This window comes from Geotrypetes seraphini, chromosome 16 (assembly GCF_902459505.1).
Source record: "Geotrypetes seraphini chromosome 16, aGeoSer1.1, whole genome shotgun sequence".
NCBI classification, from domain to species: Eukaryota; Metazoa; Chordata; class Amphibia; order Gymnophiona; family Dermophiidae; genus Geotrypetes; species Geotrypetes seraphini.
Window position 1 is genome coordinate 17,385,236 of NC_047099.1, and position 144,179 is coordinate 17,529,414.

Sequence of the window (144,179 nt, forward strand, 5' to 3'; positions counted from 1 at the left end):
CCAGGTCTGTAGAAGGACTCTGTTGAGGGGGAGCCTAGGCACCTCTCTAGGAGGAGTGGGAAGGTCCTGCTCCTCCAAAAATTCTTTGGAATATTGAGAACCGACCATCAGGTCTAACCCCAGGGCTCGGGCCATGTCCTGAACAAAGGATGAAAAAGAGGACGGCCTGGCCGGGGGAGACGGGGTTCTCGACCTCCCCACCGAGGAGAGGGGAGAGGCCTCATGGGAATAATGAGGATCCCTCACTGACCCCGAGTCCCAGGATCCCCTCTCCAAGGCCCTCGAGGGGGAAGGAGAAATTCTCCGCCTCGCAGAAACCTTGGGTGAGGACCCCGGGGTCCGGGGGACACTCTCCCACTTCCTCGGCGAGGCGGCACGGGAAGACTTCCCATGAGGTGAACGGAGGAGCCTCGGGTTGTCGAGGCGTAACTCCGACACCTGCAGCGCCTCGCCCCCGAGCGGCGAGGAACGATCGTGCCTCCGAGGCGAGCCCCGCGGCCGCTTAGACTTCCTCGATCGGCGCCCCGTCCGAGGTCGCGTCGAGGGCGAGGCGTCCCGGGAAGACCCCGAGGAGGAGGAGGAAATACGGCGCACTCTGCGCAACTTTTCCTTGGGCCTCACACTCCGCTCAGGCGGCCCCCCCGAGGTCGAGGTCGAGGGCAGGGCCGGGACCGAGGTTAAGGGGGCCACAGTACCCGAGACCGAGGTCACCGAGGCCGGGGCTCCCGAGGTCGAGGGAGCCGAGGCCGGAGCCTCCGAGGCCGAGGGCGCCCCAGCCGAGGTCGAGGCCGCCGGAACTGCAGCCCGCTGCAACACTTCCAGGGCCCCCGACAGCTCCGATGAAATCAGGGCTCGAAGGAGTTCCTGGAAGGCCGGAATCCCCACGAAGGTGGGGAGTTCCGAGTCCGGGGCACACTCCCTGGAGGGCGACCTCGGTCTCGAGTATTCCCTCGGGGTGTGCGAAGTCGAGGTCCGAGGCGGGGCCGGGGTCGACCCACCCGCCTTAGCCGGAGTAGAGGACAGCTTCTTTGCTGAAGGGGATGGAGCAGAGGACTTACCCGAAGCTGGTTTTCCTGAAGACGCCTTCGAAGACGAGGGCCGAGGCGAAGCCGAGGCCCCCGAGGACGCCGAGGCCGAGGTCAAGGCCGGGGCCGAGGCCGAGGCCGACGTCGAGGCCTTAGGCGGCGCGTCCACGGCGAACAATTCCGCCATTCTGGCCTTACGGCGACGGAGGGCTCTGTTTTGAAAAGTCGCACAGCGATCACACGAAGCTGTCGGATGATCCGGCCCAAGACAGACAATGCACCACCGGTGAGGGTCAGTGATGGAAAGTAACCTCTCACACCGGCTGCACTTCTTAAATCCCGTAACAGGACGGGACATCAACGAAAAAGAAGGCCGGGAACGACCGACGTCCCGCGGCCACGGCTGCCGGGAGCCCCCGGAGCCTAACGAAAAATAAATTTTTTTTTTTTTTTTTACGAAAGGAAAAAAGAAAGGAGCACCGCGAATCGATCAAAAATCAAAGAAAACAACGAAACGCGGCAGCTAGAAGGCAATACAACTGGAGCTCAGATCCACAGGGCTTTCTGGCTCCGCGGAAAAAATTGAACTGAGGACCACGAGGTGGGATGCGCCCTCTAGTGGGCGAGAAGGCATGCACGTGCGTGGTGCAGTGTGCAAACTTGAAACTTCTAGCAAGTTTGCTTGAAAAGCTGTCCGCGCTGGGGCTCCGTAGATGACGTCACCCACATGTGAGAATATCATGCCTGCTTGTCCTGGGATAATTACCCTTTTTAAAGTTTAAGGTGGTGGTTAAGGTTTTGGCATGTTTCCCTTTCCTGATGTCAAGTTTAAAGTTGATAACATTGTGATCACTCGTTCCCAGTGGAACCATGACTTCCACTTCTGTTATCGGTCCCGTGAGGCCATTTAGGACCAAGTCCAAGGTGGCGTTGCCTCTTGTCGGCTCTTTTACCATTTGTTCCAGGAAGCAATCCCCTAGCACCTCCAGGAACTTGGCCTCCTTGCCGCAGTTGGAGGTTGCTAGTTTCCAGTCTATCCCTGGGAAATTGAAGTCTCCCAATATAATTACATTGCCTGTCTTGCATTCTTGTTTGATTTCCTCCATCATTTCTGAGTCAGTTTCCTCCGCCTGTCCTGGGGGACGATAGTAAAGGCCAATTTTCGTATCTGCGCCATATTGACCAGGAATTTTGATCCAGAGTGACTCAAGCTTCTCTTTCATTTCTGTTGTAACCATTTCAACAGAATCTATTCCCTCCTTAACATATAGAGCAATACCTCCACCTTTCTGCCCTACTCGATCTCTTCTATACAATTTGTATCCCTGTAGTACTGTGTCCCATTTGTTTTCTTCATTCCACCATGTTTCTGTTATGCCAATGATATCCAATATGTCATGTCTTGCTATTGTCTCTAGTTCCCCCATTTTGTTACCTAGACTTCTAGCATTCGTATACATACATCTAAGTTCCCTTCGTGTTACCTTTTTGGACCTTCTACTCTTGGCCGTCCCTATAGTTTCAATTACGGTATCCTTTACTGCTCCTGTGTTATCACCCTTGTTTGCTGGAGAATTGCGGCCAGCGGCGTTTAGTGACACCGAAGTCTAGCACTGCCCCCTAAACATGCCCACTTCCAAGTTTCAGCGTCACTAGGCGCCTTAGAACCAGGCACTGGTCCTGGAGGGCACCTAATATTTTTAAAATCCATTTTAATTGGTCAATTACTGCACTACTTAAAACCAATTAAAACACTTAAGTCTTGCGCCGGCAGGCACAATCTAGGCACCATGCTTCTGCCTTAACCCTGCGTTATCCAGTTTAAGCATGGCAATCCTAACATGCCAGCTGGATGTGGGAACACCCACTCTCTACCAGTGTCACCCACCTACCCAAAAATATGTATATATTTATTTTATTTTTATTGATAAATTTTCAAAAAAGAAACAGGAACATCTCCTGTACTGTACACAAGAAGCTAGCAAACAAGAACAAAGCCTATCCCCCACCCTACCTCCTCCCACCCAGGTGTACGATACAACAAGAACAATATTGCAAACTCCAAAGTGCCAGCAACATCATGGGTTTAACAGGTGCCTGCGAGCCTTAGCAGTCAATTTAAGCCAAAAAGGCTCCCAAATGTTACAATGTGGTGCATAAGAGGTATTCCATGGAAGCCCAAAAATATTTTTAAAAAAACAGGTAATGCACAGTAATGCACATACTGGCAAAATACCACAAAATATTTGAATGTTCTCATGCGCTAATACTGTGGTTTCCAAATCTGATCCGGGAGACACTCCAGCCAGTCAGGGTTTCAGAATATTCATAATGAATGTTCATGAGATAGATTTGCATGTTTCTCATCTCACAATACCACTATATGGGCTTCTAAATGTGTTACATCAGGTCCTCTGACATGCAGGTTGTTTCCTTGTGTGGTTTAAAGTGAGTGACCAGTTATCTTTAGTGTGACTATCTCTGCTGTAAGACTGAAGCTAACCTAGGTCTTTTAGTGATCATGATTTTTGTTGCGCTTGGCTTTAGTTCATGGCAATGCCTTCTTCACCCTGGTCCCCAGGACAAAGGTAATAAATTAGTGACGTAAATGGTCAGCTTTGAAAACTGAAGCAAATAAAATCATTGATAATTTCATGCTAGTAAGATCTGGTCTTGAGTCAACACCTAGTAGCAAATGTTACACCTATCTTTAAAAAGGGGTCAAGAGGAGACCCGGGAAACTATAGGCCGGTAAGTTTGACATCGGTTCCAGGCAAGAAGGTAGAAGCACTGATAAAGGACAGCATCTGTGAGCACATCGAAAAAAATGGGCTGATGAAAGCGAGCCAACATGGCTTCTGCAAGGGAAGATCGTGCCAAACAAACTTACTGCACTTCTTTGAGGGGGTGAACAGCCAGTTGGACAAAGGGGAACCCGTAGACATCATTTACCTTGACTTCCAAAAGGCCTTTGACAAGGTACCCCATGAGCGGCTACTTAGGAAGCTGTGGAACACGGGGTGGAAGGGGACGTACACAGATGGGTCAAACACTGGAGGGTTGGAGTGAAGGGTCACTACTCGGGCTGGAGGAAGGTCACGAGCGGAGTTCCGCAGGGGTCTGTACTCAGACCGCTGCTGTTCAATGTATTTATTAATGACCTGGAAATGGGGACGAAATGTGAAGTTATAAAATTTGCGGATGACACTAAACTCTGTAGAAGGGTTAGAACTACGGAAGAGTGTGAGGACCTACAAAGGGACCTAAACAAACTGGAGGAGTGGGCGAATAAATGGCAGATGAATTTCAATGTAGGGAAATGCAAGGTCATGCATATAGGGAGAAAGAACCCGATGTTCAGCTACCAAATGGGGGGATTAGTATTAGAGGGAAGTAACCTTGAAAGAGATTTGGGTGTACTGGTGGATACAATGAAGTCAACGGCACAATGCACAGCATCCGCGAAGAAGGCAAACAGAATGTTGGGTATTATTAAGAAGGGTATTACGACCAGAACAAAAGAAGTCATCCTTCCATTGTATCGGGCAATGGTGCGCCCGCACCTGGAGTACTGTGTTCAGTATTGGTCACCGTACCTTAAGAAGGATATGGCAATACTTGAGAGGGTCCAGAGGAGAGCGACACGAATGATTAAGGGCAAGGAAAACCTTTCATACACTGAAAGATTGGAGAGGCTGGGGCTCGTCTCCCTGGAAAAGCGGAGACTCAGAGGAGACATGATAGAGACCTACAAGATCATGAAGGGCATAGAGAAAGTAGAGAGAGATAGATTCTTCAAACTTTCAAAACATATAAGAACAAGAGGGCATTTGGAAAAATTGAAAGGGGATAGATTCAAAACAAATGCTAGGAAGTTTTTCTTTACCCAGCGTGTGGTGGACACCTGGAATGCACTTCCAGAGGACGTAATAGGACAGAGTACGGTACTGGAGTTCAAGAAAGGATTGGACAATTTCCTGCTGAAGAAAGGGATAGAGGGGTATAGATAGGGGGCTACTGTGCAGGTCCTGGACCTGTTGGGCCGCCACGTGAGCGGACTGCTGGGCACGATGGACCTCGGGTCTGACCCAGTGGAGGCATTGCTTATGTTCTTATGCTCTTATAAGCAATAATATGGTAACACTAACATTTAAGATTTATTTCTAAATTTGGGTTTGATTTTCCATCCAGGGTAAATTTGGTGTTTCTCCCCCATAATAAAACATGTTGCCAGGGGTAAACTGACCATTGAGATAATAGGGTACCACAGCAGTAAGGGGCCAATTCTCTAGTATTCATCTAGTTTAATCATTTTTATTAGCCTATGACCCTTATTGCCGGGAGGCGGGGGGGGGGGGACGGACGATCACTGTCAGTCTGACCCTGCATGTTGTAAATGTCTATTACAGTGATTTAGTACATTTGGCACAGAACCAGTGAAATTATTCTCCTCAAACTTCAGTATCCCAGAGCTGTCACATCAGCTGCTGTTAGCAGGGCTGGCGTTAGGGTGTGGCAAACAGGACAATTGCCTTGGGTCCCTGAAGGAGGCATAGGTTGAATGGCAGCTTTTGGGCCCCCTTCCCAGTTTCTTCCCTGGGCCCCTGAACATCTAACACCAAAGAGTGCTCTGAGATGCCAGCCTGAGCCTAGGATTACCATATTTCAGGCCACAAAACCCTGCCCTGTTCTGCCCCATCCCCACCCATTTCTGCCTCAAGCCCTACACCATTCCACCTGAGCCCTACCCCACCCCAGCTTCTCTCTTCCCCGACAAGCTACAGCCACGTCTAGGGGCTGCGGCGGCAGCAGACTGCTGGGCACGATAGACCACTGGTCTGACCCAGCAGCGGCAATTCTTATGGAGTATGTGTGGATGTGTGTGACGTTATCCAAACATGCTCAGAACTCTCCAGATGCAGTCAGAGCTTGTTGAGGCTTTCCAAAACCTGGACAAACTGCTAGGTTTTGGAAAATCCATCTGGGCACCTGGACATGACCTCTAAAAAGAAGACATGTCCGGGTTTCCCCGGACATCTGGTGACCCTACTTGAGCCAGATATCAAACCCACCTCCTCTTTAGCCCATCCTACCTGAAGAACCTTGCTACCTTGCTATGTATAGGGTTACCAGATATCCGGGAAAACCCGGACATGACTGTCCAGGTGCTCAGTGGAGGGATTTCCAAAACCCAACAGTTTGTCCAGGTTTTGGAAATCTTCAACCTCAGGGCCATGTCTAGAAGGCATCTGTGTATGTGCAGACATCAATGTGATGACAACATATGCATGTATGTGATGTCACTGCATTGATGTCCGCACATGCGCAGATAAGGTCCAGCGCTCAGAGAGGTTTGCTTGGGGGCGAGGTGGGAGCGGAGCTGGAAGCAGAATGAGGTGGGACCATGTGTCCTCTTTTCTCATAGAGGAAATCTGGCAACCCTACTTATGCACTCTGAAGGAAACAAAGGAGTGGGGAAGTAGCTCTTGGAATTAGTGGCTTAATAAGGAGGGGTGGTCTGCCTTGGGTGCCATCTTCATATTGATGCAGCACACATCCTCCTCTCCGCCCCTTATGCCTTCCCTGCCCTCCCCCCCCCCCCGTTATGTGCATATGCAACTTCCCTTCCCCAACATACCTCTGTAATGTTCCTGGCACGACCACCAACCTGCTGTTGCACCTGTGTCGGCTCTTCTTCTGACATCATTTCCTAGATCCGCGCCTAGGAAGTGATGTCAGAGGGAGAACCCACGCCAGCGCGAGCCCACACAGGTTGGGGGTTGCTGCATCAGGAACGTTATAGAGGTATGGGGGAAGGGATACGGCATGCACGGCAATAGGGGGGCAGGGAAGGAGCATGTAGGGGTGGAGGCAAAAAAGAGAGCAGGGGAGGGGCACCTCTCATCCTTGCGATGCCACTGGTTGGAATCAACGACAGCCGCAGGATTTTCACTGTTAATACTAGTGTACCTAAAGCTGCAAGTAGATCATTGGACGCCACCTAGTGTAAAAAAGTGGACAAGAGGCTGCATTCTACTCTGTAAGCACTAGAGGGCGAAGCGCCAACGTACAACTACGCTAAATTCACCTCCCCTGCTCCTTGCTCGCTGGGGGAGGGAGGGTCGTATCACCTGACAGCGTCGTATAGATCACGTGGTATCCTCGTGGCATATACCATCTGATTACTATAGGAGGGCGGTACATACTCTTGTTTTCAAAGCTGCGATAAAATGTTCCCTTCCCCTTTTAGAGCTATTATCCAAGATAACACACAAACAACGTATGAGGCAGGAGGCGGTGGAGCGGCTGGGATTAAAATCAGTTTTCCCCCTCCCCCCATTTTCGCGCCAGGCTTCGTTAAGTGGTAGCGAGCGAGGGAAGTTCCACGCCTCGCGGGCAGAGGAAGGCGGAGGGGCGGGCGCGCGCGCGTTCTCAGTAGGAGGGCGGTGCCTGAAGCCTGACGTCAGTGAGCAGGGAGTCTTTTTTTGTCGTCGTCCCCGTCCCCACTACTCTCCCTCCTTCCCGCGCCCTCTCTGTAGTATTAAGTCGACTTCCGCCCGTGGCGAATCGGAAGTCTAGTTGCTGGCACGCGCTGCCTTGCGTCAACCCAGAGTGGGCGGTACGTACGTGCTTGCGTGTGTGTGTTCGCGCGCGCTCACAGAGAGAGAGAGAGAGAGAGAGGAAGCAGCGGGCGGGAGGTGCTAACCGGCTCCGCAGCCCCTTTCGTCCGGCTCTCGTCATGTCGTCGCTGCTGTGTTGCGGTCCGAAGCTGGCGGCTTGCGGGATCGTGCTGAGCATCTGGGGAGTGATCATGCTGGTGAGAGGACCCGGGGGGGGGGGGGAATGTTCACTAACCGTCAGTCCTTGCTTTGTCCCCCCTCCCCCCCCCCCCCCCACAGTCGCGATCACCCCCTGCCCTACTAGCCCGTTGGCCTATGCACTTGCCGTGGCTGCAGTTGTGTTTTGATGCCAGCCCTGAGTCGATGAAAGCTCTTCTGCCCACCCTCTTTGTGTTCTCATTCTTCCCCGGGGTTGTGGGGTGCTGGTAATATCTGTCACTCCTTGTTGTATTCTTTGTGACCTTTAACCGATTGGTGTGTAAGCAGAGGAGTAGGAGCTCAGGCTGGCTGTCATTACTGTTATGTTTTATGATGTGTGTAAACGTTGTAACCCGTTCTGAGCTCTTCTGAGAGGATGGGATATAAATCCAAATAAGTAAATTAAAATATTTTAATAAAATAAATGCCCCAATTGACGGGCAGAGTCTGACTGTTTTAATTTAGTGAGTTCTGAGCCCCTTAGCTTTCTTTTGGTGTTGCATTCATTTTCTCAAGGCAGAGTAATCTCTTTCAGATCTCAGTGGATTCTGGACTTCTCTTTTCCTTACTGTTGGGAAATGGTGACTCTGCTGGCTGTAGAGTCAGTGGAAAGAAATCTTAATCATGTCAGCTGATCAGCTTTAGACTCAAAGTAGCATTTCAGTTAAACAAGGTGTGATCTGATTGCCAGTCTTTGGCTATCCTGGCAACCTTATAGGCTGTTTTTGGTATCACGTTCTATCAGTCTGCTAGGTCCCCCTTGGCCTCTTAGCTAGAGCAGAGCAGGATACTCTGCGTCAGGTGGGTCTGGTTGTGTCAGGAATTAACTTAGACAAGGTGACCTGTTGTATTTACAGGTTAAACAGACTGGAGGATACAGGGCTGCTACTGCTGCTTCTGAACTTCTTTAGGCTTCTCAGTTCCAGATTGGGGAAGGTTAATCTGAGACAGGGAGCATTCACCTGATAGTTATCCAGGAACAACACTGTCAAAGTATCCTAGATTTGTTTTTTACTGGTAGGTTGAGGAACAGCATTTAGGAGTCCTTTATCAAATGAATTCAACAATTGTAGAAGAATGTAAATATTACCGAACTTGCTTCCTTGCTTCACATTTTCTTTTCTTTTCTAGGTGCTCCTTGGAATTTTCTTTAATGTTCACTCAGCTGTTCTGATTGAGGATGTGCCATTTACATCAGAAGATTTTGAAGAGTGAGTTTGGCATTTAAGTTGCTTGATGTACTTAACTGTACATTGCACACACAAAAATCACCAAGAAAGTTTTCCCCAGTCTGCCATTCAGTAGCTTTGCTCATGTACCATTGATATTAAAGAAGAGACTATCCCCCCACCGTTGCACATAGCTCTGCCAGTGTACCTTACTTCTGGCACCCCCTTGTCATTCCAGCAGTGGGCCTTGTGGACAAACACTAACTTGTACTGAATAGGTATTTTTCCTCAGGTGTTTAACATAAGCTTTCCTGTCTTGCCTTTCCTCCATCAGTGACAATCCACCACAGAAGATTTACCACCTGTACGAGCAGGTCAGCTATAACTGTTTCATCACTGCTGGGATCTATGTGGTGCTTGGTGGCTTCTCCTTTTGCCAGGTGCGGCTGAACAAGCGGAAGGAGTACATGGTCCGTTAGCACCCTGCTTTTAGGACCCCAGTTCTGCTGCAGGAGCCATGGATCACTTTTTATTTATTAGAGCTTTCTGCTGCATTTTCCCCTTTATATTTTTTCCCCTCCGTTTGCCAGATTGTGCATTGACACTTTCCTTACTTTGATGTTAAAATAATTGACACATAAGGCTCAATATCTGCAGACCTGAGTTCTAGGTGGGTGCCTGCTTTCTGTTCATTAGTGCCCTTCCCCTCACCACATAATTGTCATTTTAGTATTTGTTATATACTGTAGTTTTCAACCCCTCCAGCTCTGAGAGGGTTTCTGATGTGGGGAAGGAGGGGACTGGGGAGTCCTCAGTTTTCTGCGTTTCTACGCAGAGAAGGCAGTGACAATCCATATGGATGCATCCTAGACTGAGAGCAAGTTCCTTAGGGTTGAAACTGTGGCAATGTAAAATTGTGTTTCTTTGAAATGTCAAATCTTCACTGCTCAGGAATTAATTTTGCAGGCTGAGCTTGCTTTTTTCCCTATAATTTCTCTGATTTATGTGAAGGGAATGTGTAATAAAACAGGTTATTAAATATCTACGTTTAATACGAGTAGTAACTTGGTCCTTTTTAGGTGTAAAATGTTTTTGCTGTGCTCTTTTGTTCACCTCTCTGCAAAACATATCAGTTCTCTGCAGCTTTAAAACGGACACTACCATCATACTGTAACCTTGAACTAACAGGTACTGTAATAGCTGCTTTTTTGGCTTGTTGTGCTTATGCAATAGAGGGAGCAGAGCTCTCTCGAACCAGTTACAAATGTGTATTAATCTAATAAAACTGCTCTAACTAGGTTTGACATTTTATTACTTTTTTAGTTGATAAAAGGAATTTTGGGGCTCTGAGAAACTGTCGCCAGGGGTGCTACTGTAATCTGGGTTAATCTTTTTAAAGACACAGAATTTTAGGTCTGTAATTATCTTATTTATGGGTGGGATACAGAAGTGAATGCAGCTGAAGCTCACAGGTGAGGTGTTGGAGTAGATATTTCAGTTCATAGGCCATCCTTCAACTAGTTAGATCCTCTGCTGCTACCCAACTGGGGTGTGTTACTTGTAAATAGTCACTGAGGCACCAGTGTGGGAGGCTCTGTGTAGAACATAAATGGTACCTCCCTAATCTATTATTTGTCCTGTAAGCCCTCTTGAGCAGTGATGGTCTTATATGTATTTATGTACAAATTTCCATGGCAATCAGCTTCTCAAATTTACATTTTATCCCCAATGAAATAATGGCCCTAATCCATAGTATTTTTACATCAGCCTGTGGGCAGGTAAGGGGTGGTGGTGGTGAGAGACCTGGTTAGAATGCTACTAGAGAATGACATGGGGATAAATATTTCCATGTCCCCGCAGGAACGCAATTTCCCTGTCCTGTCCCTGCAAGTTTTTTCGCTTTCCCTGCCCCATTTCTGCAAGCTGTGCCTTAACCACACAAGCTTTGAACACTTATGATTTTAAAGTGTTTGAGGCTTGTGCAGATGAGGACAGAGCTTGCAGGAATGGGACAGGACGGGGAAAAATTTGTCCCTGTGTCATTCTCTTTTTTTTTTTTTTTTAATTATTATTTATTTATCATTTTACATTAAATATCAAGTATAAACTTGTATAGAAAGCAAAATTTAAGCCAGGAACTTATTTACTAATATAAAGAAACATTTAACTAAAAAGTAAAACAAATATGCTTAAATTTCAACTCAAGTCCTCCTTTGAGATTCAAAATGTAACATAAAGCGAGATTAAAGGCAATATGTAAAGAAGAATAAGGCAATCTAGTTTTACTAAACACAAGGATGCCCCATCAATATTCTTTATCTAGGGCTTAGCTCTTTTCCAGGCATGATAACGACAGGAAAGTTGTCAACTGGAAAGGTTCAAAGAAAACATATTTTTGTGAAGAATAATGCACAATACATTTGCATGGGTGATGCAAATAAAACGTCACCCTGCCAGGATCTTCACCCAGTGTCCCCTCCGTCACTTCCTCCCCTGCAAGGTTCAGCACTCAGCCCCCCTCCCTGCCAGGCTCTGAACACTGTCCCACCTTCCTTCTCTGTACCCTGTTCCCCCTAAAAAGAGCCAACCTCATCGGTGATGTCACAATGGCTTGATTGTCCCATATTTCCCTCTGCCCTCTAACCCAGCCAGCAGTGATAGCTAGCACAAGGTTCAATACCATGCACTAGCTGTCACGATTGGTGATGGTGCAGTTAAACGTGCCGTCACCTGAAAAAGAGGCAACAACTGCAGCTGTGCTACCAGCAGCCTGGTAGTGCAAGGCACTGTTAGGATAGGTGCTGTGGCAATTCTCCTCCCCCAATCACAAATGCTAACCCCTGACAGCACCCAATCCCTACCCCACACCTCCCAATCCAAACAAATTCCCTTCCATCAGCAGCCCCTTAACTTAAACCACCTAGTAGGGTAGGCCTGGACAGGAGGGATCCCTCCCGTCTCCTGCCCCGGTCGACACTAATAATTACCACCCTCTCTCGCGTACCTAGTTCCCTGGTGGTCCAGCGTGTATGCGCTGAAATCCTCTTTTTAAAGGTAATAGCCAGTGGCACACCCAGGCCGGCACACATGACCGAGCTTTTCGTGCTCCTGGCCAGCCCTGCACTGCTCATTGATAGGCTTCTGCGAGAACCGCGAATCCCGTGAGAACTTGTGGCAGCCTATCAATGAGCAGTGCAGAGCCGGCTGGGAGCACGAAAAGCTCGCTCCTGCGTGCTGGCCTGGGTGCGCCTCTGGCTACTACTTTTACAAAAGAGGATTTCAGCGCATACACGCTGAACCACCAGAGAACTAGGTACGTGATGGAGGGATGGTGGATGGTAATTATTAGTGTCAGCCAGAGCAGGAGACGGGAGGGATTCCTCCTGTCCCGGCCTAAGGCAGGCCTGCAAGAAGTCCGGGAGGATTTCGGGTGGTCACTGGGAGGGTGACCCGAATATAAACCGGGACCCCCATATTTGGGCCAATTTTTTGGGCCCCAAAATCCCGGTTTATATTCGAGTATATGCAGTATATTTCTTCAACATTTCCCTAGGAGTTATAGTAATCCTAGGAAAATTCACCCGTGTCATTTTCTAAATGCTACCTACTTGAGAAGACATGGTCCTAACCCAAAGGGGAACATGATGGAAGCTATTTCTACCAGTAGCTGTTGTGAAAGGCAACCACCAAAAATATTTAGCAATTCCTCAAGGATTTATATATGAACTAAATCTATAGCGGTTGTAACATGTTTTCTAACTTTGTGTTACTGTTTTACAAGTAGTCATGTAAGTTTTCAGCTGTAGAAAAAAAATAGTAAAAACAAAAAAAAACACAATTTTGGGGCTTTAGCCCAGGGCTGATGGGCTTAAATCCACATGTTCTTATCCATAACACAAATGTCCTTGAATGACAGGAATTTGGGAAAGTAAGACAGAATTTAACAACGGGAAAAATTACAGAGATGTCGTTCAGAGTTACCCACTTTCAGGCTGAAGCCTTTTCAACCAGTCTTGGTTTTGCATTTAAATCCCACAGCAAGAGTCGGGAATTAGCAAAGGAAGAGAAAGCAGTTACTTACCGTAACAGGTGTTATTCAGGGACAACAGGCAGATATTCTCACTTGTGGGTGATGTCATCCACGGAGCTCCGGTATGGACGGTCCCAAGTGCATAGCCACTTTAAGAACTTTAGAAAGTTTGCGACTGACCGCACTGCGCATGCACAAGTGGCTTCCCGCCCGACGTAGGTGTGTGGCTCCTCAGTTCAGATAGCCAGCTAAGAATCCAACCAGGGGAGGTGGGTGGGTTGTGAAAATATCTGCCTGCTGTCCCTGCATAACATCTGTTAGGGTAAGTAACTGTGCTTTATCCCAGGACAAGCAGGCAGCATATTCTCACATGTGGGTGACCTCCAAGCTATAAGGAATACTGATATCAGCTCTCCTATAAACAGATCAAGAAAGTTTTTATGTATTTATTTAGGAGTTTTAATAATAATAGTTATCCAAGGACAAGCAGACAGCATATTCTCAACATATAGGTGATGTCAACCACGGAGCCCCAATGCGGACAGCTTCACAAGCAGACTTGCTTGAAGAACTTTTGGAAAGTTCACAACTGCCGCACCACGCATGCGCGAGTGCCTTCCCGCCTGAGGTGGGGGTGCGCATATCCTCAGTTCTAAGTTTTCCGCGGAGCCGAGAAGCCCTCATTTCAAGGTTCTGCGCGAGAGTTAGTTCTAAACTTGTGCCTTCTCTCATCACGGCTCGTGTATTTTCTTTACAGGATCGCTGTGTTATTTGCGCATTTGATTTTTCGATCATGTCATGGCGTGGCCTACTCTATGGCCTCAGCCTGTGGGTTTCGATTTCACCGCGCTTGTTTCATTCCATTCTTGGACGTTCACACGGTTCAAGAAGTGTAGCCGGTGTCAATGTGCGATTTCCATCACTGACTCACATAAGTGGTGTGTACAGTGTTTAGGACCTGACCATTGTCCGGAGTCGTGCACCCTCTGTGCTACACTTCAAAATCGAGCCCTTAAATGTCGTTGAGTTCAGATTGAAAAAAATATTTGGGGGAATGGATCTGCCTTTACCCAAGGCCTTGACCCTGATTCCGGCCCTGACCTTGACTCCAGCAAAGTCTTCTACGGAGCCAAAACCTTTAACCTTGACCTCGCTCAAACCTTCCTCAATGGGGAAATCTTCAGGGAAATCGGCTAAATCTTCTCCCGAGACACCGTTATCCTCGGTATTCCCATCTAGGTAAGATTGCTAAGACAACCCCTCTGGACATGCCACCCTTAGAACCGGTGAGTCCAAGGCTACTCAGGAAACTTGTCTCAAAATCGAGGCAATGCTCTTTCTCGAGGTCGTCTGCCTCGGAGTCCATAGCCACATCAATTATACCAGATCCAGTGGCCTGGCTCCGCACTGTAGATATGGACCCGAATCTACAAGATTGACCCCAACATCCATTCCAGGATAATAAGTTGTTTGATGACTCTATTGAGGCAGCTACAAAGCACTTATCTGAGCATAAGAAGTCGTTTGCTTCCATAATCAGGCCAAAGCCCAAGAGGTGGCTCTAAGGGTTTTAGGCCTCCATCTTACTAGAGGTGTTTTCCTTAAAACCCAGCACCTTATTCAAGACTGCTTCCTAAGCAACAGCAGTGGCAAAATAAACTTCAGACTCCTGCTGCATCCAAGGCCTCTCAGTCTTTTTGACCATCTAACACAGAGCATAACCTCAGTCATTCTGCCTCTGTCCTCTCCCCATTGGGGGGGTCGTCTCCATCATTTTTACCAACGATGGGAACTAATTACATCCAACCTTTGGGTCCTCACAATCATCAGGGAAGGTTACTCTCTTCACTTCATCCAGGTTCCACCAGATCTTCCCCCAAGATAGTATCCTTCCAATCCGTCGGAGATCACCCTTCTTCTTCAGGAAGCTTAAGCTCTGCTTCGTATCCGTGCCATCAAGACAGCAGAGTATGAGATTCTACTCCCGTTACTTCCTTGTCCTGAAGAAGATGGGGGATCTCTGACCTATTTTGGATCTCAGAGCTCTCAACAAATTTCTTAGAGAAAAATTTTGGATGTTGTCTCTAGCATCATTGTATCTCCGTCTAGATCACAATGATTGGTTATGCTCTCTGGATCTCAAAGAGGCTTACCTTCCCATTCATCCAGCCTCTCTCAAATTTCGGGTGGGAAATCATCACTTTCAATACAGAGTGCTACCTTTCGGCCTGGCATCATCTCCCAGAGTTTTCCCCAAGTGCCTGGTGGTAGTAGCAGCAGCTCTGTGCAGCCATGGTCTTCAGGTTTTCCCATACCTGGATGACTGGCTCATCAAAGATTCAACCTCTCAGGGAGTTATTGTAGCGACCCAATGGACTATTTGGTTTGGGGTTCAAAATAAACTTTCCAAAATCCTGTCTAAGGCTCTCTCGGACTCTACAGTTCATTGGAGCTGTACTGGACACTGTGCAACTCGGAGCATTAAGAACATAAGAATTTCTGCTGCTCCCGCAGTGGCCCCTAAGTCAAAGACCAGTGCCCTAACTGAGATCAGCTCTACCTGCATACGTTCTGGTTCAGCAGGAACTTGTCTAACTTTGTCTTGAATCCCTGGAGGGTGTTTTCCCCTATAACAGCCTCCGGAAGAGCGTTCCAGTTTTCCACCACTCTGGGTGAAGAAGAACATCCTTACGTTTGTACGGAATCTATCCCCTTATAACTTCAGAGAGTGCCCTCTCGCTCTCCCTACCTTGGAGAGAGTAAACAACCTGTCTTTATCTACTAAGTCTATTCCCTTCAGTATCTTAAATGTTTTGATCATGTCCCCTCTCAGTTTCCTCTTTTCAAGGGAGAAGTGGCCCAGTTTCTCTAATGTCTCGCTGTACGGCATTCCTTCCTCAAAAACGTCAGGATGCTCTCATTCAGCTTTGTCAACAAGTGTCATCCCTCACTTCACTCTTAGCGAGACACATGATGGTTCTGCTGGGTCACATGGCCTCTACAGTTCACATGACTCCTTTTGCCAGACTTCAGCTCAGAATTCTTCAGTGGACCCTGGCATCTCAGTGGGCGCAGACTTTCGACCCACTCTCTCAGCACATTACAGTGACTCCTTCGTTCAAACAGTCTCTCCATTGATGGATGCTCTCTTCCAATCTCTCTGTTTCAAACACCCCCTCATCAGAAGGTCCTTACGACAGATTCCTCGACCTACGCTTTGGGGGGGGAACTCATCTCGATGGTCTCCGTACTCAAGGGCATTGGTCCAGCATAGATCGTCATTGTCATATAAATCTGTTGGAACTCAGAGCGATTTTCAATGCTCTCAAAGCTTTTCAGCATCTTCACGATCAAATAGTCCTCATTGTTCCAGACAATCAAGTCGCCATGTATTATGTCAACAAATAGGGAGGAACAGGATCTCTTCCCCTTTGCAAGGAGCCTCAGAAGGTTTGGAATTGGGCAATTTCTCATAACATCTTTCTGAAAGCCATCTACACTCAATTCGTCAGCTCTCCATCACATTTTTTCTCAGTGGAGAACTCCTCAGATAGATCTCTTTGCGTCTCCCCACAACAACAAACTGCCTCGATTTTGCTCCAGGATATACTCTGCTCATCGCCTTGAGGCAGATGCTTTTCTTCTGGAATGGATGAGCAGATTCCTATACATGAGGTTTCCTCCATTCACTCTCATTCTCAAGACACTCATGAAGCTCAAACACGAACGTGCCACCATGATTCTCTTAGCTACTCGGTGGCCCAGACAACCTTGGGTTTCCCTTCTACTTCAACTCAGCAGCAGGGAGCCACTACTTCTACTGGTTTTTCCATCTTTGCTTACACAGAGTCAGGGTTCTGTACTTCATCCCAACCTGCAGTCTCTGCACCTGACAGCTTGGTATCTTTCAACATAACTGCCAATCTACAGTTCTCTCAATCTGTCAAGGACATTTGGCTTACAGGAAGCCTACCACTAGGCAATGTTACAACCAGAAATGGACTAGGTTTTCTGCTTGGTGCACTCTTCATCACAAGGAGCCTCAATTTACCTCCTTGTCTTCAGTTCTGGATTACCTGTTTCATTTATCTTAATCAGGCTTCAAATCAACATCCATTCGAGTCCATCTCAGTGCAATTGCGGCTTTTCATTTGCCACTAGAAGGGAAATCACCATCTGCTCATCCTGTGGTTTCCAGATTTATGAAAGGACTTTTCAATGTCAAACCTCCTCTCAAACCGCTTCCAGTGGTTTGGGATCTCAATGTGGTTCTTGCTCAATTGATGAAACCTCCATTTGCACCAATATCTTAGGCTCATCTAAAATATCTCACTTGGAAAGTGGTCTTTCTCATTGCTCTCACTTCTGCTCGCAGAGTCAGTGAGCTACAAGCTTTAGTAGCGGACCCACCTTTTACAGTATTCCATCAGAACAAGGTGGTCCTCCATACTCATCCTAAATTCTTACCTAAAGTAGTTTCAGAATTTCATCTCAATCAATCTATTGTTCTTCCAGTGTTTTTTTCCAAAGCCTCATTCTCACCCTGGAGAAACAGCTCTTCATACTCTGGACTGTAAGTGTGCTTTGGCTTTCTACATACAAAGGACTAAGCCACAGAGATCTTCTCAACTTTTTGTCTCCTTTGAACCAAACAAGTTGGGACATCCAGTTTCCAAGAGAACCATCTCCAACTGGTTGGCTGCTTGCATCTGTTTCTGCTATGCTCAGGCTGGACTGCATCTAGAGCAGGGGTGTCAAAGAGCCTCCTCGAGGGCCGCAATCCAGTTGGGTTTTCAGGATTTCCCCAATGAATGTGCATAAGATCTATTAGCATACAATGAAAGCAGTGCATGCAAATAGATCTCATGCATATTCATTGGGGAAATCCTGACAACCCGACTGGATTACGGTCCTCAAGGAGGGACTTTGACACCTCTGATATAGAGGGTTGAGTCACAGCCCATAAAGTTAGAGCCATGGCGGCAACTGTAGCTTTGCATAGATCTACTCCTATTGAGGAAATCTGCAAAGCTGCCACTTGTTCCTTGGTTCATACTTTCACCTCTCATTATTGTCTGGATTCTTTTTCCAGACAGGATGGCCACTTTGGCCAGGTAGTATTATAAAATTTATTCTCCTGAATTGCCAACATTCCCACCATCCCATTCTGGTTATCTTGGAGAACACCCAAATGTTGAGAATATTCTGCCTGCTTGTCCTAGGATAAAGCACAATTGCTTACCGTAACAGGTGTTACCCAGAAACAGCAGGCAGATATTCTCAAAGCCCACCCTACTCCCCTGGTTGGCTTCATAACTAGCTATCTGAACTGAGACGCGCGCCCTTCCTCGGGCAGAAATGCACTTGTGCATGCGCGGTGCGGCAGTTGCGAATGTTCCAAACGTTCTTCAAGCAAGTCTGCTTGTGAAGCAGTCAGCATCGGGACTCCGTGGTTGACGTCACCCATATGTTAAGAATATCTGTTTGCTGTCCCTGGATAACACCTGTTATGATAAGTAACTGTGCTTTGAAGATAAGGGAATAAAAAAGTTCTAAAATACCAATAAAAGATAAAAAGAAAAAAGTTAGAAGGGTATGTAATGAGGGTGGCTGGTGGTGTAGCCTATGATTGAAATTACGAGTGAGCTGTATTCAAGCACATAACAATGCAGCCACTCAACTCTTAGGCTATTTCTCCACCTTTTGTATAGAATATAGGTGAAATAGATTAGATAACTATATGGGTGGGTGATGTAGTATATTATTATTTTCTTTTAATGAAATTAATATTTATAGTGGCAAATTCATTAAAAATATATTAATTTATAGTGACCTCCAAGCTAACCAGAATGGGATGCTGGTAGTGTTGGCCCTTTAGGAAAATAAAATTTTGTAATACTGCTTGGCTAAAAAAGATTCCAGACAGTAATGTGAGGTGAATGTATGAACTGAGGACCAAGTAGCAGCTTTGCCGATTTCTTCTATTGGAGTGAAATGCAGGAAAGCTACAGAAGCTGCCATAGCTCTTACTTTATGGGCTGTGACTCTACTCTCAAGTTGCTGCCCAACCTGAGCTGAGCTGAACAGAACGAGATGCATGCAGCCAGCCAGTTGGTTATCGTTCTTTTGGAAACAGGATATCCCAACTTGTTAGGATCAAAGGAGACGAAAAGCTGGGGAGATGAGCTATGTGATTTAGGCCTGTGCAAATAGTAAGAAAGTGCTTGTTTGCAGTCTAGGGCAGTGTTCTTCAACCTTTTTACACCTATGGACCGGCAGAAATAAAATAATTATTTTGTAGACCGTCAAACTACTAGGACTGAAATTTAAAAACCCTGTTTCCGCAAGCTCGGTCCCCGCAAACTATCTGATCCCATTCACACAAGCCTCAGTTATGATTTTATATTGAATGTATTTTATTAAGGTATAAAAAGAAACAATATTCTGTACAATTGTCATTTTATAAATACAAATAATACAGAGCAAGGATCAAAACCCCTGTCTCCCCTCCCCTTCACATATATCCCCTTTACTATCAAGAAAACTGAAAAAGCCAAGTTATAGAATGTACACAGAAATATGCTAACACATGACAGGAATAGTGTTAGAGAAGTGCAACTAGGGCAACTGCCCCCTGGTCAGAGAGAACCCTAAGCCACTGCCTGGGCTTTGCAGTCCCCAGTTATATCTAACACCAGCTCTAGCAGGATATATATTTCAAATCTGATATATTCTAATCACAAAATAGAAATAAAATTATTGTTTTCTACTTTTTGTTGTCTGGTTTCTGCTTTCATCTTTTCACTCTCTTCCTTCCAGCGTCTGCCCTCTGTGGTTCTTCAATCCAGCATCTGCCCCTTCTATCCACTGCCCTTTCTCCCTTCCAAATGGTATCTGTCTTCTTTCTATGCCCCTCTCCCCTTTCCATCTAGCCTGCGTCCCCTCTCTCCTTTTTACATGATTCATTCCAGCTTCACTGCTCTCTTCATTTTTATCTCTTCTACACCAGATCTAGCATCTTTGTCCCTCTCTGTTGACCCCCTTCCCAGCATCAATCTCTCTACTTTCTCATTCCTGTCTCTCCCCTTTCCCTCATCTGATCTCTCTATTCCACCCTGGCCCCCTTCCCCTCCTCTAATCTCCCTGCCAGCTGTAACTCTCTTCCCTTTCCCTCCTCCCCTCCCAGCAGCATCTCTTCTTCCCTCCAGGTCCAGTAGCAGCTGTCCCTTTTTTTCCTTTGTCCAGCAGCTTCTCAGCCTCCTTTCCCTCCTCTCCCAGCAGCATCTTTCCTTCTCCCTTCCTCCAGGTCCAGTAGCTGTCCCTTTATTTTCCCTTGTCCAGCAGCTTCCAACAGTGGCTTTCTCCCCTCCCAGCACGAGTGGGTTTTTCACCTCCAGCACAAGATTATGTACACACGCACAAGCTGCACTGCCTCCAATGGTTACCTTATGTTCTGGAACATTGCCCGCCTTACTGCTATAACCTCACGCAAGTGCTTTCCTGCGTCTGTATGTGATTGTCCTCTCCACTGCACCTCACAATCGCATACAGACACAGGAAAGCACTTGTGTGAGGCGGGAAATGTTCCAGAACGTAAGGTAACCATTGGAGGCAGTGCAGCTTGTGCGTGTGTATGTAATCTCCTGCTGGAGGTGAGAGCTGAAGGAGGTTGCGGACATGACCACTGGACACTTAAGGCACAAGTTTTCCATAAAGAATCATTCTTTATAATATTGAGGGCCTCAAAATAGTACCTTGTCTCTTGCAGTTGATGCTTTGATAGTTTTTCACTTTCTGCATGTTGCACTGCTTTTAGCTGTGTATAGTTGAAATTATCAGAATCAATGAAGGAAAGATTTATAAATTAAAACGAGTTTTACCTCATGCAAAGTTGTCATTTCTTTAATAAGACATTAACTCTGAAGAAAGGACACCTTGAGAAGCACAGCTTGAGAAGAGAGATCCTCGATCAGCCAGTCCTTGTAATGAAAGACTTGGAAGGCCTTAAGGCTGCTGCCACTATTACCAGGCACTTGGTAAAGACCCTGGTGAAGGTGCCAGGCCGAAGGGTAGAACCTTGTATTGGTAGTTGTGTTGCGCCATTCGAAACCTGAGGAACTTCCTGTAATTCTGATGATTGCGAATGTGTGTGGGCCTTTTTTTAGGTCTAGAGAGCATAGCCAATCGTGATTCAGTAAGGGATACAACTTTGCTAGGGATAGCATTCTGAATTTCTCTTTGACCAGAAATTTGTTGAGAGCTCTGCAATCTAATTTAGGTCAAAGACCCCCTCTCCCATCATCTTGGTGATGAGAAAGTAACAGGAGTAAAACCCCGTGTTCTCCTGTTCTGGTGGAACCCTCTTGATGGCATTGAGAAGTAAGTTCTCAACCTCCTGAAGAAGGGAGGGCTGAAGGAGATTGGAAGCAGACTCTATTGGAGGATGATCTGGAGGTATGGTGAGAAAATGAAGGGAGTAACCTTCCTGAATGATCTTGAGAACCCAGAGGTTAGATGTTAACCAACAATGAGAATAAATTTGCAGACCTCTAATGGGTTGAGGGAGAGGCAGGGTTAACTGGATTGAAACTATGCTGTCGAGTAGGTGTTCAAAAAGACTGAGTAGATTTTACAGGAGCTGATTGCTGAGGTTTCTGAGATCTCTTTGTTTTTGCTTTCTCTGCTGAGGTCTTGCAGCAGCTGATTTAGCAGGATAACGTTGTTGATAAAACGTGGATGGCTTAAACATAAGAATAGCCTTACTGGGTCAGACCAATGGTCCATCAAGCCCAGTAGCCTGTTCTCACGGTGGCCAATCCAGGTCACTAGTACCTGGCCAAAACCCAAGGTGTAGCAATATTCCATACTATCGATACAGGGCAAGCAGTGGCTTCCCCCGTGTCTTTCTCAATAACAGACTATGGACTTTTCCTCCAGGAACCTGTCCAAACCTTTCTTAAAACCAGCTACACTATCTGCTCTTACCACATCTTCTGGCAACGCGTTCCAGAGCTTATCTGGTCTCTGAGTGAAAAAAAATTTCCTCCAATTGGTTTTAAAAGTATTTCCCTTTAACTTCATTGAATGTCCCCTAGTCTTTGTAATTTTTGAGATAGAGTGAAAAATTGATCCACTTGTCCCCATTCTACTTCACTCAGGATTTTGTAGACTTCAATCATATCTCCCCTCAGCTGTCTTTTTTCCAAGCTGAAGAGCCCTAACTGTTTGAGTCTTTCCTCATACAAGAGGAGTTCCATGATCTCCTTTACCATCTTGGTCACTCTTCTTTGAATCTTTTCTAGTGCCACTATATCTTTCTTGAGATAAGGAGACCAGAAATGAACGCAATACTCCAGATGAGGTCGCACCAAGGAGCAATACAAGGGCATTATAACATTCTTAGTCTTGTTAACCATCCCTTTTTAAATAATTCCTAGCATCCTCTTTGCTTTTTTGGCCACCACCGCACATTGGGCAGAAGATTTCATCATATTGTTTATGATGACACCCAGATCCTTTTCTTGGGCACTAATCCACAAGGTGGACCCTAACTTCTGGTAACTGTGATTCAGGTTATTCTTCCCAATTTGCATCACTTTGCATTTGTCCACATTAAATTTCATCTGCCATTTGGATGCCCAGTCTTCCAGTTTCCTAAGGTCTGCCTGCAATTTTTCATAATCCGCATGCGTTTTAACAACTTTGAACAGTTTAGTGTCATGAAGTTGAAGACCTGAGCTTTGGTCCTAAGATTCTTCATGAGCGATGAATTTTTGTGTGGCATTCTCAATTGTATCTCCAAAAAGCTCATCCCCAAGACATGGTATGTTTGCCAAGCGATCTTGAAGATTCATATCCATGTCGCTACTCTGAGCCAGGCCAGCCTTCTCAAGGCCACAGACATAGAAGAAGCTCAGGTGGAGAGCTCAAAGGAATCAAAGGCAGACTGTACCAAGTGTTGTCGTAACTGCAGGAGCATGGAAACTAGTTGTTGGAACCCTTCAACACAGTGAGAAGGAAGATATTTTTGGTACATAGGTAACTTTACCAATTTCTTCAAATAACAGGTGAAATGAAAAGTATAATTGCTGACTCTACTGTTCAGCATCGCAGTCTGATAGGGGCACCTGCCAAATCTATCCATAGTGCGACCTTTTCTCCCTGGTGGAATAGAGGCATACACCTTAGCAGAGGTAGATTTTTTAAGTGTAGAGTGCTGTGAAATTGATTTTTGGGAAACGTAAATTTGATCACGTGACGTCCTTGCTTCAGAGTCTTCATTGGTTCCCAGTTTGTTTTAGAGTTCAATTTAAGTGTGCCTGTGTTGTTTTTAAAATTTTACATGATATTTTTACTCCTCTCCTTCCTCTATCCTGGAATGTTTATAGATTTTCTTTTGCAAGAGGTGATCAACAATTCAAATTATCTCTTCCTTCCAAAAAAGGGATTAAGGGAGTTAAGTTTTTCAGTCACTCTTTGATTTTTAAGCTATCTCAACTGTGGAATGACCTTCCACTTCTTTTAAGGAGTTCCGGCTCACTCCAAACCTTTTTGCAAATCCTTAAAAACTGCTTTATTTGCTAAACACTTTGAAAATTAACTTTACCAAACTTAGGGCTCCTTTTACGAAGGTGCGCTAGGGTTTTTAGTGCACACAAAATTACCGTGTGCTATAGCATGCGGTAGCCGAAAATCTATCATGCTAGTGCGCTCAGGAATTTAACGCGCGCTATTGCGTGCATTAAGGCCCTAGCGCACCTTTGTAAAAGGAGCCCCTAGTCTTATTCTTTTCTGGTTTTTTATTCGATAACTTAACTATTGTAAACTGAGTCGAGCTTTCCTTGAATGATGATTCGGTATATAAAGTCAAGCATTAGATTAGATTAAATTACCACTAAGGATTGGTGAGAAAGCTGTCATACGCTTTAATAGGAGCAACTTTGTACCACTGGCACTGATAAAGGGGATTTCCAGTTTTTAGAGAGTGTCCTTTAATATTACATGGACAGGCTTAAGCATCTCTTTCGGGATCTGTTTAATGTCCATAGTCTCACAATATTCAGGTGTATATTTTGAGTCAGCTTCCAGTTTAAGAGATATGTCTTTACCAAGTTGTCTAATGAAGCAAGAGAAAGAAAGAGATTCCTGAGTAGATGACTCTTTAGGAGATTGAGGTGGAGAACATTCAGGAGACTCATCAACTTCGGTTGGAGAAGGAGAAGCACCCAGAGAAGATTGCACATAGAGGTCAGAGTCCATAAGAACATAAGAAGTTGCCTCCGCTGGGGCAGACCAGAGGTCCATCCTGCCCAGCGGTCCGCTCCCGCGGCGGCCCATCAGGCCCACTGCCTGAACAGTGGTCTCTGAATAATTTTGTAATTTACCTCTAATCCTGTCCCTATAATCTTACCTCTACTCCTATCTGTACCCCTCAATCCCTTTGTCCTCTAGGTACCTGTCCAGACCTTCTTTGAAGCCCTGTAGCGTACTTCTGCCTATCACATCCTCCGGCAGCGCATTCCATGTATCCACCACCCTCTGGGTGAAAAAGAACTTCCTGGCGTTTGTTCTAAACCTTTCCCCTTTCAATTTCTCCGAGTGCCCCCTTGTACTTGTGGTTCCCCTTAGTTTGAAAAATCTGTCCACTACTGGTGATTGAGATCTATGCTTCTTACGTCCCCTGGTACCGATCCAGAGAAGGGGTCCGATGTTTACTCTTCGTGTGTTTAGCAGACTGAATACTGGTACCGGGATTTCTGGAACTGGTACACTCAGGCTGGATTGGTACCTGCAGAGTTGGTGCCAGGGTCAAAAGATTGAAAATATGCCCATACTTTGCGCAAAACAACTGCTCAAATTGTTCTTTCAAAGTAGCTACGGGTACCTGTGGCATTGTCGCTGGTACCATTGGTGCCACTATTTGCTCTGAAGAGGATGACTCCGAAGAGGAGAAACCCCTAGATTTTTGAGCGAGTCGCATTAAGGGTTGTTTGGCTGGTATGATTGGACTCGTTGCCATAGTGGCTGACCCCACCTGGGAGACTGATGACTTCCTCACTGGCTTACCTGAGGGAGCAAGAGGTGACTCAGACGTAGAAGGTGGTGCCGATGAAGGTTGCAACACCTTGGATGATGGTGCCTTCAGAGGTGGAGCCTTAGAATGTGGTGTCACAGAATGTGGTGCCTTCACTTCTGGTGCCTTTGAAGATCGTGCCTTGGAAGTTGAAGGAAAAGATTCTGCCATCTCAGCACTGAAAAGTTGTTTTTGAGGAAGAAGGTGGGATTTTAAGGTGTGCTTTTTCAAAGTAGAACAGCGCATGCACGAGTCAATGCAGTGTTCTGGTCCCAAACACTGTATACACTAAACTAAACCTTAAGTTTGTATACTGCATCATCTCCATAAAGATAGAGCTCGGCACAGTTTACAGGTAAATTCAATAAATGAGGGAAGGACATAATAAGAAATTAGAGGTTATGAAGAGAAGAGGATAGCTAGCTTTACATTTTAAATAGCTTTACGTTTTGGAGAAAAGCTAGGTTTTCAGATGCTTTTGGAATAATTGGAATGAGCCTAGGTTCAGCAGCGAGGCAGGGAGGTTATTCAAAATCTCAGTGAATTTGAAGAAAAGGGATTTCCCTAATTTACCTGCATACATGATGCCTTTTAACGAGGGAAAAGATAGTTTGAGTTTGTGGGTGGATCTGGTAGTGTCAGGTCTCGAAGAATTCCAGGATAGTGGAATTAGGGGAGGAAGAATGCCATGTAGGATCTTGAATATTAGGCAGGTCCCTTTAAAGTGAATCCTAGAAATCACCGGAAGCCAGTGAAGTTTTGACAGAAGCGGGGAAACATGGTCAAATTTGCTTTTTTTGCGAAGATCAACCTAACCGCAGTGTTCTGGAACCGCTGAAGTCTTTGAAGATTTTTATTGGTTGGACTTAGATAGATGGAATTACAATAGTCCAGTCTGGAAAGAATGATTGATTGTACAAGGACAGCAAAATGTTGTTGGTGGAAGCAGGATCTCACTTTCCTCAACATGTGAAGACTAAAAAACATTTTTTTACCAGAGAGTTGAGATGATCATTAAAGGAAAGTGTAGAGTCAATAATGATGCCCAAAACTTTGCTTGAGAATTCGATCTGCAGTGTGGGACTAGAAGATAGTGGAATGAGCATGGGTAACTGATCTAATTTTGGGCCAAGCCAGAGTAGTTTTGTTTTGGACTCATTCAGCTTCATTTGTACAGAGAAGGCCCGGGATTGGAGTTTCGTTGTGCAAGCTGTTATATTTATATATCCAACTGTGTGGGTCTGTAACCGAAATAGTGCGCTAATGCCTGCCGCACTTCTTAAAATCCATTAACGGACGGGACAAGTAAGTAGGAAAAATTGCCTCAGCCAAATCAAACGTGACAGGCTGAGGCGGGAGGGAAAGCCCCGTTGTGAAAAAAGTGCACAAGTGCGACAAAAAAAGTAAAGTAACTGAACTTACCTTTTAACTATACTTAGAAAATAAAAAGCAGAAAATGTATGCATAAAAAATTAATGAACGTTCAATGGCATGACTGAACAGTTCCGCAAAAAACATTGAACTGAGGAGCCGCGTGCCTATATTGGGTGGGAAGGCACTCATGCATGCACATGCGGTCGGTCACAAACTTTCTAAAGTTCTTAAAGTGGCAACGCATTGGGGACCCTCCGTACCGGGGCTCCGTGGATAACATCACCCACATGTGAGAATATGCTGCCTGCTTGTCCTAGGATAACAGTAGAAACAAAAATGCCTTGCCAGATGCATGGAGACCAGGGGAAGAATATAGGGAAAGAAGAAAGGTAACGAGGAGCTGAAAAGTGAATCCATTTGAATGTGGGCACAGGGCTGAATCAGCCACAAGTAAGCAGTCACCTCATGCAGTAGCTTCTTGGGGGCAGCACAGAGCTTTTGCAGTTAAAGAAAACAAGTCCTGACAACTTAATTTTGTTCTGTAGCTATCAACACATCCTGAATCCTGACATTTTAGGGGATGTTTGTGTGATGATCATAATTGTTGAGTTTAATTATCAAAAGCTTGGGGGGGGGGGGGCTGAAGGTATGTCCAGCGCACCACCCTTGCACCATCACTTGATGAGTGACAGAAGCTTGACTTGTGTGGGAAAAAAAAGGATTGGAAGCCAATGTAATGACCTCAGGAGATGAGATGCATGGTTGTAGAGAGGTTGAAGTTGTACAGCTGCATTTTAAATAGATTTATAGTGGAAGACTTGAAAGGAGTAGAATGCAGTTTTCTGAGCAGCAATGAGTGAAAGAGCAGATGAGGGTTTTGGCAGGATGCTTAGAAAGGCAAGACCACATTTTAGTAATGTTGAAAAGGGAGACATGATGTAGCAATGTTTTAACAGCCCATACAGACGAAGCGTCAGAGATCACATCCAATTCTATGAATGGAAGAAATTAGGAAAAGAGTGCTGTCAGCCAAAAAAAAAAAAAAAAAAAGAGAATGGGGGAAGTGGGTTGGGAGGAAAAGGAGATCTGTCTTGGCTGTGTCAGATGGGGCATCCATGCTGAAAGGTCACCCAGGCTTAGAGTTGGGACCAAATTCTTAATGAAATTTCTGGGCAAGAGCAACATGGCCGTAATACTGAACAGGCAAGGTTACCAGATGCTCACAATTTTGGGGGATTATCCCCAATTTTGGACCTGCATTCCCAATTGCCTCCTCTTTGGCAACATTTATCCTTGATTCCTGTAATGGGGACAGAGGTGCTGTATAAAAAAGTTCTGCAGTGGTATAACATTGTCTCTAGCCCCTGCCCTCCCCCCCCCCCCCCATGATCTAGCATCTCCCACTCTCCCCTTATTTTGCAGCCTCTTGTTTGATTAGTGCCAGAATTTTAAAAAAAACAGTTCACTGTGGAGCCTCTGCTGAGTCCTATCCCCACATCAACATTAAGTTTGTGCCAAAGAAGACTGAGACAGAGGTGGCTCCATGGCACACTGCCTTTCATTTTAGTGCTGACACTGATATAAATTGAAGCTGTGAAAGAAGGCCTGAGAAGAGGGTGGAAAGAGGGGGAGGTGCTGGACTGAAGGGGAGAATGAAGAGACAGATGCTAGATGAAAGGGAAAGAAGAACGGTGATGGAATGGAAAGAGGAGAGATAAGTGATGATTCTAGGCTAGAGTTTCTCAATGCACCCTTAAGGGTACGTGAGCCGCTTGGAGCACTGTGCGGATCTGTTCCCCTTCTTCCTTAATGTTCCCTGCCGCCGCCAGGGATCCTATGCCCTTCCTGCCCACCCTCCTTCGCTGACGTCTTCTGGGTCAGCAAGGGATCCCAGTTACCTCCTTCCAGGTGGGCTGCTCCTTCCTGCCTTCAGTGGCACTTGTTGCAAGGACACAGGCAGTGGCTCTATGTCCCATTGAAAGTCTCCATTGAGCAGCTGGATTTCATCAGTTGATTTGGCTTTTTCATTATATAACTGCAGTAATTCTCTTTTATGTGGGACATACCAGCCTGCAGGCTTTGGTACTGGACCCTAAGGAAGCACTCTCTGATCATTGGCACTCTGATAGCGTCATCTGGGCACACTGAGTCTGTTACAAAATAATACAGTAGCATAACCCATTATTGGCTCTTCTAATACAGAGGTTGTTTATTGTTTATTTTAATTATTTGATTAAACGCCTTATCGATTCTACAAAGCGTTGTACAGAGTCAAAAAAATTTTTTTTTCATTTAGACAAACAATATTACAATTAATACATACTTTTTTAAAAAAAACAAAAAACTACAGACGAACTATAATACATACAGAGTTGTTATGGACGAACGAACAAAAGACACACATGGTAAAGAGGGAGGAAATACAATTGTTATAGTAAATGGAAGAAACATTAATGGAAAGTACAAAAGGGCAGGGGGAGATGCGGGTACGTGAACCGCTTGGGGGTATGCACTGTGCAGGTCTCCCACCCCCCTTCCTGTTTAATGGCCGCCGGATCCCATGCTTTCCTTCCTGCCTGCTCCCTTCTGCCGAAGCCGACCTGGAAGCTTACCTATGATGTCAGAGGGAAGCCTTCCGGGTCAGCGGGGGATCACAGTTACCTCCTTCCAGGTGGGCTGCTGCTCCTTCCTGCCTTCAGCGGCACTTGTTGCAGGGATGCAGGCAGCCACTGCATGTGGCTGACCCCAAGCCTTCTCTCTGATGTCAGCTCTGGGCAAGTCTGGGGGTGGAGCTTGGGCAGGGATTCTCGGTTGATATTTGTTAGACTTAGGGGGTACTTGGCTTGAAGAAGATGAGAAACACTGTTCTAACATATAGTATTAATGCAACTATTTATGCGAACCCCCCCCCACCCCAAATCCACCAGCCAAGGACCTGCCATAACCGCAGTCTTGTAAATGCAGAAGGGATGCATGTAACTGACAGTTTTCTGTAGGTTATGCATGTAACTTCTTATTCTCTGCCCAGATGTACACGCAACCCCCTTGAATTTATGCACCATGTTGTTTAGTTGCTATGCTGTTGCTTTTACTGGTAATGCAAGTACCGTTTTTCTCAGAAAATAAGCCCTAGCATGATTTGGGGGGTAGGTCTTAATATAAGCCCTAACCCCAAAAATAAGCCCTCTTCCCTGGATTCGGTGGCAGCAGCGCTCTCCCCCCCCCCCCCCGCTGCCTCTGCTGAACCCCCACTGCCCCTCCATCCAGGATGGGAGGGAGGGAAGGATAGAAGCTGAGCAAGGGTTCTGCTGAACAGGGGGATGGATGGAGGGATAAGAACATAAGAAGTTGCCTCTGCCGGGTCAGACCAAAGGTCCATCGTGTCCAGCAGTTTGCACCCGCGGCGGCCCATCAGGTCCATGACCTGTAAGGTGGTCCTTGTCTAAGCCCTTTAATCCCTCTCATATTTTTTTTTTCTATCGATACTCTTTCTATAACCTGCCTCTACCTCTATCTGTATCCCTCAATCCCCTTATCCTTCAGGAATAGAAAAATGCTGCAGAGGGAAGGCACAAGGGGATGGGTGAGAGGGGAGGAAAGATAATGGAAAAGGAAAAGGAAAGAGGAAGAATTGGGGTGAAGGAGAGGAAGGGAGAGAGGATCATGTACATGAAAAAAATAAGCCCTACCAGAAAATAAGACCTAGTGCGTTTTTTGGGCCCATAATGAATATGAGACACTGTTTATTTTCGGGGAAACTCGGTATATAAGCAGCAGTTTTCTACATATTGATGCAGGCGTCCTGTTACAGAATTACCCATTCACAGGATTTGTATTCAGCTACTTAATTTTGGGTTGTTTGTAATAAATGTTTTGAATTTTTATAATAAAGTATAACAAAACACTGATGAAATCAGAACGGCTAGAATATCCAATGACAAAATAATTATAAGCACAAATTAAAAATATATCTTTAATGTATACAATATTTATTTTAGTAGATTGTAAATTCGGAGGTGGGGGGAGAGTGCGCATCTTTCCTTGCCCTGCCTGCCTTATAGTGCTGGGGTGACTCAGATTTGCAAACCAAAAATGTAACTATATATCAAACCAAAACCACTATAGTGCCTTTTTGGGCTTGTAGATCTGTTGTCCCAAAGAACTACATCTCCCCGCATGCAATGGGGCAAGGGTCCTGCCTCTTCAGGTTGACTTGGCAGAAATTGTAGTAAGTGAACAATGTGTTTGTTACTCTGCTGTGAAGGTGTAGGTGGCGTCCCATGATTGTTCCAACTAATACTGTGTGACGTCACAGGCGGTCATTCGGTACCACTCGCGTGACGTCACAGAGCAGCTCCCTCAGCCAATCACATTACGCGCTCGTAGGGGACGCAACTCCCCAAACAGTGTGCAATCCTCACTCAGCAGGATAAACCATTCAAAACAGAACAGACCAACTTGTGACGTTCTTCAATTTTTTTTATTCAAAAACTTTTCTTTTTTCTTATCATTCTTGCTCAAATGCCCGACGGGACCCGTTTCGCCAAACTGGCTTATCAAGGGTTCCAGCAAGGAGCACTTAATTTGGCTTCCTCTTGCAGCCGAGGCAGGAGTTTGGCGAAACGGGTCCCGTCGGGCATTTGAGCAAGAATGATAAGAAAAAAGAAAAGTTTTTGAATAATGAAAATTGAAGAACGTCACAAGTTGGTCTGTTCTGTTTTGAATGGTTTATCCTGCTGAGTGAGGATTGCACACTGTTTGAGTTGTTCATTTTACTTCACTTCCTATCTTCAAGAACCTCTCCTGTGGCGCAACTCCCCCCCTACAACCAGCCTCCTTCCCCTCTCTCACAGGTAGGCGGCAGCAGCGGCACAGAATCGCGCTGGTGTCAGGCCCAGCCCCGCCCCGCTGCCCATTGGCCAGACGACCGCGGCGCGCGGCGCCATTGGTCGTCAGCTTCGCCAGTCAGGGGTCGGGCTGGCGATGGCTTCAATTGGAGCTGCTCCGTAACCCCCGCGGTTTGTCCTCTTGGCGGCTCGCGACCGGAGCTCTTAGAACGCAGGCGGAGGGGCTGAGAGGAGGCGGCCAATCAGCGTCTTCTGGGCCCGTGGCGGCGTGGGGGCGCGGAAGCCCGCGCCATGGGGGACAAAGCAGGAACCCGGTAAGGCCGTGTACGTAGGAGCAGCGGGCGCCGGATGCATCTCGGGGTCCATGGGGGTGGGGGGGTGTGATGGCACATCGAGACTCCCAGGGAGGGACTTGTAAGCACTGTGACATTTCAGGGTTTGCGGGGTGGTTAATTGCACACTGAGCCCAAGTACCAGACAGGCTGTCTATAGGGGATGATTGCATGAGTCCAGCTACCAGACAGAGGACTATAGGTGCTGTGTGCACCGGGAGTTTTGGCTGTCTATAGGAGGATGATTGCATGAGTCCAGTGCTGTGTGCACCGTGAGGTTCTGCTGTCTATAGGGGGATGATTGGATGAGCCCAATGGTGTGTGCATCGTAAGATTCTGCTGTCTATAGGGGGATGATTGCATGAATCCAGCTACCAGACAGGGGACTATAGGTGCTGTGTGCACCGGGAGTTTTGGCTGTCTATAGGAGGATGATTGCATGAGTCCAGTGCTGTGTGCACCGTGAGGTTCTGCTGTCTATAGGGGGATGATTGGATGAGCCCAATGGTGTGTGCATCGTAAGATTCTGCTGTCTATAGGGGGATGATTGCATGAATCCAGCTACCAGACAGGGGACTATAGGTGCTGTGTGCACCGGGAGTTTTGGCTGTCTTTAGGAGGATGATTGCATGAGTCCAGTGCTGTGTGCACCGTGAGGTTCTGCTGTCTATAGGGGGATGATTGGATGAGCCCAATGGTGTGTGCATCGTAAGATTCTGCTGTCTATAGGGGGATGATTGCATGAATCCAGCTACCAGACAGGGGACTATAGGTGCTGTGTGCACCGGGAGTTTTGGCTGTCTATAGGAGGATGATTGCATGAGTCCAGTGCTGTGTGCACCGTGAGGTTCTGCTGTCTATAGGGGGATGATTGGATGAGCCCAATGGTGTGTGCATCGTAAGATTCTGCTGTCTATAGGGGGATGATTGCATGAATCCAGCTACCAGACAGGGGACTATAGGTGCTGTGTGCACCGGGAGTTTTGGCTGTCTTTAGGAGGATGATTGCATGAGTCCAGTGCTGTGTGCACCGTGAAGTTCTGCTGTCTATAGGGGGATGATTGGATGAGCCCAATGGTGTGTGCATCGTAAGATTCTGCTGTCTATAGGGGGATGATTGCATGAATCCAGCTACCAGTCAGGGGACTATAGGTGCTGTGTGCACCGGGAGTTTTGGCTGTCTTTAGGAGGATGATTGCATGAGTCCAGTGCTGTGTGCCCCGTGAGGTTCTGCTGTCTATAGGGGGATGATTGGATGAGCCCAATGGTGTGTGCATCGTAAGATTCTGCTGTCTATAGGGGGATGATTGCATGAATCCAGCTACCAGACAGGGGACTATAGGTGCTGTGTGCACCGGGAGTTTTGGCTGTCTTTAGGAGGATGATTGCATGAGTCCAGTGCTGTGTGCACCATGAGGTTCTGCTGTCTATAGGGGGATGATTGCATGAGTCCAGCTACCAGACAGGGAACTATAGGTGCTGTATGCACCAGGAGTTTCAGCTGTCTGTAGGAGGATGATTGCATGAGCCCAGTGCTGTGTCCACCGTGAGGTTCTGCTGTCTGTTGGGGGATGATTGCATGAGTTCAACTACCAGACAGGGGACTATAGGTACTGTGTGCACCGGGAGTTTCGGCTGTCTATAGGAGGATGATTGCATGAGTCCAGTGCTGTGTCCACCGTGAGGTTCTGCTGTCTATAGGGGGATGATTGCATGAGTCCAGCTACCAGACAGGGAACTATAGGTGCTGTATGCACCAGGAGTTTCAGCTGTCTATAGGAGGATAATTGCATGAATCCAGTGCTGTGTCGACCGTGAGGTTCTGCTGTCTATAGGGGGATGATTGCATGAGCCCAATGGTGTGTGCATCGTAAGATTCTGCTGTCTATAGGGGGATGATTGCATGAATCCAGCTACCAGACAGGGGACTATAGGTGCTGTGTGCACCGGGAGTTTTGTCTGCCTATAGGAGGATGATTGCATGAGTCCAGTGCTGTGTGCACCGTGAGGTTCTGCTGTCTATAGGGGGATGATTGGATGAGCCCAATGGTGTGTGCATCGTAAGATTTTGCTGTCTATAGGGGATGATTGCATGAGTCCAGCTACCAGACAGGGGACTATAGGTGCTGTGTGCACCGGGAGTTTTGGCTGTCTTTAGGAGGATGATTGCATGAGTCCAGTGCTGTGTGCCCCGTGAGGTTCTGCTGTCTATAGGGGGATGATTGGATGAGCCCAATGGTGTGTGCATCGTAAGATTCTGCTGTCTATAGGGGGATGATTGCATGAATCCAGCTACCAGACAGGGGACTATAGGTGCTGTGTGCACCGGGAGTTTTGGCTGTCTATAGGAGGATGATTGCATGAGTCCAGTGCTGTGTGCACCGTGAGGTTCTGCTGTCTATAGGGGGATGATTGGATGAGCCCAATGGTGTGTGCATCGTAAGATTCTGCTGTCTATAGGGGGATGATTGCATGAATCCAGCTACCAGACAGGGGACTATAGGTGCTGTGTGCACCGGGAGTTTTGGCTGTCTATAGGAGGATGATTGCATGAGTCCAGTGCTGTGTGCACCGTGAGGTTCTGCTGTCTATAGGGGGATGATTGGATGAGCCCAATGGTGTGTGCATTGTAAGATTCTGCTGTCTATAGGGGGATGATTGCATGAATCCAGCTACCAGACAGGGGACTATAGGTGCTGTGTGCACCGGGAGTTTCGGCTGTCTATAGGAGGATGATTGCATGAGTCCAGTGCTGTGTGCACCGTGAGGTTCTGCTGTCTATAGGGGGATGATTGGATGAGCCCAATGGTGTGTGCACCGTGAGATTCTGCTGTCTATAGGGGGATGATTGCAATGAGCCCATTGCTGTGTACACCGTGAGATTCTGCTGTCTACAGGGGGATGATTGCAATGAGCCCAGTTCTATGTGCACCGTGAGGTTCTGCTGGCGATAGGAGGAGGATTGCATGAGTCCAGCTACCAGACAGGGGAATATAGGTGCTTTGTGCACCGGGAGTTTTGGCTGTCTATAGGAAGATGATTGCATGAGCCCAATGGTGTGTGCACCGTGAGATTCTGCTGTCTATAGGGGGATGATTGCAATGAGCCCTTGCTGTGTGCACCATGAGGTTCTGCTGTCTATAGGGGATGATTGCATGATCCCATTGCTATGTGCACCGTGAGGTTCTGCTATCTATAGGGGGATGATTGCATGAGTCCATTGCTGTGTGCACTGTGAGATTCTGTTGTCTATAGGGGGAAGATTGCATGAGCCCAGCTACCAGCCAGGGACAATAGGTGCTGTGTGCACCGTGATATTCTGCTGTCTATAAGGGGTTGTTTGCATGAGCCCAGCTACCAGATGAGGACTATATATGTTGTGTTCACCGTGAGATTCTGCTCTCTATAGGGGGATGATTGCATGAACCTAGCTACCAGATGGGGACCTTAGGTGCTGTGAACACTGAGATTCTGTTGTGTATAGGAGAATGATTGCATGAGTCCAATGCTGTGTGCACCATGAGATTCTGTTTTCTATAGGGTGATGATTGCATGAGCCCAGCTACCAGATGGAGACTATATATGCTGTTTTCCATGAGATTCTGCTGTCTATAGGGGATGATTGCATGAACCTAGCTACCAGATGGGGACTATAGGTGTGTGCATTGCAAAATTCTGTTGTCTATGGGGAGATGATTGCATGAGCCAGCTACCAGACAGGGTCTCTGTAGGTACTGTGTGCACCATGAGATTATGTTATCTATAGGGGGATGATTGCATGAGCCCGGTTGCCAGACAGGGACGTTGTAGGTGTTTCATGCATTGTAATGTTCTGGTGTATATAGGGGATGATTGCAAGAGCCAAGCTACCAGACATGGACTCTATAGGAGCTATGTGCAGTGCAAAATTATGAGGTGTATACAGGGAAGATTGTACAGAGACTCCCAGGGGCTCTGTAAGCCTTGTGTGCATTTTGATATCTCTGGGTCCATGTGGTGGTTAATTGTAGGCTTAGCCCAGGTACCGCGGAATTCCTCCCAGGGACTCTATAGGTGCTCTGTGTATCTTTAAGTCTATTTACTGATTATAAACGGAGCCCATCTACCAAACCTAGACTTATAGATTCTGTGTGCACTGTGATATTCTGGGGACTCTAGGGGGACGATTGTATGAACCCAACTACCAGACAGGGACTCTATAGGCATAGCATGCACTGTGACATTCTGGGGTCTATAAGGGAAAGATTGAAATGGTCTCCCAGGGACTCCATAAGCATCGTGTGCACAGTGACATCTCAAGGTCTATAGTGGGGTTGATTGTAGATCGAGCCCAGGTATCAGACAGACTCCTAGGGACTCTATAGCTGTGAAATTCTGGGGACTATAGGGGGAAGACTGTACACAGATTCCTGGGGACTCCGTTAGCACAGTGTGCATAATAACATTTCAGGGTCCATGTAGTGGTTAATTCTAGGTACTGGATTGCCTTTCAGGGACTCTTCTTCACTGTGTGCACAATGACATCCTAAGGTCTGTAGGGGGGATGATTGTAGACCAAGCCCAAAGGCTTTATAGGTGTGCTGCTTTACATTCTGTTTGCAAAGTAACATGCCGGTGTTATAGGGTTGTATGCACTCTGTACTGGATATATTCTTTAAAAAAAAAAAAATTCTTTATTGATTTTCAAAACATCAACCGTGCAAAACACAAATATGTATACTTATAATAAATCAGAAAAAGCACATTCACCTTACATACATACATGAGCAACCATTTTATCCCACCCACCCACCCAATAACTAAACAATAAAATCATAGATTCTTTCAAAAACCTTCCTTATTTAAAATAGTAATGTAAATCCACCCTCCTTCCACCCACCCTGGATGTATATACTCAAAGGGCTAAAATTAAAATAAAAATAATCCCCCTCTCCCACCCTCTCACCCTTCCTTGAATGTGTGTGGAAATAAACATAAATTAAAGTAAAAACAAAGGACAACTATACAGCCTCTTTTGCAGAGTCGCGCTAGCATCTGCGCTGCGCTAACGGCCCCAAAGCCCATAGAGATTTAAAGGGCTTCAGGGCTGTTGCTGTGCGGTTTTGTAAAAGAGTTCAGTAGTGAAGTAATAAAAGATATCAACGGGCCCCAAACCAATTTAAATAAATTACTATGCCCCAACATGTCAGCATTCATTTTTTTCATGCCTATAGCTGGAGCATAAATTCGCCCACCAAAGAGGAAAATTAAGGCAATCATAATTTTTCCAATTACGAGTTACCATCTGCATAGGTATCCCAGTTAAAATTAGAAACTGTCCATGGGTTATAGCGGTCCATGGGGGGCTTAATATGCAATAATGTTCCACATATGACTACTTCATATGTCAATGGAATTGATGATTCCAGTATGGTATTAATCTTCCTCCATACTGGATATATTCTGATGAGCTGTTGGAATGTCTTTTTCGGTGCTATATAGATGTGTCTCGAACATTTTTAGCGCCGGCACACTAAACGGAGCAAATGTTTTTGTGACACATTATAATTGAAATGATAAAATTGCAAAACCAGCAAAAAAATTAAATTTGAGAGTCTTTTGTTTAAAGTTCTTTAAGCTTTGTTTGGATAATTGTAACAATGGTGAAACTAAAGTAGATAGAATAGAATTGCTAATCGGTGTGATGGATGAGCTTGTTTTTGAGTGCAAATTAACTCAAAACGCGGCTCCATAGTTGACAAGCAAACACGCATTTCATCATCCGCCATCTGCAGTCGCTCGTTTTCGATTTCTCTCAGAGCTGAAAATCCAAGTTTGCAAAGATAAGAAGATCCAAACGGTAATAAAGCCATGATTGCTTTGTTGCTCAAGTTAAGATAACTAATGCATAAAAAATTACTTGCCATTAGTTTTCAAGGATTAATCACGTCAAAGAATGATGATTTTCTGGGTGATTGTATCCTTAAACATGCCAACACTCATAATATTGACAGACTCTTTCATACACAACGTATGTGTGTTCTATTGTACTGTATATGTTTGAAGGGAATTTTTTAAAATAAAGTCAAATTCTTGAATTTCTTCAGGGCACACCACTGTTCCACGGCACAGTTTGAGAGACACTAATCTATAGCGATGTTTTCTATTGCAGGGCCAGCGGTTCTGCCATTCAGTCTCAGCTTGGTTCCTTGACTATTCCCCCATAACATGTTTTTCCCCTAACTTTGGGCTAGATCAGGGGTGTCCAATGTCGGTCCTCGAGGGCCGCAGTCCAGTCGGGTTTTCAGGATTTCCCCAATGAATATACATGAGGTCTATTTGCATGCACTGCTTTCATTGTATGCTAATAGATCTCATGCATATTCACTGGGGAAATCCTGAAAACCCGACTGGACTGCGGCCCTCGAGGACCGACATTGGACACCCCTGGGCTAGATTCACTAAGCAAACCAATCGTGTACCGATCAGTTTGCGAGCCCTTTGCGATCCGATTTCCCTCCGACCCGATTCACTAACCTGCGTCCTGATCATCTTCCGATCCACGCATGCAAGTGAGGGGAATCGGCTTGCAAAGCAGGAAGGTTGCGATTTACTACACTTTCTGACTGGCTGGCCGATCGAAAAACAAGCGATTGGTGAGGACCAGTCGCTTGTGCTAAAACCCTGCTCTCTGTCCCGATGCTCCTGCTCTGGCCTCTCTGCTCTCTGCCCTGATTCTCCTGCTCGCCGCCCTGCTCTCTGCCCTGATCTTCTGCACTGTGATCCGAGAAAAAACATGCTCTGGAGCAAAGTGGGATTGATCCCAGTACTATCTGCCACCCCGAATCTCTCCTGCCCTTCCCCGCACTGAGAGCCCATGGTTTTAACCTGCGGGTTTAAAGCGGGTTAAAACCACAGGCTCGCTGGGCTAAAGTAAAGTAAAAGTTAAAAAAAAAAAAAAAAAGTTGCGGTTCATGGCTAGACACATGTGCAAACCATCTACAGATAGTCTGCGCATGCGTCGAGATCGCACACTAGCGATTCGTACAGTCGGAGGGGGGCATTCCTCTGATCACCCTCATTTAAATGTTTCTGTTTTGGGAATTCGTCAGGCCTGCACGGATCAGCCACGGATCGTGAATGAAATGCAGGTTATTGAATCTAGCCCTTTGTCCCAAGACTTGTTCCTGGCACTATATCTGTAGCAGTTGTTCTCTCTCTCCCAGTGCCATGTCGCTCTAAATTTGAACTGTTTTCTTTCCAATCTCCTACACCTTTCTCACAAGACTGAAAGAAATGTGAAGGAATCCAGGTACCGTGCATTTCAAACTTTCTGATCAGTCGTGTGGTGCTGGAAGAAAGTAGAATAACTATTCCAGAGGCCAGTAAGCCTCTGCAGAAAATATAAGGGGGGATTAAAATATTAAGGACCTCTTCTATCAAACTGCGCTAGCAGTTTGTAGCGCCGGTGAGCCACGCTGAATGGCCCGAGCTGCTCCCTACGCTCTTAGAGTTCCTATGAGTGTCGGGAGCAGCGCGGGCCAGTCAGCACGGCTCTCTGACCTAAAAACTGTTAGTGAAGTTTGATAGTAGAGGCTCTAAGTGAAGGATGGTTTGAGGGTAGAGACAGAAAGATTGAGCCTGACTGGTGGAAATAGTGGGTGGAATTGAGACTGCTCATACACTCCTCCCTCCTTATTCGTGGTTTCGACACCTGCGGTTTTGACTATTCACAGATTTTGGTGCTGGGACCCCCCCCCCTAGTGAATCAACCTTACCTGGTGGTCTAGCGGTGACGCGGGGCAGGAGCAATTTTCCTACACTCCTGCCCCTTGCAGAGCCGTCATTGAAAATAGCTGCTGTGAGTTTCTATGGTCTCACGAGACTACAACGGGAACTCACGGCAGCCATTTTCAATGACGGCAGTGCATGGGGCAGGAGTGTAGGAAGATTGCTCCTGCCCCGCGTCACTGCTAGCCCACCAGGTAAGATCCAAGAGGCGGGGGTAGATCAGAGTCGGCCCGAAAGTTATTTGCAAATTTTCCAAATCGCGGAATGGCTCTGCCCCTAACACCCGCAAATACGGAGGGAGGAATATAGTTTGGTTGGAGATGAATGTGTAGTGTAGAGGGACTCCAGGGGAGAATGTATGGGAGGAGATTACAGACTTAGGGAAAGAGAGTGGGGGCAATGGACTCTGTTTTAGTTACATGAGCCACTCTAAATGTGTGTAAGCCTCCAGGCTGACCACATTCTCAGAGGAGGAAGCCACCAAACCAACTATCGCTTTGGAGAGGGAAAGCCCCTTTGCCCAGTGTGCTGTTCATGTGGCTCAGCAAACAATCTTGACTCACTGAGGTTTCTTCCCACCAAAGTGGCTCCCACTTGAAATATAACAAAAATAACTGAACTATCTAATATAATAAAACCCTAGACACGCATGCGCACTCTTACCTGTGTGTTCCGTGATCTCTGATCCATGATCAGTAGGTCTGTGGTGGCAGGAGTGCGCATGTGCGAGTCCCCAGCCTTACAGCACCTACCTACACTCTCGCCAGCAGGACTGGCCACCAGCGCTGGACTCCCTGCTCTCCACAAGATCGTGGTGTCGGCTCCTCTCATGAGCTGCATCAGCGTCGGAGAAGGCTTCCGACGCTGGCGGGGATCGAGAAGAGCCGCGACACCTTTAAACCACGGACGGGCAGGGAAGCACTGACAAAAAAGACTCCAGTCGTGAGCCGCTCAACGGGACCAGGCAGGCAGCCACGTGAGGGAGGGCAACAGAATGAAAAAAAAGGTAATGTGCAGGGAGAAGTTGGGCCTGCCTGCGAGGACACAATAAGGGAAGGGGGGCCCTTGGAGCAGGCTAGACCGCGGGAAGGGAAGGGGGAGAGGCCAAAAGGAGCAGGCCACATCGTGGTAAGAGTAGGGAAGGGGGGTGGGGAAAATGTTGCTACTGCTGCACAGGGACCTGGAGGGGAAAGGAAATACTGCTGCTGCTGCTGCACAGGGAAGTGTGTGTGTGTGTGTGTGAGGGGGGGAATGCTGTTGCTGCTGCACAGGGAAATGCAGGGAAAAAATAACAGACAGCAAGAGAGAGGGAGACAGAAAAAAAAGAAGAAAGACACAGGGGCAGGGAGAGGGACAGAAAGAAAGACAGACTCATATATTCTAGCACCGGTTAATGTAACGGGCTTAAAGACTAGTACAGTGGTACCTTGGAGTACGAACATAATCCGTTCCAGGAGCATGCTTGTAATCCAAAATGCTTGTTTATCAAAGCGAGTTTCCCCATAGGAAATAATGGAAACTCGCTTTGATGCATTCACCCCTCCACGAGAACCGGCATTGCTCCCTCTGAAGGCCCCCCCCTGCGATCCAGAACCCCCCCACGATTGGGCACCCCCCCCGCCATAATCCGGCACTCCCCCGACGCGATTGGGCACCTCCCGCCATGATCTGGCACCCCCCTGCCGCGATCCGGCACCCCCCTCCCGACGCGATTGGGCACCCCTCGCCGCTTCTTACCCTCATCTGGGCACCGGCATGTCCTGTGCTTGGTTCCGGTGCCGGAAAATCGGCCTCCTCTTCTGCTGGGCCTTGAGCATCTGAGCATGCTCAAGGCTCGCAGGCCTTGAGCATGCGGGCCTTGAGCATCTGAGCTTGCTCAAGGCTCGCAGGCCTTGAGCATGCTCAGATGCTTAAGGCCCAGCAGAAGAGGAGGCCGATCTTCGGGCACCGGCACCAAGCACAGGACATGCCGGTGCCAGTGCCCAGATGAAGGTAAGAAGCGGCTGGGGGGGTGCCGGATTGTGGGGGGAGGGTGTCGGATTGCGGGGGGGCGCTCGTAAATCGAGCCATGCTCGGTTTCCGAGGCACCGATTTTGCAAATGTTTTGCTCGTCTTGCAAAACACTCGCAAACCGGTGCACTCGTAAATTGAGGTACCACTGTAGTATAACTGTATAGTAACATCTTAATTACTGAGTAGATCTATAGCAGTGATCTCAAACTTGCGGCCCGCCAGGTACTATTTTGAGGCCCTCGGTATGTTTATCATAATCACAAAAGTAAACTAAAACAATTTCTTGATCATATGTCTCTTTAGCTATAAATGACAATATTATTATTAAGACTTAGCCAAAAGGAAAGATTTATAAACTATAAAGAGTTTTATCTCATGCAAAATTGTCATTTCTTTAATAAAACATTAACTATTTTTTCTGAGGCCCTCCAAGTACCCACAATCCCTGCAAAGGGTTGGAGTTGGAGACCACTGATCTATAGGGTTGCTTCTGTAGGTGCTGTTTGTAACATCTTAGGTACTGATAGACCCTAAGGATCTATAAGAATAGTTTTGTAGATCTGAGGTAGGGTTGTGATGCTGTGTGTACACCAAATATATATATATATATATATATATATATATATATATATATATATATAAACTGCTATAGGTCCTGCCTGTACAGTAATAGTGGGTACTGGATTCATCCCAGGACCCACAGGGGCAGTGCTTTTACGTGCATGCTATCCAGTAACACTGGGTGCTTTTTTCCAAATTCTTGATTAACTAAATTTCTGTATAGCACATTATTCTTGTATTTTCCCCATAGCATAAACTTTTGTTAACCGCATTGAACTAAGGGTTATGTGGTCTAGAAATTTTCTATTATGTTATCTATGCGAGTGCTTTTGTAGGCGCTGTGTGCTTAGTAACAGGGGTACTGGACAGACCATGGGGCATTGGGATGCTGTATATACAGTAACACCACTGAAGATGTTTAATAAGTGCTGTCTGTACAGTCTTACTAGGTATACAGTATGGGACTCATACAGGACCACTGCTGTACTGGAGTAACGGTGTGTTATCTTTATTAGAGAGTTGCATGGGGGCAGAAACCTTACCCATCTCCAGTGGACTCTAACCCGAACCTATCTGTACTCGCTGAGATCCATCCCTATTCCTCTATTTCCACTTGTACCTACAGGAGTTGACGCAATTATTTACTTGTTCACAGCCCTCTGGTTCCTCTCAACCCCAACAGCCTCCTGGGGTTTTTGGGGGGGATGGTATTGAACCAATGAGTGTTCTAAACCTTGTTTTGGAGTTGCCAGAGATTTTGACTATACTCCTGCAGGAATCTCCTAGCAGTTTTTTCCATACCCTGAGGAATCCTGTGGGGATCCGTGGGATTCCCACAATCCCCATTCCCACACTGCTCTCTAATCTGTGTCTTATGCCTTGCGCTAAGTTTGATGGTGGCTGCTATATTTTTCTCTATCACTTAAGTTTGTAAACTGGGGTCAGTTGTACCCGAACCTGAAGGGCTTTGATCAGTGTCTCGTCAACGTTTTCTGCCGCGTCTACTGGGTCTCTGAGCATACACGGACGTCGACCGGTGACATCATCACATCAATGGCCGTGCATGCTCAGAGGCCCTTTAGGTGCGGCTTTGAGCTCAGGGGCCTTCCAAAACCCGGACAAACTGCCAGGTTTTGGAAATCCCTCCGCCACTGGAAGTGGGGGCGGAGAGGCGCCGGTGCCGGCAGTGACCGACTCATCTTTCACGGCACACCTGGAATCTTGCGGTGCATGGTTTGTGATACACTGGCTTAGATGTACAAGACCATAGTGAGGACTGTGCAGTGAGAAGTGACTGGAGAAAGTGTGTTTTGGAAAGGCCAGGGAATGCTTTTTGGCGGTGGTGCCCCTCCCCCACCCTCACCCTGTCCACTCCTTCCCTTCCCGCGTACCTTTTAAAAGTTTGCGGTGTGAACAGCAAACCCCAACCTGCTGCTTGCGCCAGCGTTGGCTCTTCCTCTGATGTCATCAATTTATTTCCCCTCCCCCCCTCTTATATAAAACAAATTTTATTTCAATTTTAACCTTGGATTACAATATATATATTTTGTCTAATTTGTGTACTGATAAAACTGTAGAATTTTAGATTGTAAGCCGCCCTGAAGGGTTACCAATGGAACGAGATAGTAAGGTTTTAATAAACTTGGAAACTTCCTAGGCGTGGGTCCAGGAAGTGACGTTGGAAGAAGAGTCGACGCTGGCAGCAGGGTGGGGTTGCTGCTCGCGCCACAAACGTTAAAAAGGTACAGGGGAGGGAAGCGGCGCACCTATGGTAGTGAGGCGGAGGGCAGGGAAGGGGGGGGGGGGCGGAGAGATAGACGATTACTGGCACCCCCACCAAGAGGGCGCCCGGGGCAGATTGCCGCCTCCCCCCTTAGTACGCCACTGCCCTTTGGTATGTTGTGATATATTTTGGTGGATACATTTCTGTGCTGACCCATCTAGGCCTAAAGCTCAAGAGATTCATATTGTACACCAGTGGTCTCCAACCCAAACCCTTTGCAGGGCCACATTTTGGATTTGCAGGTACTTGAAGGACCTCAGAAAAAGATAGTCAATGTCTTATTAAAGAAATGACAGTTTTGCATGAGGTAAAACTCTTTATAGTTTATAAATCTTTCCTTTTGGCTAAGGGCTCCTTTTACAAAGGTGCGTTAGGGCCTTAGCGTGCGGAATAGTGCACGCTAAAATGCCGCGGGCACTAGCCGCTACCGCCTCCTCTTGAGCAGGCGGTAGTTTTTCGGCTAGTGCGCGCTAAAAATACTAGCGCACCTTTGTAAAAGGAGCCTTAGGTCTTAATAACAGTATTGCCATTTTGTCAAGGCTGGATTAGTGCAACTCAGTGTATTTGGGTCTTTCAAAGGTCAATGTGCAGAGACTTCAATTAATACAGAACACTGCAGCTAAACTTATCTTTGGTAAGAGTAAATTCGATCACGTAAGCCCTCTTCTCAAGGAATTACATTGGTTTCCAGTGTATCTCAGAATTCAATTTAAGTGCATTTGTATTGCATTTAAAATCCTATTTGGCATTTTTGCCATTTTGATTCCTTTAGACTGGAATGTTCATAGATCTATTTCATCTTGCCAGAAGTTCTCAAAAATTAAAACTTACATTTCCCTCTCTCAGTGGTAAAAAAAAAAAAAAGAACCTTTAAGAGATTTAGTCATTCTTTTGCTTTTAAATTAACCGAATTCTGGACTGCTTTACCGCTTACATTAAGAAGTTTAGGTTCTTTTGCTTTATTCCAGAAAGTTCTGAAAACTTTTTTGTTGGCTAAACATTTTGGAAATTAACTATTTCAGTCTACTTTTCCTTGTCAAATTTATGTATTATGTTTTACATTATTGTTAACCGAGTCAAACTCCTCTTGATTGATGACTTGGTCTATAAAACTAAGTTTTAGTTTAGTTTTAGTTTCTAATCTAATCTAATCTAATCTAAATCTTGGGTTTATATACCGCATCATCTCCGCAGATGGAGCTCGACACGGTTTACATGGTTAATTTATAAACATACCGAGGGCCTCAAGTTTAAGACTACTGTTGTACAGTATTGTATTTTAAAAATTGTATCCACAGTTCCCTAACTTTTCTGTCTACTTAGAGCCCATTTCTGGGCTGTAGCTGGTTTCTAGTCCCTAGCCCAGTCTAAAAGGACCTTGAAAAGCAAGTAAAGTGCTTTTCTGTGTCTCTTACGAATCTGTCCCATTGCTGACATGGTACTGTCAAACTTTTCTGGCTGGGGCAGCTCTTCCCCCCCCGATCCTCCCTCATCTGACAGCCGTTCATACACGTCCCATCCTTCTAGCTTCTCAATTTCCTGCCGCTTCCCCTGAAAGAGGGTGTACGGCCCATGTCAATGTGAGATAATGCATTTCACTAGAATTTGTGTATTCATATTGACATCGCTCTGCACGCACAGAGAACTTTTGTGTATGATGTCATGTGTTTCCCTAGCCTGCGGATTTCATTTACATATGTTTCTCAATGTCTGTCTGTATTCTTGGGCTTAGCGTGCATATCCCTGCTGTCAGCTCAAGAGCTTGTGTGGATGTTTTTTGTATCACATTTCTATTTTTGTGCTGTTTTGCTGCAGTAATTTGCTTGTTTGCCTTCCATGGCACGGCTTGTTGTTTTGATACTATTTCCAATGCCCGGGGCTTATGGCTCATATCTGGCACTTCTCTCCAGTGGCTGGGATGGATTGTGTACTCTGAGAAAGTTTTTTTTTTTTTTTGGGGGGGGGGAGAGACGGGGAGGGTGTTGGAGCGTGAGGTTGCTTACTGTATCAGTGAAGTGCGATGATCGGAGAGGGGCGATCTACTTTCATTCAGTATTTCTGTGGTCGGAGGACACCCCAGCAAGGGTAGGCTGTAGCCCAGGTTCAGGTTTATTTCATTTGATTAATCACTTGATAATATCTTTCGAAGTGTAGTGCAATAAACATAAAACAGAGGACTCACAATGTCTAAAAAGAACTCCGGTGCCATAACAGAAAAGAAAAGTCAAGATATTGCCTACCCATCATGTCTCCTGGCCTCGCCGTATAGTCCCAAACCAAGTATGTGGCCACGCAAGCGGCAGTAAAAGGGTTAAAAATAACTTAAAATGCTTCCTGGGAAAAATGTGTTTTTAATAATTTCCTAAAGGAAAACAAGGGAGATTCTGAATGCAAATAAACTGGAAGCTGGTTCCAAAGTTCAGGGCCTGACACACTGAATATCGACTTTCGATAAGTAGTTGGTATATAGGACTTAGGCCAGCACATAGATTTTACAGAGAAGCTGAATACCTTCACCTGCTAGTTCAGAGACTGTGACCGAAGCAAGACAAACCACTGGCCTACTTCTGCTCCGTCAGTGTTTTATCAGTGGTGCACTGAAGTGAAACAACTGGGACTTGTTATGTGTTCCAGCTTGGAGCCTTAACTGGGGCATGCTGGACCTTTTAGTCAACTTGGTAGCCAAACATTCTGGTGACCACCAACCAGTGGCATAGTAAGGAGGGTGCATGGGTTTGGTCTGCCCTGGGCACGGTCTTCCTAAGGGCATGGCGGCACTCCTCCTCCTCTCTGCCCCCCCCCCCCGCTCACTTGCTCACCCACCCGCTGGCTCTCCGCTCCTCATAAGAATATAAGAATTGCCGCTGCTAGGTCAGACCAGTGGTTCATCGTGCCCAGCAATCCGCTCACGCGGCGCCTTGGGTCAAAGACCCATGCCCTAACTGAGTCTAGCCTTACCTGTGTACGTTCTGGTTCAGCAGGAACTTAGCTAACCTTTTCTTGAATCCCTGGAGGTGCTTTCCCCTTGCCGCCCGTGCCCCTTGTCTTCCCACGTACCTTTTTGGCGCTCTCTCTGACGCCGCTTCTGGGACTCGCGCCTAGGAAGTGACATCAAAGTGGAGCCGGCACCAACGTGGGTAGCATGCTATTCATGCCGGAGAAGTTTAAAAGGTTCGGCGAAAGGGAAGGGGGCACCACCGCCTCGTGTGCCGCTCACCCTTACTACGCCACTGCCACAAACCTAGGGTTACCAGCCGTCCGGATTTACCCGGCCATGTCCTCTTTTTAGAGGACATGTCCAGACAGGCTTTTCAAAACCCGGCACTTTGCCTCTAATTATCGACCAGTTGCTAATATACCTTTCCTGGCCAAATTCACTGAGAAAATTGTTTTTCGCCAAATTTCAGATTTCATTGAACGAACAAAAGTCTTGCATCCAAATGAGACTGGATTCTGTCAGCATCACTTCACTGAATTATTTACTCATTGGGTTGACCACTAAGATCCTTTACCATCTTGACCACCATCAGTCTGTTCTTCTCATTTTGTTAGACCTTTCATCAGCATTTGACACAATAGATCATAAACTTCTCCTGTCACGTTTATAAGACATAGGAATCACAGACCAAGTTTTGGACTAGTTTTCTTCATTTTTTACTGATCTGTCTTCCAAGGTTGTCTTCAATACAACATCCTCAGATTCCATAACAACAGAATATGGAATCCCACAAGGCTTGATTTTGTTTCCTTTACTATTTAATGTTTTCCTAGCCCATCTTTTAACTTTAGGACACTCTATTGGTTTCACAACGTTCGCTTACGCAGATGACATTCAATTAGTTCATCCAAATGATTTAAATAATGCAAACAAAATAATCATAGAAACATAGAAGATGACGGCAGAAAAGGGCTACAGCCCATCAAGTCTGCCCACTCTTCTTACCCACCCCCTGTCTATGCCCTAATGACCCAATTTCCTTAACTTGACCCTCGTAGGGATCCCACATGGGTATCCCATTTATTCTTAAAGTCTGGCACGCTGTCTGCCTCGATCACCTGCACTGGAAGCTTGTTCCAATGATCAACCACTCTCTCTGTGAAGAAATACTTTCTGGTGTCGCCATGAAATTTTCCGCCCCCGAGTTTGAGCGGGTGCCCTCTTGTGGCCGAGGGTCCCTTGAGAAAGAAAATATCATCTTCCACTTCGACAAAATCTAGAACAAATTAATGTTTGGCTTGAATCACATATGCTCTCTTTGAACGTCGATAAGTCCAAACTAATGATTTTCCCCATCAAAGACGGACTCTCCCTTCAAACTTCCCTTAAGCTCAAAACTCAACCTATCAAAGTGGTATCTTAATTAAAGTTACGAGGAGTCACATTTGATAGTAAATTCACATACCATTTACATATCTGCACAGTAGTTCAACGTTGCTTTTATCGTTTGCGTATGATAAGATCTCTATCTAAACTGTTAGAACCTGCTTCCCTGAACATTTTGATTCACTCTCTTGTGATCTCATGTATTCAAAGGCACAACAAAAAAGGAAATAAGAAGACTTCAATTAGTACAAAATACTGCTGTAAAAATTTTATTTAATGCAAAAAATTATGATCATGTCACCCCTCTTTTACGTAAAGCTCACTGGTTGCCTACACAACACAGAATTACTAGAGAAAACAACCAGCCAGAATTAATTAATAACCTACTTCTCCCTTACAATCTTACAAGGACTTTACGATCTACAGCTCAAAACCTTCTCACTATCCCATCACTGAAACATATAAATACATTAAAGTCTGCAATTTTTTTAAGTTAGCGCCCCCTCTCTTTGGAAAAACTTACACTAACAGACTTTAAGTCGAAATTAAAGACATTTCTCTTTCTTGACGCTTTTGAAACCTAACTGTCCTTTTAAGGAAGACCTAGGACCTAGAAGGATTCTTAATATCTGCCCCCCTCCCTATAGTTATTTTCCCTTACATGTTTTCTTGTCTTTACAAGTTGTAGTTCTAGCCCTTCTTTCCCTCTTGTCTCTGTTTGTAAATTTTTTTTTTTTTAGTCTTTTAAAGTTAGTAATTGCCCTAGTGTTGTTGTTGTGTGTTTTTAAACTGTATTTTAGTTAATAGACGGTTTTAACATTTTTGTACACCGCCTAGAAGGTTTGACTAGGCTGTATAAGAAATTTTAAATAAACTTGAAACTCCTTCCCCCCTACCCGAGGCCACCAGCGCTGCCTACTCCACCCCATCTCACCACATCTCCAAAAGACCCTCCCATCCCCGAGGCCACTGGTGCGCTTCTACATCCCCCCCCTGCGAACCGGCATCGTCCCCCCTCGCGAACGCCTGCCCGCCCAAACTGAAGCCTTACCCCCATCTGGCACCGGCACGCAGCATCAACCCACAGAGGTGCCAGTACCCGAAGTTCGTGCTGCTTGCTGGACTGGGCTTTGAGCATCGGTGCATGCTCAAGGCCATCTGGCTCCTGCCTCTCTCCGAGATTCTCAGAGAGAACGAGAGCCAGAAGACCTTGAGCATGCGCAGATGCTCAAGGCCAAGTCCAGCAAGCAGCACGATCTTCCGGCACCGACACCGGCACCTCCTGTGGTTTGATGCTGCGTGCCGGTGCCAGATGGGAGTAAGGCTTCAATTTGGGCGGGCGGGCGTTTGCGAGGGGGGCGGCGATACCGGTTAGCGGGCGGGGGCACGATGACGGTTCGTGGACGGGGGGGGGCTCGCAAATCGAGTCAATGCTCGGTTTGTGATTCATGATTTGTGAAAATGTTTTGCTTGTCTTGCAAAACACTCGCAAACCGCGTTACTCGCAAACCGAGGTTTGACTGTATATGAAAAATGAATGGACAAAAAATGGTGTTACAATTAGTACTATTATGGGGACGGGGTCTGACCCGCGACATAGCCTGTGTTTTGGATTTTGGCCCCTTAATGTGATTGAGTTTGACACCCCTGGTGTAGGTGCTACAACTGAAAAGATATTTTTTCGAGTGGTATAGTATTCTGTTTGGTGCATGGAGGGTATTGTAAGAAGGTGGATCGAAGCAACCTTAAGGTAGTATATATGGTGTCAAAAATCTACCGATTAATGCTGGAGAATAATCGGATTTGTACCTTAAAATGTAATCCAGTGAGCTACTGAATTAAGACATCAAATCTAAGCATTCAAATCCAGATGTTCTCCATGAAAGTCAATATACAATACTCAGGGTGCTCATATTAGTGTAATAATAGCACAAACAGGTACAGAAGGAATGTACCAGGACTGAAAAAATTGATCAGATGCCACCTAAAATTGACTGGTGCCCCACTCCTCTGCCTGACTTCATGTAGATAGTGGTGTGTGTCAGGAATTTGGAGGTGGAGAGTGTGTGTTCCTTTTACAGACCTTTCTGAGTGTTTTAGGACAGTTGTGTGTGGGTGGAACAGGGCTTCCTTTTTTTGTTCGAGAGCAGATATGTTGTAGGGAAAAATAAGGAAGTGGTAAATATGTTCTTATCTAGCTGACTGCCCACTCCCTCTTCAGTTATCTTTGCTCACTGTGTAATGGTCAGGAAGTAGCAGAAAATGTGTGACTTGTAGGTTGGGTTTTCAGGCTGCAAATTTCAGGGTTTGCAAGGAGAACGTAGGAGTGGGGGAGAAGGGCTGCAGATAGTGGGGTCTGCAAGGATCATCCCTAGGTCTTGTAAGTTCAGTTCCTGTAGCAAGAGTTTGCAGATGGCGGCGTTTACAGGAATCCCAGAATACTTCTGCTTTGTGGCTGGCAGTGGCATTGTATCGGTGTTGTAACGTGGCATACAGTCGGACGCACATCCTGCTTGATAAAAGCAATAGCGCACTTGTTTAATCGCGCTACAGAAAAGTACAGGAGGTGCCGATTGTTCTGAAGAAGTCAGGTTGTCTTTCCTACCCAGAGAGCTTGTTCTTTCGTTTTCACCATAGCATCTTTGATGTTATGGATTTTTTTTTCCAATGAAATGATGCAGGGCTCCAGATATCCAGCTCAGAGCTGCGGTGCTCCCCAGCAGTGGAGCATTGTCTAGTGTGTGATGAGGGACCCTGGATGTGCAGCAAGTCTTTGACTCGCAGATATATAACCTCCTCTGATCCATGATATAGAGCCTGCAGTCACCAGCCAGCCATGTGGACCTTAGCACCATCACCACCTGTGCTTCATGTGGCTGGCTGGTAGCTGCTCTCTTTGTGGTGTCCTATCATGCTGGGACACCATCACAATATGTATATACTCAGATCTGAATGTTTAAAACGCCCACAAGCTGAACAAAAAGCCTGAAAACAGTTGCAGAGAGATGTGTGAATGCTGTCACGCACCAGAGGGGTAGCGTGACGGCTGTTCAGGCTTTCCTGCATTATGGGCCAATTCTCCGGCTGATTCTCCAGCAGCAACCGATGCGCTATCAAGTTCGCATGCAAATGATTTGCATGCAAACACGACCGATCAATCGCTCAGTGAGCGATTGACACATGCGTATTGCCCTAATAGCAGGAACAGGGGAAGCATCCTCCTGTCACTGCTGTTAGGACTTTTTTTTTTTTTTTAAATGGCACAGATATTGTGTGTGTGTGTGTGCGTGTTACTCTCCCACAATCTGTCCCATTAAAAAAAAAAACCCCTCATGCCAGGCACCCCCCCCAGCCACCGTCCTCCCCCCAAACCCCACAAAAATGGCAGGAGGTATGCAGAACTCCCCAGAGCCACTGCCCCCTGAACCCCTCCAAAATGGCAGGAAGGATGCCCACTCCCTCCTGCCACCGGATGCCCCTTGCACCCTAAACCTCCCCGTACCTTTTTAAAACGTTGGAAACAGGAAGCCAACACTCAGGTTATTGATTTGGGCCCACCTGTCTAAATGACGGGCCTTCCCTTCCTCAGTGCATCATATGATGTACAAGGAGAGGCAAAAGGCCCTGATTGGTTCAGATGCCTAAGACCCATCCCAAGGGGTGGGGCCTTAAGCACCTCCATCTGTATGCAGGATACTGAGGAAGGAGTCTAAGGCCCCGACTGGTCAAGCCAATCGGGGCTTAGTCTCCTCCCTCAGTAAAGGGAATGGGCATCCCTCTTACCATTTTTGGTGGGTTCATTGGGGGGGCAGTGGCTTCAGGGTGCCTGGCACAGGGGGGGACCATGGCACCTGGGGTGTTCTGCATGTCCTGCCATTTGTTTTGTATTTGCGGGGATAGTGGCTTGGGGGTGCAAGGCTCGGGGGGGGGCGCCTTTGTCGGGGGTTATTGGGAAAGGTCATTATTGGTGGTGGGGTACTTTTTTTTTTTTTCTTTTATGGAACAGATATTTTGCATGTATAACACATGCAAAACATCTGCCATTGAAGAAAAAAGAAAAACAAAACAAAACGTAGGACACAGTTACCACTAAGATATTAAAGAATTGAGCCTCAAAAACATCTAACCCACGTCCAATCTTTTATAGACAAAAAATGGGTTACAAAGATCTAATCTAATCTAAACCTTAGGTTTGTATACCGCATCATCTCTACATTCGTAAAGCTCGACACGGTTAACAAGAGTTAGGGTAGAAAGGAACTCCAGTGGAGGGAAGAGGCAAAATGAAGAGAAATCTTTTTGTACAAGTCTATCATGAATTTTTCAGTCATTATAACTTATTAAATATACAATTTTTCGAACGTTATCCTCAATGACTTTACCTCTATCAAACTTTCTCATATTTTCCCTTTCAGCATCTAAATTTTTAAATAGGTGGTGGGCATATCATAACAATGGATATGCCAGATCTTAGGACCTCTTCTGATTTATATATCATTTCAAGTCCCCATTCTGTATTTTAGTTTTATTCCATAATCATTTATGCCCACCGCTACCTACCAAACCCTAACATATTCTCTTTATCTTTTAATGATGCCTAAACCTTTAATTATTGTATATCAAAAATATTGCAGATAAAAATCCTTTGAACATGTCCTGTGACTAAAGAAATCCTTAACACAAAAGGCAACACTTATCTTGGTGGATCCTACCACAATCAACGTTGATATGCAACTACAGACTCCCGACGCCCCTATTTTTTTGTGTCTGGGCGTTTCAATCCAAAACAGATCTTCCACGGGGGATTTCAAATAGTATGTGCTGCCTCTCCGAAAAGCTATTTGTGGAATTACACCATCATTTCTTCTCAAAAGTAAGAGTATTATTCTGCACAGTTACCGACAGGTCTAGATAAATCGGTTTTTACGTTCGCTAAAACCCCATTTTTTTTTAATAGCCCAGCGATGTTAGTGCATCAATTTACTTGGCTATTTTGCAAGGGGTTTTAGCCAATTTACATGGTTGGATCGGAAAATGGTCGATCGAGGGAGGAAAAACACACGGTGGGTTGCTTTGTGAATCGGGTCGGTAACAGCGATCGTCGCTAAAGCTGTGATAACAGGTTTAGCGACAATCGCTGACTTTAGTGCCATCCCTCAGTAAGTCTCAGTGCTGCTCATGTGATAGGGCTGGGAGGTGGGTGTATGTGTACCGATACCTAGTTACTTTTCAGACCCATTCCAATCACCTTCTCCCTTTCTTCTCTTGCCCTCTACTACACTTGGTCGATGCTTCCCCCTTCCACTTTTTTTTTTATCTCTGTCATAAAGTCACATGCATAAGGGCTGCTCACCAGGAGGATCCTGGGATACTGGAAGCCTAGCTGTTATATTCTGGTGGGGACAGGGAGGGCAAGTGCTGGAATAGATGTTTAGATGTGTTCTCGCGTGCATGCTGCTATGGTTTCACTCATGTGCAAGTCTGCACACAGTTCTGCCTGACCCTCTGTTTTTGCACAGGCATTCGTTCATCTCTGGATGTGAATGCCAGGCTGAAGCTTGGATGTGCTCCCCAAGTCTGGGATTTCCACTCATTGTCCAGGCACTTCCTTCTCTGCAGGGTCAGAAGCAGCTGAGAGCAGGAAGGGAAACATCTGTGCTCCTGTCTGGTTCTTACCAGGAAACCATCCTGCTTAGCCTCTTCACCCTTACCTCAGTCTGGCTTTCATCAGGGAGCCATCTTGCATAGCCTCTCTCGACTTCTGATATGCCTCCTGGCAGCTTGAACTTTCAGTTGCCATTCATCAGAGGTTCCCTCTATTTTTATTTTTTTTAATAACCTCATCCCACATGCCCTTCCCACCCCACCCAAAAGACAAAGAAATAGTATTTCAACAAAAGAAATATCTTTCTAAGATGCAATCCTTTATTAAAAACCTGACGTGGCCATGCTTTGCCTTCAGGCTATGTCAGGGGTACAGTGATACATCAAATCCCAGTGTCTAAATGCTCTTATGCTGTATTTCTGTGCAAGGAACATTATAGTAACATAACATAAGAACATAAGCAATGCCTCTGCTGGGTCAGACCAAGTAGATGACTGCAGATAAAGACCCGAAAGGTCCATCTAGTCTGCCCAACCTGATTCAGTCTAAAAATTTGTTGGGGGGGGGGGGGTTATTCTTCTCCTTAGCTATTTCTGGGCAAGAATCTAAAGCTCTGCCCAGTACTGTTCTTAGGTTCCAGCTACTGAAAAGTTCTTTTTTATTATATAGACTTACAAAAAACAAAAGGAATTGACCCCAAAATATCCACAAAGAAGAAATTCCAGCGAAAACCAAAAAAAACTCTGGAGTGACGATGTTCCTAAATGGACTTTATTTGAAAGTGTCAAAGTTCCAAAGGTACACTGAAATCATCCATATAAAAGCCTTAAAGGACCTAGTCCGCTAGGGATACAGAACCCAACACGGTCTGCGTTTCGACAAAGTCTTCTTCAGGGGTCCCTGGGGGTCCTATAAAGGTGAATACGTGGGAAACAGCTGTGTGGTGAGCCGGAAATGAGACACAATTGTTTCCCACGTATTCACCTTTATAGGACCCCCAGGGACCCCTAAAGAAGACTTTTTGTCGAAACGCAGACCGTGTTGGGTCCTGTATCCCTAGCGGACTAGGTCCTTTAAGGCTTTTATGTGGATGATTTCTTTTTATGTGGATGAAATTATTTTATGTGGATGAGTTCAGTGTACCTTTGGAACTTTGACACTTTCAAATAAAGTCCATTTAGGATCATCGTCATTCCACAGAGTTTTTTTGGTCTTATATAGACTTACACCGAAAAGCATTACAATTCAACACATTACAAAGTCACAGCAGCAAATATCATACAAATAATACAAACATAAACTGACACTTCACTATCCCCACACCAAACTTGTACATATGAAAACTAAACAGCCCCAAACCCTGTACACAAAGTGACTAGAAACCCCCCTTCCCCCAGCAATAAACAAACATAAATACAAAAACTCTGTTAAAACAAAAACTCAAACACTCATCCACAGTAGACGCCACTGCTGTTCACTCCTTCTTTTTCTCGTTGCTTCTGCAACTTGGCACACTGCCTGCACCACATCCATCGCCACTGTGTCCGGTGCCAGCTGTCGCTGCCTCAGCGACATCTGGCAACGTGCCATCCAAATGAAATACTTCAGTATGGACAAAATAATAAAAAAAGTTTCAACATACACCCTCTTCCCCCCATCACCCCCATAAACCCAATCCGCATAACTCAGACTTTCAAACAAATTCACCTGAAACCCCAAATCCCTGGCCACCCCTCCTCCCCACCTCAACTGAAAAAGGGACAAAAACACAAAAAATGTTCCATTGTCTCTAACACTCCCTGGCACTCCCCCCTTGGACACTCCCTGTCAGCCACAGGTCTACACTTCAGATTCGCCTGGACACACATCTTGCCGTGCAGTGCCAGCCATGCCAAATCGAAGTACTTAGGGGGCAAGTACATAACGGAGTGCCTGCTGTTGACATATCCCCGGCAATCCTTCAGCAGAGGTTCCACCACATAACACTAGTGCAGCACTCTTTCCATCCATTTCTTCTCTCCCCTCCACCACTTCATCCACCGTTACCCTCCAACTCCTAACTAAACGGGCCATGTCCGCCTGACCCGGCACCTCTGCCAAAACACCCACCACCCGCTTCTTCCCTATTTCTACTCCACGTCTGAACACTTTCCACCACATGCCACCCTTTCCTGCTGTCCCCTCTCACCAACCCCCCCCAAATGGAACTGGAGGAAGAGTGAGGAGAAAAAAAGAATGGGGTTCACCATCCCCAAGCCCCCTTGTTCTTTTGCCAAATACGTTACCCCTCTTTTTACTGGATTTAAGAGGTTGCCCCAGAGGCACTGAAAAAAAAGACTGTACATCGTAGCGTGCAACCCCTGCGGGAACAGACACACATAACTAAGGAATAGGAACAAAGGAACCAAATATATTTTCATTAGATGCACCCGTTCCAGAAATGTCAGTTTCCAGGCTTCCACCTTCTGCCGCCCTTCCTGGATTTTTCCCTTCCAATTCTCCATTTGATACACCTCATCCCCACTGAAGACAACCCCCAGCACCCTTACCCTCCCCTCTGGAGGCAAGAACCCACTTGTACTCTCCACCTCCCATGCCGGATCCCCGAGTTTCAACAAATGACTCTTTTCCTGGTTAATGAATGCCGCTGTGGCTCCTGAATACTCTCCCAGTTTTTCCTCCATCCACCCAAACTCTCTCTTTGAAGACACAAACACAGAGATGTCATCGGCATATGCCACCACTCTGACCTTTGTGCCTTCCCCCATATCTATCCCGGTTAAACCCCCAACCTTTTCCAGCTGTTGCAGCAATGGATAGATTGCAAACACATATAGCAATGGACTTAAGGGACATCCCTGTCTCACCCCTTTCCCGATGGAGAAACTCTCCCCCCCTCCACCCATTCACCAAGGGAAAGGTTGCTGCCTCCCTATACAGAGTCTTCAACCCCTCCACAAACTGCACAGGAATCCCATACTTTGTAAGACCCCCCCCCTAAATATTCATATGGCACCTATCAAAGGCTGTGGCTTGGTCCAAACTAACTAGCACCTGCCCCCCCTGGGCCCTCCAACCCCTCTCAACTGCCTCTCTTACTGTTACCGCTGCTTCTATTGCCCCCCTCTCCTGCACGCCACACATCTGTGCCGGTGCCAGTACTGCTACCGCCACCTCTCCCAGTCTTGCGTACATCATCTTTGCTAAAATTTTCCTATCTGTATTAAGCAAAGAAATCGGCCTCCAATTTCCCATCCTTGACCCTTCCTTCCCTGGCTTCACAATCAAAACCAATAACGCCTCCCTCATGGACTTCGGCAGAACAGGCTGACAGCTAAGCTCCATAAACAGCCGCACCAAGAAAGGTATCATCTACTCACAAAATGTCTTAAACTCGTTGTCAACCCATCTGGACCAGGTGATTTCCCTCTGGTCAGGCTGGCTATCGCCCATCTTACCTCCTCCACCGTCCATGGGCCATTCAACGCTTCTGCCTCCTCCTCTGTTAACCCTCCCCCCACACCCGGGGTCCCCTCTATATATTCCTCCCACCCCTCCCTTCCCTCTTACCCAACTGCAAAGAGCCCCCCAAAATGCTCTCCCACCACCCTCAAGATCCCTTCTCGAGACTCCTGCTCTATCCCCTCATTGTCCCTCAAACTCCCCACCTTCCGCAACCTGACCCTCTTTTTGCATGCCCTGAAAGGGTCTGGTGAGATGAAATGCCCATAGTCCCTTTCCCACACTAAGGATCTATATCTATCGTATTGTAGTGCTTCAATTTTTCCCTTGAGTACCTGAATCCCCTCCCCCTTTTCACCCCCTTCCACCTTCCAATTTAATTCCTTCCTCAGGGCTACCAGCCTCACCTCCCTGTTTTGTGATGCCATTCTACTTGAAAAAAACCCCTTGATCCTACCCTTCACAACCTCCCACCATCCCCACAATGACTCGTATGCGCTCACAGTAGACAGCTGGTCTGTCCAGAACTCCCTAAAGGCCTCCTGTACACTCTCCTCCTGGAACCATGCATTGTTGAGCCTCCACAGACCCCCCTACCCATAACCGGGTTCTTCCCCCCCTACCTGTATGCTCACCAAAGCATGATCCGTAAATTCAACATACTGCACTTGGGGAGGGTCCTGACAGTCTTCCCTCCTTACAAAAAACCTGTTGATACGACTGCGGCATTTCTCCCTGCCAAACGTAAACCCCCCTTGCTTCCCAAAAACTGTATAAAATCAACAAGCCCTGCTCCCTCCCCCACCTGTTTCAAAAATAATTCATCATATCCTAAAGAAAATTTCCTCCCTTCCCTATCCTCCTGCCTCACCACTGCATTAAAATCCCCTCCCCACATCACCCTCCTGGCCATGTATAAATATGGTCTGATCCAGGAGATTAGAGCTTTACGCTCCCACTTCCTCTGAGGACCGTAGATGTTCACCAACCATACCTCCTTCACTCCATCCTTACATCCAATATCTGCCCCTCCCCCCACCCAATTCCACCACCCTATGCACTTCCACCGCCCTGGAGTTAAACAGAATTGCCACCCCCCATAAGCCTTCTGGGCTAATACCAGTAAGACAGCCCCCATTTCCACTCCCTTTTAGCTTTCCAGGAATTCATAAACCAGAAACCGCTTTCTCTCATCCGGAGACTAGCAACATTCAAAGTTGCAATATTCAAACCGGGACCCCCCACCATCATGACACTAATTTAGATTTCTTCCCCCCTTCTCTGCGCTCCCCTCTTCCATTCTCCTCTTCACCACCACCCCTGCGGGACCGTCTCGCCCTCCGCCAGAATCAACTCTTCCCCAATTCCTTCATTTTTCCTTATCTTCCCCTTCCTTAATCACATCCCTCCCCACCATCAAAACATCCCCCCATCTACTTCCATACCCTCCTTCCCACCCCCCTCTGTATTTAGAAAAGCCCCTTCCCTATCCCCTTCCTCTCCCACTTTCTCAACCCGCAAACTCTCCAGAATCACCACCGGGTATTCCCTCCTGAACTTTTTTCCCTTTCCTCCTCTGGGACACCCCACCTCCATCCTCTTCCTCCTGTGCCAATACACTAAACCTATTAGTATCCTTGACCCTATCCCCCCTTTCTTTTCCTCTGGTGTTTCCCTGCCTTCTTACTACGTACCATTTCCCATGTACCCTCATCCCCACCCCCACCCTCTCTCTCCCCCCTGCTTCCTGCATCAGCCCTTCACCTTGCCTCACCCTTTCCTGGCTATATTCCTGACCACCCTCCTGATCCCGTTCCTCCTCCTGGGCCAGCTCCTGAGGTTCCTCCCTTCCCCTTCATTTTCCTCTCGCCACCTGTTATGTGCAGCCCTCGGACACTTGCTGAATGGGTGCCCCAGACATCCACACAAGTTGCACCGAATGAGGTCCCACTCCTCCCCAATATGCCCCTTCCCTCCACATTTTTACATCACATCATGCGTAGGACACACCATACTTAGATGCCTAAACAATCCACATCGAAAACATACCCTGGGCTGCCCCTTGTAAAAACATTGGACGCGCTCTCTTCCAGTGTATGCCACTGGTGGAACATGCTGTATCACATTACCCACTTGACTTAGCTTCATGCTGGCCGTCCATCCACCAGCCCAGACCTTACTCGGGTACATGATCTTCACTAATGGGGTCCGAAGCACCCAATACCGATTTAACCAGTATGTCAGGTCTGAACTGGGGATGGACTCATTTCTCGCCAACACTGTCACAGGTATGGCTTTAAATTCTGCCCACTGCTCCCTCCCCCTCACCCCCTCATATTTTTCCCAAAATAACTCTAAACCCCTCTGTCTCTGGAAACTGATGTCATACTCCGGAACGATTACCGGGTGAATACAGGCATACAGGTCCTCAGGGATGAAGCCCAACCCTAGAATCATTCTCAACACCCTGTCCCTTGTTGGCATATTCCCCACTCCCACCCACTTCAACTGAACCACATTTCTTCTCTTGAAATTACCACCCTCTCCCCCTCCCCCACTGCCCCATCCCCCCCATCCTCCCTCCTCCCCCCACTCTTCCCTTGCACATTCCCCCCCCCCGATTCCTACCGCCCCTGCCCCAATCCCCCAATATCTGCAAAAGATATTCCCCTTTAACCCCTTTCTGGGCACCATGCCCACTGCCACCACCAGATCCCCCATCCCCTCCTCAACACCCCCATTGACATCCATAGGGATTTTTTCTACTTCAAACTGCCCTGCATTCAGTTCTTTAGAACAAGGCAAAACTTGCTTTGTCCATTGCTGCCGTTGTAGCAGCGCAGCTTCATCACCTGCAGCCACCTCCTGCTGTACTTCTCTCTGTAGATTCTCAGGTTCCAGCTCCTGACTCCACTCCACTCCTTCCAACACCTCTCTACTGTACGCTGCACTGTGAATTAGGCTGAGTTCCCTCAGCACAGCTCAGAGAAGACTCCACCCCTTTCTCAGTCACATTCTCAGTTCCACAAACGATTTCACCCACCAGTTCTTGGGAACTCCTCCCCTGAGCTGCATTCTGGGATATTCCTTGCAGATGAAGCTCAGATGTTTCCAATCCCTGCTGCTGCTGCTCAGTCACTTTCAAACCACATTCCTCCTCCTCCTCCAAGAATTGTAGCAAATTACTGGGCAAACTGTTCTCAGCTACCTGCTTTTATTAAAGTTTGTGGTAGCTCAATCTCTGTGGTTTCTCAGTCCCTGCTTGTACTTGCTCAAACTCTATATGAAGTTTCTCAGTCCCTGCTTGTTCCAGGTAGTTCACTCTTTCTTCTTCCTGCTCTCCTTTATCCACCCCTTCTCCACTCTGGTTTCTGCTGTGACTGCAGTCTTTCCCCAGCTGTAGCAATTCAGGCTGTCGCCCAACTTTTCTCCAGTTGCCTCTATGGTAGCTTTTTCTTCCACTGCTGTGGGAGTTTCCTGCACCCCTTTTAACTGTCCTGCTTCTGTACAGGGTTCTTCTGTAGAAACTGCTGTTTGTACTTTCCCCTGGTGTCCCTGCATCCCTGCCATTCTCTCTCTGTTCCGATACACTTCAGCCATGGGGTTAGACATATCTTTTGTGATACAGTTCTCCACCTGCCGCTGAAGGTATTGCTGTTCTCTCTTATACTTTTTCTTTTGCTCCTCTAGAGCCAGCTTATACAAAGTGGACATCATACATTGTTTCTTTTGTAAGTCCTGCAGCTTTTTCTCCATTCCGGCCAGCCCCTTAACTGTTAGTATGGCTCTTGTGGCCAAATCCATGACCTTCTGCACCTCCTCCTTCCCACTGAAAATATCCTCCTCTGACGCTTGTGAGTCCTCCATATTCTCCACCACTGTAACAGCCTGGGCTTTCTGCCTTCCCATCTCCACCTCCAACTCCCAGGCCCTGCCAGACCCCTGTTGCACCTTCATGCTCCCTGGTGTCAATTCTGGAACAGGAACCCTTCCTCTAGGAGTCTGGGGTCTGGCTCTCCTGGCCTCCTCCAGCCTGATGGCCCAGGCTTTTCACCATCTGGTTCCCTCCTTCCTTCCATAGTAGGCCCTCCAAACCAGGACCTTCCCTGGGAAGAGACCCCAGGCTTCATAGCTCTGCCTGGGGCACAGAGCTAGGCCCAGCTCCCACCTTCCACAGGCCTCTGGTTCTCAGTTACAGCTCTCTTTCCAGCTCCTCTCACAACCTCAGTCACACACAGACTGGTTCCAACTACTGAAGTCTCCATCAAAGCTCACTTCAGTCCATCTACACCCTCCCAGCCATTGAAGCCCTCCCCAGCCCATCCTCAACCAAAAGGCCATATACAGACGCAGACTGTGCAAGTGTGCCCAGTACTGGCCTTAGTTCTTCAATATTTACTATTATTTTCTGAATGTAGATCCTCTATGTTCATCCCACACTTCTTTGAACTCTGTCACCGTCTTCCTCTCCACCACCTCTCTCGGGAACGCATTCCAGGCATTCACCACCCTCTCCGTAAAGTAGAATTTCCTTACATTGCTCTGGAGTCTCCCACCCCTCTTATAAGTCTGTCCAATACCGGCCTTAGTTCATTAATTTATATCATTTGTTTTCTAATTAGAGATCCTCTGTATTTATTCCACACTTCCTTGAATTCCATCACCGTTTTCATCTCTGGATGTGAATGCATCCTAGCGAGCATTGCTCCCCCTTTATCTTTCTAACTGATATGGAGAGTGGGTGATGTGATTCAGGGATTGAATTGGAGATCTCTCATATTGCACTGGGTTGGTTCTCTGATCTGGCCTTTGTTTTCAGGGGTCATACTACATAGTAACATATAGTAACATAGTAGATGACGGCAGATAAAGACCCAAATGGTCCATCCAGTCTACCCAACCTGATTCAATTTAAATTTTTTTTTATTTTTTTTCTTCTTAGCTATTTCTGGGCGAGAATCCAAAGCTTTACCCGGTACTATGCTTGGGTTCCAACTGCCGAAATCTCTGTTAAGACTTACTCCAGCCCATCTACACCCTCCCAGCCATTGAAGCCCTCCCCTGCCCATCCTCCACCAAACGGCCATACACAGACACAGACCGTACAAGTCTGCCCAGTAACTGGCCTAGTTCAATATTTAATATTATTTTCTGATTCTAAATCTTTTGTGTTCATCCCACGCTTCTTTGAACTCAGTCACAGTTTTACTCTCCACCACCTCTCTTGGGAGCGCATTCCAGGCATCCACCACCCTCTCCGTAAAGTAGAATTTCCTAACATTGCCCCTGAATCTACCACCCCTCAACCTCAAATTATGTCCTCTGGTTTTACCATTTTCCTTTCTCTGGAAAAGATTTTGTTCTACATTAATACCCTTTTAAGTATTTGAACGTCTGAATCATATCTCCCCTGTCTCTCCTTTCCTCTAGGGTATACATATTCAGGGCTTCCAGTCTCTCCTCATACGTCTTCTGGCGCAAGCCTCCTATCATTTTCGTCGCCCTCCTCTGGACCGCCTCAAGTCTTCTTACGTCTTTCGCCAGATACGGTCTCCAAAACTGAACACAATACTCCAAGTGGGGCCTCACCAATGACCTGTACAGGGGCATCAACACCTTCTTCCTTCTACTGACTACGCCTCTCTTTATACAGCCCAGAATCCTTCTGGCAGCAGCCACTGCCTTGTCACACTGTTTTTTCGCCTTTTAGATCTTCGGACACTATCACCCCAAGGTCCCTCTCCCCGTCCGTGCATATCAGCTTCTCTCCTCCCAGCATATACGGTTCCTTCCTATTATTAATCCCCAAATGCATTACTCTGCATTTCTTTGCATTGAATTTTAGTTGCCAGGCATTAGACCATTCCTCTAACTTTTGCAGATCCTTTTTCATATTTTCCACTCCCTCTTCAGTGTCTACTCTGTTACAAATCTTGGTATCATCTGCAAAAAGGCACACTTTTCCTTCTAACCCTTCAGCAATGTCACTTACATATCATATTGAACAGGATTGGCCCCCAGCACCCGAACCCTGAGGGACTCCACTAGTCACCTTTCCTTCCACTCGAGCGACTTCCATTAACCACCACCCTCTGGCGTCTGTCCGACAGCCAGTTTCTGACCCAGTTCACCACTTTGGGTCCTAACTTCAGCCCTTCAAGTTTGTTCAACAGCCTCCTATGAGGAACTGTATCAAAGGCTTTGCTGAAATCCAAGTAAATTACATCTAGCATATGTCCTCGATCCAGCTCTCTGGTCACCCAATCAAAAAATTCAATCAGGTTCATTTGGCACGATTTACCTTTTGTAAAGCCATGTTGCCTCGGATCCTGTAACCCATTAGATTCAAGGAAATACACTATCCTTTCTTTCAGCAACACTTCCATTATTTTTCCAACAACTGAAGTGAGGCTCACCGGCCTGTAGTTTCCTGCTTCATCCCTGTGACCACTTTTATGAATAGGGACCACATCCGCTCTCCTCCAATCCCCAGGAATCACTCCCATCTCCAGAGATTTGTTGAACAAGTCTTTAATAGGACTCGCCAGAACCTCTCTGAGCTCCCTTAGTATCCTGGGATGGATCCCGTCTGGTCCCATCGCTTTGTCCACCTTCAGTTTTTCAAGTTGCTCATAAACACCCTCCTCCGTGAACGGCGCAGAATCTACTCCATTTTCTCGTGTAACTTTGCCAGACAATCTCGGTCCTTCTCCAGGATTTTCTTCTGTGAACACAGAACAGAAGTATTTGTTTAGCACATTTGCTTTCTCCTCATCCACTCTCCACATATTTGTTCCCAGCATCTTTTAGCCTAGCAATTCCATTTTTTATCTTCCTCCTTTCACTAATATATCTGAAAAAATTTTTATCTCCCTTTTTTACATTTTTAGCCATTTGTTCTTCCGCCTGTGCCTTCGCCAAACATATCTCTCTCTTGGCTTCTTTCAGTTTCACCCTGTAGTCCTTTCTGCTCTCCTCTTCTTGGGTGTTTTTATATTTCATGAACGCCAACTCTTTCGCCTTTATTTTCTCAGCCACTAGGTTGGAGAACCATATCGGCTTCCTTTTTCTCTTGTTTTTATTGATTTTCTTCACATAAAGGTCCGTAGCCATTTTTATCGCTCCTTTCAGCTTAGACCACTGTCTTTCCACTTCTCTTATGTCCTCCCATCCTAACAGCTCTTTCTTCAGGTACTTTCCCATTGCATTAAAGTCCGTACGTTTGAAATCTAGGACTTTAAGTATCGTGCGGCCGCTCTCCACTTTAGCCGTTATATCAAACCAAACCGTTTGATGATCGCTACTACCCAGGTGAGCACCCACTCGAACATTAGAGATACTCTCTCCATTTGTGAGGACCAGATCCAATATCGCTTTTTCCCTTGTGGGTTCCGTCACCATTTGTCTGAGCAGAGCCTCTTGAAAGGCATCCACAATCTCCCTACTTCTTTCCGATTCCGCAGACGGAACATTCCAGTCCGCATCCGGCAGGTTGAAATCTCCCAACAGCAGAACCTCCTCTTTCCTTCCAAACTTTTGGATATCCACAATCAGATCCTTATCAATTTGCTGCGATTGAGTCGGAGGTCTGTAGACTACACCCACGTAGATAGAACTTCCATCTTCTCTTTTCAGAGCAATCCATATCGCTTCTTCCTCTCCCCAGGTCCCTTGCATTTCGGTCGCTTGGATATTGATCTTTACATAGAGAGCTACTCCTCCACCTTTATGACCATCTCTGTCCTTCCTAAAAAGATTATATCCCGGTATGTTTGCATCCCATCCATGTGATTCACTGAACCATGTCTCTGTGATAGCAACAATATCTAGATCTGCCTCTAATATCAGGGCTTGCAGATCATGAACTTTGTTGCTTAAACTGCGAGCATTTGTGGTCATCGCTTTCCAGCTATTTTTCAGCGATAATCTCCTTTTTCGTATGGATTTTTGTGTCGTTTCACTTTCCGTTGCAATACTAAGAAATGAGTTGCTGATATTGCTTATGTTGCAGCCTTTACTACTATCACATCTTTTCTTTTGCCGGGGGTGGTCTCTATAATTGTCCTTCGTACATACACCACCCCCACCTTCTAGTTTAAATGCCTAGAAAAATATTGTCTAAATTTCTCTGCAAGGTTTCTTTTTCCTGCTGTAGTAATATGTAGCCCATCAGTGCAATATAGCTTCTTGTCCTTCCATGTATTTCCCCATCCTCCTATGTACCTGAAGCCTTCTTGATGACACCAGGCTCTGAGCCATCTATTAAAGTCCTCTGTGTTTTTTCATTCTTTGCTCTCCTTTTCCATATGCAGGCAGTATTTCAGAAAAAGCTAAAGTCTTTACAAAAGGTTTCACGCCCCTCACCAAGCTCCCGAAAAGCTTTCTGTGCTGCAAGTGTGGAGTTGTTGGCCAGGTCATTTGTTCCCAGATGGATAACAACATCAGTGTTAAAATCCTTAGTTTCTTCCTTAATTATAGTCAGTATTTGCCTGGAACTCCTGGTAGCTGAGGATCCTGGAAGACATTTCACTATTTTGGTCTCCTCGCCCTGTGTTCCAAGGTTAATGCCTCTGATGATGGAATCCCCCAACAGTAATAGTTTTCTGTTTTTGGCTTTTTTTATTTGTACTTAGGGTGCGCTTGTTCTCTTGAGTTACCTTCATTGGTTCCAGTCCCACCTCCCTTCTGTTTTCCTGAGTATCGCAGTGCACTAGTGGAGCGAAGGAATTCTGTAGAGGTAATATTAGTGAAGGTGGATGTTTCTGTGTTACATGTCGCAGTCTTCCTGAGCCTACTGTGACCCATTTATTCCTGGGCTGTTTTATTCTTTGAGGTAGAGATGGTAAGTTGGTATGATTTTGTGGAGTGATGGAAGCTGCTTTAATTGTATTCAATTCCTGTTTAAATTTGCAGAGCTCCTTCTTAATATTAGCAAGTCTAAGACAGATGGGGCAAGCCTTAAGCCTCCAAATAGTATGTCTTGGAATTAAAGCACCACAGTGATTGCATAGAATAAAGGTCATCTTGATTGGTTGTGAAGTGACTTGATTTGAGTAGTCCTGATTATATGGGTCTCTATATATGAATAGTGGTCCCTGGGGTTGGTGGGACTATAAGTAAGACTACTAGTAAGGCAGAAATATAGGCTCTATACCACCTAAAACACAGTATTTTAAACAAAACTGCAGGTTCTATCAGTGCTACCCTAAAACACAGGATTTATAACAGGATTTTCCCTACTTTAGTCACCCTGAGCCACAGGCACCAGAAATATAGGCTCTATACCACCTAAAACACAGTATTTTAAACAAAAATTCAGGAAGAGGAAATAAGATTTAACAGAGGAAAGAGAAGGATTTATTTTTTTGTGCTTTTTTATATGTTTTTTAGTAAGAAACAGGGAGGAGAAGAGAAATTAAGCAGATATAATGCTGAAAACCAGTGAAAAGAGCAGAATATGAAATGTTGAGTAACTTAGCTTTTAGATGTTCACAGGGCAGCCTTGTTTCAGCACTGTCTACTGAAAGGCGTATGCAGCGACATTTATAGACAATCTGTGCTCGGAAGAGCTTACAATCTAACTTGGACAGACAGACATAACATATAGGGTTGGGGATGCAGAACCCAAGGTAAGAGGAGTTCAGAGTCAAAAGCACTCTCGAAGAGGTGGGCTTTTAACTAGGCCTTGAACGCTGCCAGAGACGGAGCCCTCTGTAGGGATTTGGGCAGGTTGTTCCAAACATACATTTCAGCAAGGTAGAAGGGGCAGAGTCTGGAGTTGGCAGTTGAAGAGAAAGGCACAGATAGGAGGGACTTACCAGCTGAGCAGAGCTCTGGGGGGGGGGGGACGATAAGTGATGAGGAATAGTGACGGGGGGGCGATAAGTGACGAGGAATAGTGAGGGGGGCAGTTGAGTTGAGTGCATTTGTAGGCCATCCTTCTGGGATTTCCTTTCTTTTTCTTACATGCCCTGCACAGCAGCCATCAGACATTGGAATGCCTCTTCTGCCCTTCTGTTGAGGATGAAGCATCATCAGTAGTTTTGTAAAAAAAAACCAATCTGGCTGCTTCCCCATTTTTACTTCCTCTTCCCTCTCCTACATCAGCCACAGCTTGCAAAGAGCTGGCACAGTATGACCATGTTTCTGGCACCTCATCAGCTTCATTTGCATATGTAAGCACAGCAGAACTAGGATGGATGAGGAAGAGGTCTCTTTGCCCTCCTCGTTTCCCATCCCCAGTCCAAGAGGAAAATTTAAATTAAAAAAAAAAGTTGCATTGCCTTCTATTGCTTGCAGAAGCATTCAAAGAAGACAAAGATCAGCATTCAGACTGCACAGCAATGAAACACAGTCACATCAGTGCCTTATACACTCTCGCCATCGGTGGCCTGATGAACCGTTGATGCCTTGTTTATGTTCTGTACAAGGGCGTTGCCAATTCAGCCCCCAGCTCTCCTAATTTCTGGGGATACCACACCATTAAAACATCTTCAGTGCAACTGAAGGACACCTAAGACACTAAAATATTTCAGACAGTGAGAACAGCCATGACTCCTGCTTATATATCCATTCATGTTTACGCACTGATGGCTGTGTCCTGACACACAATAAAAAGCCTGAGAAAAGGTTGACCACGTGTGCAGTGTATACAGATGTCTAGAGCATACATGTCAAACACGAGGCCTGGGGGCCGAATCCGGCCCACCTGGCCATTTTATGTGGCCCGCTGTATGTAAGCACCTGACTGTGCAGCCCCAGTCCCAGTGGTGCTCCAAGTGCTGTCTCACTCCCAGCAGCAGCTGTCTCACTCCAAGTGAATGTGCTGTCTCACTCCCAGCAGTGCTCCAGGCTCCTCAGTACGCTGCCTCAGTATCCATTTGCAGGCCCCTGTCCCAGTGAAACAGCTAGGTTGGAGCAGGGCGCCCCACACAAGTGCCTGACCGCGCTACAGGTGTCTGAGGGTGAGGAAGGATCTATACTTCTACTAATACTAAGTATCTTTTATTAATACTAAGTAATTTTTATTTAAAAATTCGGCCTGTGACTTAGCCTGTGTTTTAGATTTCGCCCCCTTATGTGATTGAGTTTGACACCCCTGGTCTAGAGGGCATATCCTGTATTGTGTATGTGTCTGGGTGGAGGTCAATGAACACAGTGTACACAGACAAGTGAGGGAGGGGCAAACTGTAGTATAAGTCTGGGGCAGGAGTTTTCAAGCCAGTCCTCTGGATACATCAAGCCACAATGCATATGAACAAGATAAATATGTATGTACAGCCTCCATTGTATGTAAATCTCTCTCATGCATATTCATTGTAGAAATGCTGGAAACCTGACTGGGTGTATCTCAAGGACTGGGCTGAAAACCTCTGCTCTAGAGTGAGGTGGAGAGAGTATACCACCTGGGAAGAGGTTGATGTATGCAGTGTGTACAGACACCCGGAGCAGAGAATACTACAATCTATATGTGTTCTGAGGAAGAGTTAGTGTGGGGTGTATGTACAAGATGTCAGGGGGGAGAGGGACTACACTGCAGTATATATGTGACCTTTAGGAGTCAGGTTGCACAGTATATATATCCAACCTTACCTGGAGATCCCACAACCTACTGGATTTTCAGGATACCCTCAATGAATACACATGAGAGAAATTTTATATTTACTAAATCTGGTTTGCAGGAAGATATAGATTATTGTTAACCAGGAAGGGAGAAGTACCTAAGTGTTTTCTTTAGCCCTTTTTTTTTTTTTGCTATGTTTTACAGGGTTTTCAAGAAGTCCAGTCCGAACTGCAAGGTAAGTCCCCTGTATGCCTTGGTGGTTGGGGGGGGGGGGAGAGAGGAGGGAGGTGAAGGTGTTGCACCCAGTTCCCTGATGACTTCCCACTCGCTGCCAGAAGCCAATGCTTGGCCAGATGACTGTGTCATATTACCTGGGATAAGTGGTTATCCATTGTTCAGGGTGTGTGCCACTCTTTCTCAGCTGGGGAGGCTGGCCTGTGACGTGTCTGCATACAGATGTGGATGAGGTAGTAGCAGCTTGGATTTCTGGTAGCATGGATTTGGGGGTAGTTAACAAGCCAGTGGGCGGAAAGTCAACGCACTGCAACTATCACTTCAGGGCAGGAAAAAAAGAAAAAAGCCTCCAGGTAGGGAGTGGTGGCAGCCTAGGTGGATTTGATTAGGGAAGGGGGTTTGGTAAGCACCACAAAGTCAATTTTTAGGTGCTTCTCAAATCCTCTTGAATGGAAGATCTGAGCTAAAAAGGGAATTTTAAAAGTCGTACATGTAAGTAGGAATCATGCCGGAGTTCTGGTCATGCGAGTCCCTCTCCCACCCCTGCAAGCTATTCTCTAAGGGCATGAGTAAGTGGCATAGTGTGCAACCGCAAGGGTGGGTACATGTAGGGGCGGAGCTTCCGGTTACATGTACGACTTACTGGACACTGTAGGTTCAGTCACATTTAGGGCTCTTTTTACGAAGCCGCGTTAGCGGCTTTATCGCACGCACATTTTTAGCGCGTGCTAACCCCCGCGCTAGCTGAAAAAGTACCACCTGCTCAAGAGGAAGCGGTAGCAGCTAGCGTGGCTGGCAAATTAGTGCGTGCTATTACGTGCGTTAAACCGCTACCGCGGCTTCGTAAAAGGAGCCCTTAGATGTGCCTATTAATGTAATGTAATGTAATGTAATTTATTTCTTATATACCGCTACATCCGTTAGGTTCTAAGCGGTTTACAGAAAATATACATTAAGATTAGAAATAAGAAAGGTACTTGAAAAATTCCCTTACTGTCCCGAAGGCTCACAATCTAACTAAAGTACCTGGAGGGTAATAGAGAAGTGAAAAGTAGAGTTAGAGGAAAAATAAAAATAAAATAAACATTTTAACAAGACAGCATTGATCTAAATACTTTGGAAGGTAGAAGAGAGGAGAGAAAGGAATAGAAGCAGAATGGGTCAGCGTCAGTGATGAAGTGGAGCAAGTAAGTTTAGGAGGAGCGATTGACGTTTCCAGAAAGGGCTTCTTCAGGGAAGAGACTTGGCCGACAGTCCCAGGATGCCTATGTCTCCTCCCCTGCGATGTTCTCCCATCCATGCATTCCCTCCAGACACACTGCCCGTGCCCCAGCCGCTCCAAGGAGGCTGCCCCGGATGAGGTCCACGGTGAATGCAGGATTCTCTCCTCTGCGAGAAAGCCGCCCGGAGCCGACAGTCGATCTTCTTAGCGGATTGCAGGGGGGGAAGAGTTCACACTCTTGGTAGGATCGGGTCTGTGTGCTCTCGGTGGTTGTGGCTGGTCTCATTGCTGCTTAGGTGTAAAAGCAGTTGATCTCCACTGCTGCTGATATTTAAAAGCAGGCAGATTGATCTCTCCAATGCTTGCTATAGGCTTGGTGTAAGGTGGGGGGGGGGGTACCTTTTATATTACATTACATTTTTATGGATCGCTAATAGACCCCAGATGGAGTTCAATGTGATTTACAGGCTAAGAAGTTACTGGTGATATCCAGGAATTACAAACTTACACTAGGAGTCAAGGCATCACACTCTAGAAGTCTAGCTTGATTGTCTGTCAAGTTTGCGATTTTCTGAACCTTTGCTAGATGCATCATTGAGCTTGAATGAGATATTTTGTAAACAGATAGGTTTTTAGGTCTTTACAGAAGCTTTTGTAGGAGGGAGAAGTTCTTAGTTGTGTTGGGAGAGAGTTCTACCATTTTGCCGCTAGATATGGAAAAGTTATAGAATTTATTGTGTTATGTTCGATTCCTTTAGGGTTTGGGAATCTGTCTTAATTGGTTGCTGATCAGGTTATAACTCTTGTAGTCTGGGGTTTCACTGTGGAAGATGAGGTAGATCAGTGTACATGGTTTGAAGAGACTTCTTGCTTCAGTGGGGAGCCAGTGTAATTTGAGATATAGAGGTGACACTTTCATTTTTTGTTGCTGAAAATATTAGCCTGGCTACCATGTTTTGGAGGGTCTGTAAGGGGGCCTACATTTCCGTGTACTGATGCAGGTTCCATGAGAATTCTGCAGAATAAGTGGTCCTGTGCTGTATTGGGCTGCCTATATCTAAGGAGGTGAAGGGTTGTCTCATGGGTGGGTGCAGTTTTTCAGTGCAGTCATGGGTACCGGGTGGCCAGGCACAATCTTCCTCATCTGGAAAAGATATCAGGGTGCTTTGTGCTAATTATCTTTAGTTGGTCAGTTAGATCTAAGTAAATGTAAGGGCATATATGGAATTAGGAGTTTGTCTATAAATAATGGTGTCTTTGATATTAAGGTTATAAAAGACAGCAAAACTGGTAGGAAGTTCTTCTTTACCCAACGTCCACATGTGGACACCTGGAATGTGCTTCCAGAGGACGTAATAGGGCAGAGTACGGTACTGGGGTTTAAGAAAGGATTGGACAATTTCCTGCTGGAAAAGGGGATAGAGGGGTATCGATAGAGGATTACTGTACAGGTCCTGGACCTGTTGGGCCGCCGCGTGAGCGGACTGCTGGGCACGATGGACCTCAGGTCTGACCCAACAGAGGCATTGCTTATGTTCTTAGGCTGAGTATACAGGGGTGTTGCAGACTGATTTTCCTTGCTGGTTGGGAGCATCGCCTCTGATGGATGGGTTCGGTGTTATCTTTACTTTTGTTCTGCCAGCAGAACTGCTGTAAACTGAATTTTGTAACTGCTGAATTTTGCATGAGAATCGGCCTTAAAAGTGCTTTTTGAGGCTTTGTCTTCATCTGTGTCCTGGGGTGGGGGTCCTTCCTCCTCCAGCTTCGGCACTGGTCTGATCTCCAGGTTATGTTTGACCACCAATAGGTTAAGCAGATGGGGAGAATGCTTGTTTTTCAGTGAGGCGTCTGTGTTCTTCTGGTCTTTGCTCATTCTCATTGGTGAGTTTCTGCCCCTTGGGTCCTGGTAATAAAATCCCAAGATGAAGCTGAAACCTCAGGCAACAGGAGAGAGGGGAGTGGCAGGTGAGACCCAGGTGTAAGTAAACAGGATACTATAATCATACTCATTTGTTGGAGAGGGTGACAGTGTTTATGGGAGCTGTAGCCAAAGGAGAAGTGTGGAGAGAAGGGGGGGTTGTTTTTGGATTTACTAGTCTGCTGTACGGGGAAGTTTTTGTGCCGAAGGGACAGAGCCTGGGAGCTGGCTGCGCTCTTACCCAGAGATCTTCCTGGGTTCCAGGGGATGAATTCGCTGGATTTGGACAGAATCTGTTGCCATGTTCCCCGGGGACTCCTCATCTTCAAAAAACAACTAAGGAATGTGGTAACGGCCTGGAGTTTGAAAATGTTAAGGATTTGATTTGTGCCTTGTGCGGAGAGGTTTAAGCATGAAAACACTGCCTCCTTTGAGCCATGAACATCAGGGATGGCTATTTGGTGTTTTTTTTTAAGGCAATGGGATGGATTTGGCTGTACTTCTACCCAAGGGGTTGTGATTATGCTGCTGCCAGTCAGGCTTGTTTATTGACCAGTAGGGAGATTCCCTCAGAGTCGTGTAGAAAGGTGCAGTTAGGTAGACCGAGTGCACCTGATGGCCCTGATCTCCCAGTATCTGTTGTGTACGTTACTATGTTCATTTCTCAGGGGGGGTGTAATGTGCAAGGCTTCAGGATAGTTTGGCCTCTTGGGTAGCTCAGAAGTATCTGATTTTGTGGTATTTCGCACATGGATTTCCTGCTAGAAGGAGGACTGACTTATTTTTGCATTTCTAAAACTTTTTGTTGTCAGTTGACTGTAGGGCTGGGGAGCATTCAGTTGGGGGACGGTAAGTGAGGGATCCCTGAGACTGTGGACTGGGAAGGCCTCATCCTGGAGAGGGGGTGGTCTGAGACGTGGGTGGTCTGAGATGTGTTGGGAAGGCCTCAGCCAGGGGGCAGTGAATGTGGGACCCCTGAGGCTGAAGGTTAGGGAGGTTTCTGCTTTGGGTGTTAGACCCATGAGGTTGTAGGGTGGGAAGGACTACGCTTGGGTTAGTGGCTTTGGGACCTTTGAAGCTATAGGACTAGGAAGGGCTTAGCTTAGTATTCTGTTTTCCGATTTCGTGTGGCTTTTCAGCTCATCCTGTTGTCTATATTCTTTTTCCAATTTGATTCTTGACTCTTATCCCTCTTTCTAGCTGACTGTGTACCTTGGGAAACGGGATTTTGTGGATCATCTGGATCGAGTGGATCCTGTCGGTGAGTAGGAAGTGGGTGGAATCGGATATAGGATTTAGATTTAATTTAGTCACTGTTACAAACCTGTGCTCTAAGCAAATTGCAATTCAGGTAGAGTAGCTAGGAATCCACCCTGGAAAACTTATACCCCTTTATTACTTCTGAAGCAGTAGAGGACTAAGGGATAGATCCACAAAAGATAGCGACGCGATCGCAGTTGGCTGTTTCTCCAACAGCGATCCGATGCACTATCAAGTTTGCATGCAAATGATTTGCACGGAGGTGCAAGTCATTTGCATGCAAACCCACAGTGAGAGATTGACACATGCGCAGAGCCCTAACAGCAGTGACAGTGGAAGCAGCCTCTTGTCACTACCGTTAAGGCTTCTGTTTTGGGTTTTTAAAAGGGCACAGATGTGTTTGTTTAAACATGCTCAATCTGTCCCATTATAAAGAGAAACCCCCCTCCCCTCGCGCCATGCACTCCCACCTTGCACCGGCACCCCAAGTCACGATACCTCCCCCCCCCCGAACCCTCCCAAAATGGCAGGAGGGATGCCCACTCCCTCTTGCCATCCTGAATCCCCCCCCCGCACAAAACGGCAGGAGGGATGCCCGTTCCCTCATACCATACCGACTCATCCCCCCAACTCAACCCTCCCCTGCGTAAAATGGCAGGAGGGATGCCTACTCCCTCCTGCCACTAACACCCCTCCCCTTGTACCTTTAGTTGGGAGCAGGAGGGTTGCTCAGTACCTCCTGCTCCGTGGCCGCATTGACAATTCTGGACCTTAGGCCCCTCCCCAGTGCATAATGTGATGCACGGGGAGGGGCCTAAGGCCCTAAATGGCTTGGATGTCTGAACCAATCAGGGACTTCTTAAGGCTCCCTCTGTATCCTGGATACAAGGGGTAGCCTAAGTAAGTCCCTGATTGGCTACCTCTGTGTCACAGATACAAGGGAAGGGGCCTGAGGCGTCTGAGCCAATCGGGGCCTAAGGCCCAGAATTGTCAATGCGACCATGGAGCAGGAGATACTGAACAACCCTCATGCTTCCAACTAAAGGTACAGGGGAGGGGGTGTTGGGGGGCCTCCGGTGGCAGGAGGAAGTAGGAATCCCTCCTGCCATTTTGTACAGGGGGGGGTGAGTCGGGGAGATATCCAGTGGCCGGAGGGAATAGGCATCCCTTCTGCTGTTTTGCGCTGGGGGGGGATGCGAGTCGGGATGCCCTCCTGCCATTTTGCCTTGGGGGTGGGCCGTTTTAGGTTTGGGTGGGGGAATGTGTTTGTCAGGGGTTTTTGGGGAGGGCTGGCGGTGGGGGGCTCCCTTTTTTTATTTTTTTTCCTTCTTTTTAATGGGACAGATATTTTGCATGTGTAATACACGCAAAATATCTGTGCCATTGAGGAAAAAAAGGAAAAAAACAAACCAAGCAGACCTGTCTGTAACAGTTATCGACAGGTCTAGAGCAATCGGGTTTTAGGATTGGTAAAACCCGATGCTAAATAGCCAAGTGATGTTAGTGCATCAATCGCATGGCTATTTTGTATGGGGTTTTAGTAATTTGCATGGGTTGGATCGGATCGGAAAACACACGGTGGACAGTTTTGTACATTGGGGAATCCAATCCATTGTAACCGGTTTAGCGACAATCGGGACACGATCGGTAAATTTAGTGCATCCCCCAGTAAGTGACTTGTCTGAAGTCCCAGGAAGTCCCAGCGGGAAATAAATTTGAACCCTGGCTTTTGTAGTTTGCAGGCCACTCCCTCCATTGTAAGAAACTTGGCAAGAGAAGAGTCGGGCTTGTACTGATTCTGGAGTCATTAGAGGAGACTAACACTGAGCAGGAGTGGTTTTTTGGGAACTTTTTATATAGGGATGGATGTGTACCACTTTCTTGGTGTCTAGGTGGTATGTGGCATGTTATGGACCAGATCCTGGGTGTGACTCTTCTGTGCCTCCAGGCCTGAGGCAGGCTACCATCTGGACATTGCCCACAGTCTTTTGCCATGGGGTTTGGTTGTCTTTGCTCTATGGTGCTTGGTTTTGAAAATCATTCCCCTTGCCTCAACTCTGGCTCTACTGTGACATGCTACTGCCTTCCTGCTTTGTATGCTTATTCCTTTTTCACATCATGTTCTGCTCAGGTATTAATGAGCTCTGTGGGGTTTTAATTTTAGATGGTGTGGTTCTGGTGGATCCTGATTACTTGAAAGACAGGAAAGGTAAGAAAACATGGCCCTGTCTATTGAGTTGGTTCTTCTCTCTCCCATCGTTTGAGGCCTCCCCTAGCGTCCATGCTGACATGTGCACCGATGTTTCTTTTCTCTCTTAGTCTACGTGACTTTAACTTGCGCGTTCCGTTATGGCCGGGAAGATCTGGACGTGCTGGGACTCTCTTTCCGGAAGGATCTCTTCATTTCTACGTTTCAGGCTTTTCCACCACTTCCCGAGGAGAAGAAGCCACTGACTCGGCTCCAGGAACGACTGATTAAGAAGTTAGGGGAGAACGCACATCCTTTCTTCTTCACAGTAAGGAAGGGTGTGGGGTTTGCACCAGTTCCTTCCTCCTTCTTTCCCCCTTTACACGCCTCTGAATGGAGCCCTTTTTATTTTCTTTCAGATTCCACAGAACTTGCCATGTTCGGTCACACTGCAGCCTGGCCCTGAGGACACTGGGAAGGTAGAGAAATACATTATACATTGATTTTGACATTGCAGCTTTCCCCAGCAGTTGCAGGATAAGAGGCCCACCTTATAATGTGACATGGGGCCCTGACACGGCACCTTCAGCCCTCCAACATGACATGATAAGTAGCAGAAAATAGTAGAACAAAAAAATGTACTGTACCTGGATGAATTCACGAAAATATATACGAGGGTGGGTTGAAAAGTTTGGTTAAAAAAAAGCAAGTTAAACCACCTAGTCTCCATCGGGGGCTATAGACTTAGTCCAGCGAGTTTCCAGGTTTTTTGTAAGCTATTTTTCCTTCTTTATGAAAAAAACTGGAAACTCGCTGGACTAAGTCTATAGCCCCCAATGGAGACTACGTGGTTTAACTTGCTTTTTTACCAAACTTTTCAACCCATCCTTTCAAAAATGGCGTTTATAAAAATAAAGTCCAGGAATATATAAAAGATGTTTATTTGAGAGTCCAGTTGTAAGTAGGACTGTGTCCATGTTTGGACAATATTTGCCTTCTTCAGGAGTCCATATGTCCTGAGCACACAGCTACATACAAAGCTGAAGTGACTGTGTCGGGCCCTAATTTTCCATTGCACATCATCAACAATAGAGTACAACGGCCTAGTTAATCTGGACTCTCAAACATCTTTATATTTACGTATTTTTCTGTTTTCCTGGATTTTATTTTGTGTTCCACTGTTTCTGCATCCTTTGTGTTGTGGAATCTTTGTTTCTCAGGATAGAGGTAGAAACGGCATTACAACCTCTTCCTGTTGAGCCACTTCCTTCTTTCCCCCCCTCCCCGGTGCTCTCACAACAATCAAAACTGGAAGGCTTATTAGACCGACAGCACAAAGAGGAAATGACATCACTTCCTCTGTTGTACTCGCCTATCTCTAACACTTGTTGGGGAGGATAGCCACGGCAGAGCTTCTTCGAGACCTTAGGCCATTGTTTAGCAATCTTTTTGTGACTGTGACCTCATGATCATGGCCAGAAAAAATTGTGTGATTTTCCCCCTCCACCTCAAGGTGCAGAACAATTATACTCCAGATATGGGTTTTGTGATCCCATTTGGGGTTTTTGATCCACAGTTTGGAAAGCTCTGCTCTAGGCATTCTCGTTTCTCACCTTCTATTGCTACAGCATGTTTGTGGTGGTGGTGTCAAAGCCAAGATCAGCTGTTTTTTTATTTTTTTGTTCTGTTTTGCATGTCATCCTTCCTACTACCCTGTCATTTTCCGCAGACCTCATGGAGAGTCCCCTGGGTGCTATCTTAAGTCAACCTGGGACCTACAGATTATAATTATGGGCTTCGTAGCCCATCCGTTATAATTTATTTTTCCTTTTTGATGGCTTTAAAATAAATATTGAGACATATGGAGATGATGCTTTGCTGTTTAGATCCTGAGAAAAATCTAAGTGTCCTTATTTAGAAAGAGTCAAACGTTGCAGAAAGCCAGGCATTCATTTGTTCCCTATGGGGAGAAGGAAGAGGGGATTACCCACAGCTACTATATCTGCCACTGATCAGGGGCACGCCAAACCATCCTATAGTCCTGTCTTCTATTGAATGTACCTCGCTAGAAATGTGCAAGGCAGCTCCTGTGGCCTTTCTATTATAGTTTTATGGATCACTGCAGAGTGGAGGGGAAAGGGTTGTTGGCACATGTTCCAGCTGTTTTTTGACCCACCGATGGTGGATGTTGAGTGTGGAGGAGGAGGGGTGTTTGATTCTAAAGGAAGAAATCCCCTTGGGGGGTCAATATTCAAAGCATTGTAGCCAGGGAAGAGAGACTCTGACCAGTTAAATCACTTGTACAGGTTTATCTGCTGATAGTCAGTGATGCTAAATGTTTATTGGCACTGCATTATCATGTAAATTTGTATTTGGACCTTACTACCAAGTTTTATTCATTGTATAAGCAGTTTAGGTATCTCCTGAAGAAAGCTGACTATTTGAAAAATGGCTGTGTGGAAGGTCTTCAGAGTTCTTTTTGATACCTTTTATACTCCATTAAGAAGTGTAAATAAAGATTTGCATTAGAATCCTGTGCTTTTACGGTAGAGAATGACACAGGGTCAAGTTTGTCTCTGTCCCCGCAGGATCTTTCTCGAGTTCTGTCCCTGCCCCATCCTTCAGGCTCTGTCCTCATCTGCATAGGCCTCAAATACTGTACTTAGGATTTTAAAATGTCTGAGGCTTGTGCAGATGAGGACAGAACTTGCAGGGTTGGGGCAGCCGATATTCAGCACTTAACTGCCTAAGTTTACTGCATAAAACTCAGTCCTATCTTTGTCCGGTTTCATCTAGGCCAGGAGTCAGCAACCTGTGGCTTGTGAGCCACATGTGGCTCTTTCACCACATGGCTGCGGCTTTTCATGACAGTAACAGTGGTGGAGGCTGGCTGGCAGAGGCAGCGCTGTGAACAGGCTGCTTGTGGCTACCCTTCTGGAGCCTTCTTACAGAGGGAAGTCCCTGGCATTAAAAAATTGTATCTCAAACCTCCTTCTCTACCCGTTGTGACTCTTTGTAAATCTTGGGTCAGCATTTAGGATAAAATGGCTTTCTGCTTTAAAAATGTTGTTGACCCTGACGTAGGCGGTTAAGTGTGGCATATCACATTTAAGTGGATAAGGGATAGCCAGCTGCAAAAAACTGGATATTCAATATCCATATATAATGCCAGTGGCGACCAAAAACACTGACCACAGCTGGCTGAATATTTACCCCTCACTGCGAGTCTCCTTTTCTCATCTGGGCCGGGCCTGCTCTGCCCTGCCTTTTGCATGTCTTTTGTACACAGCCAATGATAAAAGGGTGAATTCTTTTTAAGTTTCCCCTTTTTTTGCTGTGCAGGAGAAGCTCGGTCTTGCTGTTGCCTCTTTGTTTTAGCGCTGTAAAGCGCAGTTGGGTCTGTTAACGCTGAGGGCATAACAGAAAAACTGATTTAGTTAAGCTCTGGAACGCGTTGCCAGAGGACGTGGTAAGAGCGGATAGCTTAAAACCACAACAATTTATAACTTGTCGGTGACCATATTTTTATACATATATGGATAATTTTTTTTTTTTTTCCAAAATGGCGACCACATAGGCTGCTGGGCTACATTGCCCTCGTTTTTTAAAACTTTTATTTTGGTCTTTTTATCCTTTTCATTAGTTTTTTTTTTTTCCTTCTTAGTATTACTTTGATAGTGGGGGGGGGGGGGGGGAGGGATGTCAACGATCGTCCTCATTTGCATGCAGGCCTTTTGTGAATTTGTCGGCCTGCATGCAATTGGGAATGGATCAAAGACAGACTCTGGAATTAGTGAATCTAGCCAAAAAGTTTCTAAATGCTCGGGGGTCAAAGAAATTTTTTAAAAAAAAATCATTTATATTCTGCATATCCTACAATTCTATATGGATTACAAATTATTCAGGTACCAAAGCATTTTTCTCTAATTGTCCCGGAGGGCTCCCACTCTATCTAATGTACCTGGGGCAATGGGGGTTAAGTGACTTGCCCAGGGTCACAAGGAACAGTGCGGGATTCAAACCCACAACCTCAGGGTGCCAAAGCTGTAGCTCTAACCACTGCACCACACACTCCCTTTATTCTACATTGTGCCTTTCGTTCATTTTAGTTTCCTCTAGAACAAGTTTCTGTTCAGCTACTACCACGTTTTTGCTCCAATGAGGAGACTCGAACTTCATTTTTGGAAATGCATTGAAACATAACTAGCAGCTTTTGGGAGAGAGAAAGCCTTTATTGAAGCTGTAGCTTCCCACAAAGAGTTGAGCGTTTTTTTCTCCAGGTTTCTGAATAAAGCAGTGTATCTCAAACTGTGTGCCAAGGCACACTAGTGTGCATCCTGAGATTTCGGGTGTGCCACGGGACACTGGGGTAGAGGAGAGGCACTGACGCTCTCGTGGTGAGAGGCACGTCCTGTAGGCACTCAGTGGGCGCCAGAACTTGTCCTTCTCTCTGGCCCTCTTCCCTTCTGGCACCTCCCACTGACGTCTCAGGGCCCGCCTGGAGGGCCTTCGCACACACGCAGACATCGACATGGTTTCGTCATGGCGATATCCGCGCACTTCCAGGTGCCTTGAGCCACGGCCACTACCTTTAGTGTGCTGCGGCTCGAGAAAGTTTGCAGGACACTGGAATAAAAGGAGATTTAGTCGGTACCTCGTGGTCTGCAGAGCAGCGTTCACTTGAACCAGCTGTTCCTTCCATATTCTCTTCAACTGTATTCGCTCTCAAGATTGGGGGGGAGGGGGGGGCTTTGCCAACAGCTCAAACGACCAAGGCATCCCTGCTGGGAAGCTTTCTGTTGCCGAAAGGCAATCCAGGAAGTGACATCTGCTCCAGGCCTACCACTGCCAGCAACGGAAGCAGACACATAAGAATAGCCTTACTGGGTCAGACCAGTGGTCCCATCACCACACCTCTGGGCTAAATGTGATGTCGGCCTCCAGTGGAGGGAACTGTTCCCTCTCAACGCAACCTCAACAGGCGAGGTAGTAGCTCCGGATAGAGTTGGTGGAGTTGTATAGCAATCCTTTAGACTCGTTACAGGGACTGCAGGAATGGAACACTCGTAGCTTCTCCCTCCGTTTTGGCATAATTTGTGAAGCAAATTTCCTACTTAAGGTAGGAAAAAGGAGAAACAGAAAAGAGCTCAAGCCACCACACGTCCTCTCAAGGCACTATCCTGCCCACTAGCACGGCGGAGAGTGTGGCGCAGTCATTAAAGGTACAGTCTCAGCACCCTAAGATTGTAGGTTCAAACCATGTAACCCTGGGCAAGTCACTTAATCCCCCCCCATTGCCCCAGGTACATTAGATGGATTGTGAGCCCACCGGGACAGAGAGGGAAAAATGCCCGAGTACCTGAATAAATTCATGTAAACTGTTCTGAGCTCCCTGGGGGAGAACGGTATAGAAAATTTAATAAATTTTTTTAAAAAATTATTTTTAAGGCCTTTTCTTTTTAGTTTTATTTGCAGGTTTCGTGCACTAATAATGCCCTGCAAAACCAAAAAAGAAAAGTCCTTTAAAATCAAACATTAATTTTGCGATCGGCATGCTTTAGAAAAATAAACTGATAGACAGTTGCTTGAGTGTTATTCATGAGCACATTTTACGAATGGGTACGTTGTAAGCATAAAAACACAGCACATCCAATCGAAGGGCTTATTTCCAAAACCTGATAAGTCCATATTAGTTGTAGTGAATTTACAGGGTTTGGTAAGAAGCCCTCAAAACAGGACATCTGTTGATCATTGTCTTTTAACTTTTTTGAATTGTATTTTAATTCCCCCCCCCCCCAACGGAGGCTGTTATAGGGGAAAACACCCTCCAGGGATTCAAGACAAAGGGGCTCCTTTTACTAAGTTGCGATAGCGGTTTTAGCGCAATGCTAACGCCAGCATTGAGCTGGGGTTAGTTCTAGCTGCATAGCGCGGGTTTAGCGCACGGGGCAATTCTTATGTTCTTATGACTCTCCTCATTGTGTGTTTTTTTTTAACATACACAGTTTTGTCCTATCTTCCTTTGCAAAAGACGGCTTATAAATTAATGAATTATCTAGGTTCAAGTTTATTTTTGATTTGATAAATCGCTTATTTAAATTTACTAAGCGAGATACAACTTTGGTAAAAAATATAAACATACAGTTAAACATAATATTTACATATTAAAATAATGAGTTAGACCAGGGGTAGGGAACTCCGGTCCTCGAGAGCTGTATTCCAGTCGGGTTTTCAGGATTTCTCCAATGAATATGAATGAGATCTATTTGCATGAACTGCTTTCAATGCATATTCATTGGGGAAATCCTGAAAACCCGACTGGAATATGGCTCTCAAGGACTGGAATTCCCTACCCCTGGGTTAGATCAACAGACTAATGCAGGGGTGCCCACACTTTTTGGTCTTGCGAGCTACTTTTAAAATGACCAAGTCAAAATGATCTACCAACAATAAAATGTAAAAAAAACACAAAGCAGACTGTACGCATAGAAAATATTAATCATCATTCCTATTCCAGGGTTTTTCAAAGAGGTCAAAGCAGATGACTCTATGCACTGTCACCTCACTAACAACCATACAAAAACAGACAAATACCCCCCTCCCTTTTTACTAAACCACGATAGCAGTTTTTAGCGCAGGGAGCTGCACTGAATGCCCAGCGCTGCTCTCGACACTCATAGGCTCCCTGCGCTAAAAACATCTATTGCGGTTTAGTAAAAGGGAGCCATAGTGCAAAATATAGACAGCAGATATAAATTCAGACACATTTTTTTTATTTTTTTTTTATTTTTTTTAAAGTTTAATATTTTATTGAACAAAATGAAAACAGTACACAGGCAGCATGCCAACAGCAAAAGTACATCGCTCATATGAAATAACATAACCCCCCCACCCCCCCCACCGAGTGATACAGAATAGGTCTAAAACAAAGGAAGATGAAAATAAAAATAAGAATAGTTCAAAGAAAACCCCGCCAGGAGCCATAACGAGACCACTGACGATGAAACGTACCACAGGAATCATTATTCAAAGCAGTCAGTTTAGACATCAGGTAAATTTGGTCAATCTTTTGTAATAGTACAGTACGAGAAGGCAAAGTGTCACGCTTCCAATATGCAGCCACATTAAGTCTAGCTGCCGTAGCAACTAGGGCCACAAAATGATTCTGATCCACATCCAAACTCCCCAAAGGATAGTTAAGTAAAAATATTTCCTTACGCAATAAAATGGGTAGGTGTAATACATCAATCAGCAGACGTTGAACCATCTTCCAAAAAGGTACAATCTTAACACAATCCCACCATATATGCCCAAAAGTGCCCAGACACCCACAGTTACGCCAGCAGTGTCCATCTCCACAGTGATAGAAACGGTGCACCTTTTCTGGCGTAAGGTACCACTGAAATAGCATCTTATACCCCTGCTCAACTAGGGGGGATGCCAAGGAGACTCTCAGCAATGTCCCATAAAGGCAGTCCCATTGTTGATAATCAAAGGCCCTCCCCAGCACGAGTTCCCAACGATGTTCATATGTGCGGGCCTGTGGCCTAGTGTATAAAAGAGCCCTATAAAGACGTGAAATAAGGCCCACCCCAAATCCCATCCTAAAAACTTGAAGAAAAGCAGAGTCTGCTCCTTCCCATTCAGGGATCACCCTCTTCACCATAAAATCTCGAAGTTGGACATAGGCGAAAAAATCTGTCGAGGGGAGGTCATATATAGATTGTAAGGCAGCAAAAGGTACCAGTTGTCCACCCACTATCAGCTGACCTAGAACCCTAAGTCCCTCCATTTCCCAGCGCCGAAAAATCACAGTATCTCTAGCAGGTAGAAAGTCAGGGGCAAATCTAATGGGAGCAGCATAGAAATAGCGCTGACGTGGGAACCAAGCTCGTCGAACCCGGCTCCACGCATGCAAAGTACACTCCATCCCATAAGATGTCCCAGTCTGCAGATCCCGAAGGATATCAAAAGACATCCAGGGCACTGCTGCCAAAGGGTAGGTAGGTTGTAAAGCCTGTTCCAGAGAGACCCAGCGCTGGGAGGGATATGCCCAATGAAACAATCCTTGCAGTTGGGATGCATAATAATATGTAGAAAAATCAGGGACACCCATTCCCCCGTGTAACCTATCCCAATACATACGTTCCCTCCGCACCCTAGGGGGTTTACGTGTCCAGATATAAGCAAAGGCCCGCCGTTGTAGCCTAAGCAAGAACCGTTTAGGAATTGAGAGAGGCAGGCAGGAGAACAGATACAAAAAACGAGGCAGCACATTCATACGCAAAGCACTAATTCTACCCATCCAAGACAATCTCAATCCCTCCCATCGATCCAGATCAGCAAACACAGTGCGGAGCAACGGAGGATAATTCAATTCAAAAAGGTCAGAAAGTCTTCGAGATATACGCACACCGAGGTATTTAATGGATTTAGCCGCCCATCGAAACGAAAACGTAGCACGTAAGTCCGTAACCAACAAGTCCGGAAGGGAAACATTAAGCAATTCAGATTTTTCAATGTTAATTTTAAAGCCAGCCACCACACCAAACATAGTCAAAACACGAAGCACCTCTGTCAAAGAATGATGTGGGTGGGTCAAGGTAAACAAAATATCATCAGCATACAGTAAGATCTTATGTTCTTCGTCACCCACCACAATTCCTCGAATATCAGCATTCGCGCGTATAGCAGCTGCTAAAGGTTCCATAATCAACGCGAAAATCAACGGTGACAAAGGGCACCCTTGCCTAGTTCCTCTACGAATCATAAAATTAGCAGTATATCTTCCATTAACCCTTAAACAAGCCTCCGGAGCAGCATATAATAAGGTCACCCAATGTAGAAAAGCACCCGATATGCCCATCTTCTTCAAAGCTGCTAACATAAACGGCCAATAAACCCTATCAAAGGCTTTTTCAGCATCAACTGATAACAAGACAGCTGGAACAGAATCCTGATGGGCCACTCCAATAAGATCTAACACTCTTCGAATATTATCACCAGGTTGCCTCCCTGTAATAAAACCACACTGATCTCCATGAACTAGGAAAGGCAAAAATCGTTGCAACCGGACTGCCAAAATACGGGTAAACAGTTTATAATCAACTCCTAACAGCGATATAGGGCGGTAAGACCCACAAAGGAGGGGATCTCTCCCAGGTTTAAGAAGAAGAGAGACCGCAGCCTGACGAAACGAATACGGCAAACAATCCCCCTCCAAAAAAGAATTAAACAATCTAGTCAGAGGAGCGACTATATGGGCCTCCATTTTCTTATAAAACAGGGGCGAAAAACCATCAACACCCGGTGCTTTGGAAGCAGCCAAATGATGTATAGCCGCCACCACCTCAGCGGGTTGAATAGGGGAAGAGAGCCACTCCGCATCAACCTCCGCCAAACAAGGCAAGGTGACGTTAGACAGAAAAGCATCTATCTCCCCCTCCGTGGCTTCAGTTTCCGGAGTGTACAGAGTCCGGTAGAAGGATAGAAAAGCCTGATGAATGGCCCCATCATCTGCACAAAGCTGACCCGATTCATTACGAATCCGAGTTATAGAGTGTTTCGCCTGAGTTTGCTTGATCTGTGCAGCTAACAAGCGACCCGCCCTACCACCCCATTCGAAAAACTGTTGTTTCCGCCTCTGTAGGGCCCAAGCCATGCCCTCTAAATCAAGTTCCTGTAAATCCCTCCGGCACTCTGTCAGCGCTACCCCCCCAGCCACCGACGGAGCTCTCTTATGAGCATTCTCCAGGCGTCGAAGGCGGGACACCAGCTCTAATCTGCGAGCCACTCGACAGTGGTTACGATACGACCCTCTCGAAATACAACAACCCCGAAGGGTGGCCTTAAAACTTTCCCATAGAATCGCAACATTAATGCCAGCCACGTCGTTAAAAACAAAAAATTCCTTGACATCAGCCTCTAATAGAGTCAAGGTATTGGGATCTTTCAACAAAGAGTCATTCATACGCCACAAACGACGACCACCTCTAACCTGACCAACCTGTAACTCCAGAGTCAAGGGAGCATGATCTGACCACACCCGGGGTTCAATACTGGAGGCCAGGGCTCGAGGCAGGGCAATACGAGGCAGCATCCACATATCAATTCTAGTATAGGAATCGTGTTTCGATGAATAAAAGGTGTAATCCCGAGTGCCAGGGTGTAAATAGCGCCACACATCTATCAAATCCTGTCTACGCAGGAAGCGCAGAAAAGCCCTTCTGTCGCTTCTAGCATAGCGGATGGAGGAATTGGAATTATCCTCCTGTGGATAGCAGGTAAGATTAAAGTCTCCACCTACAAGGAGAGTACCTTCTACATGATCTAACAGCACACGTTCTAATAACGTAAAGAAGGCCCCCTGACCAACGTTTGGGGCATAGACATTCAGTAAACTATATAAGGTGCCATCCAACTCAGCCTTAACCAGTATGTAGCGGCCCTCAACATCCCGCACCACCTCTCTCAATACCACCTGGACACGTTTATGAATTAAGATACCCACCCCCTGGGTCTTTTTCCGGACTTTATTAGAAGAAAGGAAAACATGTGGATAGCTATGGTGTGTAAGCAATTTCTCATAGTGAGATTGAAAATGGGTCTCCTGAATAAATCCAACCGCACTATTCAGGCGGCTCATTTCTTTAAATAACAAGCGTCGCTTTTGTGGAGAATTTAGACCATGTACATTATAAGACAGCAAAGTAAGTTTATCCATTTATACTAGAGAGGAGAAAGCACTTCATCACCAAATCAATATCCTGTTCCAAAGCAGCCAAATCAACCAACCCCTGCAATCGCAACCTTAAGAAAAACATTATACAAACACACTTCCATACAATCATACAAAAAAGCACTCGGTCACATCCCTTCCCAGCACCAGCACCCCCCCTCCCCCCAACCCCCCAACAATGCCCCACATGGTCCAGCTACCAAAGCACCTGGTAACCACGGTACAGGAAGTGTAGAGAAACAGTTCACAAAGGGACCCCCAGAACAAGCCCTATTAACAATCTTCGCGACAGAAGCCGCTCAGCAAAGAGAAGAAGAAACATACACTGCACAAAATTTCAGGAGCACATCTCACAAATACAAATGTTCAAATGGATAAGGACGTGGCCGCTTCCAAAGGGCGACGGGCTGCAGCTGACCTAGCCACTCTCTGCCATCCCAACCCTCTTCCTGATTTGGGTACAGGTGACTTCTGAGGGAGTGGAGCCATTTCTGAGGCTGTCATCAAACCTGCCTCCACCATTCGAGACTGAACATCCGCCACAGTTATTGCAGTGTAATTCTTGCCTGCATGTGTAAAAGCCAGTCCGATAGGATAAATCCATCTATATCGAACACTGCGCTCCTGCAGTATACGGGTACAGTCTCTATATGTGCGACGGCGGGCCAGGGTTGCTGGAGCTATATTAGGATAGACATCAATGTCTGCTTCTTCCCATTTAACAGTTCCCCCAGAGCGCCTCACCGCCCTAAGCACATGTTCTTTATCCATATAACGATGGAAACAGGCCACGACATCACGAGGGCGGTTCACATCACGAGGGCCAGGAATGCGGTGAGCCCTATCCAGCAATGGTTTCCCCACTTCCACAGGTAAACCAGCGGATTCTAGTGCCTGAATGCATATATGATCAATCACCTCCATGCAGCGAGAGTCAGAAACAGTGTCAGGCACACCCCGAAAGCGAAGGTTGCACCGTCTGGAGCGATTCTCCAGATCTTCCAGCTTTAGGGTGCTCACATCAGCTTTTTCCTCCAGCGCTGCAATCCTGTCTCTTAGGTGTGTTAGTTCAGAGCCATGTGCCTCCACTGCAACCTCTGTCTCTCCCACTCGATTCCCGATTTCACCCACCTCACGTTTTAGCTCAGCAACAACAGTATGGATATCAGCTCGAACTGCAGAGATTTCAGATTTCAATTCCTGGAACCAGCCACGCATCTCCAGCTGTAAAGTCGGCAACGTTGCATCCGCATGTGAGCCCTCCGCAGCCGCGGTCGGGTCGGGCGCCATTTTAGAGCCAGTCTTAGGAGGCCCATTCGGGATCGGTGAAGAAAATGCTTTTATGTCGGTTTGTTTTTTCCGCGTCGCCATCGAGACGCAGTAAAGCAGCTACACAATCAAGCTGAGGGAAATAATCAGTGCAGGCACGCGGAATCGCGCGAAGATAGCCAAATTCAGCACGGGGGTCCGCGGAGCTATCTCTCTAGGCTGCCATCAGCCACGATGACGTCACTTCCTCTCCAATTCAGACACATTTTGATTACTAAGTTGAAAATAAAATCATTTTTCCTACCTTGTCTGGTGATTTCATGAGTCTCTGGTTGCATTTTCTTCTTCTGACTGTGCATCCAATCTTTCTTCCCTTCTTTTAGCCTGTATGCTTCCTCTCCTCCTGACCTCATTCCCCCCCCCAACGTTTTCTTCCTCTCTCCCTGCCCTCTCTTTCTTTCTCTCTTCATGCCCCCTTTCTTTTTTTCTGTTTCTCTTCTTTCCTTCTGTCTCCCTGCCTGCCCTCTTTCTCCCTCCCTGCCCTCCCCCAAGCCACTGCCACTGCCGCTGCCATCGGATAACAGGCCCCCAAAGCCGCCCGCTGCCGGCCAAGCTCTCCCTGCTTCGGGCCCACCAGCATTCCTCTCCCTGACGTCAATTCCTCCGTCGGAGAGGAAGTTCCGCTGGCCAGAACTTCCTCTCCGACGGCAGAATTGACGTCGGGGAGAGGAAGGCTGATCGGCCCAAGATCGACCTATTGGGAGAAATGCTGCCGGGTCCTGCCTTTGAGGAAACAGAAAGTAGGCAGGACCTGGCAGCAAGAAGAGCAAATCGCAAGCTTCACTGACCTGTCTCCTGCTTTAGCCCGCGAACGAGGCTCTAACATGCGCGTGCCGGCTTCCCTTCTCTCCCCCCCCCCCGACATAACTTCCGGTTTCAGAGGGAAGAGAAGGGAAGCTGGTACAAGCACACGTTAGCCCCCGGAGCATAAGTTCTCCAAGCCGGTTTTTTAAAAAATGTTGAGCAGCAGCGGCAGCAGCAGCAGAATTCAGGAGCGGGCCAGTCAGGAGGGGTAAAAAGAGAAGGGAAGAAGGGAACCCGCTCTGAGATCGACTGGGGTCGCCTGAGCGAGTGACCTGTCGATCGCGATCGACGTATTGGGCACCCCTGGACTAATGGATACACAAGGTAAAAAAAGGGAAGAACTACAATTCTTTACAATTATTTTATTTATTAACTGCCTTATCCTGAAGAGATTCACCCAAAATGATTTTACGGTACACTGAATAGTAACCAGGTATTCTTAAAGAAAATACTTATCTGCCTCAGCAGGGCTCACAGTCTAACTCTGGTACCTGGGGCAATGGTGACTGACTTGCCCAGTGTCACTAGGGGTAGCTTTTTTGGGGTGAGATGGAGGAGACCAGTCTAGAAAGCCATAATTCAGACTCCTGGTTCAGGCCCTAATATTAGGACTACTGCAACATCCTATCCTATACCTACCCTGCCCCACCACCATGATAAACGGTGCAAAACGCAGCCCTCAGACAGATCTGCTCACTGATGAAGAATGACCACATCACAGCCACCTACAAAGACACACACTGGTTCCCTGTACAAGCATGAATACTTTTCAAATTCTACTGCAGGCTTTTCAAAGCCCTAAATGGCAATGGACCAGCCTATTTGAACAATCGCCTAATTCAGAACAACTCATCCAGACCAAGGAGAACACAGACACTTTTCACTCACCCCCCCCCATACATCAAAATGAAATGCACGACGGACTACTCACCACGCAAGCAGCGAAACTAGACAGCCACCTCTCCAATTTACTGATCTCAGCACCAAACTTCAAAGCCTTCAGAAGAGAACTAAAAACCATGTTGTTCAGGAAATTTATCAAGACAAGCTCATGATATAACCGATTACCTCAATCTATCTCCAGATACTAAAAGTTCCAGCCAAATAGCTGTCTTGTAATCTTCTGGATATGACCAGAATCTCCTCTTTTTGTAAACTGCCTTGAACCGCAAGGTATTGGCGGAATAAAAGACACCAGTGTAATGTATTGTAATATGTGTTTAATTGCAAATTCCAATCTCAAAATGGAGGAACTGGAGTAAATATAAATCATAAACTATTGAATCACCTCCAGTTAATCAAATGATAATAATAATAATAATAACAGTTTATATACCGCAGGACCGTGAAGTTCTATGCGGTTTACAAAGATTAAAAGATGGTACAAATTGATTGAACTTAATAGAGGTGACAGAAAATGGTTAATAGGTCAAGAGAACCGTTATTGAAGAGAAAGAGTTGTACGGGTCAGCTGTCTAAATACTTCAGGAACAGATATGTTTTTAGGCGCTTCCTGAATTCCTCATAAGTAGTGGGCAAAAGCAATTGTTCTAGATCTTTACCCCATAATGCTGCCTGATGTGAGAGAAATGCTGACTAATATGCCATAAATGCCATGGATATCGGTTATATAACAAGGCCTCAGAAGCCACGGGGCACAACGCTGCACCAGAGCTATGAGAGAGGGCTGAATGTTTTCATTGGTTCTCCTCGACACTTCGATCATCATCATCAGCCATAAAAAATACCTGCAAACTTGAAATGTACTGGCAAATATACTGGCAAACTGGATACATATGAAGAAATTTGAATGCAAACTGCTTATCTTTTCTATGTTCTGACGAGTTCTACTTGCTATAAATCCAGCCTGCACTGAGACATAGAGCGAGTAGAATTTGGCAGAGCGAATAGTGCCCCGTGGCTTCTGAGACCTTTTTGCTCCTTGTTATATAATTGATATTCATGGCATTTTTGGTTATAAGAACATAAGAATTGCCGCTGCTGGGTCAGACCAGTGGTCCATCGTGCCCAGTAGTCCACTCATACAGCGGCCCTTAGGTCAAAGACCAGTGCTCTAAAGAGTCCAGCCTCACCTGCGTATGTTCCAGTTTAGCAGGAACTTGTCCAACTTTATCTTGGAGGGTGTTTTCCCCTATAACAGACTCCGGAAGAGCGTTCCAGTTTTCTACCACTCTCTGGGTGAAGAAGAACCTTACGTTTGTACGGAATCTATCCCCTTTCAGCTTTAGGGAGTGCCCTCTCATTCTCCCTACCTTGGAGAGGGTGAACAATCTGCCTTTGTCTACTAAGTCTATTCCCTTCAGTATCTTGAATGTTTCGATCAAGTCCCTTCTCAGTCTCCTGTTTTCAAGGGAAAGAGGCCCAGTTTCTCCAATCTCTCACGTACGGCAACTCTTCCAGCCCTTTAACCATTTTAGTCGCTCTTCTCTGGACCCTTTCGAGTAGTACTGTGTCCTCCTTCATGTACGGTGACCAGTGCTGGACACAGTACTCCAGGTGAGGGCACACCATGGCCCAGTACAGTGGCATGATAACTTTCTCCGATCTGTTCGTGATCCCCTTCTTTATCATTCCTAGCATTCTGTTCGCCCTTTTCGCCGCCACCGTGGTTAGGAAATAATATGGCATAATATTCAGCATTTGATTAACTGGAGGTGACGCAATAGTTTTGTTATTTGTGTTTAATTGCATACATTCTTTGTGTTGTCTGATGTGTGCACCATCTTATCTATAATTGTAACTGGTGTAACTGGTTTTAAATCTGTGCATCTTTTTATTTCCTCTTGACTTAGGCATGTGGTGTGGACTTTGAGATCCGGGCATTCTGTGCCAAATCTCTAGAAGAAAAGATTCACAAAAGGCAAGTGAGGTCATGGCACGAGAACCAGGTCCTTGTCCAGTGAGAAGCCTCCACCCCTCCTTTTATTTCAGGGGATTCATGAGCCAGTTCACAGCGGTTGCTGGAAACATACGATTGTAGGATGGGAAAGTGCTGAATTTGGGCATGCCTCCCCTCCCCCATTAGGGATGATGTCTTGAGAATTTGAGCTCAGGGTGATTGACTTGTTGGAGGATAACAAGTGAGGAGTGACGGTAGAGGGAGTTTTAATTTTTTTCCCCCCATTTCCAACCAGGAATTCTGTACGGCTTGTGATCCGGAAGGTCCAGTATGCACCGGAAAAGCCTGGGCCCCAGCCGATGGCAGAGACGACGCGCCACTTCCTCATGTCCGACCGTTCTTTGCATCTTGAAGCTTCGTTGGACAAGGAGGTAAGATAGAGATGAGCTGAGGACAAACAGGAGGGGCAGGGCTGGTATACAGGGGGAGATCCATGCTTTATAAATAGGTATGGCTTGTAATTTCTGTTGTTGTATCCTAGACTCCTTCAGGTAGGAGCCTGTTTTTCTTTTAAAATTTCCTTATAAATGTACAATATGGTATAATAACATTAAAGTATGCTTATTTTGATCCCTTTTAGTTAACTATCTTTTTGTGTGATAAAATTCCTCAGTAGATCTCATTCTGAATGACCAAGATTGGTTTACATTTGAGATCCGAAGTGCCTGGTTTCTTAGCATATACAGTGCTTCCCCGGTCATTCACGGTTGGCAATTCGCGATACCAGTCATTCGCGGTATTTTCCGACCGCGAAATGACCGGGCAGGAGAGGGCAGCCGGAGCACCGGCGAGTAAAAGAAATCACTCGCGGTATGCTCCGACTGCCTCTTCCTGCACTAAAGTCGGGCCTCACCAATCAGGAGCTGCTTTGACAGCCGCTCTGGCTGCCCTCTCCTGTCTCCCCTCGCTAAACACCGTATTCACGGTTTTTCTACATTCGCGGGGGTTCCTGGAATGGAACCCCTGTGAATATCGGCGGGGAGTACTGTACTACCATTCTTCTTTAAGCATTACCGGTTTTAATTTATTTATTTTTTTTCTTTTTAATTCTCCTAATTTAGACTTTGACCTCCTAATCGTGACAACTTTAACCACAGAGTTTTATACAGTTCTGAAAATATTTCTTAACTTCCGTTTGGTTTAATTTTATTCTGGAAGAATGTTATTATTTCTTCTCAAGTGTTCAGTGTGTATCCTAATTTGAAAAGGCATAATTAAAAATAATAATAATAAGACAGACAGGGATGGCTGAGTATAGAGAATAAAAGACCCCCCCCCCCTTTTTCTTTTTGTTCCTTGTTTTGGCGTACTTGTACCCTCTCTGTATTACTGGTCGTTGCAGAGAACCACATATGTATATGCATTGATTTGATATAAAGAGATTGAAAAGATCCAGCTGCACCATAAGCCAACGGGTGTGATGTGACTGGAAAGAAACGGCTTCCTGGGCTGTGTGAAGCGAGTGATCTCTATGCCCGTTCCTTCTAACCTCTCTTGTCTCTTTCAGCTGTATTACCATGGTGAGCCCATCAGCGTCAACGTGCACGTGACGAACAATTCTACCAAAACTGTAAAAAAAATAAAAATCTCAGGTAAGATCTAGAATGGTCCAGTGGCTAGCAGTTCACAGGTGTAACAGCCTCTGGGAGGAGAGGGGGAGTCTACCAGTCTGTGCATCTGTTTGAGCCCCACAGCTACCAGTCTTATGTATGTCTATAAATTGGAGTAAATCAGAAGTTCTTCCTCTCAAGGTCTGTTTGATTCATTCCCCTTTTTATGGCAGGAGGATGGAATAAAATATTTAGGTATTTGGATAAAAAATACGCTGGAAGACACAATGAAAATGAATGAAAAATGTTTATTACAGAAGGTAACAGAAATGTGTGAGCAATGGAATCCTTTTCCTGGTGGGGGAGAGTCCAAACTATTAAAATGATGATTTTGCCTGTGCTTTGTTATCAAATGGGTATGTTGCCGATTTTTTTTCAAGGGTCCTTTTATAAAAAATTAAATACAAAATTTGTTTGGCTGGGTAAAACTCCTAGAGTTCCTTTAGTACAGGGGTCTGCAACCTTTAAGACATAAAGAGCCACTTGGACCCGTTTTCGAAAAGAAAAAAAAAACTTGGAGCCGCAAAACCATTATAAAACAAATCTAACACTGCATATATTGTTTCTTATCTTAATGCTATATACAGGATCACTAAATTGAAAATAAAATCATTTTTCCTACCTTTGCTATTTGGTGATTTCATGAGTCTCTGGTTGCACTTTCTCCTTCTGACTGTGCATCCAATCTTTCTTCCTTTCTTTCAGCCTCCTGTATGTTTCCTCTCCTCCAGACCTCATTCTCTCCCCCAACTTTTTCTTTCTGTCTCCCTGTTCCCCCTTCTTTCTGTCTCCGTGCCGTCCCCCAAGCCACTCGGTTTGCTGCCACCGCAATCGGGGAACAGCCCCCAAGCCACCGCCGTCCCAAGCTTTCCCTGCAGAAGTGTTGCGCTGACCAGCATTCCGCTCCCTGACGTCAATTCTGACGTAGGAGAGGAAGTTCCGGGCCAACAAGGCATTTCTCCTCATTCCATCCAGCCTGAGCCCCATCTCTCCTTGATCCAGCATTTCCCTTCTGTGTCTGTCAGAATTACCATTCCACCTATTTTCCAGCATCACCCTTCTTTGTGTCCATCTCACCTATATCCCTATCTCACCACTTTTTCAGAATCTTCATTTGTCTCTGTCCTTATCTTTACGCCATGTTCACCATTTGCCCTTTCAATGTCTTTATCTCCCCCCACACACTTTTTCAGCATTACTTCTATGTCTCTATTTCACCTCCTCTTCATGTCCCCTCTGTATCTCTATCCTTATTCAGTAGGTCCTGCTTACCCTTTCTCTTCTTTGTGTCACTATCTCCATTTTCAGCTTTCCCCCCTTTTCCTTTGTTACTGCACCCTGTAGCTAGAATCTTTCCACCCTCCCTCCACTCCGGCCCAGCCCAGTATGAAATATTTCCTTTTGTTTCCCTCCCCTCTCTCTTTCTCTCTCTCTTCTCCTCCCTCACCCACGAGTCCTGCATCTGGCCCTCTCCCTTCTACCTGCACCTGGCAACACCCCCCTGCTCCGCGGCTCTCTTCAGCAACTCGTCAGCAGCAGTGATCAAGACAAGCTGCCGACATCGAGGCCTTCCCTCTACGAGTCCCGCCTTTGTGGAAAAAGGAAGTTGAAACAAGCGGGACTCGCAGAGGGTAGGCCCCGACGTCAGAAGCTGCTGCTGAGTTGCCGAAGAGAGCCGCGGAGCAGGGGATGTGGCCGGAAGCAGGTAGAAGGGAGAGGGAGATAGGAAGGCTGTAGATCTCCGGAGCATGACACCGACCCGGCCAGGATGATTTCTTTTTCAGGCACCTTACAAGTTCAGCGTCGCGGCGGGAAATAGCCATGCTGAGCAGTGAGCTCAGCACTACACAGATGAAAGCCTTGCTTGCTGATTGGTCCGGCGGGGCGGGGCCGCCGGACCAATCAGCAAGCAAGGCTTTCATCTGTGTATGTGCTGAGCTCACTGCTCAGCATGGCTATTTCCCGCCGCGACGCCGGACTTAAGCTGCATACCTGCGTGACACACTACCGGAGCCGCAGCAAAGGTGGAAAAGAGCCGCATGCGGCTCTGGAGCCGCAGGTTGCCGACCCCCGCTTTAGTATCTCTACAAAAGCCGATTACAAAGGGAGGGGTAAATTTTCCCAAATTTTATAGGTATCATCAATCCTATATTATGTCTATCTTTTTTTTTAAATTTCTACGTCGTAATTATAGGGAAATAACTCAATGATTTCTGTGATACATATATATTTACAGTAGCGATCTGGTCACCTTTACTTAAAATGCAATGCTAAGTATTTTTGATGGGGAACAAAAAGACCTCAAGCGCCCGCAGCTACTTGTTATTAGAACTTGTCTTGACAAGTTAGCTAAATGCAAGCTATCACTGGTCTAAAAAACCCCTTTTTTTCATAATTTATTTTCCTTATACGTCTTCTTTTTTTATTTTATAAATTATTTTTTCGCTTAGTGTTCGTCTAAACCAGGGGTAGACAATTCCGGTCCTCGAGAGCCAGAGCCAGGTCAGGTTTTTCAGGATATCCACAATAAATATGCATGCAAGGAGGCAGTGCATGCAAATCCATCTCATACATATTCATTGTGGATATCCTGAAAACCTGACCTGGCTCCATCTCTCGAGGACCGGAATTGTCTACCCCTGGTCTAAACACTCATATGTTACTTCTTATTCCTTATAGGGACCCATGACCTAATATAGATTGTACTTAGCTTGGCATTTTCTCTGCCAAGCTTGATAGGTGTGGGCGCTTGAGGTCTTTTTGTCCCCATCAAAAAAACTTAGCATTGCATTTTAAAACAGTACTAAGTAAAGTAAAGGTGACCAGCTCGCTACTGCATTTATCCATTTACAATAGGGTTGTTGGCCTATGACTTAATATCTGTATACATATACAGTGGTATCTTGGATTACGAGCATAATCCGTTCCAGGAGCATGCTTGTAATCCAAAATGCTCGTTTATCAAAGCGAGTTTCCCCATAGGAAATAATGGAAACTCGCTTTGAAACGTTCCCCCCCCCCCCCCCGAGGCCAGGGTGCTGCTCCCCCCCGCTCGCAAAGTCCCCCCCCCCACGTGATCCAGAACCCCCCCGTGAGAACAGGCACCCCCCACCCGACCAACTTTAACTCAAACCCCCCCCGGCTGGCACCGGCACGAGAACCGCTCCCCCCCGCTCAAATCGGCACCCCCCCGTGAGAACAGGAACCCCCAGCCCAACCAACTTTAACTCACCCCCCCTTTGGCACCGGCATGCAGCCCACAAGTGCCGGTGCCGGTGCCGCTTGAAGATCTTCTTCTTCCCAGTCTCTGCCAGCTTTGAGCATGCTCAAGCCCTTCTAATTCTCCCTGTCGAATTCTGTCGAAGCCTCCTAAAAGTGAGGGTAAACAACATTAATCTATGATGAATTGGAATTTGATTCCACTCTCTTGGCCTGGCAATTGAAAAGGCATATCTGGTCTCTTCATAATAATAAATGGTTCTGAGAAGAGAAACTGGATAAATACTAGGCTGACTTTGACCGTAAAGACCAGGTTGACTTATACACGTTCAAAATCACTGGGATGTATTCTGGGTCAGTGTATTATGTATCCACAGAAGAGTAGAGAATGACACGGGGACAAGTTTTGCCCCATTCCTGTAAGTTCTGCCTTAACCGCACAAGCCTCGAACAGTTATGATTTTAAAGGGTTTGAGGCTTGTGCAGATGAGGACAGAGCTTGCAGGAATGGAGCAGGGAAAACAACTCAACGGGACGGGAAAATTAGTTCCCGCGGAGACGGGGAAAATTTGTCCCCTTGTGATTCTCTACACAATAGTTTTGAATGAAATGTTGGAAGCGCATATGAATATGTAGCTTCACGTCATCTCTCTTCCATCTGTACGATACAGACCAGAGATATGACTCTGGGGTACGAGCGAGTGTTAGACCCTGGGGCCTGTGGTTAAGTTACCCCTTTTTCTTTCTTGCAGTGCGGCAATATGCTGATATCTGCTTGTTCAGCACAGCCCAGTATAAATGTCCTGTTGCCCAGTTAGATCAAGAGTGAGTATCTCTCCTGTCTCTTTCTCTCTCTAAGCTCTGCTTCAGCAGGGGCCCATGTCTCTAATTCTTCTCCTCAAACACTCTGAAGAGCTTCTTTTCTCTCAAATGCTTCTTGATCCCTCATCTACCACACTCCCCTGATCATGTGTTTGCCTTTGACATCTCGCCCTCTGCCTGTGTTTTCCGCCTTTGGGTTTGTGTTGGTGGTTAACTGTGACGGTAATTTCTTGGTATTATACCTGAATGATGGGTGTTTTGGAAGTTCCAATTCTTGACTTTTTTACGAACTTCCCATGCGTGATGAATCCCCTCTCGCTGCACTTGTCCCCTCCCACCAGAGAGAGTTGGCTAGGACTATGCGGTAGATTAAAAAAAAATGTACGCACTAAGGGCCGGATTCTGTATAGGGTGCCTACATAGTGATGCCTAACTTCAGATTCCACGTGCAGCTTCTATTTTTTTAAAATTTGCTTAATTGGCGTGGTAATTGACTGCGCCAGTTTTCAGCCAATCAAAGAAAAAAAAAAAATCAAATTATTAATTAAGAGTTCATAAAGAGTGCATAAATGATAGTTTTCTAGAAGGTCTGTGCACAACTGCAAGACACACCCCCTTTGTAGTTTTGCACTGTAACATCTAGGAGGTACATCTACAAAACGGTGCTTACGAGGGGCCGCTGAAAAGTTCTCAGCCCCACCAACAAAGTCAGGGCAGGCTCCATCGAGGGCGAGACACTTAGTCCGGCGATTTTCCGCTTTTCTCGTTCTGTTGAGGAAAACTACGGAATGAGAAAAGCGGAATATCGCCTTTGATTGAGAGTGTCCCAACTTTTTTTGGGTTGGGCCAAGAACTTCTCAGCGGTCCCTCACAAGAGCAGTTGCGCTTGTAAATGTAAATGATCATCCATTAGCTCCAATTAATGTTGCTTAAGGGCTATTATTGGTACCTTAAGGCCGTTGGGTGCCTAATTTAACCATTAAGTTGGGCAATGTTCTGTAACCTGCGTACCCAAATCTAGTTGGAAACTGTATAAAATCCAGCTTTACATGATCTGACTGGCCTTTCCTAGGTATTGGGAGGCCAGGGAGGTCATTCTGCACCCTACACTCTGCCACATTACCTTTCTGCATGCTTGCCGCTTCAGCCATTTTTTTCTTTTTCGTGGTACTGGTGCAAATGACAGAGCAGGTCTCATTATATCCCATCGATACCCATAGAAAACCAAAGCTCAGTAAGTGGAGCTGTGCTCCTGACCCTCCCCTGGTGACCTGTGACTTTGTAACAAAGAGTTTGTTCCTCAATCCTCATCTCCCCCCCCCCCAATTTCTGCCCTTAGAATAAAATTCCTTCTGAACCAAAAATAGACCCGGTCAAAGCGTGAGTATGTCTTGTGCATTAGTTATTCAAGCGAGATCTTATCAAGGGGCGAAGATGGTTGAACCTCAGCAGCATTTGCTCGTGATCTCAAACCATCACCAACACAACCCTGAGGGCTTGGCCTTCCCCCCACTCTGGACAAACATGCCAGAGATTCAGGGAGGGGGTTGGCCTGCTGGAGTATCTCTTGCTGGGCTATTCTATGGGGAAGAAGGGCCCTGCTTGAGCTACGGGTTCTTAACTCTTCTATCTTATTCTTTGTATGCCTAGTGACCAGGTCTCGGCCAGTTCCACTTTCTGTAAAGTTTACACCTTGACGCCTCTTCTGACAAACAACCGTGAGAAGCGAGGTCTAGCTCTGGACGGGAAGCTGAAACATGAAGACACCAATCTTGCCTCTAGCACCATGTAGGTATCGAAGGAGACTGTGCAGATTGTGGGTCAGAGCGGTCACAGATCTGATATCCCAAAGAGTGGGGAATGTCCCCCCCCCCCAACACAACTATTCTCTGCAGGGTGGGTAGCTTGGGGGGGAGGGGGTATCTTTCTGTGATGCTCCCTAGAGGGAATATCGTAGATTGGGGAGTTACCTATGGCGGTTTTCTGCAAGTCTGGGTACTGTGTAGGTTGGGGGTATAGTTTTCTCTCATTTTCTTGTTTTTCAGTGTTAAAGAAGGGGCGAATAAGGAGGTGTTGGGTATCCTGGTTTCATACCGAGTGAAGGTGAAGCTGGTTGTGTCCCGTGGAGGGTGAGCAGATAACCCCTCTCTCTTCTCTTACCCTGTCACATCATCTTTCTGCTATCCTTCCACTCCCTCTCATCTCTTGCCCCATTCTGACTCTTCCTGTTGCCTCTCTTTTTCTTGCTATATTGTTTCTTTCCCCTTTATCTTGTCTTTTTGTCACTTCTGCTGGCTTCATTTGTTTCATCACCTTACCTCTTCCTGCTGTCGTCGGGGGTGGGTGTGCGTGTTTGGTTGTGAGCCTTCACCTTCTCCTCCTTTTGTCGCCCTCTAGGGATGTATCTGTGGAACTGCCATTTGTTTTAATGCACCCTAAACCTATAGAGCAGCCAGGATTGCGACCTCAGTCAGGTAAGAGATTTTCTCTCGAGTTCTACTCAGGAGACAGGAAGTGGAGAACAAGAAAGCAGATAAAATCTGGAAAGTTTCTCATCCGCCTAGCTTAACTCCGGAGCGGTGCTGCACAACTTAAGGCCTCTTCTGTTAAACTGCGCTAGCAGTTTTCTAGTGGCGGGAGCCGCGCTGAATGACCCGCGTTGCTCCCGACGCTCATAGAGTTCCTATGAGCGTCGGGAGCAACGCAAGCCATTCAGCATGGCTCTCTGCGCTAAAAACTGCTAGCGCTGTTTAATAGAAGAGGGGACTAGTTGATTTCAGGCTTTCATTTTTTAAGAACTAACAAATCTTAGTGGATAAGTTTAATCTTATCACAAAGAAGTCAGGCTTTCACTTTCTTGAATTCTGTTGTTGTCATGGCCCTTGCAGCATCCCTGGAAGGTTCCAGACACCCGTTACCCTTTCTGTGACAAAACTTTTTTTTTCTTTATGTATTTATCAGTTTTTCATAATGTTACAACATCAACTCTTTTACAGCAACACAGTAGGTATATAAAAAAAATATGAAATAGACTTTTTAATATAATAGGAAAATGTATATTCTTTCTTAGACCACTAATGCTGCGAAGGGAGAGAGGCAGAAAAAAGAATTAAAGAAACAACATGATAAGAAACAATTAGGCTTTAGCACTGTCATTCCCTACCCTTATATATAATAAGTCAGATATCACTTGAGCAATTTTTATTTTTTAAATCTAGAAAGGCTCTTAATTGCTCTGGGATAAAGAAAACATATTTCAAACCAACACTATCACAAGAAACGAGAAAAATGGAGGAGGAATGGTTGCTGTAAAGTAGCCACTGGCCTGGAGCACAGCTAGGGAAGAAGGGGAGCAGTTTACCTTCTTGCCCCTAATGAAATAGCCCAATAACAGGTACGTTAGATAGATTGTGAGCCCACCGGGACAGATAGGGAAAATGCTTGAGTACCTGATTGTAAAAACCGCTTAGATAACCTTGATAGGCGGTATATAAAATCCTAATAAACTTGAAACTTGAATGTGCTCCGTGTGCCGTGACCCGCCCGGAGAAGGTAAGCAGAGCCACGGCACAGTGACGGACACAGATCGGTCACGATCAGGCAGGTTAGTGAATCTAGCCCTTAGTGAATAAACCTGTCATAAAGTATGCGGGTTTCATACATTTGCTCCATAAGACGCACCTAAATTTCCCCCCACTTTTGGGGGGGGAAAAAGTGCGTCTTATGGAGCGAAAAATACGGTGTGTTGTGATGCTATTATGCTTGCAGGTGATGCTTGAATACTGTCACTAATAATGAAATTATACATAAAACTTTTGAATTCTATGTGGAATCGGAGAAATGCTATCATCTTTCTGAAACTCCCCTTTTCCTTCTATGAAATCCGCATACTTTATGACAGGTTTATTCACTAAGGGCTAGATTCACTAACCTGCCCGATCGTGACCGATCTGTGTCCGATCCAGGCAGGTCTGATGGATTCTGCAACCAATAATATTCTAATGGGGGCGATTGGAGGAATGTTTCCATCCGCCGAGATGGATTGCTAGTGTGCGATCCTGATGCATGCACAGACCATCTGCTTTCCCTGTAGATCAGGGGTGCCCAAAAGGTCGATCGCATCGAAGGCATGAGTCGATCGCGTTGCCTTCGCGTTCTACTTGCTTCCTGACTCAGAAGCGCCGAGCCGACCAACTTTCCCCACCCAATGTCAATTCTGACATCAGAGAGGACATTCTGAGCCAGCCAGTCACTTCCTCTCCGACTTCATAAATGACGTCGGGGAGAGAAAATCTGGTCAGCCCGAATCTTCTTTGTGGGGAAGCAGGGAGAGATTGGGGTGGCGGTGGTTTGGAGGCCTGTTCCTCGATGGTGGGGGCAATGGCTTGGGAGCAGGCAGGGAGACAGAAAGAAGGGGGAACAGGGAGACAGACAGAAAGAAGGGAAAAAGAAAGAAAGGGGGCATGGAGAGAGAAAGACAAAGAAAGAGGGGCAGGGAGACAGAAAGAAAGAACGGGGGGATAGGAAGACAGAAAGAAAGAAAGGGGAGGGGGGCAGGGAGAGAGGAAGAAAAAGTTGGCGGAGGGAATGAAGTCTGGCAGCATACAGCAGGCTGAAAGAAGGGAAGAAATATTGGATGCACAGTCAGAAGAATAAAGTGCAATCAGAGACTCATGAAATCACCAGACAACAAAGGTAGAAAAAATGATTTTATTTTCAATTTAGTGATCAAAATGTGTCCGTTTTGAGAATTTATATCTGCTGTCTATATTTTTCACTATGTCCTCCTTTTACTAAACTGCAATAGCGGTTTTTAGCGCAGGGAGCCTATGAGCATCGAGAGTAGCGCAGGGCATTCAATGCAGCTCCCTGTGCTAAAAAACGCTATCGCGGTTTAGTAAAAAGGGAGGGGGGTATATTTGTCTATTTTTGTATAGTTGATACTGAGGTGACATTGCATAAAGTCATCTGCCTTAACTTCTTTGAAAACCTGCAGAATATAAATGATAATTAACATTTTCTCTGCGTACAGTGTGCTTTGTGGGTTTTTTTTAAATTTTATTGTTGGTAGATCATTTTGACTTGGTCATTTTAAAAGTAGCTCGCAAGCCCAAAAAGTGTGGGCACCACTGGTGTAGACGGTCTGTGCATGTGTTTGGTGTTCATTTTAGCTGGGGGAGTTTTTTTGGGTTTTTTTTAACTGGCCCCAACTCTCCTGCTCTGGAAGGGCGATCCCCGTTTGATGTCTGTGGGTTTTTTTTTTTTTTTTTATTTTTTACTCCGGAGCCTGTGGTTTTAACCTGCGGGTTTAGAGTGGGTTAAAACCACAGGCTCGAGTCGGGGCAGGAGAGTTGGGGCAGAGATCAGGGCAGGAAATTCACAGGAGAGTTGGGTCAGACATCGGGGCAGGAGATTTGCAGGAGAGTTAGGTCAGACATTGGGGCAGGAGAGTTGGGGCAGAGATCGGGCCAGGACAGTCCCCTTCGCCGACACAAGACTTTTAAAAGCAGGCAATTATTGACTCTCCTGCTCTCTGCCATCCTTCCCCACAGTGCAGGCCCGCTTTAAAACCATGGGCTCGCACTGTGGGGAAGGGTGGCAGAGAGCAGAAGAGTCGGGGTGGCAAGAGCAGGGCTCAGCTGGAAGAGGCAGAGATGGGCTGCAGGGTTGGGATTTCAGGCCCGAGGACAGTCGGAAAGGACGTTTGCGACTGGTCCCCAGCAGTCACTTCCTGTGTTGATCGGCCAGCCCAGTCGGTTTCAAAAATGTCTTTAGTGAATCGCGTCCCTACCTACTTTGCACACTGTTCTCTCATTTGCATGTGCGGATTGGAATCGGATCGGCACAGAGGTAAGTGAATCGGGCCGGAGTAAAATCGGGTCGTAAAGGGGTCGCAAACTGATGGGTACACAATCGGTTTGCTTAGTGAATCTAGCCCCTAGTCCCAGATTCTGTAAATGGCATCTAAATTGACTAGCGCCTAGAAAAAATGGGGCCAGCTATGTGTCGATTTCACTTAGGTGCCGTTTAACAGAATTGTGGCCACCGAGGCCTACGACAAAAACTTAGGCGTTGAAAATGTAGGCCAGGGTTTTAGGTGCTGCTAGGCTCATGTGATTCAGGAGCCTACTTTTTAAAAATTTGTTTTAAATGGTGTGCTCAATTACTGCACCAATTAAAGCTGATTTAAAACAATCTAGGGGTCTACCAGTACCTAACTTTCAACACTGTTTACAGAATATGGCCCTAATTGCCTTTGAAATAAGGCTCCTATATTGTATCTAGAAAATATCTTTTAATACCTCCGAATACGAGAAACCACTGCAACATAAAATGTCCAGAAATCTCATAAGATTTGCCATATTAAGTCTGACTACAGGCCCATCAAGCCCAGTAGCCTGTTTCCAATAGTGGCCGACCCAGGTCCCAAGTGCCTGACAAGATCCCAAGGAGTAAAACAGATTTTATGCTGCTTATTCTAGGAATAGGCAGTGGATTTCCTCAAGCCATCTCAGTAATGGCTTATGGGCTTCTCTTTTTTAGGAAATTGTCCAAACCTTTTTAAAACCCTGCTAAGTTAACTGCTTTCACCACATTCTCTGGCAATAAATTCCAGAATGCTACCTGACATATTCCAGTACAGTGTTCCCCCCGCGAATTTGCAGTTCGCAAATCGCGGACTCGCTCATTCGCGGACTGCTCCGACCGCCTCTTCCTGTAGTAAAGTCAGGTTACACCAATGAGGAGCTGCGTGTGAAAGCCGTTCCTGATTGATGTAGCCCGGATTTACTACAGGAAGAGGCAGTTGGAGCAGACCGCGAGTAATTTTCTTCACCCACCGGTGCTCTAGCTGCTCTCTCCTGCTTCCCCTGCTTTTTCCAAAATTCACGGGGGTTCCCTTCGGAGTACTGTATCAAATTATAGTATTACAACTAGCTGAACAGCAATTCTGTACATCTGAAACTCAATACAAGTTCCCAGGTATAACATCAGGGCCCAATGACTGAAAAATAGCATCTCAAGAAATCCAAAAGCTGAAATAAAAAATACAAGGAGAAGCGAGCAACATTTTAATATCTAAAATCATAACATTAACGAACAATGTTCACAGATCATTTCTTTATATGTTCTAACTCTTCTGCAAAGCCGTTTTCGTGTTTGCTAATTGCTGCAAGCTAATTGTCGCAGAGAATTGAGAGGGGCAGACATCGACTGGGATTTTTGACACTGCACCAGCAAGAAACTGAGCAGACTGGTGGGCTTTGGGGGTCTTTACTTGCCATCAGTCTATGCTTCAGTGGTTACTGTGGCATAGGATTCTGTGTGTTCCCTGCTTTGCATTCCCAGAGCTGAGAGTTGCTGCCTTTTGTTGCTCTGAGCTGCAGTTCATAACACTGTCTGTCTTCTCTCTTCCAGTTCTTCCAGAGACGGACATACCTGTCGATACAAACCTGATAGAGTTTGAAAGCAAGTAAGATGTTTTTGGTTATTTCTGGTCCTAGTCCTGTATTTTGCTGGTAATTGTACATAAATCAGATGCTTTTCTTTAGCACCTCTCCAGACTGGCACAGTTCATTGATGTGTAATAGCTCACCATGACCAGCAGGTGGAGACAGACATAGTTTTGGCAATAGTACAAGTGGCTGTGCAGTCCCTATACTACTTCAGTCTGTTCTCAGTTTCCAGCAGGTGTGGTAAGTTGTTGCAGTTTTCCCTGGGGTAGTGTAGAGCTGATGGAAGTTGTGTAGTGGCCTTCTTGTCCCTGTCTGGTGCCGGACTGAGCTTTGGGGGACCCTTTCGGGGATCCGTCCAACCTCGGGGGTTTCACACTCGACGGGTCGAGTCCCTCCCCCCATTTCCTCCACCTCTCCAAAATTTTTATAGCGGTGCCTCAGCTGTAAGCCTTGCCACCAATCCTTAGAGAGCCAGTGGAGTTTGTTAAAAAAAAAAAAAATCCTGAGGCAGTGCCAGTCTGAAGGGAGCCTTCAATTGACTGTTGTTGATTTTTATTGTTAATTGGCGCTTTTTGTTTTAGCTAGGTTGCGTATTGCGCAATGAGCACTTTTAAAGGGAAAAAGTGCTCATTGTGTGGCCAGTCTGTGCATGCGGTGTGCTGGTCGCCGCAAAGGAGAATCCTCGTAATCTTCGGGTGCCGGCGTCCAGGGATCCCCTTCGTGAGTGCCTCGTGAGCTGGCAGCAGGCAGTGGGGAAGCCCAGGTTTCCCTCACCGCCCACATAGGGATTCCCCCAGCTGCCGACAGTCAGGGAAATAAGGTTTCTCTTATTGCCAATGTTGCTATGGACTCCCTTACCGCTGCTGCTGGCTTGCCTGCTTTAGCTGCCGGGGTGGGTCAGGCCTCTCAGCCGCTGTAGGCCTCGGGGAAGTTTTTTTCAGCGGGTTTTGCATTGTTTTTAGCGAGGAGGTCCTCCATCTTGTCTGCAGCCTCAGGTGACCTTCCCCCTGTATTGGAGAGACAGGGGCAGGTTTCTTCTGGGTCTCCTGCTTTAGTAAAATACCCAGTTAACACCATTTTTATAAGATAATTTTTAACAGATCCTCAGCAGGCTTTTTGTCCTCTTGGGTGCCTTTCATACCGAAATATCATGAGCCATTTCTTCACCGGATCCTTTTTATATATTTTAAAATATTTTTTATATTATTGTGCAGCATTCATTAGTGCAATAAATCCATAAAATATAAACTTATCTTTTATAGACAGTATATTCAGGGAGCGCCTCCACCGACACGATCATGTTACATATGTTTCCTCAGGGTTGAGGCTCCCAGCATATAAATTATCAAGTTGTTCTCATACTGTGTTCCATAGTTTCATTTGGAATTCGTGTCGGTGGAGGCACTCCCTGAAAATATTGTCTATAAAAGATAAATTTATATTTTATGGATTTATTGCACTAATGCAGTGGTTCCCAACCCTGTCCTGGAGGAACACCAGGCCAATCGGGTTTTCAGGCTAGCCCTAATGAATATGCATGAAGCAAATTTGCATGCCTATCACTTCCATCATATGCAAATCTCTCTCATGCATATTCATTAGGGCTAGCCTGAAAACCCGATTGGCCTGGTAGTCCTCCAGGACAGGGTTGGGAATCACTGCACTAATGAATGCTGCTCAATAATATAATAAAATAAATATAAAAATATAAAAAGGATCTGATGAAGAAATGGCTCATGCTATTTCGGCATGAAAGGCACCCAAGAGGACAAAGAGCCTGCTGAGGGTCTGTTAACAACAATTTTGTAAGATAATTTTTAACTGGGTATTTTGCTATAGTGATTGATGTCTTTCTACTGCCCAGTTGAAAGTTAGCCAGAAGTCTATAATATATGATATAAGGGTCCCATTGGGCCGCCAGGAGATTTTTCCCCTGATTTTGTTTCAGCCTTGTGCGAAGCTTATCTTCAGGTGGCCAGGGGTCCTGCTTCCGACCCGGGGGTCTCGGGGGTTTTTTTTCTCTCTCTCTCTGCATTCACTCCCGTTCGGGCCCCCTGAGCGCTGGTTTTGATCCCGTCCCCCCCCACTTTCGTCCAAGTGGCCAAGGGTTTCTTGGGACGTTGATTTTTTTGTACGGGGAGCAGTTTTTGCTTGATGAGGACTTGGACCCCTTGATGGACCTCCAGGATCCTCTAGGGGGGACGGATGCTGCTGGCGGAGCTTTTTTGGTTCTGCCAGCTGGCGAGGATGCGTCAGTGGTGCGCATTTTTCAGCAGGAAGAGTTCCAGCAGCTTATTTAGGTTTCCTCGGTTTTGAACTTCGAGGAGGACATAAGAGGAGCCCCTGTGTGTTGTGGACCCCTGCTTCGGGGGATCCGCTTGGCCTATCCGCTCTTTTCCTATACATCAGGATGTTCGGGATATTGTACTTGTACAGTGGAAGGTGCTGGAAATGCCTTTCGTTTTGCTTGCTCTATGGCTCACCTGCATCCCATCCCTGAGGGGGATACGGATACCTTGAGGTTGCTGGTGATGGCCATCGCCAAACGGCATAAGGTGCCGGTAGAGGGCGGCTCGGCTTTGAGGGACTTTGAGAAACGTAGGTTGGAGTCTCTTCTTAAGCAGAGTTTTGATGTAACTTTCCTAGCGATCCAGGTGACGATGTGTGGCAGTCTGGTGGCTTGGGCTTGTTTTTGGTGGTCCGAACGTGTCTGATGACCGGTCCTTGGTGGAACAGGAAGTAGCTAAGATTGAGATGGGTGCTTCCTATCTCTCGGATGCCATGTATGATTTGTTGGCGTGCTTCAGCCAAGTCCATGGCTCTTGGTGTGGCCGCTCAGCCCTGTGGCTCTGGGCTTGGTTGGCGGATGCAGTATCTAAGGCTAAGCTTATGAAATTTCCCTTTTGGGGGTCTTTCTTGTTTGGCGAGGATTTGGACAAGTCAGTTCAGACCTTGACGGACTCTGAGGTGCCCCGTCTTCCTGAAGACCGTTCTCAACCTCCTGCGCGGGATAGCATTGCTCAGAGGTGTTTGTGTGATTTTCGCAGATACCGTCCTGGTCGTGGGGCGGCTTCCTTTCCTTCCTCCGGGTCACCCCAGCGCCATTTCTTTCAACGCATGCAGTCCTTTCTGAGGGCCCATTGGGGACATGATCCCCTTGCCGGTTCCTCCACACCCGCCCTGCCCAATGATTCCTTGACGGCTCTTCCCCCAGTGCCTGCGGGAGTTTTACCAGGAGTGGGCCAAGATCACCACGAATCAGTGGGTCCTGGAGGTGGTTCAGGATGGTTATCCCAGGACAAGCAGGCAGCCTAGTCTTACATGTGGGTGACGTCATCCATGGAGCCCGGATGCGGAAAACTGAGAATGTGAGAATAGCTGCCTGCTGTTCCTGGATAACAACTGTTAAGGTAAGTAACTGTGCTTTATGCTCTGTAGTTTCTTGGCCCTTGCCAGATCGCTTTCTCGCTTCTCCTTGCAGGTGGTGTGGAAGAAGCGGGCCTTTCATCAGATGCTGCAAAGGTTGCTAGATTTCAAAGTGGTAGTTCTAGTACTTCCTTAGGAGTTTGGCACCGGCAGGTATGCCATTTACTTTGTAGTGCCTAAGAAGGAGGGGTCTTTTCGGCCCATCTTGGATCTGAAGGGGGTCAACAGAATGCTCCGGCTTCCGTCTTTTCACATTGATATCCTGACCTCTCTCAATCTGACAGAGGCCTATTTGCATGTTCTGATTTGAGCCTCCCATCAGTGGTTCATTCGCTTTGCGATCTTGGGACGGCAATATCAGTTTTGTAAGCTGCCCTTTGGTCTGGTCATGGCTCTGCAGACGTTCACAAAGATTATGGTGGTCATGGTGATGACCTTGCACAAGGAGGGCATTCTTGTTCACCCCTATCTGGATGACTGATCTGAGCAAAATCCTTTCAGGAGATCTGGGCTACAGTTCAGGTTATGGGGCTCTTGCAGTCGCTGGGCTGGGTGGTTAACCTGTCCAAGAGCCGGTTGGCTCCATCTCAGAGCCTGGACACCATCTTGGGGAAGGTCTTTCTTACAGAGGCCCGAGTGGATAAGTTGCAGTCGCAGATTCATTTTCTGATGGCTTCCCGGTGCCCTCAGGCACAGGGTTTTCTCCAGGTTTTGGGGTTGATGGCGGCCTCCTTGGAGGTGGTTCGGGCCCGGGCTCACATGTGGCTGCTTCAGTCTGCTCTGCTTCAGTGGTGGTTGCCCCAGTTGCACGATATGGACTCGCCCGTTCCTCTTCGATGGTTAGTTTGTTGTAGTCTCTGTTGGTGCAGGGTGTGAGTCTGGATTTACCCCAGTGGACAGTTCTTTTCAAGGACACCAGTCTCCTTGGTTGGGGAGCTCAATGTCTCTGTTGCTCGGCTCAGGGCAGCTGGTCTCTGGAGGAGGCATCTTGGTCGGTCAATGTTCTGGAGACCAGAGCCATCCTGCTGGTGTTTCTAGCGTTCCAGACGTTGCTGATGGGCAAGTCAATTCACGTTCTCTTGGACAGTGCCATGGCAGTGGCTTATGTCAATCGTCATAGGGGAGCCAGGAGTCGTCTGGTGGTGCATGAGGTGGCTCTGCTCATTGCCTGGGCAGCGACTCATCTTCTGGACATCTCGGCTTCCCACATAGCAGGAGTGGAGAATGTCCAGGTGGACTTCTTCAATTGTGCTAGATCCCGGAGAGTGGTGTCTCGGACCTGCAGCTTTCGAGTTGATTGTGCAGGCTTGGGGTCAGCCGGCCACTGTTCTTCAGTCAGCACAGGAATGTTCAGGCAGAGGGGCTGCAGGCTTTCTCTTGTAGACCTCTCTTCCTGGAGTTTTCTAGGGAGCATGTTGTGCTGCAGCCTGTCCTTTCCTTTCTGCCAAAGTGGTTTTGCCTTTTCATGCCAACCAGTCCATGGTCCTCCTGGTCTTGGGTAGTCGGGAGGGGTTTTTTGAGCAGAGACAGTTGCGCAAGTTGGATGTCTGTCGGGTCATTCGCTCTTATGTTCAGCGGACCCAGGAGTTCCGAAATTTGGCTATTTTTTTTGTCTTCTTAGCGGGTTCTTGTAAGGGGGACACGGCTTCCAAAGCTACCATTGAGCGCTGGATCAAGGAGACTATCGCTTCTGCATGCCTTTTTCTGAAGAAACCTGTTCTGGAATTTCTCAAGGCTCATTCCACTCGGGGACAGGCAGCTTCTTGGGCTGAGTCTTCTCTTGTGCCTCCAGTAGATAGCTGTAAAGCTGTGGTTTGGTCTTCTAAACTAAACTAAACCTTAAGTTTATATACCGCGTCATCTCCACGGAAGTGGAGCTCGACACGGTTTACAGGGATTAAAAATAAAGAGGAGGAACTACAATGGAAGGAGAGAGAGGTAAGGTGAACAAGGACGGAAGAGGTACATAGAATAATGGAGAGGGAGGGAGTAGTTACATTTTGGTGAAAAGCCAGGTTTTCAGATGTTTTCTGAAATGTTGGAGGGAGGTCGAACTCCGAAGATGGGCCGTAAAGCTGTTCCACAGCTCAGTGATCCTGAAGAGGAGGGATGTACCATGTTTTCCTGTATGGGAGATGCCAATTAGAGAAGGGAAGGATAGTTTGAATTTCTGAGTGGATCTGGTGGAGTGAGTGCTCGAGAGCCAAGATAGTGGGAAGAGGGGAGGAAGGATTCTCTCCATTCCTTTGTGCGACACTACCGTGTGGACGTTCAGGCACGTCGGGATGCGGTGTCTGGTGAGCGTGTTCTGGTGGTGGCCCTCTAGGGGTCCCACCCATGATGGGTACTGCTTTGGTATGTCCTGTCAGTGAACTGTGCCGGTTTGGAGAGTCACTAAAGAAGGAGAAATTAGGTTCTTATCTGCTAATTTTCTTTCTTTTAGTCATTCCAAACTGGCACAGTCCCCACCCTGTCTATCTATTTTTCTTTCGGGATTCACATGAAGAGTGTGATTTTTTTTCTGTGGGATCTCATGTTTTTAGTAGGGTCAGGGAGATTTAAAGAACAGCAGCTTTGGCTGAGCTGGGGTAGCTGGTGAGCTGTGGGGACATTTGCTTAAGGGGCTTCTGTGCAATTTCCAACAGTATGGCTCTGTTGTTGCTCCAGTTAGGGCTGTTACTGTTATGGTTAGCACTTCTTAGTTTATAAGTTCTGCTTGGTTATTCGGCACACTGAAGTAGTACAGGGACTGCACAGCCACTTGTACTACAGCCAAAAGTTTGTCTCGGTCTCCACCTGCAGGTTATGGTGAGATATTACCCATCAGTGAACTGTGCCAGTCTGGAGAGACTAAAATAAAGAAAATTAGCAGGTAAGAATCTAATTTCTCCTCACTGAGTTAAACATAAATGCAAAGATTTGCGTGTAATACACGAAAAATATCTGCCTGATTTTAAATTTTTTTTTAAAAAGCCGGCAGAAGCCCTGACAGCAGTGACAGGAGGCTGCTTCTCCTGTCACTACTGTCAGGGTCTGCGCATGCTCAAGGATCACTCTCTAGCGAACTGTGCCATGGATGGGGGCGTGTCAACGATCATCCCTATTTGCATGCAGGCCTTTTGTGAATTCGTCGGCCTGCATGCAATCGGGAACGGATTGGACACGGAATCGGGGGTTAGTGAATCTAGCACTTTGTGTCTGTAGTGGTTATCTGGTCACTTTGGATACCTTCTGGGCACTTAGACCTGTTTTTAGATCACCTAAGTCACAACTTATAAGTTCCGTCCAGACAGCCTCGAAAAATTTTCGATTATCCCTGCAGTATGACTAAGTAAGTCTAGGTCAGCCCATTTCCTGCCCTAACCCCTCCTTCAAAAACACCCCTTTTGGCTCTGGGCACACAGTGGGATTCAGAGGCCCGAAAAGTCTCTGGACATGTTTAAAAACCCAATTTGATTATTGGCACTTGGACAACCTGTCTTTTAGGTCGTCCAAGTGCCGACTTGGGTGGGTTTTTAGACGTATTTCTGTTTCGTTAATGAGCCCCTTAGGGTGTACTGCGTCTATAGTGAAGATCCAAAATTATACTTTGCCTTAAAAATTTAAGCAGCAATTCCTTCCCCAAATATTAGGAGGAATATAGTCCATCACAAAGCACTGCAAATCAACAAGACCCTTTTTTTACTAAGCCACGGTAGAGGTTTCTACCGCAGCCTGGGGCGCTGAATGCTCCGACGTTCGTTGGAATTCTATGAGCATCGGAGCAGCGCCGGAGCATTTATTTATTTATTTAAAAACTTGTATCCCGCTTAAACTTAAGCGGTTCACAAAATACATACACATAAGAACATAAGCAATGCCTCTGCTGGGCCAGATCTGAGGTCCATCATGCCCAGCAGTCCGCTCACGCGGCGGCCCAACAGGTCCAGGACCTGTGCAGTAATCCTCTATCTATACCCCTCTATCCCCTTTGCCAGTAGGAAATTGTCCAATCCCTTCTTAAACCCCAGTACCGTACTCTGCCCTATTACTCCCCTCTGGAAGCGCATTCCAGGTGTCCACCACTCGTTGGGTAAAGAAGAACTTCCTGGCATTTGTTTTGAATCTGTCCCCTTTCAACTTTTCCGAAAGCCCTCTTGTTCTTTTATTTTTCGAAAGTTTGAAGAATCTGTCCCTCTCTTCTCTCTCTATGCCCTTCATGATCTTATAAGTCTCTATCATATCCCCTCTAGGTATCCTCTTCTCCAGGGAAAAGAGACCCAGCTTCTCCAATCTCTCAGCGTATGAGAGGTTTTCCATTGCTTTTATCAGACGTGTCGCTCTCCTCTACCACTGCTTAGTAAAAAAGGAGGGGGGTATCAAGTTTGTGAGAGAATTTTCTCTTTGTGCTACCAGTTGCACAACGATGCTTGTTAATTCTCAAGTTTAATTTCCTAGGCGTCTATCCTATATATAATTTCATATATGGACACAAAGTGCAATAAATCGTATGGTCTAACTCCAGTGGTTGTTAAATCTGTCCTGGGGGGTTGAGGTTTTTTCAAGATATCCCAAATGAATATGCATGAGTGAGGTTTGCCCATAAAGTAGGTAGTAATAAATGGGATTAGAACTGAGCATAAACAAGCTGAAAATCATAAACGCGGAAAATGTTGAAGATTTTGAGCTTGAAGGCAATAGAATAGAAGTGGTAAAGGATTTCAATCTGGGCTCTTTTGTAAACAAAGAAGCAACTAGCAGGGAGGAAATTCTCCACAGCATAGCACTTGGTCACTCTTCAGTGAAGGCTGTCGACAAAGTATTTAAAGGCAAGGAGGGTGAGTCCCTCCAAATGAAGATCAGACACATCCATGCACTCGTTTTCTCGGTGGTCAGTTACGGATGCGAAAGCTGGACACTACGGAAACAAGACAGAAAGAAGATTGACTCATTTGAGCTTTGGTGCAGGAGAAGGATTTTAGGCGTGCTGTGGACTGCCAGAAGAACTAACAAATTGATTCTGGAAGAGATCAAACTGACTATGTCACTCGAAGCCCAAATGTTGAAGTTACGACTGCTTTATTTTGGTCACACCATCAGAAGAGAGAGATCAGTGGAGAAGGACATTGTGTTTGGGAAGATCGAAGGAATCAGGCGAAGAGGGTGACCTGCAATCAGATGGCTGGACACGTCGAAAACAACCATGGGGTTGACTGGAGGGCCTTTCTGGACTAGCAAAAAACCGATTTCATTTTAGATTCGCAAGTCATCAAGTCGTTAAGACTCAAACGCGAGTCGATGGTACCTAACAACAACAGGCTTGCATATTTTTCTCATGCTTATTTTTAGGGATATCTTGAAAACCCAACTGGTCTGACTTTCAAAAGTGGTCCCAAACCACAATTGATATTTTACTTAACCCTCCATTGCCCCTGGAAATCAGTACTTGTATATAATATATAAACCACTTTGATTGTAACCACAGACAGGTGATATATCAAGTCCTTTTCTCTTTCCCTTACAAAGTATCTCAGCTGTAGATTTGAGACCATAGGGAGTAGGCATTAAAGGCCCAGGATCCCCTATGGGAAATGTTCCTGCATGAACTGTGGGATGTGTGTTTGTTTTTTATTTCTAAGTATCCACTGATTTGTCTTCCCATAGCTTTGGCCAGGATGATGACATCGTATTTGAAGACTTTGCTCGCCTCAGACTGAAGGGCTTGAAAGATGACGACGAAGCTTTCTGCTAGTGCCAGATGAGGATGGCTCGGTGTGGTGAGGGGAAAAAGTGGTAACCCTGGGGGAGGTGTCCCCCACCCCATGACCAGGTGTGGGTTTTAGCCCCACGTAACGGTGACCTGCAGCCCGTGAGACTACACGAAGAAAGATTTTCGTACATTTTGCGTCTGGTGTATCTTTTTAGATCATTTATAGACTAACACAAGGAAAATTTTAAGACGAAGAAAAAATTGGGATTTTAGAATTTTGATTTTAAGTCGTGCGTGAAAGACAAAGATTTTGTTGCTATATTTCTGTATTTTACTGTTGTACTTACACTGTGTAACTACTGTACTTGGGAACTGGGGAATGGAGGAAGGAAGGGGGGGTCACAGTGCTACTTTCAGCAGAACTCCTCCATTTTAAGAACAGAAACCTGTGTTTTTATCTTCTGTTTCCAGTGCTGTATTTTTAATGTGTTTTTAAAGTGAGATATGGTTACAAGAAGTCACTCTGTAATACTTCACCTCTGTTCTGTGAATGCCCGGGAGGCTTGATCCTGGGCTGAATGATGAGTCAGAGGGTTTAGAAGGCTTACAGAGGGAATTTCAGGTTATGTTATGTTGTTCAAGTGCTTCAGTGGTCTTCCTGTGATCTGGATAAGTGTGCCACTGTGTCCCGTTTCCCTTCCACCCTCACCTTCCAAGGCTAGAGAAGAAGGTAGCTTAAACTGGCAAGCCTTTTCCCCTCCTGGCCTGTCTCCATTAATTTTAGGCAGGTTTTGTGTCTGCAATCCCTTCTGACCAACTGCCATGTGCCTCTGGTTGAATTTGCCTCTGTGTCTCCTTTCTTCCCCCTGAGCATTTATGCCTGTGTTGGGCAAATGGGTTGGGCTTCCTCTTGGCAGCTTCTGTGAACGGCTCTGCTTTGCACTGGGTGGCTGGACTTACTAGACAGATGTACTGCAGTATATACGCCAAAAATATGTCAGACATGTACTGCATAATAAGTTTAGCAGAAGGGGTTTCATTCATATCACATTCAAGACAAAAAATGATAAATACAAAGACGGAGAAAAACAAACCTTATACACAGGCAGCTGGGACTATGCAAGTGCCCTAAGCCACCTGTCTCTTCACTGGTTTGAAAAAAAACTCCGTACATAAATATATAAATATCCTTTCATTCACTTCAAAAACTTATTTTTCTAAATTCATTTTGTCTCGTGCATCAAAATATAAAAGTAGAAATCCACTCTGGCTAAAACTGGTTGCAATGGCAACAGCCTGGTATAAATATAAGTAATTCTTAATATTGTGAAGACCGAAGAATGTGAAACTTGGAAAACTTATCTCAAATTGCAGCAGCAATCATTCTTTCATCTAAAATTCCCAACAGGAAGTACTTCTGTTTCGCCTCAAAAGGCTACTTCAGGGGAAAGAGATTCTATAATCATATGAAGAAAGTTTTTTTTTCCAAACGCTCCCATATAACAAACTAGTAGAGCTGGCTCCTCTAAAAATGGCATATTTTTGGGATATATACGACTGTACCCATATATATATTAGTTTTATCACAACTGCAGTATATACGTACATACATTGGATTTCTGTGCTTTCCTTGCTTGGTTTAAGGTTATTTGACGAGAGGCTGGCTGAAAAGGGAAGGATGTAGCGACAGTAGGGTGTATTGTAATATGTAATGATTGTATAAACACGACACTTACCAGACTGAAGAGTAAGAGACAAAGGCCATAGGTAGGGTGCTGATGGGGAATGGGACACTTATCTTTCAGAGTGGAGAGACGGGCCTAGCCTTGCGCTTATCTGCAAGATGGAATCTGGGAGATGAAAGTGGCTTTAAGGGCGAGGAGAGCCGTTTCTTCTGCTGACCCTCTTAAACCCCTTTTTGGACAACTGTTCTATGATTCTTATTTATTTATATTCCGCACTATTCTCACAATAGATTCTAGGTGGCTAACAACGATTTAAAAATATTGCGTCCATACAAAATTATTAACAATCATTAAAAATAAAACGTTTTTAACAATTTTCTAAAGATATAGTAAGAAGAAATTTTTCTTAATGCAGTTGGAAGATCATCTCAAAGCTTTTTGCTCCTGTAAACTCAAAAGATTTGTTCAGCAAAGATTTCAAATGATCATATGAACTTATAGAGTAGCCCAGTGGCTTAGTAAGGGGGGCGGGGGTGGGGGGTGGTCTACCCTGGGTGTCGTCTTGATGAGGGCACAAGCACCTGTCCTCATCTCCGCCCCCCCTCACTGCCATGCATGCCGCTTCCCTTCTCCCGTAACTCTGTAACATTCCTGGTGCGAACAGCAACGCATAACCTGCTATCTCACGAGCGTCAGCTCTTCTTCTGACATCACTTCTTGGACCTACACCTAGGAAGTGACATCAGAGGAAGAGCTGACGCTGGCACAACAGTAATTTGGGGGTTGCTGCTCACACAAGGAACGTTACAGAGGTACGGGGGGGGGGGGGGTGGAGGGAGGGGCACCACCTCCCACCCTCACTATGCCACTTGAGTAGCCAAACCTCAATGACTGTTAATACTAGGAGGTAGCTCTATTTATTGAGAAAGTTATACACAGTGGTGCCTTGGAATCCGAACTTAATCCGTTCCAGAACCCCATTTGAGTTCCGGGACAGTTTTTCTCATTGAAATCAACAGAAACTGGATTAATCCGTTCCTTGGTCCCACAAACTCAGGTTTTCAAAGGGCTGTGCAGGAACAATGCGCTGTGGCATAGACAGCAAGATCGGGCCCCACCTGGCAGAGACAGCAAGATCGGGCCCCCACCGACATAGGCAGCAAGATCGGCAACAGCAACTGCAAGCGGTGCTCAACCCAAAGCTTCCATCTGATGCGAACCGCTCAGGCGGAAACAGGAATCTGCGTCAGAGGGGAAGCTTTGGGCTGAGCAATGCTTGCAGTTCCTGGACATTCGGATTCCAAAGCAGCGTTCGGATTCCGGGGCAAAATTTAATTAAAAAAAAAAAAAAGAAAAGAAAAAAAAGAAGTTTGGATTCCAAGTTGTTCGAGTTCTGGGGCGTTCGGATTCCGAGGTACCACTGTACTTCATTAAACCTTCTAGTCCCATTCCCTGCAACAATTTATATATAAGTATAATGAATTTAAAATGTTCTCTCTTCTCAATCTTCAACCAGTGTAATTGATTCAGAAGAGGAGTAACCCTGTCATGTTTTTTTCTCTAAAAATCAAGCGCACAGCCGTATTTTGAAGCAATCGCAATCTATTTCTTAAATTCAGTGTAACGCCACAATATAAAGAATTACAATAGTCCAACTGAGGCAGTACGATAGCTCTTCCCACCCTTTGAAAACCCTCTAAAGATAAAACAGAACGTATTGCTCGTAATTGGCGCAAATGAAAAAAGACCCTCTTTACCAATCCATTTATTTGATTCTCAGATGTCAAACCAACATCCAAAATAATTCCCAAAATACTAGATTTTTCTTCTGTCGTAAGAATTTCTCCAGTACTTGGTACTATTTTCTGACCATTGAACCCATATCTCGGAAGAAAACCATCCATTAAGCACCTCTTAATTGCTTAGGAATTTTTTTTTTTTAAACATCTGTGAACCTGTGGCCCATTTTCAGTGGTCAAAAACCCTCCTTCCTCCCCAACCCTCCCTCCTTCCAACCGATATAGCAGGCTTCTCCAAGTTTTCAGTTTGTAAATCTCTCTCATGTATATTCCCTGGGGAATTCCTGAACCATCTGGAAGGCTTGTAGCCCTCAAGGACCAAACTAGGATGAGCTTCCAGTACAATATGTCCAGCAGACCTAGGAATTCAGGAAGGGATGGAAAGGAAAGCCCGCCCCCTTTTTTGCGCTGACTGAAATTTTAACTGCGGGATTAGATAGTAACAGACCAGTGCAGTCATTTTTCACCAGCATAAAAAGAAGTGTGAGATGCAGGAACACTGTGGCCAAGCACTGCCTTTTCTGTTTCAATTTAGGGACATTGTTAAACTATAAAGAGGGCATATTCAAATATTACTTTGACAGTTTTTAACATTTTTAGATTATTATTATTTAAAAACATTCTTGTTGTCATACCTTGCATACCGTTTAGCTGAGCAGAGAAGACATTAATCCACAGAGACCAAGCTAAAGGAGGTCCTTATTTCACCTCTAGGAGGTTACCTCTGGGCAGTAGATACTCTTAAAGGCAGTTTCACTCTTGGCATGGGTTGGCAACCTTCAGCTTGCGAGCCTCATGCAGCTCTTGCCAGGCCCGGACCCTTTAATCTCCCTCCCAACCTCACGATTCCCCTCCACCGGATCTACTGAGGTACCTCGTGATCCAGTGAGGGGTGTTCATGGCAGGAGCGTGACTGCCTTCTAAAATGGCTGCCGCAATCTCTCGCAGCAGCTCACGATGCTACAGGAAATGTCACAAGTAGCAGCGAAAAGTCATGGCAGCCATTTTAGAAGGCAGCCATGAGGAGGCAGGAGCGAAAGGGCCGTGCTCCTGCCATGAAGACACCCGCTGGATCACAAGGTACCTCGGTAGGCCCGTGTGTGTGTGATCATGGGGTTGGGAGGGAGATTAAAGGGTTGGGGGGAGAGGGATGGGCAGGGGCAAGGGAAGAGAGGTGCAGAGACCTGTGATGAGTTGGAGGGAAGAAAGAGTGAGAGCCTGGAATATCTCAAACTCCCTTCTCTACCCATTGCGGCTCTTTGTAAATCTTGGGTCAGATTTGTGGGATAAATTGGCTCTTTACTTTAAAAAGGTTGCCAAGTCCTGCTCTAGGGTCAAGAAAATGGTGTCAAATCTGAGGAAAACGTTGGAACCCTCTGCTTCCGTGGCCCATAACATGATGGTAGCATCTTGCGCAGGGAAGACAGTAGGAGAGCCGTCCTTCCAGACATTTAAGTGCAGTTACCAATACCAGAAAAAGAGGGTGGAGGTGGAAGAGGGCGACCGCAGTTTCTCTGCAAGGCTGAGAAAAAAACACTGGGATATCTTACAAGATTCCTGCTGACGACAGGAGCGCTTAAGCCTGCCTTCCCTGTACCAAAAGGAGTTAAACAGGTGGAGAGCAGCTCTATAAAGGGGCATCAGTTCTAGAAAGAAAAGAAGGTTTTTACGTTTTTTTATATCCATGGTTACCCCATACACACACATGTGTTTTTATGTGTAAGAACTTATGCTATCCATAGAACTGGTGTGAATGCTTATACTTAACCCCTCCCCCCCTTTTATGAAGCTGTGTTAGGGGTTGTTTTTAAACGCTGGCCACAGCAGTAAAAGCTCAGATGCTCATAGGAATTCTGGGAGCGTCGGAGCTTTTACCGCCGCGGCTGGTTATAAAAAAAAAAAAATTCCTAACGTGGCTTCATAAAAGAGGGGGGGAGGGGGTTAGGTTGTTGAAAAAAACATGCATAAAATTGTATCCAGATGGCGTTGGCTAGCAGTGGCCTTTTGCCAGGATATTCAGTGCTAGGTCATGTCCAGCACCAGCATTAAGTATCTGGCTGTGTGCGGCTAGCTATCATTTATCCAGTTAAGTGCGATATGCAGCACTTTACGACGTAAATTAAAGACAGAACTGAGCTTCAAGTGGTCCTGTTTGATCCAGTTATGCATTTTAAGTGCCGAGCATCGCTATTGAACTTATGGTATAGCGGTATATAAGAAATAAAATTATTATTATTATTATTTAACCACAGAAGTACTGACTTAGCCCCCCGGACTGCTGACAGAAATTGCCCGCCGGGTTTGGCGTTTAGTGCTGGTATTTCAACGGCACTAGCAGAGGCCTCCTCACGAGCAAGTTAAGTAGGTAGAAGCCAAATCGCTGTGAATAGTGACCCCTGTAATTTATGCGTGCGACTGTGTGCCCTGCCCCCCTCAGACTCTGCCCATGTGACTATCCACTTTCAAACTGTGTGCCATTGCCGTTCGGTGCTGTGCCCTAGAATAGCATGGAGTTGAGAACTGTTTTTTTTCTGGTATGTCCCTTCAGGATTCTATACCCAAGGTGTCCAATCCATTTCCATGATCTGGGACTTGCAGAAATCCATACTTTTCTCACCGTGTGCTCCTACTGCTGAGAGAGAGAGAGCGCCCCCCCCCCCCCCCCCATGCAGTTTCAGTTTCTGCAAGCAATCCGTGCAGAAGTCTTTCTGATCTGCTCTGCATCTTTTTCTTATTTCTTAAAATTAAAATTTAGTTTTCAGTGGCTTGGGCACCGTGAGACCCCTTGCGGTGGTCTTCTGTCAGAGGAAAGGAAGTCTGCGGAGCTTCAAAGAGAAACTTTGGTGGCCCTGTGGAGCCAGCCTGCTGTGTGCCACCATGTTTCAGGCTCGGGGTCCGACTCCCTGGGAGCTAGCTTGCCTTCTGACTTGGTCAGAGGTTTAAGCGCAGGCTGAGTGCATCCTGAGTAATAGCCCCTCAGGGTTTCAGGGCGCAGGCTGCATTTCTTGCCCCCCCTAATCATGTTCTAAAATTACTTCCTGGGCGTCCTAAGTGAGATCGGGAACCCTGCCTGAGGTAGAAAAAAGAAAGGTGACCAAGGTCGAGCAGTTCAGTGCAGGCGGGGTTGTTTAAAGGATGGAGAAGGGGAAAAAAAAAATTAGGAGACAGGTTTAGCTGGATAATAGAAAAGGAAAATGAATTTTGTGATGAGTTTGCTTTCAGTACCCTTGAGGTGCTTTAAGATGGAATCAGTTCCTGCTATTTTAATGTTTTCAGCCTGTAACTGAAAGGATAATGATGTGGAAGTTACGTGAAGGCATTCTGCACCATTGTGTCCTGCGTTGCGCTGCTTTGTAAATCTGTTTTGTGAATGTAATATGGTAATTGTATGGTGAAAAGCAGTTTTAACGGGTATCAAGTACAATTAATTTTTTGTTTTGTTTTGCTACAACGATTAGAAAACTGTAAAATAAAGTTATAAAAGAACAAAGAAATTTTTAAAAAGCTTTATCAAATAGTCTGGTAATGTGAATTTTATTACATTGGATTGTCTGGCTGTGGGGGGGCAGTGAGCTACATCTTTACCTTTTTTTTTTTCTTTTTTCTTTTACTGCTTTTCAAAGGGAAGTTGTGAGACCAAAACTTGCAACTTAGGTTGTACAGAGGGACAAATTTAAATGCAAAGTCTCCTCTATGGTTCCTACTCTGAATGTTTTGTCCAACTTGGGTTAGGCTTCCTGAGTTGTGCAGAAAATTTGATGTGGATTTGATACAGAAACAAAATGTTGTGTGTGTATCCATGACATTCGAAAAAGATGCTTTGTGGTCCTTGCAAACTTCTAACATTCCCTGAACGCATGTTGCAGATTGAATGACGGTCTACTAGCCACCAGAGCAGCAAAAATAGACCACCGCCTCTCAAATCTGCTAGCCACAACGCCCAACTACAAAACATTCAGGAAAGAACTGAAAACCATACTATTCAAGAAATTTGTCAAATGATCTAACCAAACTGTATCGACCCTTCCCAGATCCTGATGCATATTATAGCTATCAACCTTGTAATCTCCCTGGGAATGGCCAGGCTAATTTCTTGATGTAAACCGCCTAGAACAGAAAGGTATTGGTGGTATAGAAGACATCAATGTAATGTAATGAATGTCAAACCATCAGTTTATAGAACACATGAAGCTACAAACTCTTCCCCTGTCGTGACACCTGTGGCCTTTCTAATGTGAAAATTTGCTGTGGATTGGCTGTAAAAACAATTTACGAAGGGGTTGAGAGCAGCGCTCGGTTGCGGAGGTCAGCGTTGCTTGACCAGAATTGGGGGCACGATGGCAAATCCTTTCAACCTCTGAATCTACAACACGCACCAGAGGCCCAAACAAAAGAAAAGAAACAATGTTTCATTCTTCAAATGACAACTACACTTCCCCCTACATATTCGCGAATTCAGTATCTACGGATTTGCTTATTCATGGTTTTAAACCAAAAAATGCATTTTCATTTTTCAGGCTATTTTAAGCCCTGTCTCCCCCCCCCCTCCTCCCTTAAGCCTTACCTGGTGGTCTAGTGGGTTTTCGGGGCAGGAACGATCTTCCCATGCTCCTGCCCCGTGCAGATCGTTCACAGGAAATGGCTCGAGAGACTATGGGAGCTCAAGGCAGCCATTTCCTGTGAGCGATCTGCACGGGGCAGGAGCGTGAGAAGATCGCTCCTGCCCTGAAAACCCGCTAGACCACTAGGTAAAGCTTAAGGGGAGGGGGCTATCAGGGCTTAAAATAGCTGGGGGAAGCAGGGGTTAGGGACAGAACCGGCCCAAATATTATTTGTGGTTTTTTTTTAATATTCGCGGGCTGGCTCTGCCCCTAACCACTGCAAATACGGACGGGGAAGTGTAATAACATTAACAGCTGTAAAGTTGTAAAATCAATATGTATGTAAAGGATGCTGAGCAAGTCGCATAATCGGTCCTCCTCAATGTAGAATTTATTCAGCTGTGAGATAAATTGAGGGGTTTCTTGCATGTACAGCCTGATTCAAATCTCCCCACAGCATCTCAATGGGATTAAGATCAGGGCTATGACTCGGCCACTCCAGGCTCTCCATTTCTTAGTTTTCAGCCAGTCTTTGGTGGATTTACTGGTATGTTTTGGGTCATTGTTAGGTTGCAGGGTCCAGTTTTGTTTCAGCTTTAATTTTCTTACAGGTGGTCTTACATGTTCCTCAAGCACCCTCTGATACACGGTAGAATTCATGGTGGATTCTATGACGGTGAGCTGGCCAAATCCTGCAAACCATGGCACTTCCACCTCCATGCTTCAAAGTTGGTATGAGGTTCTTTTCCTGGAATGCTGTATTTGGTGTATGGGTCATTCCATGACAAGTGGACCAATATTGAAAATCACCCATGCTTGACCCCCTTGAAATCCAACCAAATTTTACAGGGGGTGTTGTATAGGGTCTCAAATGAAACTGCAAAATTTTTTGGATCTATCTCAATATGGTCAGGAGCTAGGGGTGGTTAAACAAAAGCAATCGATCCACTCCCATGACCTATAATTGAAATAACTTTCCATCCCCCCCCAATCCATGGTGTCCAAATAATTTAATTTTAGACTCATCTGTCCATAGAACAAAGGTTTCCTCCTTGCAAGTTAAATTTGTGCAGTCTCTCTGATTGTAGAGGCATGCACTTTCACATCAACAGTAGTAAGAGGCTGTTGTAGGTCCCGTGATGACATTTTAGGATTGTTGGAAACTTCATTTAGCATCTTGCTTGGACGGCCAGACCTGGGCATGTTGGTAGTTGTTTGGAAAGTCCTCCACTAGTACACTTTTCTGGACCATGGAATGACTGATGTCAAATTCTTTCGAGATCTTTTAAAATCCCTTACCAGATCTATAAGCTGCTACAATCATCTTTCTGAAGGCCTCAGACAGCTCTTTTGATCTCACCATGGTGTTCATTCTCACTGCAGCAGTCATGAGCACACCAATCTAAAAGTCTGAGGTTTAAGTAGGGCAACCCTACTTCAAATACTGAGTAATGATGTTCTAACCATGTGCACCTGATGTGATTTACCTGTATGTGAGGATATGGGAGGGTGTCCTAATTTATTCCTCAGAATACACATTTTATACAGTTAAATAGTTATTTTATTTGATATACTGGCTTTTTTTTTTTAACAAAAAAAGTCAAATCAAAGCGGTGTACAAGAAATAAAAACAGTGGGCTATATTTAAAATAAAAACATAACAAGGGGAATATACGCAGACAAATTAACCAAACTAAACAAAAGAGGACAAAAAGGGCAGGAAAGGTTTACAATATCTTAAGGGAAAAACAAGCAGGATAGGATGTGGAAAGAATAGGAAGTAAGAAAAGTAAAGATAAGGTTAAGATGGTGACTACTAGGTTACAAGTAGTGTGAAAAAGTTACAAGGAAAATAACTACCTAGTAGTCAGAGCTATTGAGAAAAAGTTGTGAAGATCATGACTCCCTAGTCCAGGGGTAGGCAATTCCGGTCCTTGAGAGCCGGAGCCAGGTCAGGTTTTCAGGATATCCACCATGAATATGTATGAGATGGATTTGCATGCACTGCCTCCTTGAGATGAAAATCTATCTCATGCATATTTATTGTGGCTATCCTGAAAACCTGACCTGGCTCCGGCTCTCGACCGGAATTGCCTACCCTTGGCCTAGTCCAGGGGTGTCCAATGTCGGTCCTCGAGGGCCGCAGTCCAGTCGGATTTTCAGGATTTCCCCAATGAATATACATGAGGTCTATTTGCATGCACTGCTTTCATGGTATGCTAATAGATCTCATGCATATTCATTGGGGAAATCCTGAAAACCCGACTGGACTGCGGCCCTCGAGGACCGACATTGGACACCCCTGTGCCCTAGTCACACGTCATGGCAAAAAAGTTGCAAATGACAAACTAGTAGGAACTAGGTTCAAATGCCATTTTGAAATAAGCTTTCAAGTGAGATTTAAATCCCATTAAGGCTATTTCCTCCAAGAGTTTGTCCAAACTTTTTTGGGAATGCGCTCCCGAATAAGGTGGTGGAGAGGAAAACGGTGACAGAGTTCAAAAAAGTGTGGGATGAACTCAGAGGCTCCCAAATCAGAAAATAATGGTATATATTGAAGAACTAAGGCCAGTACTGGGCAGACTTGCACAGTCGGTGTCTGTTTATGTCCGTTTGGTTGAGGAGTGGGCTGGGAAGGGCTTGGACCACTGGGATGGTTTAGATGGGCTGGAGTGAGCTTTGACGGAACTTTTCAGTAGATGGAACCTAAGCGCAGTACCGGGCAGAGCTCTGAATTTCTGGCCCAGAAATATCTAAGAAGGAAATTTAAATTAAATGACGACTCAAAAGATTTTTCTGTTCGCAGATATAACAGATGAGAGTTGGAGCCATTACAGAGAAACTAGAGTCTCTGTAAATATCCCAAAAGATGGAATAGTAAGGATTGATTGGAGGAACGCAGCTCCTTCCTGGGTGAATAGGGAATCAAATGAGAAAATTTAAAAAAGAGGACAACCAGAATCTGAAAAGTGAGAAGGCATCCTGTGGATATCTTTTGTTTCACGAGTAAATCAAGGAAATCTTTCATTGTTTACCTACAATGACATTACTTTCTTTCCCAGAGATAAATAAAAAAAAAGATTTGACATCAATATGGGAATATTTCTTAAGAAAGAACTGAATATTTCATGGGGTGTCCAAATTTTTTCACATGACTGTAGGTATTGAAATGCCTATCATATCTTCTGCCTTTTCTCCAAAGTATAATGTGTTCAGCATTGCATTTATCTAGTAGCACTATAGCAATGGGTAGTAGCAGTAAGGGTTCAAATCCCCATCTGCCTGAGAAGCTTGATTGGAAATGAGGTCCAGTGACAGAAACCCAGGTTTTGGAAAATCTACTATGTAGTTCGTAGTTGGCTATGAGAAACTACCCTTGACTAATTGGTCCAGATGATTAAAGATACATTTGGGGGGGGGGGGGGATGCATTTTTATGACAACATCTGGGTACCCAAATTCCATTATTGGAATACAGTCAAACCTCAGTTTGCGAGTAATGTGGTTTGCAAGACGAGCAAAACACTCGAGCAAACTGTAACTCGCAAACCAAGTATTGATTTGATTTACGAGCCCCCACCCGACCCCAGGAACCTGCAGTATTGCTCCCCCTGAGGCCTCCGGCGCTGCTCCCTCCCTTTGCGATCATCTCCTCCCCCCCCCCCCCCCCACCCCACACACACTTACCGACCCTATCCTTACCCGTGCGCTGCCGGTGTTAGAAAGTGCCTGCTGCCGGTTTTTTGCTGGACTGCTGCTGGGCCTTGAGCATCTGCGCATGCTCAAGGCCTTCTGGATGAGAATCTCAGAGAGGTTATTATTATTATTAGGTTCTTATATCCCGCCATACCCAAAGAGTTCTAGGCGGTTTACATTCGTTACATTAGGATCCGGTCTGAACCCGGATTTACAAAAATTTTATTGGAATTGCAGGTAGCGCGGAAGGAGGCACAGGTTTATCGTAGTTGGGTTAGAGGATAAAATGGAGGGAGTGGGAAACCAGAAGAGGGGGGGGAGAGGGAGGTGGGCATGAGCTAAAGGCCCAAAAGCAACCCAGCAGAAAACCAGCGGCAGGCACTTTCTAACACCAGCGGTGCACGGGTAAGGACAGGGCCGGTCAGTGGGGGGGGGGGGGGGGGAGGCGATAGCAGCACCTGTGGCCTCGGGTAGAGCATGGGAGTCGGGGTGAGTCTAGCAACAGTGGGCCAGCACCTGAGAGTCCTGGGGGGGGGGAGAGGCAGTGTCTGGAAGCGGCTACGCACATGAAAGCAGGGCCAATGGTGCCTATCCGGGATTGGTGGTGGCGGCGGCGGCAGTTTGATTACAGCCATCACCCTGGAGCCGGGGCGCACCATCACAACCTGCAGTGACATGAGCGCCCTGCAGTACAGCCCCCTCTCCAGTTCCCAGAGCTATGTGAGAGGCATCGAACAGCAGCAGAGTTCTCCCCAAGAGAACTGAAGGAGCCGCGTGGATAGGTGCGGCGGTGGAGGCGTCGCTAATGGTAATTAAGTTTTTGGGATGTGGAACGAATTGTCTGAGTTTACATTAATTCTTATGGGGAAAAGTTGCTTTGATATACGAGTGCTTTGGATTACAAGCATGCTTCTGGAACAAATTATGCTCGTAAACGAAGGTACCACTGTACTAGAATAAGTTGGCATCCATGTACTACTTCACACCATGCCAATAGGAGGCATAAATTCATACATCCCTGAAATATAAATTCATAGATCCCTGAAATATAACGTAATCTTATTTGTACTCTAACTGTAATCTATTTGTTATATCACACAGTAACGTACAGTCAATTTAATATCCAATTCACCTGTATTGTAATGAACTATCGGCCTCCAAAATTATCACTGCCTTTGAAACAGTCTTATTAATGATGCACCTAAGCTGCATTGGCATGCCAGAAGTTAGGCACACTGGCTGGTGTAAATGGACCCGGCCTGGTGGTAGTAGTCTATAAGTTGTACATGTTGCCTAGTGACACGCCCATAAGATAACCTTGCTTGACCCATGTGCACGTCCCCTGACAACTGTTCATAGAACAGCATCTACACTTAACACGTGTAAACTGCCAGTCATTGGTAGTCGTATGCGTTCTAGAATTATAGAAACTAGGTGTGCTATCGGCCCCTAAATTTAGGCACCAGCTTAGGTAAGTGCCTTTTCTGTGTCAGAAGTGGGATCCTTCTGGTCTGGTTGGGTACAAGAGATATAGGTTGGCATGAGCTAGTGCACTACACTGAAACGATATGCACTAGAGCGTTTGAACAGACCTTGTTATAAGCATACAGAATATCTCCTGTGAAAAATCTTTGCACTTTGCACTGAACATAAGAGTTGCCCTACTGAGACAGACTGAAGGTCCAGCATCCTACAGTGCCTGACAGAAACCCAAAGAATAGCAACTTTCCAGAGCTGACTGTGATGTCATAATGCCTCATTCCACCAATGCCTAAGAGCCAACCTTATCAGTGATGTCACACTGGCTTGATTGGCTCCATACTGCGACAGACCAAAGATCCATCAAGCCCAGTATCCTGTTTCCAACAGTAGCCAATCCAGGTCGCAAGTACAAACCTGGTTAGATCTCAAGAGTAAAACAGATTTTATGCTGCTTATCCTAGGAATAAACAGTGGATTTCTTCAAATCTGTCTTCTTGTAACCACATAGAAACATGATGGATGATAAAGGCCAAATGGCCCACCCACAGCATCTCTTCCTCTCCCTAAGAGATCCCATGTGACTGTCCCACACTTTTATGATATTATCCAAACCTTTTTTCAACCCTGCTAAGCTAACTCTCCCATAACGTGTTTAGATGAGAAAGCCTTTCCCCTGCTAGCTGATGAAAGGAATCGGGTGTGATTGGCAGCTCTTGAGTTGGACTTCGATTTTGCTGGCATATGGATTGAACATGCCTTTTTAAGGGCCAAAGGCCTAGAGGTAAAGAGAATCTGACTAGAGTTGGCCATTGAAGAGGTAGAGCAAACCAACTCGGCAGGATCTCAAGAACCAGGCAACTAGGTTAGGATGCAGGATCTTAGTAAGAAGGAAAGAGAAGAAACGAAACGAGGTGGAGGGCTGTATTACTAAACTGAGAACTGGACCAGCATAGGCAGAAAGCGCCTGAACCATCAGCGCAGGGTATTAATTCAGCATAGGGCTCTCATGAGGATCTGCCGGCTGCCAAAGCATTTAATGGTAAGAAATGGGACAAGATACCAAACTTTTTTCCATAGAGTAATAGTTGATTAAATGCAAAAGCCTCAGTCCCACCACTCCACCGCTGTTAGGATTCTGAACCGTGGGAAGAAATTACGTGGTGACTTTCATCATTGGCTCTTGTGCATTTACCAATAGTCCAATACTAATATCTCTAGTTTTTTATATATATTTAAATATTAATTTTCTATTTTTCTTCAGCTATTTTATCATATATAATGTGCACTTATCTCTGCATTGGCCAACATCTGGGAGCCTGACCCGACATGTTTCGCGCTGTTGCGCTTTATCAAGGGTCTCCCTGCATGTTAAGAAGGAAAAAGAGCAGTCAGCCATAGTAAGTATTGCTGCTCCCTACCTACAAGTAGTTTCCTAATACTTGTTCTACCATATAGCATGAAGTTCTTACCGAGGTGGCTGCTGTCATCCGACTCCAAATGTAAGCTTTTAAAGGAGAAAAGATGGCGGCGGCGTATAACCTCAGTGTTTAAATACCTCCACCCTTTACCATAGAAGTGTTCCCTCCCAGTTTTCATCAAGGTGAGCTCCTTTCAATTACATTATTATTATTATTTTTTTTTTGCTAAAGTATTGGTGTCATGTTTCGGAGTCAAGGTATGCATGGGGATGTTATCTGGTCCCCATTTCCTTGATTCCCATTCACCAATTCTGTCTCCGAAACTATTCCCAAAGCTTCAGAAGCTATAAACATGATGGAACAATGGATGACAAACTTTAGGCTCAAACTTAATTCAGATAAAACGACTTTTTTCATTGCTTCACCACATCCACTTGACATTAAATCACCCCTCTGTATCAATAACCTTAGTTACCCTATCCAGCCCTCCATAAAGATACTAGGTGTAACTCTGGATCAATGCCTAACCATGAAAGACCAAGCAGATTCCTTAATCAGAAAGGGATTTTTCACTCTCTGGAAACTCAGATCCCTTAAAGCTTATTTTGTTACATCGGTTTTTAGAATCCTAGTCCAATCCCTCGTACTAAGCCTGCTTGACTACTGTAACATCGCCTATTTGGCAATTTCCCAAAAAAATATGCGACGCCTACAACTGTTGCAGAATGCGGCAGTCAGACTAATCTTTGGACTAAAAAAAAATTTGACCACGTGACACCCTACTACCGGCAGCTACATTGGCTGCCGATGAAGGCACGCGTAAAGTTCAAATTTGCCTGTTTCTGCTTTAAAGCATTACACGGACTTGCCCCCAAATACATTACTGACCTTTTCTCCTTCTCAACCAACAGACACAAGAGAAGTTCACATTCCAACTTCGTTTCCCCTCCCAGTGAGAGGTTGCAAACTGAAAAAACACCATGAATTCCTTCTCTCACACCAAGCAGCATCATGGGGTAAAGACCTAGAACAATTACTTTCGCCCTCTACTTATGAGGAATTTAGGAAACGTCTAAAAACACACCTGTTCCTAAAACATCTTGACAACTGATCCACTTATCTCTTTCCCCTCAATAGCGACCTACTGTCCTTTTGATCACTTTTCTCCTCAACAATGAATTTCCTGTCTAATTACTTCTCTTTCTTCTTCCCCTCTTGAAGTCAGTCAATTTGTACCTTTGCTTAATCTTTTGTAAACCGCATAGAACTTCATGGTATTGCGGTATATAAGCTGTTATTATTATTATTATTATTTTAATCCATCCTTTCCTGTCCTCACGGTAATAATGACTTTTTTTTTTTTGTTCTAGCTCCATGGTTTCCCGTTTTCCCCATCCATGCACAAGTCTGTACAGTAGAAGCAGCATTTATCTATATGGCCAGTGACCTTGTCATTCCAATGCAGAAAATGCCTATCGTGTTACTGTTACTAGAAATCCTGGTTTATGCCACCAGAGGGCGCTCAAAGAATGCTCATTCACAGAGAAGCAAAATTTCATAGTGAGCTAGGTTGAGGTCTTTTATGTTTCCGGGCCCAGGAACACCTTAGCAGATTGGTCCTGAGTTTCCATTGAATATTAATTAACAAGATTATTTGGCAACTGCTTAGTTTTATTGTATCAGCAAGTACACAAAGTGTATAAGCAATCTAATATATACTGTCAGGGCAGGATTAACCAATAGGCCAAATAGGCACGTGCCTTGGGCCCGAAATGGTCAGCGGGGACCGATGAAGGAGGGCATCAACATTGTTTTTTCCAAACGGTGATGGACCCCTCCAGCATTGATCGGCAACGTGGGCCACCCCCCCAATCAGCAACACGGGCCCCCCCAATCGACAGAAAGTAAGACAAGCAAACAACGCAGGTAAGAAAAGCAACGGGAACTGTAATTGTGCAAGCGGTGCTGCTTGCCCAAAGCTTCCCTCTGACGCAGCTTCCTGTTTCCGCCTGGGCGCATGGTGGGGCGGGGCGGGGCAGGGGGCCCAGTGTACTTGTGTGCCTAGGGGCCCTCGACAAATTAATCCTGCCCTGTATACTGTAATATATGCTTTGTTTTTGTAACACTTCCTTCTTAATGTCTCCATAATCCACAGTTCATAATTAGTTTTAGTGTGTGCACATTGGCATCTAACCTCCTCCTTGCAAGGTGTTGGTATCATTTCCTAGGTAGTGAGGAGTAGGAGTAGGTAAGGAAAATAGATTAGCTGAACTTAGGGCTCCTTTTATTAAGGTGCGCTAGCTGAAAAATTACTGCCTACTTAAAAGGAGACGGTAGCGGCTAGTGCACGAGGCAGTTTAGCGCAGGCTGAGCGTGCACTAAGACCGCTAGCGCACCTTTGTAAAAGGAGCGCTTAGATTAGAAATATTTTTTCCTTCCTAGTGCAGAAAGTAAACTTCTGACAAGCCTCTGAAGAAAGAAACTGACCATTCTTCAAATAGAATAAAATAAATAACAAAAATAGCCTTAACACAAAAACAGTAATCTCTAAATTCTATCTACTCTTAATGATCAACTTTGTTTAAAAAATTCAATGAAGGCTTTCAACTGATCTGGATTAAAGAAAACATATTTTGAATCTCCCAGATTTACCAAACACAAAGGCAAACTAATTTAAAGGATGCACCCAAGTTCAGTTTCTTGCTGATAAGAAAGAAAAATCTTTCTACGTTTTTACACCATTCCAAGTTTCATAGAAAAAGGTTCTTTATCAGGAGGAATCTCCCCTTTAATTCTAAAGTATGTAATATTTCTTTTCAAAATATTATCATGTCACGTTCTGCAACAAAGCTCCTGCTCTGTTACAACACTAAGGGCTAGATTTACTAACCTGCTCGATCGTGCCCGATCCACAGCAGGCCGACAAATTCACCAAGGGTCAGCATGCAAATAGGGGCGATCGGAGGAACGTCCCCCACCGACTTCACAGATCGCTAGTGAGCGATCCTGAAACATGTGCAGACCATCTTCATTGTCTACAGATGGTCTGGGCAAGCTTACAGAGCTGCGAGCTGCTTTTTTTATTCTTTTTTTCTTTTGTTTTAATACTTTGCGAGCCCGTGGTTTTAACCCGCTTTAAACCTGCAGTTTAAAACCATGGGCTCGCACTGCGGGGGAAGGTCAGGAGAGTTGGGGTGGCAAAACAGATTTGGGGTGCAGGGTGGCGAGTTGGGGCAGAGAGCAGGGCAGAAGAGGAGAGTCGGAGCAGCAAGGCAGGAGAAGTCGAAGCTGAAAGGCAGAAAGTCAAGGAAGGAGAATTTGGGGTTGAAAGGCAGGAGAAGTCTGGGTTGAAAGGCAGGAGAAATTGGCAGAGAGCAGGAAAGGTCGTGAGCGACCGGTCCCCACCAGTCGCTTCTTTTTTGATCGACCAGCCTAGTCAGTATTCCTGAAAGTGTTTAGTGAATCACGTCCATCCTGCTTTGCATGCTGTTTCCCCTCATTTGTATGTGCGGATCGGAATCGGATTTGCCACAAGGTTAGCAAATCGGGTTGGGGTTGCAAACCGATCGGTAAGATTTGTGAATCTAGCCCTAAGCATGCTGAAGCCATCCCATTTTAAACCCTGTCTTTGATCAAGTATTGCCCCATTCTTAAATCTTGAATTGCTTCTTTCGTAACCAGCTTTTTCCTTTGTCAGTGAGTAATTTCTCATTGTGTGCCTTTTGCAAAAATTGTAGAAGGAGGACATCTTGTGGCAATGGAAAGTACCTACAGAAAAGAGAATTTTTACGTACTGCAGTGCTGAAGAGCAGAGGAGGAGGCAGAAGCCCAGCAAAGTGCTGGCGCTCTGCTCTTAGCCTCTGAAACAGAGAAATTGGAAAATGCACAGAAAAAGGGAAAAGACTGAAGTAAGGTATGTCGGTGCAGAGGAGAATTAAGAGTGCTGAGCCTGGAGAGTACTGAAATTATAGTAATTGATAGGCCAGTTGAAGCAGGTTTTTTTTTCTCTATTCAATGCTGACAACAGTTATGAGTCCCTAATAATAATAATAAGGGTTGGGGGGGGGGGTATATTTTTGACCTGCCCTCATACCTCCCTATGTCCATTCCATGAATTATTGAACGATATCTGACTGTATTTCTCTAGCATGTATTTAAATACTTCTTACATTGCTACTATAATTAAATTGTGAGCCCCCTGGGACAGAGGAAGAACAATTTCTAATGGCTGAAAATGTAATCCTCATTTCTAATATATTAGTTTTGTAAATCACTTAATACTTATGTACAAATATAATAAATCCAATTCTATAAAGGGCATCTGTTAAAAGCTCATTCTATAAAGAAAAATAACTCCTACTGTCTTTTACAAAATGCTAATTTCTCTGGGCATAAGCTCAAGGCCCGCGGGCTGAATCCGGCCTGCTTGGCCGTTTTATGCAGCCTGAGGTCTGATGCCCCCAGTGGTATCTTGTGGAAGGCTCCTCGCGCCTCATCCAGAAGCATTCCTTCTGATGTGGTGACGTTGCTTCCGGTTCAGGTGCAGAATGCGCGAGGAACTGCTACATGTGGCTTCGTTCACACTGTGGCTGTGAGGAGGAGGAAGTCGGCCACAAGATAACACTGGGGGCATCAGACCGCATAAAAGGGCCAGAAGGTAAGGCACAGCATGGAGGAAGGGAGACAAAAAAGGTAGGGGGAATGATTTTATTTTCAATTTAGTGTTTGAATTGTGTCAATTTTGAGAATTTTAATCTGCTGTCTATATTTTGCATTGCTCATGGAAGAAATACATTTGTTTCTTTTACTCTGGGGGTTGTACTGCATGCAGAATCTTGAATCTTTTTATATATTAGTACGTTTAGTTTTTGGTCTCATATTTGCATAGGGGTTATGGTTATGCATATGTGTTCTGGTAGGAATGAATGTCGAAAAGCCTAGCCTTATTTGTAAAACATTTTCAATTACCCTCCTGATGTTGATTTTTCCTTAAATGTTCTTCTACTTTCTTTAAAAAATTGTAGTTCACCCCTCTTCCCTTATGTTTCGCTAATTATGTTTAAATCTGTTTAAATTTTCAAGAACCAACCAGTATACAAACACTCAAAACAAAAGCAATACAAAGCAAACAAAACCCTGCCCACCCACCCACCAACCACTCCCTCCTCCATCCTCCCTGGGAACAGCCACACCACCAGACAAATCATGTGAATATATCAGGATAATAAGCGACTTCTAGCTGTGGGCGACAAAGTAGAACAAAAAGGCATCCAACAACGAAGAAATAAAGTACCCTGCTTAGAGTCCAGGTCTGGAATAGCCTGGCGTTCATAACCCACCAGATGGATCATATGGGTCCGCCAATGAGAGACAGTAGGAATCTGCGGAGTCAACTAACATTGTAAAATAGTCTTGATACCCACAAAAATGGCCCTCTGAACAAAGGCAGCAACACCTGGTTTAACCGGGACCAGAGAAAGCTTCAAAGTAAAAAGAAAAGTCACTGTGGGGGTCCAAGAGCATTTCCAAAGAGACTGGATCAGGAGGCTGATATGCCGCCAATAAGCCCGAATGCCAGGACATAACCAAAACATATGCCCCAGGGTTGCACGAGGGGCAGCACATTTAGGACAACTCGCAGAAGAGCTAATATGCGCTCTATAAGCTCACACAGGGGCAAAATAAGCTCGAACCAGGAACTTGTAATAGTGCTCCCTCTCCACCGCTACAACCAGGATGGTAGACCCCAACTTAAAACTCCGCTTAAACATAGAGGCCGTTACTGTCGACTGTAGGTCCTGAGTCCATGAACGAGCCAAAGATTCATAATCCAGTTCCCCAGCCAATTCCTGTAGAAAGCGATGATGAAAACGTAGGGGGGTGGGAACTTGTGCTGTCAGACAAAAGGATTCCGACAGGATCTCCTGAACTTCCTCTGTCAAGGCCTGGCTAGGGAGAGATTGTACATAATGCAAAAGTTGACGATAGCTCAACCAATCACCTGCCGATAGCAAATTGGAGTCTTGCAACATCTGGAAGGATTGCAGCGTGCCATCAGACTGCAATACTTGAGACAAATAAAACAAGCCTTTCCAAGCCCACAGAGATGAGGAGATGTTTCGCTAATTAATTGTGTACATAGATTGTATGTTTACTTGTATAAATTGTTTTACTTTGTCACCCCCCAAACATTTTTTGTTATACGCACTGAAAATATTTGACATTGCATTTATATGAAACTTTTAATAAACTTGAAACTTTGTGTAGTTTAATTTTGTGGTTAACCATTATGTATTAATAAGATTATATTGGGTGTGTATATATGAAAAATGAATGGAAAAAACTGTTATAAATTAGTATTATAATGGGGGCGGGGTCTGGCCCGCGACTTAGCCTGTGTTTCGGATTTTGGCCCTTTAATGTGATTGAGTTTGACAGCTGACACCCTTGCTCTAAGCTGAGCAGGAGTCATAAGAACATAAAAATTGCCGCTGCTGGGTCAGACCAGTGGACCATCGTGCCCAGCAGTCCGCTCTCGCGGCGGCCCCTAGGTCAAAGACCAGTGTCCTAACTGAGACCACCCCTACCTGCGTATGTTCTGTTTCAGCAGGAATTTATCTAACTTTGTGTTGAATCCCTGGAGGGTGTTTTCCCCTATAACAGCCTCCGGAAGAGCGTTCCAGTTTTCCACCACTCTCTGGATGAAGAAGAACTTCTTTACGTTTGTACAGAATCTATCCCCTTTTAACTTCAGAGAATGCCTCTCGTTCTCTCTACCTTGGAGAGGGTGAACAACCTCTAAGTCTATTCCCTTCATTATCTTGAATGTTTCAATCATGTCCCCTCTCAGTCTCCTCTTTTCAAGGGAGAAGAGGCCCAGTTTCTCTAATCTCTCACTGTACGGCAGCTCCTCCAACCCCTTAACCATCTTAGTCGTTCTTCTCTGGACCCTTTCGAGTAGGACTGTGTCCTTCTTCATATACGACGACCAGTGCTGGACGCAGTATTCCAGGTGAGGGCGTACCATGGCCCGGTACAGCGGCATGATAACCTTCTCCAATCTGTTCGTGATCCCGACGCAGTATTCCAGGTGAGGGCGTACCATGGCCCGGTACAGCGGCATGATAACTTTCTCCAATCTGTTCGTGATCCCTTTCTTAATCATTCCTAGCATTCTGTTCGCCCTTTTTGCAGATCGACTTGTCGACCAGTACTCCCAAGTCTCTTTCCTGGGGGATCTCTACAAATACCACCCCGGACATATGCGTGACATCATCATGTCAACGTCCATGCATGTGCAGAGGCCCTCAAGATTTTGTTTAAGGCCGAAGATCCTCAACCACAAACACAGCAACCAGTACTTCCTCCAGCAACAGAACTGGTGCCTCAGATGGAGAAGAGGGGTCTGAGTGGACCTATCTCTTTAGCATGTGGCTCTCCAGCTGGGTCAGATGCTAAACCAGAGGGCTCTGTTAGGCTCACTATACACTCTCAGGCCCTAACTAAGATTTCAAAGCCTGTAGTACCAGGGGCAGCCTCTTACTCTGACATTATTGTGAAATTTAACCCTAAATGTGCATTTTTCTCTGTCCTAGACATGACTAATGATTTTCGGAATTTGCCCCTTGCCTCTGAATGCCAGGACACAACAGTGCAGACAAAAGAAGACAAATCTAGCCTGCACCTGACTTCTGCACCGCAGTGCCCACTCCTCCGAGTAGAATCAATTTGTGTAAAAGTATTTCCTTTTATATCTTTTATCACCACTACATTTATTTTTCGTTTTTTTTTGCTTTTAAATAATTTGCCAATAATCTTCCTGCCTTATTTGAATTTGCATAATACACGTTTGGCTAAAGCTCTCCCTTTTATTATTGGAATGCACCAAACTGGATTTGTTGCTCAAAGACATTCTTCTAACAACACTAGGCTTGCCTTGCATATGCTGAATTTATCAAAAGCCTTAAATGATCCGGCTTTTTCTGTATCTTTGGATGCAGAGAAGGCCTTTGATCGTGTTGAGTGGACCTTCATGTATCAAGCGTTGGAATGGTTTGGTATTGGTTCAGGATTTATACAAATAGTTCAAACATTGTATAGCTCCCCTGTTGCTAAATTATATATTAATAATTTTTCAGATGGCTTTAGGTTGCAGAGGGGAGTTAGACAAGGCTGTCCCTTATCTCCTCTGCTTTTTGATATTGCATTAGAACCCTTGTTACAAGCTATTCAGCAAGCAGATGAGATTCAGGGTATTCCTCGTAGAGATCGGAAATATAAAGTCTCGGCTTACGCAGACGATATATTGCTCTATCTGAGAAATCCTGAAACAACAATTCCTTGCTTACTTGAAATGATTGAGAAATTTGGAAAATTTTCAGGTTACAAGATAAATTGGAGTAAATCAGAAATTCTTCCACTCAATGTCCATTGTACAAAAGGTTTGTTTAATTCATTTCCCTTTCTATGGAGGGAGGATGGAATAAAATATTTAGGCATTTGGATTAAAAATACAATGGAAGAAACAATAAAAATAAATGAAAAATCGTTGTTACAGAAGGTCACAGAAATGTGTGAGCATTGGAATCCTTTACATCTTTGATGGGAGAGAGTCCAAACTATTAAGATGATGATCTTGCCTGTGGTTTGTTATCAGATGGGTATGTTGCCAGTTTATTTTCAAGGGTCCTTTTATAAAAAATTAAATAGTATTCTCATAAAATGTATTTGGCTGGGTAAAACAAAGGCCAATTTCAGAGGGAGGGGTAAATTTTCCCAGTTTTTATAGGTATCATCAAGCCTATATTTTGTGCCAGGGTATGTATTGGGTCCTCCAAGAGCTCATGGAAAAACTCCCAGATTGGCTGTGGCTTGAATGGCAACTCATGTCTCCTTTACGCCTTTGTCATATGCTCAGTATCAAAATGCCAAGTTACAGTAAAGATAACAGAATATTAGCTGATACATGGAAAACATTGCATTATGTAAGTAATTTAACAACTATTCCAATTCACAAATCTACAAACCAATCTATATGGCTGAACTCCAAGATTCAAATTGGCGGAGAAAGGCTTGCCTGGAAACAATGGATGAAAGCAGGAATACGTTTATTAGATGATGTTATCTCTAATGGTAAAATGCTTGAATTTTCACAGTTGCAACATAAATATGGTCTTAATAAATCAGAAAGTTTTAGATGGTTGCAACCGAAGCAGGCCATTCAGGCGGGGTTCCCTGACTGGAAAAACCTTAGTAATCAATTTAGTATGGAGTTCTTATGCTTTCAGGTGGACTTCTTGGGTCACCAGGCCGCCCAGTGGTATAAATTGCTGACTGGATTTATTAAAAAGAAACCAAACACTAGTCTGAGAGACATTTGGAGTATTGAGATTAAGCACCATATTACTGCATCTTAATGGCCACGAATTTGATCTTGGAGGATGAAATGTACAGTGTCGGCATCTAAGAAACAAACTTGTTTTTTTCTGTTACATAGAACATTATGGACCCCTGTTCGGTTACAAAAATTGGATAGCTCTAAGTCTAATAGATGTTGGCACTATCATCTCGAAGCAGGGACTTTAGATCATTTATTATTCTATTGTCCATTTATTATAAATTTCTGGAAATCAATTTGAGACCAAATTAATTGTTTACTAGATAACCCAGTGGCATTATCATATGATACTGTGCTATTTGGTATGGCAACGAGAGCAAAAAGTCAGATTTCTTAAATTATTACTTATAATGACTGGGGTTGCCATTTAACAAATTACATATAACTGGAAAAATTGGAGTAGATTAAATTATAATTTCTGGTGGAATTCCTTATGTCATGTTTATAAAATGGAGAGATTTATTGCAATACAGCGGGTTTTTTCAGGAAATTTCAAGATGTGTGGGAGCCATTTACAAATTATTGTACTGATTAGATGACATTTTATTTTATTATTTTTTCCCTTAAATTTACAAGTTCAATTGCGAGGGGGGGAGGGGAGGATAAATTTATTGTCACATATTGTATAAGGTATTGATTATATGATAAGAAAGGGTGGGAAGGGTGGGAGATAAGAGCATATCATTTGTACCATTGATGATTATTAAGTGTTATATTTATTGTTAAGTTGTTTGGATATATTGCTACACTTATTGTAAATTTGAAAATGAATAAAGAATTTAAAAAAAAAAAGATTTTTTGGGTCTTCAAAGGAATAAAACTTATCTTTATAGGTGATTTACATTTGTGCTGGGTAGAATATTACATATTTTGCTCCTCTTTCTTTTAATGGTTGCCTCAGCTGTAAAAAGTTTTGCCTTATTTGAACAGTTTCCTTTGCCAAATCTTGAGTACAAATCAATTTAGAGTCTTTATATACTATATTTTGTGTTTCTCTAGCCGCTTTTAAAATATCCAAAACATGTTGGAATCGCAATAATTTGAATATTATTGTTCTTGGATTTTGGGATTTTTTTCCTCCAATGCTATGAGCTCTTTCTATTTCTATTGATGTTTTAAACCTAAGTGAAAGAACCTTTGGAATCATTTCCTTTAAAAAAGAAATCATATTTTTCCCTTCACTTCCTTCTTTTAATCCTATAATCCTCAAATTCTGTTTTCTAGAATGATTTTCAAGATCTATCATCCTCTTCTGCATTACTTTTAACATTTCATGATCTTCTTTATTTTCTTGTATTTGTTCTATTTTTCCTACTTTGTTTTCCATGCTATCAATTCTGTTGGTAATTATATCCAGTTTGCTGTTCATATGATTCATTTCCTTTCTCTTCTCCATCAGATTCAAATTTATGTTTTCCAATTTGTCCATAACATCTATAACATCCAGTGCAGCTATAGATGATGAACTTCCACTTGATGTCTGTGGATCCTCCTTTAATCTTTTGTTTTTTCCTACAGACTTTGTTGAAATTTCTGTTTAGTAGATGTCATCTTTGAAGATTTTCCCACAAACAAGACAAAAACTACAATGATTGAATATTGAATTCGGGAGCTGAGTCTTTAGCCAGCCATTCACTCAGCCTCCAGGTTCTGGAATGTCGTTATGGATTTTTCAAAGATTTATCTTTAAGGCTTCCTCACAGACTGTTAACCATTTACATTTACATTAAGTCTTTCCATCCCACACTTGCCCTAAAGAGTTCTGTGCTGTTTATAATCAAGAAGTTAGGCATTCCTAGGAAAAATACATCAACGTGTCTATATCAAACTAGATCTTAATAATAAATTGATTTAACACCTATGTGTAAAAGCTTTTTTCTAAATTGTTTAAAGCTGAAAGACAATCTTATATCTAATGGAAAAAAATTCCACCTAAAAGTGGCTTGATAAGAAAAATGACCTTCAAATACAGGAAGTCAAACAAAAAAAAGGCAAGGGAGGTGTCTTTTCAACCAATAATAAAGTCTTTATTTGAAAGCTGAGTTAGGGTTTTAAAAAAAAAAGCGATAAAAAACCCCTAACACAGCTTGATAAAAGGGGGCCATAGTCTTGTATTTAACTCTCTCATCAAGTGGGAAAAGAAGAGTCAAACATGTCTGCCCTGCAGGATCACAATTTTTACATAGAAGATCAATGAGAATAAGTATTAGATTAAGAATAGGGCCTGGCCCTTTAAAACTGAATAAGTTGAAGTGATCACCACTTGATTTATATGCAGGTTGCTATGGAATTTATACTCAGATCATCAGTGCAGGTATCTCAAAACCAGTATAACTTGACCAATAGCTCTTATCCAGGTACTGGTAATATTCAGACAAGTATCCAGAAAAGTAACCAGCCTTTTTGCTCTTAGCTTTAATTTAGCAGTTATCTGGCTAGTAGCCATTTAGCCTCTCTAAATGGGTAGAAAAACTTCACCTAGACTCTGCTCCTGACTGTCCTGACACCAGTGGTGCACCAAGGGCGAGGCGGGGGGTGCAGACCACCCTGGGTGCCAGCCCAAGGGGGGTGCGCAGCCGGCCAGGTCCGGAACCTCCCACGCTGCCCTAAACGGCACCTCAGCACAGCTGCCGTACTTACTCCGGAGCAGAGTCGGCAGCCATGCTAAAGTGCAGGAAGATCCTGCGATGCCTGCGACTACCGCTTCTGTTGACATGGATAAACATTTTACTATCCACAGGAAATTTCCCAGTAGAGCAAGGCCAGATCATGATAACTCCTATCATAAAAAACACAAAAGAACCATCTAACGCCCCGTCTAATTACAGACCCATTGCCAACATCCCGCTAGTCACCAAAATAGCAGAAGGGATGGTAAATGCTGAACTCTCTACATATCTGGAAAAATTCAATATCCTACACGACAACCAATTGGGCTTTCGCTCCGACCACAGCACTGAAACCATCATAGCCTCCCTAATTGATCACCTGCACTCACTCTTCAGCCAGGGCTCCAGCGCCCTGATCCTACAACTCGACCTGAGCAGTGCATTCGACCTTGTCAACCACACTATTCTCCTAGACTGCCTGGCTAACATCGGCATCTCAGGCCAAGTTCTTAACTGGTTCCGTGGATTCCTGAGAAATAGATCATACTCGGTGTTCAAGAACGACGCTCTCTCCTACAGATGGGCCAACTCCCACAGGGCTCCCTCCTGTCCCCACACCCTATTCAACATCTATCTTGTATCATTAGGAAACCTCCTACAAAATCTTAAGCTCAAATTCTTCATCTACGCAGATGACATTACAATTGTCCTCCCACTAACCAGTTTCACACCAGAACTGACTAACTCTCTATCAAACTTACTCAATCAGATAGAAATCTGGATGCTATCCTACAGATTAAAATTAAATTCTGAAAAAACTAAATACTTCCTAGCTACCCCCAACGACAAACTCAAAGACACTACAATACTAGTGAATGGATCGGATTTCCCTCTAAAACAAACCTTAAAAATTTTGGGAGTCACCTTAGACAAACATCTGTCCCTTGAAAAACACACAGACCTCACAGTTAAGAAAAGCATCTCGGTGCTCTGGAAACTCCGCACCATATAAAAAAATACTTCAACGACACCTCCTTTTGCCTATTAGTTCAGACCTCCATTCTCAGCATCCTGGACTACTGCAACATCATCTACCTGGGCTCCACGAAGAAAACCATCAAGAGACTGAAACTGATCCAGAAAACCGCAGTCCGCCTTATCTTTGGCTTGAATAAATGGGAACACATCACCTTCTTCTACCACAAATTGCATTGGCTGCCACTTGAATCCAGAGTCCTATTCAAGTTTGCATGCTTCTGCTACAAAACAGAATTCGTAGACTCTAGCACTCAAATAATCCAATTTTCAAATGAAGATATGAACAATTATCTAGTTTAGCTGAAAGAGGTTATTAAACAGCCTTAGTCAACTTCATTTAATAAACTTTTGATATATGTTCACTGGTCCTCAGCGGGCCACCACACACTCAAATACATTCATAGTGAATGGCTTTACGCTCCCACTCGTCATAGGAACCAGCCCGATTTTATATTAAATTTGACTTGCATTAATAACGGTAATATATAAATACTAAAAGTACTTAGCTTCTAGTAGTTAGCTGTGCAGGGAGAATGTATTCTAAGTATCAACATGTTTCGCCCGTTAAACTCATTGGGCTTCATCAAGATGTGTGCTCCCTTTAAATGAACTTGTAGCCACCATTGCATAAATTTATAGGGAGCCTATGAGCGTCGAGAACAGCCCCTGCACTAAAAACTGCTATCGTGATTTAGTAAAAATGGAGGGGGTATATTTGTCTATTTTTGTATGGTTGTTACTGAGGTGACAGTGCATAGAGTCATCTGCCTTGACCTCTTTGAAAAAACCCCAGAATAGGAATGATAATTAACATTTTCTCTGCGTACAGTGTGCTTTGTGTTTTTTTTAAATTTTATTGTTGGTAGATCATTTTGACTTGGTCATTTTAAAAGTAGCTCGCAAGCCCAAAAAGCGTGAGCACCCCTGGTCTAGATTATGTCCAAACACTTGAGAGGCTTTTCAGATCTGCAACAGAGATGTCACAAAAGAAAAGCAGATCTCAACTAGGCCATTCCAGCCAGAAATTCTTTATTAAAATCAAACACCCAGAATGGTCCATGTTTTGCCCAAGAAGGGGTTGCCAGGAATCTGCTGCTCTGTGGTACTTTTGTTTTTTGAGATGGTTGGAAAGTTTTTAGAATAAGTAGGATCTCGCTGTACGGAGAATTATTTTTTTTCCAGAGGTAGAAATATAGGTGTTTGGATTTTTCAACCTGGCAGCTAACATCCAGTATAGGCCAGGTGAGCGGAATTTATCTGGACTGGATAGGGTTACCAGACTTCCGGATTTTCCTGGACATGTCCTCCTTTAGAGGACATGTCCGGGGTAGAGAATGACATGGGGAAAAAATTTGTCCCTGTCACCGCCCTGTCCCCGCGACCACCATCCCTGTCACCACCCCGTCCACACAACCACTGTCTCCACCCTGTTCCCATGACCACTGTCCCCGCAGCATCCATGCAAGCCTCAGTAATGCAATATTTAGCTTATTCCTTCCTTATAAATCAAAGTTCTGGCTGCTGAACTAGAGAAAGAGATGTTCAGCTGGCAGGGCTTTGTTTATAAATTTTTATCAACACAACTAATATACTACTTTATCCTAAAGGAAAAATAAGAACATAAGAACATAAGCATCGCCTCTGCTGAGTCAGACCATAGGTCCATCGTGCCCAGCAGTCCGCACCCGCGGCGGCCCCCCAGGTCCATGACCTGTAGTGTTCTTTCACTTAAGACATTTTATCCTTTATAGTACCCCTCTAGCTATACCCCTCAATCCCCTTTTCCTTTAGGAACATGTCCAACCCCTTTTTGAAACCCAAAATCGTACTCTGCTCTACCACCTCCCCCGGAAGCGCATTCCAGGTATCCACCACCCGCTGGCTGAAGAAGAACTTCCTAGCATTTGTTCTGAATCTGTCTCCCTTCAGTTTTCTTGCGTGCCCTCTTGTTTTTGTTTCCCCCGCCAGTCTGAAGAATCTGCCCCTCTCCACCTTCTCTATACCCTTCATGATCTTGTAAGTTTCTATCATGTCCCCTCTAAGTCTCCGTTTTTCCAGAGAAAAGAGCCCCAGTTTCTCCAGCCTCTCAGCATATGAGAGGCCTTCCATGCCCCTTATCATATTTGTTGCTCTTTTCTGGACCCTCTCGAGTGTCGCTATATCCTTCTTAAGGTACGGCGACCAGTATTGAACACAGTATTCCAAATAGAAATTTTTTTTCTACCTTTGTTTTCTGGTTTCTGCTTTCCTCATCTTCTCATTCAATTCCTTTCATCCACTGTCTGTCTTCTCTCTGCGTCTTCCATTTGTTCTGTTATTGTGCCTCTCCCTTCACCCTCCCCCCCAATTGGTCTAGCACCCATCTTCTTCCCTCCACTTCCCCCATAATTTGGGATCTCTGTCTTCTTCCCTTCCAGCATCTTCTCCCCACTCTCTGTTCCCCATTTCCCTTCAGTGTCTGTTCCACCCCACCCCCCTTCAGCATCTGTTCCTCCCCACCCCCTTCAGCGTCTGTTCCTTTCCTTTCCACCACCACCCTTCTCTCTCGCCACCCCCTTCAGCGTCTGTTCCTTTCCACTGCCCTTCAGCACACCTCGCGTGGTCCGAGCATCTCCCTCCCTCCTCCTCACTTTCGTGGCACATTAGTGTAATTTGTGCAGGCCGACGGAGCCTGCCTGAAGTCGCGTGTGTCTGTGGGTGGAAGCTTCTCCTCTGATGCAAATTTTTAAGAAATGAGAAATTTGAGATATAAGCAACGACAGCATGGATTCTAGATGGCTGAACCCCCCCCCAGTGCCAACTAAGAAAGCAGTCTCCCATGTTCTCTAGGACTCAATAAGAAACAGACCATCCTTCTCAATAGGAACTGACCT

At 45.5% G+C, this 144,179-nt stretch overlaps 2 protein-coding genes across 2 annotated transcripts; both read left to right on the forward strand.

Annotated features, from left to right (window-relative positions):
- Positions 1–7,664: 7,664 nt before the first annotated feature.
- Positions 7,665–10,311, forward strand: RNASEK (ribonuclease K). Its single transcript, XM_033923143.1, has 3 exons — positions 7,665–7,842; positions 8,975–9,054; positions 9,347–10,311. Exons 1-3 carry the CDS (start codon positions 7,765–7,767, stop codon positions 9,489–9,491), a joined length of 303 nt encoding a protein of 100 aa, XP_033779034.1. The 5' UTR covers positions 7,665–7,764; the 3' UTR covers positions 9,492–10,311.
- Positions 10,312–31,426: 21,115 nt separating this feature from the next.
- On the forward strand, positions 31,427–118,204 carry ARRB2 (arrestin beta 2). The gene is made up of 15 exons (XM_033924266.1): positions 31,427–31,650; positions 68,954–68,984; positions 73,324–73,384; positions 75,548–75,592; positions 75,703–75,899; positions 75,991–76,050; positions 91,256–91,323; positions 91,598–91,733; positions 92,870–92,954; positions 96,944–97,016; positions 98,664–98,801; positions 99,059–99,142; positions 99,411–99,487; positions 104,430–104,484; positions 113,537–118,204. Exons 1-15 carry the CDS (start codon positions 31,628–31,630, stop codon positions 113,622–113,624), a joined length of 1,221 nt encoding a protein of 406 aa, XP_033780157.1. The 5' UTR covers positions 31,427–31,627; the 3' UTR covers positions 113,625–118,204.
- Positions 118,205–144,179: the final 25,975 nt, after the last annotated feature.

Bases quoted from the DNA above. Each gene is read 5' to 3' on its own strand.
- RNASEK (XM_033923143.1), top strand. From the start codon at position 7,765: ATGTCGTCGCTGCTGTGTTGCGGTCCGAAGCTGGCGGCTTGCGGGATC. The intron at 7,843-8,974 runs GTGAGAGGACCC...TTTCTTTTCTAG, and splicing joins TCTGGGGAGTGATCATGCTG to GTGCTCCTTGGAATTTTCTT. The intron at 9,055-9,346 runs GTGAGTTTGGCA...TTCCTCCATCAG, and splicing joins ACATCAGAAGATTTTGAAGA to TGACAATCCACCACAGAAGA.
- ARRB2 (XM_033924266.1), top strand. From the start codon at position 31,628: ATGGGGGACAAAGCAGGAACCCG. The intron at 97,017-98,663 runs GTGAGTATCTCT...TTGTATGCCTAG, and splicing joins GTTGCCCAGTTAGATCAAGA to TGACCAGGTCTCGGCCAGTT. The intron at 99,488-104,429 runs GTAAGAGATTTT...TCTCTCTTCCAG, and splicing joins AGGATTGCGACCTCAGTCAG to TTCTTCCAGAGACGGACATA.